A 144,179-nucleotide genomic window follows, 5' to 3' on the forward strand; every position below is an offset into this window, starting at 1 on the left:
AATCCAATTAGAGTTATAGCACCGTTGAATATGTAAACTATTGAAAAACAAAAATTAGATGTACCACCAACATTCATGTTCTCTACATTAAAGTCATGGAGTGTGATCGATCGATTCCACATGTCACACCTTTGTCTTTTGAATTTTTGTTTTTGGTTTTAATAAAAAAAAATTATAGATTAAGTGATTCAATATCTCCCAAAAAAATTTCAAATAAGGTCTCAAAACATCCCCCCACACACACACATTTCTTTTCAAAAATAGCAAGAATGAAACCATACATTCCTAAGTATTGCACTCAAGATCCCTTAGACAGGTGTAATTAATTATATACATTAATGAGATCCTTTAATGTGCAACAAGTAGAAGTAGCAACCAGAAAACTTCAAATTTTTGCATTCCATCATTATATATATATATATATATATATATATATATATAAAAGTAATTCTCAGTTGCTCATCCATTCCTGCCCATCTCGTCATCGATCACTAAAACCCGGTACCGGATTTTAATTGTTTTTTTAAAAAATTTCGTACGTGTTTTTAGTTGTCGGGAACGAGTTGGGCAGTATTAGTTGGATAGCTGAAATTTTATATATATATATATATATATATATATTGTATTTTATTTATGTTTATCACTTACGCTTATTTGTTACATTGTCTAGCTCCATTAGAGTTGCGTCTTGAATCAATCAATTTAATATATTCCAATTAGATTGCTATCTTGCAATATTTTATGAGCAAAATACGTTGATCGATGACTCTTTTGTATTCATAAATTAATATTAAATATATAAAATTATCAAAAGATAATTGGCATGCAATGATCGTGGTCCTAATAAAAAAAAAAATACTCAATTAAAAACACCCCAAAAGTACTATCAAATATATATTACTTTCTTACTCCTTGCCCATCCGATCATGAGAAAATAGGGATGAATCTACATCTTATGATTAGAAATATATCTTATAAAAGTAATACTAGATGTACACCTTAGTGTACACCTTGGTTTATATTTTTCCTTACTAATTTAAAAAATTTACTTGACGAACGAGATATTTATTTCTTATCATGGGTAATTTTATATTTAACGAGGGAAATTATAAGTTAATGTAAGTCAAAATAAACACTACAAAATGTATATATCTGGCATTTTTCATCTTATAATTAGCAAATTATTTCCATCATAATACCAACAAACACAAACCCACACAGCAAATTGACACAAATCAATAAAGCTTCCTAGCTAGAAAGGCCCCTGGAACCGATCAGCTTGGTCAAACCGAATGTTATGGCCATGGCAAACCACCCTCCAACAAAGACCCTCGCCGCCGAGCGCACCACAGGAGCCCGCCCCAGCACCGCCCCCAACCACCCAAAAACAGCCAGGGCGACGCTGACGGCCGCCACCATTACACCAATCCTCACCCAATACCCCTTTATGAAAGAAGCAGCAAGCAGCGGGACCATCGCCCCAACCGAAAACGCCAAAGCTGATGCTGCGGCAGCCTGCATTGGATTCGGAAGACTCTCGTTGCTTTCACCATCAAGTTCTTGCGCAACACCAGGCGCGGCCCTTTTCCTGTCTCTCTTCATTTGAGCCAGCTCTATATCAAGCTGTGAGTAAACGGACACGAATTCTCCGATCGCCATGGAACATGCACCGGCTACCAGCCCAGCAAAACCTGTCAGAATCATGGCTTTGATGTCTTGTTTTACAGCTCCCACGCCCATCATTAGTGATGCCGTGGAGACGAGGCCATCATTGGCGCCTAAAACTGCGGCGCGCAGCCACTGGGATCGCTTGGAGTAGTCGAATTCTTTGTTTTCTTCGAGGTTCAGGGTCATTTGCCGTGAATTGTCAGCTGAGTTTTGTGTTTGGTTTGCAGCCATTGGAGAATGTGAGATCTTGGAAGGGATTAGGCTTTTAGATTGGAATTTCAGTAACTTTAATGTTATGTTAAGAAGATGAGTGTGGTGGACACACGCCTTCTGCTATGGTATTTATAGAAGAGAAAAGTGGATGAATAAATAAGTGGATGAATTAGGTTTTGAATATTTAGTGGTATTTTCCATTTACTGATTTATACAGACATATTGGATCTTAATATGAGCATGCATATTCTCATTAATCTAATAGTAATTTGATAGGTTTTATTTAAAAATATATTAGGTATGAAGTGAATTTTCCATTAATTTAGAGTGATTTAATGAAAGACATATATATATATATATATATATATAAATAAAACGACTGAAGAAAATAATATATATGCTGTAATAAAGATTTAATGTGCGTGTGTACCTAATTAACAATCCATGTTACCATCATGTCTAAACATATAATGATTTGAATGGAGATAAGATGCTACGTTAAACCATATTGTCTTAATTAAAGAGTGCATCAAATAATATATAAATGTGATGTTCATAATTTTTCAGTGAACCTCACATATTAATTAAGAGAAATATTCATATTTAGATGAAGTTATTCACATAAAATACCATTGTGAAATATTGAAAATACATACTTCTCCCCTATGAAATTTTAATAGGCATATTCAACTCTGATCTTTTATAAAATTAGCACATGTGCCCCTTTATATGAGCGATTGTTGCACACGTGCCTCTCATGCGACTGGACAAACATTTTGATTTTTTTTGCACTAAATACCCTTGTGAAATATTAAAATTGCATATTTGACCCTTTGAATGTATAATTTTTAAATCTTTTTCAATCCATAAGATTCAATTATAAAATATTTATCAAATATTTACATTTTATGAATTTTTATTTTTATTTTTATTTTAAATTTATTATTATTAATTAATTTGTTTCTAAAAAATATATTATTATTTTATCTTGATATCATTATTTTATTAAACTTACTTCGTGCTTCCAACTTTTCCATTAAATATGCATTCATAAACAAGAATTTAAATACATAAAAATACCAAAATATTAAACTAATTAAAATGATAAGTTCAAGCATATTAATTTTTTGATTTAGAACTATATAGTATTGAACCAAAATCTAAATTTTTGAAAAGATGCATTGCACATTGCAATAAATAAATAAAAAAATAAAATGATTATATAATAATAAAATTTACTATTAATTCTATATTTAATTGAATAAAATAATATTTTTAATTAAATAACTATGAAAAATATTAGTTATTTTATCTTAGTATTAGTTATACAAAAAATATATTTTAATAGAAAATTTTATCATTATATAACCACTTTATTTTTTTATTATTTACAGCAAATTGTGCAATACACATTCGCAAAAAATTTAGATTTTGGTTCAAATATATATAGTCTTAAATTGAAAAAGTAATATGCATGTACTTATCATGTTGGTTCAATATTTTTGTACGTTCAGATATTTAAATCCTTGTTTATGAATGCATGTTTAATGGAGAAACACGAAGTGATTTAATAAAATAATGATATCAAGATAAAGTAATAATATTTTTTTAGAAACAAATTAATTAATAATAATAAATTTAAAATAAAAATAAAAATTCATAAAATGTAAATGTTTGATAAATATTTTATAATTGGATCTTATGAGTTGAATAAATTTAAAAATTATAGTCTCAAAGGGTCAAATATGTAATTTTAATATTTCACAGGGGTATTTGGTGCTAAAAAAATCAAAATATTGGCTCAGTCGCATGAGGGACGCGTGCGCAATAATCGCTCATATGTAAGAGCGCGTGTGCTAATTTTATAAAAGTTCAAGGTTGAAGATGCTTATTAAAATATCATAGGAGAGAAGTGTGCAATTTCAATATTTCACATGGGTATTTGGTGCAAATAACTCTATTTATATGCTTGTTTAGGGTAACATTCTAAGGGTTGCATTAAAATTTTAAACTATATATTATATCTTCTCATCCTCTATCGTTTTATTGAATAGTAGTTTTAATTAATAAATTTTACAAGTTTATTATTTAATTTATTATTATTGCATATGAATTCATATAGAATGATTATGTCAATATAAAATAGGGAAATTTCAATTATTTTGATATCGTAAATTTTTATTCTTACGAATCTAATTGTCTATATTATCAAATTTTAGTCATAATCCACTGTTTTTTTTTTTTTGTCATTTTTCCTGGCATAGTAATAATATTGATGTGGTGCCAACGTGACATTGACTTCACGTCAATAATAACTAACACTGCCAAAAGTTGACAGATATATGAATAAAATCCAATTTTGATGATTTAAAAAAAATCCAATTTTTATAATATAGCCAACCAATTTTGCAAAAATAGAAGATAATTTTAGACCACGAAAATTGTAATTCTATTCATAAAATAATACTAAAAATTACTAGTATATATCACAATAAAATAAATTTAATTAATTTTTTTAGAGGAATTAAATTTAATTAATTGATCCATAACAATTATGGCTAATAAAAATGGGAAGACTTCTAAAAAAATCAAGCAATGAGAAAAAATATGTACCCTAAAATTTTATAATATATGCTATTGTAATTTGTATCCCATATATATATATATATATATATATATATATATATATATATATCAAAATTATTATAATATTTTCCTATATTAATGAAGCCACTCTTAGATATGAACAAGATATGGTACCACAAAGCTAGAGAACTCTATAGTATTCCTAATTTTTTCTTTAAAAATTTTATAATAAAAAAATAAGTGATTTATATTAATTTAGTCTTGCAAATAAAAAGTTCTAGTTTCTCCTCCATGGCATTATATTAAAGATATTTAAAAAAAACAAGTATAACCTATGAGTAAAAAATGCATTTTTATATCGATAGATGAATTTTCAGATCAGCGGTATGTTTGTATGATATTAAATTTTTTCATACATTCATCCATGCATGAAATCATAAAATTTATTGTGAATTAAATTAGAATCATCAAAATAGAAATATAACAAACCTCCCCCCCTCCCCCCCCACCAACCCCCCCCCCCCCCCCCACCCCCAAAAAAAAAAAAAAATTTGAGAGGTGATAGCTATTTATAAATTTAATTAATGGAATTTATAACAATAATAATTGTTATTATTATTATTATTAGATTAAAATATTAAATAAAATAAAATGAATTAGTGGCTTAATAGGTGTCAAAATGAATTTAACACTTGTCAACATAAATCTAACACTTGTCAAAATAAATCTAACATTTGGCATAACACCAAGTGATGAATCTATATATGCTTTCATATATTTTTTTAAAAAAAAAGTGATGAATCCATGCAATCCAACATATGAATAGACCTCTTGGGATAAATTTAATCAGATTTTTTTATTGTAAATTCTAGATACAAGATTACAAGACCTCGAACAAGAATAAAATCGCGAAAATGGTTAATGTTGGCCTAGAAATAGTGTGATATTGCAAGATCTTGCCATTGTATTAGTATTTTGAATATGATCATTTTTGTAAATTTAAAGATTGTGCATGCTTCCATCGCTGTAAGTTAAAAGTAATAATTGATATTAGAATTCAGGGCCATAAAAAGAAAAAAAAAAAAGAAGAAGAAGAAGAAGAAGTCAAGGCCCACAAGAAATTACCAATTATTTTTCATTATTTATGTTTGAGATTTTGTGATTTTAATCCACTGTATTATCATAATTGGTAATTCATTTTCTATGCAATTTTACTTATCTTCCATCAAAGTGCTGATGTAGTACTAAGCAACACATCAACGTCAACCATAAAAATGATTAAAATTACAATAAACAAAAAAACAAAAAGGCAAACATACAAGATCAAATTTGTAAATTTCTTTCATTCATCACATTAATGACCATACCCTATATATGAATTAATGTGTGAGCTCGGTTATATTCATTCCAAAGTTAGTTCAAGGGGAAAAGATTCTTCAAGTTCATATATACAATTCTCAATGACTTAGCCTTTTTGAAACAATTAATGCATATCAAATCCTCACGTTCAGGAATTCACATCTAGAACATGAAGTTTATAAGAATTAGCGCGCAGGTCGTGGACCATAGGGCAGTCCAATACATCGACGATTAATCTAGACTCTGATACCAATTTACCAATCTGACGATACATAGGAAAATGCGAGATCCATTTATTTTAATTTGTCGAACCATGCATTCTTTCAAATCCACCCAAACTTCAGTACGGCTAAAGGAATATATACACAATTCCAGCAAAAATCCCCTATAGAAACACTATTGATTATCCAAGAGAGCCCAATTAGCATCGCGAGATTCCAATTCCCGTAATTTTAGCTACCAATCAACTGTTCAGACACCAAATGCATGCATACTAGCTGGTTTAATTTGTTAGAGTGCATATAAAGATGATGATGAACATTAATCGTGTGCTTCAAAGTTCCAGTGAGAGTAGCTAGTCATAGCCTTTAGAAAATATTCGAGAGGATTAAGAATCAATTTGAGTATGATCATGTAAAAAAATCAATGTATCAATGATATATGATTGATCAATTGAATTGATTCAGAACGTAGAAAAAATATGCTACCAAGCGATTGAACTGATGCAAAAAATATGCTATGCGGGAAGAAAATGATCGAATTGATTTAGAAATTAACAGTAATACAGTATGTTATGCGGAATCTCACAAGGAAATCTCTGATATCATGTTAAGATTATGAACTTGAATCTAACTTCAACCCCAAAAGCTAGCCCAAGAAAAGAATTTTCCAAGTCTATATATACAAATCCAAATATTTAATCCAATTGATACGGGACATTTAACAATACATAATTTAGGTTTGAGTCACATTTTGATTAGTGAAACGTACAACACGAGTTTGAGAGACCGTCCTTGGCTACTCCAACAATCAGTGGACCAAATCCAATTGAATTAAGTTTTAGAGTTGAATTAAATTGACTTTAAAAAATGTATTAATTGATGGAGAAAATATGCTATGCGGGAAGAAAATGATTGAATTGATTCAGAAATTAACAGTATGCTATGCGGAATCGCACAAGGAAATCTCTAATACCATGTTAAGATGATGAACTTAAATCTAACTTCAACCCTAAAAGCTAGCCCAAGGAAAGGATTTTCCAAGTCCGCATATACAAATCCAAAGATTTAATCCAATTGATACATGACATTTAACAATTCATAATTTAGGTTTGAGACATTGATCAGTGAAACGTACAACACGAGTTTGAGAGACCGTCCTTGGCTATTCCAACAATCAGTGGACCAAATCCAATTGAATTAAGTTTTAGAGTTGAATTAAATTGACTTTAAAACATGTATTAATTAATGCAGAAAATATGTTATGCGGGAAGAAAATGATCGAATTGATTCAGAAATCAACAGTATGCTATGCGGAATCGCACAAGGAAATCTTGGATATTATTTTAAGATGATGAACTTGAATCTAACTTCAACCTCAAAAGCTAGCCCAAGAAAAGAATTTTTCAAGTCCATATATACAAATCCAAATATTTAATCCAACAGATATGAGACATTTAACAATACATAATTTAGGTTCGAGTCACATTTTGATCAGTGAAACGTACAACACGAGTTTGAGAGACCGTACTTGGCTACTCCAACAATCAGTGGACCAAATCCAATTGAATTAAGTTTTAGAGTTGAATTAAATTGACTTTAAAACATGTATTAATTGATGCATAAAATATGCTATGCAGGAAGAAAATGATCGAATTGATTCAGAAATTAACAATATGTTATACAGAATCGCATAAGGAAATCTCTAATACCATTTTAAGATGATGAACTTGAATCTAACTTCAACCTCAAAAGATAGCCCAAGGAAAGAATTATCCAAGTCCATATATACAAATCCAAAAATTTAATCCAATTGATACGGGACATTTAACAATACATAATTTAGGTTCGAGTTACATTTTGATCAGTGAAACGTACAACACAAGTTTGATCGTCCTTGGCTACTCCAACAAACAGTGGACCAAATCCAATTGAATTAAGTTTTAGAGCTGAATTAAATTGACTTTAAAACATGTATTAATTTATGTAATTAACCCATGCATGTTGTAACACCGCGTAGAATGTGGCGGATTTAGAATCAGCAGAGGTTGTTTATAAAAGACAAACAAAAGATTGTGATAACATCGATTTGAACCTAGGTGTCACCGAGATACACGTAAGGATGATAATAGATCGGGTCTAAACCCGATCCCATATTCAACTCGTCCCAACCAAACAGGTAAAGACCCGGTCAAGCGGATCCGAGACAAGTCCTGGGTTTTTCCAAACCTGTCCCGTACCCGTCTCGCCAAAATATGCTTATATATATATATATATATATATATATATTCATAATATATTATTATATTTTTTCACTACAAGAAAAATGCCCATCAACAACACTCAATAAACAACGTTTTTATGTCAAAACCGTTGTCGTTCACTTTATAACAACGGTTTTATTTAAAACCGTTGTGTTTTAGGGTTGTCTCAATAAAAAAGACAACGTTTTATTTAAAACCGTTGTCGTTTTAGGGTATAAGACAACGGTTATTTAAAACTGTTGTCTATGAGCGTTTATTTTGGGCCTACAACAACAGTTTTTGAGGACTGTTGTTTATGAGCTTTTTTTATTGATAAAAGACAACGGTTTTAAAAAACCGTTGTCTATGAATCCTTTTTTATTTATTATTTATTTATTTTTAAAAGATATATGTCATTTTTTTTTAATTAAATTTAAACTAAATATACAAAATAAATCTAAAAACGGGCTTTTACCTCACGCTTTTTCTCAACTCCCACACTAAACCTTTCACTCAACTCTCACACTCACGCTCAATCGCAAATCTCGGCTCACACTCTTCTGCCACAACTCCAAAATTCTCAACTCCAACACTTACTTCTCCGGTGACTCTTCTCCACCGTACGTACAGCACTCCGCCGTGACCAGAAGCCTAAATCCAAAATTGTAAGTGTTCATGAAGAAACCCCCAAATCGGTTCGTGGGATTTCAAGGTTGTGAGATTGTCGTGAATCTTGATGAATGTAATGACTTTCACATAACCTCTATGTTATTGTGGTTTCCTCACAGGTTTGAAGCAAAATCCCCTGAACCCGCAGCGGGCACTAGGAGTTTTGAGGAAGAGAGGAAGAGGATACATATTCGCTGCCCTAATGCCCTTTCACTCCGGGCTCTTGATTCCAAATCTTACCACCCAATCTATGCACGTCGGGCTCTCGGATCCTAATCTTTCACACAAGGTATGGACTCGAAATTCTTCCTCTCAATCTCTCTGGTTTTTGTTCATCGTTGTTAATGTTTGGTTTGGGTTTTTGATGCCAATATAGCAAGGAATCACGTCTTGAAGCTTCGAAGCCATCGCCCTGTTCGACCATAGTTCCTCACGATTTCGTCCACTTTGTTAGCTTTTTCTCGTCGATTGAAGGTTGGATTTGAACCTAGCGAGACGTTTCCCCCTTTAACTTATCCAAGGTTAAGTTGTAAAAATAGGCAGAAATCAAAGATGGCTTCAATGGATACGAACAGAGCAGCAGTGGTGGCGAAGAATGTGGAGGTGATGGCAGTTGATTTCTCTTGTTCCTGCTGATACTGGAAAGTCAACCATAAAATCAGACAAGACGGTGGTTCGAGATGGGAGCTGCTATTGGGAGAATCCCGTGTACAAAACCGTGAGGTTTAATCGGGATTCTAAATCAGGATAGGTTCTTGAGAGGATATACTACTTTGTTGTAGGGACGGTAAGAAATGATATTTGGGATGGAATTTATACTTTGCTTTGCTCCCAAGTGATTTGTATATGTTGAATTTCCTTAATGGTGCATTTTAGGTGGCATATAAAGGTGGAGTTTTTGGAGAAGCATCCTTTGATTTTTCGAATTTTGTCTCCCTGGTGTCTCGTCCTCTTGAGAAATCACAAACAGAAGTAGTTTGTTTAATGTTTTAATATGGTATTGTGTGTAGGAATGTCTTCTGCTTCCTAATGAAAATCTTGGTTCTGTTATCTATCCTGCTTGATTAGTTGCTTTGGAATTTTAATGTCTATGCAGCTTTGAAGATGATTGACGATTGATTAAATTTTATCTGTAGTTTATCTTCATTTTAATCGATGTGTCTCAACAGGTATCAATTCAGAGGATACAGAGTACCTTACTTAAGTCTTTTGAGTCTGTTTAAAGAAGTCGAATTGAAAAAAGAAACGCTAGCTTAATCGTGTTTTAAAAGGATGAATCAGATTTTATTGTTGACTGCTTCCATTTAATTTGGTTTCTTGTCAATAAAATAAAACAATAGTGTTCTTTAACTGCCATACATAAACATAAAACCGCTTCTGGTTGTTTTTTTTAAAAAATCACATGAAAACATCATGCTTAATAAAATACTATTTTAGACCAAGTGTTTTTGTATTAAATTTACCAGTGCGTACATATCAAAATTGTATGCCAATAGCTTAATCTGTAATTTTAGAAAATTAAACATGGTATATATTTCAGGTGGATGATGGTGACACCGATCACCTGTGCTGGCAGCGGCCGGAAGACATGACGACCTCGCGGCGAGCTTTCAAGGTCGACGAGGAGAATCCCGGCTCCGACGTGGCGGCGTCCATCGTGTTTAGGAGAACTAACCCACATTATTCCCACCTTCTCTTGGAACATGCACAACAGGTAAGTTAGTTAATGAGGTTGTTAAAGATAGATGGAACTAGCTAGATTTGGTCATTTAACGCTTGTAATCTTGCTAGATATTATTTAATAATAACATATATTACATTCCAAAACAAGTTATTTTGATATGGAACATTAGTAGTTCCATCCACTTGATCTTACAAAAGACAAGTGGCTATTGACAAATTTTAGTCTTTGATTTAATTAATTTGCTCTTTTTTACTACGAGTCGAGTCTATATGTTATATCTGGAATAACACTCGATTTTTCAGTTGTTTGAGTTTAGTGACAAATATAGAGGAAATTATGACAAGAGCATAGAAGGAGCAAAGGGTTACTATTCGTCGGTGAGTGGATACATGGATGAATTGTTGTGGGCAGCATTTTGGCTATACAGAGCCACCGACAATAATAGCAGTAATAGTAATTATTTGAATTATGGTATTCAAAACGCCAACTCTGTTGGTGTGATCACTTGGGCCTTGACTGAATTCAGCTGGGATGTTAAATATGCTGGCCTCCAAATTCTTGCTTCCATGGTATGATCATTTTCAACTTCTTTAATTTATAAAATTTGGTGGGAATTAGATAGATATTAAATTTGAGATAACTAATTAGGTATTTAAGTGTTGAAAATATCTACAGATTTTTTTATCTTGTGGACTTTATACAATTGTTCCAGAGTTTGAAATCAAATAACAATTCCTCTTGAGATGCAGGTGGCTCCAAACTTGCATTAATTGTTGGTTTTTTCACCATGTGAGATTTTGATGTTGTCTTTTGTTAGGTTTCTAGTGCAAATTTGCTAAGACAACGGTTTTTATATTCCGCAAGTATATAATTTTCTCCATCTACAGTTATTTTTCCTGGAAGGGCTGTGTTATATGTAGTTGCCGGGAACAAGAGCTAATCCTCTCTGGAGTCGGAGTAGTGTGGCCCTCATTGATGATAGCGTCAAGTCCATTCCAAGCAGTTCCTTCTATTCTCAAGGTAATGAATGTATTATCTTTAGACAACTAAGGTTTCTCCTTGAAATAAATCATTTTCTGATATCAACAAACATGTGCTGGAATCTGTTTTCCTCAATGCAGCAACCCAACTCAAGGTAACGGAACTATGCAATTTTCCCCTTCTTTTTTCTCTCTCTCGTAAACTGTCTTGATTATATTTTAATTTAATTACATATCTGTATTTGTGGTTGTGTTGATAAAGGCGTTTATCGACACACTGTTTGTTCCTTGAAAGTGCATTGTATGCCAATTTTGGAATCTTTTTTATTGTGGGTTTATCGAACACCGTTTGTGCCTGGGAAGTACATGATAGGGGGATTTGACGAATTTGGGCATTTCAGTAACCAGAAATGCAACAAGAAAGCACGAGAGTTTCTTGAATGTGCATGCATCATGAACTGTGGAGATAGGATAGTTAATCAGTATAAAGATTGAGGTGGTTTCTGGAAGTTATAATGATGGAAAGTAGTTTTTTTCCAAATTGAAATATTGGTTTCTGAATTTTCTTTTCATCATTTATTTTTATGTAGTTTTAAGCCTAAAAAAATGAGCAAAAGCTTTAACAATGATTCGATTTTGTGGTCCAGGAAAAATACCTTTCTGTCATACTTGACTTGAAATAATTTCAGATGTATCAGAGCTCTGAGTCATTTAACCCTTGGACTGATTATTGGAAAAATACCTTTCTGTCATACTTGACTTGAAATACCTTTCTCTCCAATTCTGTTGCAGGGTGGCAGAGTCACAGTGAAATGTCGAACCACATGATAAAAAATACTTGCTCTTAAAAAATGGATTAACTGAAAATTCTATATTCGAGAAGTCATCTGTACCTCAAAGGTAGTACATGTGTTTATCTATTTATGCTTTATAAGTTATGTTAGTTTGTTGTGGTTGTACTTAAAGTTTTTGATACTTGTAGGATGGAGATAGATTTTGGAGAATGCTAGAATGCTACATTCGTGTCAATACAATTAAGGATGAAGAATATTTTTGGGTAATATTCCTTTTTTCTTGTTATTGCATTTAATTTAATGGTCCAATGTCTTTGTTTTTATAATAAAATATTAATATATTTGCCTCTGCGTGCAATGAAATTAATTTTTTGGATTTATAATAGTTTTTTGAGTATTACTACTAATTTATGAATTATGATCATGATCCGAAATGTGGTTGCAGAACGATGGATTTCACCAAGAAGACGATAAAGGAATTGAACGAGTAGGATCGTTGTCCTTCAACGGTTTGGATGCAACAATGCTACAAACTGGAATGATAAAGATGCTCTCTAGTAGTTGGGTGAGGCTATGAAATTTTCTGTTGGAGGAGAAGGTGTCTCATCTGTTGGTGATGCTTCTGGAAAGAGAAGGTAAATTATGAATTGATTTGGTTTTTTTATGTTCTGATTTGATTTCTCAGGTTCTGATTGTGAATGCATATATTTTTAAATTCAGTAAAGGACCGTGCAATAGATGTCTCAAAATTGTGTTCCTTCAATTTATCCATTCATAATCTGTGTTGGGTTTGGACTCTTTGATTTCAATCTTGTGTGGGAAGCCTTCAAAACTCATGGTTAAATCCAAAGAATGACATTTCCACATTTATGCCTATCTCACAATTGGCTTGCATTGTTTCTTGAACAATTTTTGTTGATTGATATTCTTGTCTCCATATTTTCTAGGATGCTGTTTGAGGAGAAATGTTGAACATTTTATTCAGTACTCTTAGAGAGCTTCAAAATGTTTCTTGAACAGTTTTTGTTTATCATGTATAGGTTGTTGTTCTTGTCGCTGCAGTGATGGGCATACCAGGCCTTCTCAAGGTACTGCACCAGCGATGTTGCAGAGCTTTAAAAGGTATAACTTCTATCTTTATTTACTTTGCATTTATCATTAATCCTTGTATACTTCTTTTCTTCTGTTCAATGTACTTTCTATGGATTCATTTCTAAAATACTCTCCATTTCACCAAATCTGTCTTTTTTCTGTTTAAACTAAGATTCAATTGGCTAGCTAGCTGGAAAAGATAAATCATTTCATCTAAATATAAGAGTAGAAACTGTGCCTCCGAGAGTTCAAAACCTTCCAAGATACAATGATGGCGGCTAATTATCTGCACACCTGAAAGGGAAACACTTTCTTTGTTGTATCATCTCCTATTTGACTTCGTATGTACCCTTGTGCATTCGGCACACTTTTACATGAGTATTGCATCTTCATTTTTATGTTTCCAGATCAACTTATTTCGAAAATTATTTAATTCCATTTCAGGTAATATAAATATTTATTCGAGCATGTGTCTTCAAGAGTATTGGAAAGAACATCGCAAAGCCCAAAAAAAGGGAAATACTTCAGCAAGTGAACGAATGTTGGGAGTTGTAGTGCGGCCTCTTTACCTTTGTTTATTAGTGTCATTTTTTGTCATTTTATTAGTTGCTCATGAAATTTTCCAAAATATTGTAAATATTATTTTAGAATGTTGGAAAATTGTATATTAAATTTTATTTTCGAATTTTGTATTTTAAATTATTTATAATGCTAGAAAATTATGTATTTAATTTAATTTTTTTTTGTCTAAAAAAAGACAACGTTTTTAAACTGTTGTCGTAGGTTTTTTAGAACTGTTGTTAAAGGCTATGTTGTTAAAGGGGGTGCTCAAAGACAACGGTTAAAAACCGTTGTCTTTGAAGGAAAAGAGAACGTTTTTTCAATGTTGTAAAACTGTTGTCTTTTCCTACAAAGACAACGATTAAAAACCGTTGTCTTTGAGTACCTCTTTTAACAACACAGCCTTTAACAACAGTTTTAAAAGGCCTACGACAACGGTTTTTTACCGTTGTCTTTAGCATTTTTTCTTGTAGTGTTTCTTATATTAAATAATTGATATATTATTCATAATTTGAGTTTATAATATTTTTGAATTGAAATGACTTTATTTTATTATACTATGTTTAATATGAAAATATTACACTTTGCAATTAAAACTTTGCACTTAATATGATTATATATGCAAAGTTTTAAGTGTAAGATGTAAAACAATGTATAAGACTAGACGTACACCTAATTTTAATTTAGTCTTCAATTATTTTGTTGGCTCATTTAGTAATTATGCTGTATATTCAATTTCGCCTATTTAATTATGCTCCAAATGAAATGTCCAAATTGGTGAAATGGATAAAAAAATGAAACCATATATACATCCCTAAACATATATGTTGCGACCTTGAAACATGAAAAGCTTCTCATGAACATTCGATTTTACTAATTACACTCAAGATTCATAAGGCAGGTGTAATTACATAGCGTGCGCCAAGTAGCAACCAGAACTTCAAATTTTTACATTCCATCATTTTATATATTATTTATGTTGATAACTTACGCTTATTTAATTATTGCATTGTATACAAATTTATTTTAATTAAAATATTTGTCAGTTTATATTAATATTGGTATATCAATTTGTAATAAGCTGGTAAAACACGTAATTTCTATTCAGATTGATATCTCACGATATTTTACAAGCAAAATACATTAATGAGTATTTTTTATTTATAAAATTATATATATATACACATGTTATGGGGCGCCACATCCAATTAGATATGAGATTTGGAGTTCGAGACTCTTAATTATAATAACTTGTGACCCCGTATATATAAATATATATTTATTTATTTATTTATATAAATGAGCACTCATCTCGGAAGTCTCAGTGGCATGAGTATCATGAGAGAAAAAGGAGGAATCTACAAATTGGCAAATTATTTCCATTGCAATACCAACAATTAACACACAGCAAATAATTATGCTTCCTAGCTAGAAAGGCCCCTGGAACCGATCAGCTTGGTCAAACCGAACGTTATGGCCATGGCAAACCACCCTCCAACAAAGACCCTCGCCGCCGAGCGCACCACAGGAGCCCGCCCCAGCACCGCCCCCAACCACCCAAAAACAGCCAGGGCAACGCTGACGGCCGCCACCATTACACCAATCCTCACCCAATACCCCTTTATGAAAGAAGCAGCAAGCAGCGGGACCATCGCCCCAACCGAAAATGCCAAAGCTGATGCTGCGGCAGCCTGCATTGGATTCGGCAGACTCTCGTTGCTTTCACCATCAACTTCTTGCGCAACACCAGGCGCGGCCCTTTTCCTGTCTCTCTTCATTTGAGCCAGCTCTATATCAAGCTGTGAGTAAACGGACACGAATTCTCCGATCGCCATGGAACATGCACCGGCTACCAGCCCAGCAAAACCTGTCAGAATCATGGCTTTGATGTCTTGTTTTACAGCTCCCACGCCCATCATTAGCGATGCCGTGGAGACGAGGCCATCATTGGCGCCTAGAACTGCGGCGCGCAGCCACTGGGACCGCTTGGAGTAGTCGAATTCTCGGTTTTCTTCGAGGTTCAGGGTCATTTGCCGTGAATTGTCAGTTGGTAGAGGGAATCTGATATCAGGGTTTTGTGTCTGGTTTGCAGCCATTGAAGAATGTGAGATTTTGGAAGGGATTAGGCTTTTAGATTGGAATTTCAGTAACTTTGATGTTATGTTAAGAAGATGAGTGTGGTGGACACACGCCTTCTGCTATGGTATTTATAGAAGGGGGAAAAGTGGAGCAATATTGATGAAATAAGTGGATGAGTTAGGGCTTGAATATTTGTTATAGTTCTATTAATTGAATTGCATGTACGCACACGTTGGATCTTAAAATGGGCATTTCCTCGTAAATCTAATAATTTGATAGGTTTTCTTTAAAAATATAGAGAGAGAGAGAGGATGACTAAAGAAAATAATATATTGTTATAACGTTTTCTTATCAAATGTACTTATATGTCTAAACATATATATAACGATTTGAGGGGAGATGAGATGCCACCCTAACTAAGACATGTTAGGTCCATATATTTTCGGTGGAAGAAAAATCAACATTTTGTTTAGGATATTATATATCCTAAAAGTAACATCAAATTTATTCAATATGAGATATGTTCAACATATATAAATTCAGTAAGAAACCATGAGAATGGAGAAAATAGTTAGATATATAGTAAAGTTTGTGCTAACCGATTAATGTACAATTAATAACTATATACCTATCTATTGCTAAACATATTTAAGTGTAATTCTTCTTTTTCCCGAGGTCACATTTTAATTTAAACAATTGGATTATGATGGGTTGTTCTGGGTTACTTTTATTATCATGAAATCTATTTGTAAATCTAATTTGAACTTAAAACATTCATGAACTATTACTTCGATCTCTGGGCCTCTTGGTTTCATCTCTCTTTCTACACACACACATACTGTTCAAGTTGACTGTATTTGCCAGCCATTTGTATATACATGGTTCATCCAAGATTTGTAAGGAGAGAAGCGTCTCACTTTATCAAAAAAAATTTACAAATTAGATAATTAAATTACAAATAAATACAATTTTTAAAAAATAATAAAGAAAAAAAGTGTCGCAATCCCCCTAAATTGAGGGCGTTTCACATTATTTGTGCATGTGTCGATCTATTGATTATTTTATGATAAAATCTAGCAAATTAAAGGAGCCTTAAACGTTGAGATAAATGTGGAGACACAATGTAATCAAAACATATCAGCTTTATATCTTTCAGGCCAGAAACTATTACCAACACGTATTGAATTTAATCCTTTGATAGTCCACTGATGAAACATCACGCTATCTTACAAAAATCTTTTACTATTTGTAGTTTATTTCTTGAAAAATAAATTGAAGCAATTACTAGTGGAGTCGCTTTTCAATTGAAAAAGAATCTGATATATTATTTGTTTCATATATGGCAATAATAATCGTAGTACTTAGGACAATAAGTTAACGTATAGTTAAAGTTTTTTTCATTTTTAGTATATTTTACACCCGCGATTCCAAGCGCAAAAATAGATTCCGTCGTTTCCTTTAGTTGAAATTTTTGAATGTACTGATTCGTGAGAAGAGTCATGCATAAGCATGTTCTTTATATATTGTTCATTACAGAACAAGATTTCCATGCAGTTAGCAGACAATTAGGAATCACATGCATTCTAACGTAAGAATTCGATTTGTATAGGATATGTAAACTGCATAACAGACTCGACTGATTCATGAGAAAAACACGAATAAATGCGGATACCCAAACATCACTTTTAGGTTCCTTTTCAGTTTTTCTTGTTAGATAAAATTTTTTATTAAAAGTTTTTCTTGTATAAAAAATTGATGAAGGTTTTGTTTAAAATTTTACAGAAAAAATATGTTATTATTGAATAAAATTATACATACATAAAAACTGATTATTATTTATTTATATTAAAACTGCTTATACCTTATAAAATTTTTTTCTTGAATTTGAAACTAAGTATTATATATGGGGAATTAATTGTCATAATTACGTGGGGCATAATCATTAATTATATGTATCACTATGAGTAACTTTTTTAAATTGCCTCTCAGGTCTCTTCAACTTTTTTGTCATTTTTATATTTTTTACTTAGAAATTATAATTAAAATTAGAGTACTTTAATACGGATTCAAAGATCCGAGATAGTACTATCATTAATAAATTGTATTAAAGGCTTATATAACTTTTGCAGGTGAGAAGTCAACATTGTGTTTTGAAATATTGCAAAATATTTTTAAACTGTCATAACTCATAATTCAGCGAACTTTAATTTGGTTAACTATTTTTTTTTTTGGTTAAATATTTGCATTGTTGCATAATGGGTGGTTAATTGGCAATTGTTTTGCTCGAATGTGACTGTTCGAATTTCGATACACAAGATAAAATTATAATGTTTTTGGTTTTATCTGATGTCGCTTGAATTCTTCCATGATTAAGATTTAAATAATTATATTCGTCACGCAAACATATATATTAAATTAATTATTAATGACTAAATATGATAGAATATTATTAGCTTGGTAACCTAATTTAATTGGTGGCATTTCACATTGAGTGGAATCAATAAAGATATTGGATTGATGAAGAGGAAAGCACTAATTCATAAGGGGAAAAGGATAGAGACACGAAAAATTGGGAATGAGATAATATTTGTAAATGGGAAGGAGTGTGCAATCCACACGAATGCCACCAACACGTAATATTATATATTCAAATTAAGTATATAAAGGTGTGCACAATTTCATATCTGTTTTCTCTTTCACTTTTCCATATTTTAAAAGTTTTGGAAGATGGGGGTATATACCCTTCCACTTATATGCATGTAATTATCATTAAATTGACCATCTACCCCTTCAAGGATGGAATATGGCTATTCAATCCTTGTTTGTTTTTTATTTTATTTTATTTGATGCATTTAACATTATAATGTCTCAAATAATGAGGAAAATTTCATGTGATGCGTTTTTTTATTTATTTCTTTTTTTTTACAGAGTGTGCATGAGAGAGGATCAATTCTTAGTGAACTAAATATGAATTTTATTGAATCATGATTTCTCTTTATAAAATCTCAAGAACTGGATCTAATGAGATCACCTCTTGTCTCATTTGTAATAAAGATATATGATCCTTATCCGATTCATTAATAGTCTTATTTTTTTTATGTCAAAACTATTACTTTTTATTGTAAATATTCATTAATTGTATCGATCTATCTCAAAAATATATATAGATCTGTGAGACGACTATCCCGGCCCACAAGAGATTCAGTACTCTTATAAAATAAAAATTATTAATTCAGTTATCAATTGATTAATATATCTTTAACTTAATAAAAAATTAAACGGTCTCATTTAGGGGCGGGTTTTCGGTATACCGTATCAAAAATATCGGTATGAAAAAAATTCATATCGGTACCGATACTGAAATTTCAAAATTTTGATATAGAAAAAATCCATATTGATACCATATAGATACTCAAAAAAAATTTGTATACCGAAAAAATATCTGTATATCGAAAATTTTTCGATACGATATCCCAAAAATTCGATATTTTGGGTTCGGTATACCAACCCTAGTCCCGTTGCTATTAATTTGTAGAGTTTATATGTAGCTAGCTAGCTATACATGCGTGCATGATGCAATTATCTATCTAAAACAGTAGTGTAATTGATCAAAATTAGGTTGCATTAATATCTACATGTTTACATTGATTATAGTAGTGTTTGAAAATGCTTTAAAAAGTGATTATGAGATTTATTTTATTTTTTTTTACAAAATTCTGTAAAGAAAAACTCATATTTCCAAGCACTACCTAGTTTTGTTTTTCACAATGTCCAAAATTACTCTTTGCTCCAAATTAACGTATATGGGTCGAGTAATCTATACTATTGATTATATTTTTGGTTTTTTTAATATAAAAAATCGTATTCGTTCGACCTAGTTACATAAAATTAAATTTACTTTAGTAACCTTATTTAATTGAATATTCAAACTATGTTTACTTTTATTAATTAATATTAATAATAAAATATAAATGTACGTGTTGTATAAAGTAATACAAGCATCGTCTGTGCTATATTGGTTAATGTAAATGATGGATGTTGTCTAGCTAGTTGACTCATTAGCTAGCCTTAATTAAACATTAATTAATTTAAGTTTTAATGTTTTATTAATAAACTCAAGTCTATAAATATTCCGTAGACTCGAGTCCATAATCTTCCCAATAAATTATTCTACATATTTTTTGTTTTGGAATGAGATGTCCGTATGAACATATTATATAAAAAAATATTTTTTCGGTGTAGTATATATAGACTCATCTGCGAATGAATGAATAATGATGCTGAATTAATTAGCTAGGTGATACGATATATCGATCTTGCTTGGTATCAGACGGAATATGTGAGAAACATTATAATACATTAATGTCTTTCAAAACAAAGTGAAATTAACTATTTTTTAATTTAATAAAAAGTGATACAAACAAATTTAATGTCTTTTAAATCAAAGTGAAATTAACTATTTTTAATCTATACCAATTATCTATACCAATTATTTTATTATATTATTATACCAAATATAAAAGTGTGAACCAAGGTCAAAGTTTTTCACTGTGTATTTTCAAATTTTTTCTTGGTTTGTACACACTTGATAAATTCTGTGAGAATATTTTTGTAAAAACAATTATTATGATAAGGTCAAAATTGACAAAGTTTATGCAAATTAGATAAGAATTTAGTTTCCAAAAAAATTAAAATACCAAAATATTTTGGTTTTTATTTTTCGCAGATAAAGTAAACATATTTTTTTCACAAAAATTTTAAAAATATTTTCCACAAAAATCTTAATTAAATACTCATCCAGTTTTCTAAAAGACTGAAACACTGAAATAATTCAGTTTTTATTTGTTTGTAGATGAAATGAACATATATTTTTTTTAAAAAATCTTTTTTATTTTAATTTACGTAAAGACCTATTGAGCTAAATTGTAACACCCGGTATTTTAAATACGTAAATCCGCATGCATAATTAGGATATTTAATTATTTAAATTTGTGATTTATGGGTTAAATAATTATGTGAATTATTTGTGCATGATTTAATTTATTTTTAAGCATTTAACCCATAATTAGTGATTTTTATGATTTTTAGTATTTTAATTATTTTATCGCGTAGACGGGACCGTGGACGGACGAGATGACAACTTTCTAGCCAATTAATTTCATGAGCCTTTTTAGAGCCCTAAAATATTATTTTGAGTTTTATTACCTCAAAATTTTTAGTATTTAATTTTATATAATTTTAGGAGTCCATTTTATTCAAAATAAGCCAAAATATTAACTTTTTAGTATTTTTAAAATTCCATTAAATTGATATTTCGAGATTTTAATATATCTAAGATATTTATCAGATTTCTTTTCTTAATTAGATTTTTTTTTAGTTATATATTTATATATTTAAAATCCTTAGTAATATATTTAATCTCCTAAAAACCTATTTTTATTAAAATCAAAACTTATCTACCCAAAACCCTCCCTTCAACCGATCACTCACCTCCATCAGCCGCCACCCCCACTATTCATCATCTCCTTCGACCGAGACACCTCCAAGAACACCATAGCCACGTTTTTGAAGGTCCAAAACAAGTCGTCGTCGTCCCGTCGTCCCGGAATCGTCCCACGCTCGTTTTTCTCTTCGTTTTCCGGTGAAAGGCATGTTTCTTTCTCAAAAATTTTGTACTATATCAGTGGGTAATAGTGTGGGTGTGTATGCATCAGATTCTTTCAAATAATTTTCAGAAAAACGATTTGATTTTTTGTGGGTTGAAGCTTGTGTATTCGTGGTTCATTCATCTCACGTTTTTATCACTCTTGGATCGGTATTAGCTGCTGGTCAGGTCCAGTAGGTGGTGTAGAAGAGGTCTAGGCTGGAATGGCTCGAGTGGCTCGAGCCAAACAAGCCTAGAACCTTGGAAGAACAGTTCGGCCGAGGAAGGTGCAGATTAGGGTTCTCGAGAAGGGGGTGCTGGGCTCAGTGCGTGGGCTGCATGGACCGGGGTCAGGGGTTAGGTTCGAACCGCCCAGACGTGGGCTACGTCTGGGCGGCGGGACTCCGGCCAGGGGTGGCCGGAGCAAGGCAGCAGCCCTAGAAGGGCTGCTGCTCGCGGTGGCCGAGAAGGGAAGGAGGGGGGGGGGGGGAACTTCGGGTTTAGGGTTAGGTGTGGTCCGGGTCGGGTCAGTAGGGTAGTGGGTCGGGTTAAGTTGGTCCGGGTCCGGGTTTGGTGGGCCGGGCTCGAGTCTTTTTATTTTTAAAGTATTTTATGAATTAATTGGTTTTTGGGCCAATTAATTAGAAATAAAATTATTTGGACTCCCAAATAATTTTATTTGGGCTTTTAAAATTTTAATTAAGTTAGTCCATTAATTTTATGGGCTTTTGAGCCCATAAAAGTTATTGGGCCAGTCTTTGGGCTTTGGGGCCCATTGGGCCAGTTTAAGTTGTTATTGGGCCTAGAGTGTTTTATGGGCTTAAAATTATTTTAATTGGGCTTAGAATAATTTTATTGGGCTTAAGTATGTTATTGTGCCAGATTTAAGTAAATGGGCTTGAGTGTTAGGGCCAGCAGTCCAGTACAATCCGTGAGAAATTTGCATGTGTCCTGATTATATATTTAATTATTTTTATGCATTGAAGTTATTTTAATATTTATATGTTAGTAAGAAATTAAATTAAATATATATGAAGGACACACATTTTATTTAAGTATATGCATTCATGAAATAATTTTATGCATAATTAAATGTTTAAGGTTGAGCAATAATAAAATATTTTATGTTGGAAGTTGAAGTAGTGTGACAATTTAAGGGGGATTCGTCCCCATATGTGAACTATTGAAGGGCAGTTTACTGCCAATTTAAGAGGTGATTCGTCACCGCCACGTACGTTGGTTTCCACGTTGATCAGTATTTAATGTATGATTTAAGGTTACACTACGGATACAACCATGCGATGTTAGAAATTTATCTGCTCAACAATATGTATGTATTATGTTATTTAAGTTAATTTAAGGTATGTTTATGCCATGATATTTTTTTTAGCATGCTCATTCATGTATATGTTATGTATTAATATTCAAGTGATTTAAATTATTTTAAACCCTTGTTATGTTAGCATGTTGGGCCTCTAGGCTCACTACACTGGTATGGTGCAGGTGAGTTCGTAGAGGAGGATGTAGCTCCTACCGGAGGCGAGGACATATGAGCGGACATGCAGTGACCCCGTGACCGTGATAGATGTCTGAGTCACATTGCATGATTTAATTATGTCAGCATGTTACACTTTTTAATTATTTTTCAGTGGTTGTGGTTTTGAATATTTACAGTACATGCAAATTTTACATCATTTTTCTATTGCAGTATTTTTAATTAAATGTTTGACTCAGTTATTTATTTTATTTAAAGAATGCACTTTTATTTAAGTTATTTATTTATTTATTTATTTTAAATCTTTTTATTCTGTGCATGTATGTATGGGCATATATGTGCATATTTTATTTAGTAGGAATATATATAAAAAAAAAAAAATTCCGCATATTTATTTATTTAATAATTATAGAGTTAGGGTCGTTTCAGTTGGTATCAAAGCACGGTCCTTGGAGGGGTCATTACTGCTATGCGAGCTCAGAAATCCACGCTACCGGTCTGTAAGTTTTAAATGTTTATAGCATGATTTAATTTTTAGAATTTAAGTTAGCATTAATTTTAAACAACTTAGTTATGCATGGTGATTTACGTAAAGAAATATGTGGTGGTGCAGAATGCCTCCCAGACCGATGAACAGACGTGGGGGATCTCCACCTACACCTCCACCTCCACCTCCGCAGAACCCTCTAGCAGCATTGGAGCAGGCCAATGCGAATATGATGGCAGGGATTACTGCTCTGTTAGAGCAGCAGGCTACTCGCCCTAGGTTGTCCCATGAGGAGGACGTTGCTGAGAGGTTCCAGAAGAAGGGACCCAAGGAGTTTGTTGGTACCACCGATCCTTTGGTGGCTGAGGGATGGATTCGCTCTCTGGAGTCCATCTTTGCTTATATGGGGATCACAGACACCGACATGGTGAACTGTGCGACGTACATGCTGAGGGGTGACGCAGCGCTTTGGTGGGAGGGTGCTGCCAGGGGAGTTCACCTTCCTACACTGACATGGACAGAGTTTAGGCGTATCTTCTACGCCAAGTACTTCACAGAGGATGTGCGCAGTCACATGATCCGGGAGTTTATGAGTCTCCGTCAGGGGGACAAGACAGTGGTCGAGTACGTGAGTCAGTTTGAGAGGGGCTGTCGCTTTGTGCCTCTGATTTCAGATAGTCCACCAGAGAAGTTGAGGCAGTTTGTGGAGGGTTTGAGGGCGGATATCAAGCATGATGTTCGCATGGCAGACGTCCTTACTTATGAGTCTGCGGTCAGTAGAACCTTGCGTTCCGAAGAGGGTCGGAGAGAGATCCAGAGGGAGCAGCAGGGGAAGAGGCAGTTTCAGGCTGGGTATCAGCAACCATCTTCGCAGCCTCCTGCGAAGAAGCAGTTTACAGGGCCGTCTAAGGGCCCGAATCCACAGCAGAGGCCACAGCAGCAGAGGGGCGGGGCCTCTAATGCCATAGGTTATCTTACTTGCCCGAAGTGTCAGAAGATGCATTCGGGACCTTGTCTATTGGGAGCAGGAGTTTGCTACCACTGTAGGGAGCCAGGGCATCAGATAGCTAACTGCCCGAGGAAGAAGAACACTGTTGGTAGAGTGTTTGTGATGCAGGCCGAGGAGGTAGATCCAGACACCTCCTTGATCACCGGTATATCTTACCCCTAACATTTTAATAATTTTCCTTTGGTTAAAATTTCGTCTGTAATTTGGAATTGTTGTTATTTGGGTTATTTAACTGCATGTTAGAATAAGAAGCATGTTTTACTTGTGATTAGAATTAAGAATTAGTAGTGACTCGTTGGGAAAAATTTAGTAGTGGTATGAAATTGTTGGGAATTTTCTGCATGCAGGGAGAATTCTAGTTGGAGGCAACTCCACATTTGCGTTGCTAGATTCAGGGGCTACGCATTCGTTTATCTCCCTGGAGTTTATCAGGCGGGTAGGCATCACACCTGAGAGTATTGACAGTGGGTATGATGTTACTATGCCGTCAGGGCAGATTATTTCTACCTCGAAGGTCATTCGAGGACTGGAGTTGGAGCTGCAGGGACACTCCATTCGAGCAGATGTGGTGGTTTTGCCATTGAGTGGATTCGATTTGATTTTGGGTATGGACTGGTTGACAGTCAATGGAGCTTCGATTGATTTTCGTCGGAGATCAGTGTCAGTGAGACCTACAGTAGGCGACCCGTTCACTTTTCATGCATCTCAGAACAGTGGTTTTCCTCGGGTGATATCTCTTATTCAGGCGAGGAAGTTGTTGAGACGGGGTTGCCAGGGGTTTCTAGCGAGTATCGTCACGACCTCAGAGCCATTTAGCAGATCATTATCAGAGATAGAGGTGGTTCGTGACTTTTCGGATGTCTTTCCAGAGGATATTGCAGGAATTCCACCAGTGAGAGATGTGGAGTTCATCATCGACTTGGTGCCAGACACCGTGCCTATCTCTAAGGCACCGTACAGACTTGCTCCTACCGAGATGAAAGAGTTGAAGGAGCAGATTCAGGAGTTGTTAGAGAAAGGCTTTGTTCGTCCTAGCTTTTCTCCGTGGGGAGCTCCGGTGTTATTTGTGAAGAAGAAGGATGGCAGTATGAGACTGTGCATCGATTACCGAGAGTTCAACAGGGTCACAGTGAAGAACAAGTATCCACTGCCGAGGATAGAGGATTTATTTGACCAGTTGCAGGGAGCTTCAGTGTTCTCCAAGATTGACCTGCGATCTGGTATCATCAGTTGCGTGTTAGAGATGCAGATGTGTCCAAGACTGCTTTCAGGACACGATATGGGCATTACGAGTTCTTAGTGATGCCATTTGGGATGACCAATGCTCCAGCGGTTTTCATGGATCTCATGAACCGAGTCTTTCAGCCGTATTTAGATCAGTTCATCATAGTCTTTATTGATGATATCTTGATCTATTCTAGGAGCATCGAGGAGCATAAACAGCATCTTCAGACAGCGTTGCAGACTTTGAGGGAGCATCGTTTGTATGCCAAGTTCAGCAAGTGCGAGTTTTGGCTTGAGCAGGTGGCATTTCTGGGCCACATTATTTCGAGAGATGGGATTGCAGTTGATCAGTCGAAGGTTGAGGCAGTGCAGAATTGGGGTATTCCGAAGAATGCTTCGGAGATTCGCAGTTTTTTGGGTTTGGCAGGATATTATAGAAAGTTCATCAAGGGTTTTTCCTCTATTGCAGTACCCTTGACTTCCTTGACCAAGAAGAATGCGAAGTTTATCTGGAGTTCAGACTGTCAGAGGAGCTTCGATCAGCTGAAGGAAGCACTCACTACTGCACCAGTATTAGCAGTGACAGTACCACACGAGGAGTTAGTGGTGTACACCGATGCGTCTAAGCTGGGTTTAGGCACAGTACTTATGCAGTGTGGCAAGGTTATTGCGTATGCGTCGAGGCAGCTGAAGGTTCATGAGCAGAATTACCCGACGCATGACTTGGAGTTAGCAGCAGTGGTTTTCGCTTTGAAAATCTGGAGGCACTATCTGTATGGAGAGAAGTGCAAGATTTTCACAGACCACAAGAGTCTCAAGTACTTCTTCACACAGAAGGAGTTGAACATGAGACAGCGCAGATGGTTGGAGTTGGTGAAGGACTATGACTGTGACATTAGCTACCATCCGGATAAAGCTAATGTAGTGGCTGATGCTTTGAGTCGGAAGTCGTCAGTGGTATCATGTTTGACCGTACAGTTACCACTACAGAGCGAGATTCAGAGATTTGACTTGGAGTGTTATCCGAGTGGTCATGCACCGAGCTTGTCAGTGTTGACGGTGCAGCCAGTTCTGCGAGATCGGATTAGGGATGGACAGTCTACTGATGAGGAGTTGCAGCGATGGAGACAGAGAGATGAGGCTAGGGGTAACCTCTTGTATACAGTGGTGGATGGTATCGTTCAGTACCGTGGTAGGATGTGGGTACCGAACGTCGATCAGTTGAGAGCTGAGATTGTAGCAGAGGCTCACACATCTCCGTACTCCATTCACCCTGGAAGTACGAAGATGTACAAAGATTTGCAGCTATTGTATTGGTGGCCCGGGATGAAGAGTGACATCGGGAGAGTGGTGTCAGAGTGCTTGACTTGTCAGCAAGTCAAGGCAGAGCATCAGCGTCCAGCGGGACTTCTTAGACCTCTTCCTATTCCGGAATGGAAATGGGAGCATATTACGATGGACTTTGTGGTTGGCTTACCGAGGAGTGCCAGAGGTTGCACAGCGATTTGGGTGATTGTGGATAGACTCACCAAGTCAGCTCATTTCTTGCCGGTGAGGACTACTTATTCTTTGACACAGTATGCATAGCTTTACATCAGAGAGATTGTTAGACTGCATGGCATACCAGTGTCTATTGTGTCAGACAGAGATCCGAGATTCACATCTGCGTTTTGGAAGAGTCTGCACACAGCTTTGGGGACTAGGCTTTTGTTCAGTACAGCATTCCATCCCCAGACAGATGGTCAGTCTGAGAGGGTGATCCAGGTTCTCGAGGATCTTCTGAGAGCTTGTGTCATTGATTTTCGGGGCTCTTGGGAGACTAGACTGCCATTAGTGGAGTTTACCTATAACAACAGTTTTCAGTCGTCTATAGGTATGGCTCCTTATGCAGCATTGTACGGGAGGAGATGCAGATCTCCTGTGCATTGGGATGAGGTTGGTGAGCGGATTCTACTGGGTCCTGAGATTGTGCAGCAGACAGCTGACATTGTGACTCAGATTCGAGATCGGATGAGGACTGCTCAGAGTCGGCAGAAGAGTTATGCAGATGCCAGACGACGAGATTTGGAGTTCGCTGTAGGTGATCACGTATTCCTGAAGGTGTCACCGATGAAGGGAGTAGTGCATTTTGGCCGGAGAGGCAAGCTTAATCCGAGGTATATAGGGCCATTCGAGATCTTGGAGAGAGTTGGCACGTTGGCCTACCGTTTAGCTCTACCACCGGGGCTAGCGGCAGTGCACAACGTTTTCCATGTATCCATGCTTTGGAGATATGTCTCTAACCCATCGCATGTGTTGGATTTCGAGCCCTTGCAGTTGCCACCAGATCTAGTGTATGAGGAGAGGCCAGTGCGGATCTTGGCAAGGGAGGAGCGGAGGCTTAGGACGCGGGTCATACCGATGGTCAGAGTCCAGTGGCTGAATCACTCGGAGGAGGAAGCTACTTGGGAGACCGAGGCAGACATGAGGACTCGCTACCCGGAGTTGTTCAGGTAAGTACTTTAAATTTCGAGGACGAAATTCAATTTAAGGGGGGGAGAATTGTAACACCCGATATTTTAAATACGTAAATCCGCATGCATAATTAGGATATTTAATTATTTAAATTTGTGATTTATGGGTTAAATAATTATGTGAATTATTTGTGCATGATTTAATTTATTTTTAAGCATTTAACCCATAATTAGTGATTTTTATGATTTTTAGTATTTTAATTATTTTATCGCGTAGACGGGACCGTGGACGGACGAGATGACAACTTTCTAGCCAATTAATTTCATGAGCCTTTTTAGAGCCCTAAAATATTATTTTGAGTTTTATTACCTCAAAATTTTTAGTATTTAATTTTATATAATTTTAGGAGTCCATTTTATTCAAAATAAGCCAAAATATTGACTTTTTAGTATTTTTAAAATTCCATTAAATTGATATTTTGAGATTTTAATATATCTAAGATATTTATCAGATTTCTTTTCTTAATTATATTTTTTTTAGTTATATATTTATATATTTAAAATTCTTAGTAATATATTTAATCTCCTAAAAACCTATTTTTATTAAAATCAAAACTTATCTACCCAAAACCCTCCCTTCAACCGATCACTCACCTCCATCAGCCGCCACCCCCACTATTCATCATCTCCTTCGACCGAGACACCTCCAAGAACACCATAGCCACGTTTTTGAAGGTTCAAAGCAAGTCGTCGTCGTCCCGTCGTCCCGGAATCGTCTCACGCTCGTTTTTCTCTTCGTTTTCCGGTGAAAGGCATGTTTCTTTCTCAAAAATTTTGTACTATATCAGTGGGTAATAGTGTGGGTGTGTATGCATCAGATTCTTTCAAATAATTTTCAGAAAAACGATTTGATTTTTTGTGGGTTGAAGCTTGTGTATTCGTGGTTCATTCATCTCACGTTTTTATCACTCTTGGATTGGTATTAGCTGCTAGTCAGGTCCAGTAGGTGGTGTAGAAGAGGTCTAGGCTGGAATGGCTCGAGTGGCTCGAGCCAAACAAGCCTAGAACCTTGGAAGAACAGTTCGGCCGAGGAAGGTGCAGATTAGGGTTCTCGGGAAGGGGGTGCTGGGCTCTGTGCGTGGGCTGCATGGACCGGGGTCAGGGGTTAGGTTCGAACCGCCCAGACGTGGGCTACGTCTGGGCGGCGGGACTCCGGCCAGGGGTGGCCGGAGCAAGGCAGCAGCCCTAGAAGGGCTGCTGCTCGCGGTGGCCGAGAAGGGAAGGAGGGGGGGAACTTCGGGTTTAGGGTTAGGTGTGGTCCGGGTCGGGTCAGTAGGGTAGTGGGTTGGGTTAAGTTGGTCCGGGTCCGGGTTCGGTGGGTCGGGCTCGAGTCTTTTTATTTTTAAAGTATTTTATGAATTAATTGGTTTTTGGGCCAATTAATTAGAAATAAAATTATTTGGACTCCCAAATAATTTTATTTGGGCTTTTAAAATTTTAATTAAGTTAGTCCATTAATTTTATGGGCTTTTGAGCCCATAAAAGTTATTGGGTCAGTCTTTGGGCTTTGGGGCCCATTGGGCCAGTTTAAGTTGTTATTGGGCCTAGAGTGTTTTATGGGCTTAAAATTATTTTAATTGGGCTTAGAATAATTTTATTGGGCTTAAGTATGTTATTGGGCCAGATTTAAGTAAATGGGCTTGAGTGTTAGGGCCAGCAGTCCAGTACAATCCGTGAGAAATTTGCATGTGTCCTGATTATATATTTAATTATTTTTATGCATTGAAGTTATTTTAATATTTATATGTTAGTAAGAAATTAAATTAAATATATATGAAGGACACACATTTTATTTAAGTACATGCATTCATGAAATAATTTTATGCATAATTAAATGTTTAAGGTTGAGCAATAATAAAATATTTTATGTTGGAAGTTGAAGTAGTGTGACAATTTAAGGGAGATTCGTCCCCATATGTGAACTATTGAAGGGCAGTTTACTGCCAATTTAAGAGGTGATTCGTCACCGTCACGTACGTTGGTTTCCACGCTGATCAGTATTTAATGTATGATTTAAGGTTACACTACGGATACAACCATGCGATGTTAGAAATTTATCTGCTCAACAATATGTATGTATTATGTTATTTAAGTTAATTTAAGGTATGTTTATGCCATGATATTTTTTTTAGCATGCTCATTCATGTATATATTATGTATTAATATTTAAGTGATTTAAATTATTTTAAACCCTTGTTATGTTAGCATGTTGGGCCCCTAGGCTCACTACACTGGTATGGTGCAGGTGAGTTCGTAGAGGAGGATGTAGCTCCTACCGGCGGCGAGGACATATGAGCGGACATGCAGTGACCCCGTGACCGTGATAGATGTCTGAGTCACATTGCATGATTTAATTATGTCAGCATGTTACACTTTTTAATTATTTTTCAGTGGTTGTGGTTTTGAATATTTACAGTGCATGCAAATTTTACATCATTTTTCTATTGCAGTATTTTTAATTAAATGTTTGACTCAGTTATTTATTTTATTTAAAGAATGCAATTTTATTTAAGTTATTTATTTATTTATTTATTTTAAATCTTTTTATTCTGTGCATGTATGTATGGGCATATATGTGCATATTTTATTTAGTAGGAATATAAAAAAAAAAATTCCGCATATTTATTTATTTAATAATTATAGAGTTAGGGTCGTTTCATAAATAATTATCATGAGTTCATAAATATATAAAAATATCAGATGTGTAAACGTTATTAAATATATATATATATATATATGTAAAATTACACATCAGTGTTGAAATAAATAAGTTCAAGTGGAGTCAAGTTTTAATCTAAAATAATAAATAAAGAACACAACAACACACACATATCATATATGTAAAATTTGAAATTAAAAAAATTAACTATTTTTTCTCCTCATAAAAGGTAAAAACTATAACAATTATATTATTTTATGAGATGATCTTGCAATTAACGAATGAATACTTTTACAAGAGCTGGAGATGGATAAACAGGTTATAGCTTCATGTAACTCATGTTTTGAAGGTAAATTTTTTAGTTTTTTATAAATTATCTTTACAAAAATTAGTCATTAGCATGTATACTCGCTACTTATCTTTATGACTAATAATAGAAAAGATTCAGCTCAAAACAACGACGTTCGCAAAATTTGTGCAAAGACCTATATTAGGATAAATAATTAAATCATGAGTTCATAGTTATACATTAGAAATATCGTATTTTTAAACGTTATTATATATATATATTTGAATTAAATTACACATTAGTGTTGAGATAAATCAATTCAAATGGTGTCAAAAATTTTTGTAAATAAATATTTACAAAAATTAGTTACTAACATTGCTCACTACTTCTTTTTGACTAAAAGTAGGAAATGTTCAGCTCAAAACAACAACGACGTTCACATACATGTCTTGCATAGAAAAAGAAACAACAAATATATAGCATGAATATGTTTTCAATTGTTTTTAACAAAACTATAAGATTGATATTATTTCTTTTAATTATTGAAGTCTGTACATATATCTATGTTAATCAATATACTACGGGCTAGGTAATAATTTTGAAAAAAAAAGTCTAGAAGAATTATGAAGATACGTCTCACATCAAATTAAAGATCTTGAAAAAATCATTTTTGTTAAGTTTTTTAATGTTGGTGATGTGCGAACCAGTAGCAGTAAATCAAAAGAATAGACAACCATAGAAACGATAAGAAAAATACGCTTAGTCTAAAAATAGTAGACTGGTATAAAACAGTAGATATCCCGAACCAGTAGAACTGAAGCGTAACAGATTTCATATAGAGTTGTCCTTTAAGCATTTTAAAACCAGTAGACTTACGAAAAAGCAGAATCGATAAGCAAGGTTCAGTAAAACATGCCTTAAATAACCGTTCTAATATGATAGGACATCGTATTTAATCTACCGTACCAAGCATTAAATGATAATTAATTAATGTATATCCATTTTGAGCATACAAATCTGATACAATATATATTCTGTGTTTCAGGGATAATCATTGAAAGAGTTAATGTAGTCGTTTATGAACGTTGAAACCAGCAGCTATATAAAGATCTTCGGTTACTTCGAAAGAGACAGAGACTCAAAAAGAAAGACTTACAAGAAAGCTCTGTTGCTTTCTAGTTCAGATATTGAAAGTCTCAACTCAAAGAATACACTTGCACACACTTATCAATATATCAAATCTTCAAGATCATCACTGTGCGTCTATATTTGTAATCATCTACTGGGTATCAAATATTGAGTATTGTAAGTTTTTGGACGAAATCTATGGGTTTGTACTAAGTTAGAGTACCAATCAAAACTTCTAGTGAATATCTATTGAAAACAAAAGAAGGGGATATGTAGAAGGTTTTATCCTTCGAACTTCCATAAACAAATTTTTGTTGTCAACTTTATTACTATCTTGAGCTTCAGTAGACGTCAAGTAGTCTATTTTCGCACTAATTCAGTAGACTGCTCCCTCTGTTTCAAACAAACAAGATGTGATCGGATTGCTGCTAACTCCAGCTCCTTGCAAAAAAAGCAAAAAAAGTAGGAGTGTTCATTCATTCCCCCCTTCTAAATACTCCTCACCGATCTTAACAATTTTGATGATAATTCTCAATATGATGAATAATATACAACAGGTACAATATTATTTATTATTTCATTTTATTTTTATCATTTCACGAGTAAAATTTTGAATATTTTATTATTGAACAAATATTTTATAAATACATTTATAGAACATGAGATAGAAAATTATATTAGGATTTTATTTGATTTAACATATATTACTTATTAACATATATATAAAAAAATTATTGTTTCAAGCCATACATACATTAGATAAAAAAAGTCAATCAATGACACGAAACATGTAGTAATTGATCAAGATCAATCAACAAAACAATAGAAAACCCGAGCTGTAATAATTGTATGAGCTTCAATATTATATCGTGTTAAGGTAAAACTACATTTAAACATTATATTTATTAGCTTACATGAGTTATTGAAATGTCTTATCTTAAACAATTAATGTAAATATAGAAGAAGATGATCATAAATGATGACAATGAAACTCCAACACTTACATTGTTCGAAAATATTATAAATATTTTTATTGGTTGCAGTGTTGAATATTATATCGATTCGATCCATCGTCAAGGTATATAGATAATATTTTTTCTTACAAATATTATATAATGATTAAAAATTATTAATAAAATATGCTTTATATATACGACAACACTTCAATATATCACAAATATTTAGATACACCAAATAAATATGAATATGCATTTACTATATATCAAAATAGACAAAACGGTTGAAATAAAAATAGAATATCAACATTTATAATCAAAGACATTCAAACTTCAATAAATAATTTCAGCAACGAAATCATTGTAAACAAAAAAATATCAGTAGATTTTGAAAAATAAGAAATTAAAAATAAAAGAAGATGTCCAACAAATACATCAATCGTTAACGATATTTACATAAAATTAACAGAAGATGATAACATACCATATTGCAGTTGAGAGTGATGAAATTATTTTTATTCTTGCAATAAATATTTTTAGAATAAAAAAGAGACCGTCCAAAAAAGAATAAAATAATAACGATAGAAAAATGCAAATAATTGATGGAGACAACATCACAAAACCTGTCAATAATATTGATGTGAATATTGATTTTTTCATAGAGAATAAAAAACGGACGGTAAATTAAAAAAATCGTGAAAGAGATAAAAGTCCAAAATATAAGAGAAAATATATTTGATACAATTATTTAAATTAACATTTACAATGAATTATGTATATTACTTTTTTTTTTGTAAATCAATAGTCACAAAATAAATAATCAACACATATGATAGAAAATTACAAAATCAATATTTATTTTAATTGATTAGCGTATCTCACTTGTTAACAAATACATAATAAATCATATTATTGTTTCAAGACATATATACATGAGATCGAAAATATGACAAATTCATGGTACGAAGCATGCCATAATCACTCACGATTAATCAACAATTAAACCCGAACTGTAATAATTGCATAAGTTTTGATATCGATATTGTGTCAAATTAAAAATACATTAAACACTATATTTGTAAGCGTACATGAGTTATTGATATATAATGTCTTATTCTAAACTATTTATATATATATATATATATATATATATAATAATGTTGACCGTAAATGATAAAAAATTGAAATTGCAAGGGTTACATTGTTTGAAAATGTAGCAAATATTTTTATTAGTTGCAATGTTGAAGATTAGATTGATTCATGAATCACTAAAACATGTCATAGTTTTTTCTTTCAAAAATTATATATTATTACCAATTATTAATAAAATCTACTTTATCTAAGAACTACAACAATTCAATATGGCTGTGTTTACTTTGATAGATGATATTGTGCAAGGATAGATTTAAAATATGATTATTAATATAATTTTATAGGATATGGAGTGGTTATGGAAAAATAATAATATGTTTAGTTTGATGATTAAATTTGAGATTGATTTTTTTTCTTTTCACCATGTACATATTTATAATATCTTCTAAAATTTAGGATTAAGAATCATTTTTAAATCTCATTATTAACGGGCTTAAGGATTTATAATGATTTTTAATTTTGCAACTAAACATAGAATTAATCAGTATTAATAATGTTATACCTCATTTATCAAGGCAAGTAAACGCAGACTAAGAGATGACAAAGGTTGAACAAATATTGTTCGCACATATTGTACACATTATATCACATTAAATTTTACTATTGACTAACATACCATGAAAATCATTATTAATTGCACGTTGATCTCTTCGTTTCTCTTCTCATCTCATTTATTTAACAACACTTATCGATAATAAAAAGTGTGTTTCCACATGCATCACACGTGACTTTTACTAGTTTAATAAAAGAGAATACAAACAAAATGAATTATAATTTAAATGGAGGAGAATTCATTCATGATATATAAATTATACTAATCGATGGCAAACACATCGCTCCGAGAAAACAAGTGTTGCTTTTGCTTCCACGCTAATAACTTTTGGGGTTGTCATCTGCATCACGAAATGAGAAGAGACTCTGGAGCCGACAGAAACCCACCGATGTCTAATTCAATGATCACTTCAAAATATGTACTCACAAAAATTAAAATTTTTAGAACATAAATTGAAACCTTGAATATAAACGCATTGGTTTATTTATTGGAATTAATGGACTACGCCCTCCATGGGCCTGACTTAACCCTACTGACTTTTTAGCCCGTAATGAATTAACTACAAACTAAATTAAACCTAATTTAACTCACTTAAAGAATTAAAATTTAGTTTATGCCAACACTCCATATCACTAACCTCGGTACAAGAGAATTGCGGCACTTGTGTTTCCTAATTTTCATGTTATATCTCTTGTTCAACGCTCAAAACTAGTATGTTATTATTATATTATTAAACTAATCGGAGTAGACAACTGCCACATGGGTTTTGCGTAAGCAACGACGTTTTGTTAATTATTTCATTTCATGATATACCATCTCATTCTCATTAGTTTATATTTGGTAAGCGATACGAGCATACATATTAAAGATTGAGTGAGTCAAGAAAATTACTAATAAACTCACACCAATAAAGTTAAATAACAAATAATATTAAGAATTAAACTGCAAACAAATTTTTGTGTTACATTGACAAATAAAAAATTAGTTAATATAATGTGCTCAAGTTAATTTTCAAAAAATATACTCCAAATTCAACATAACTTATTTACATCAAAATTTCTGTGTCTCAAAAACACAAATTCTTCTAATTTGCATCATCTTTTATATCTTAAAAAATTTGTTTCCATGTCTTTATATAGAACACGTACTTAACCCATAAAATAAGATTAAAACAAAAAAACCCATAAAATAAGATGTGGACAGCTCCCTTATAGTCAAGCACATTTTCCTAGCAAAATTGTTTGTTTCCATCTTCTTTCTCCACAAACAACAAAACTTTCCTCAATTAATCATAGTCGCCCAACTCCACTTTTTTATTTATTTATTTATTTGTATTTAATTTTGATTTGTTGATAAGAGAAATGAAATAATGGAGCCGGAGTTTGCCTCAAAACCCATATCCCACTACGTTCCGGGCCGGGTCGACCTGGACCAGATGGCCGACACCCCGACCCGTGGTTCGCATCACCGCCGGGCCCACTCCGACACCTTCTTCCGATTCTCCGACCTCGACGACATCCTCCTCGACGACGTCGTTGCAGACCTCAACCTCGACCTGCCTCCCAACCCGCCTTCGCTCATCCCCAGCGGTCCGCCGCCGCTGCCGTCTGCTCAGCTCAACAAAACTGATGAACCTAGGTCAACCTTACACTTGAGGAGCCTGTCGGTGGACGCGGATTTTTTCGATGGCCTTGGACTAGACGGCCCGCCGCCGGGCCCCGAAGCGGGTCCGTCCAGGCCCAAGCACAGGCACAGCAATTCCATGGATGGGTATTCAAGTGCGACGTCGTCTGACTTGGACTCCAGTTCAAAGAAGGCTATGGCTGCTGATAGACTCGCCGAGATTGCCTTGATTGACCCCAAGAGAGCAAAAAGGTTTGATTTTTATTTTTTTTAAATCTCTGCGTTGACCTGTTCTTTACTGGATTTCTGAGATATCTTTTCAGATATGGATGGATGTTCTCTATTTTGTTGATTTTTAAATAAATCTTCCCGTATTTCCCTGGAGTCGATTACGAAATAAGGATGATCGTTGTCATAATTCCAAGTTTTAGCTGATAACTGTTCTTTTATAGAATTCTGGCGAATAGGCAATCGGCTGCACGATCGAAAGAGCGAAAAGTTAGGTACACCGGTGAGTTGGAGAGGAAAGTGCAGACTCTGCAGACTGAAGCAACCACACTATCAGCTCAGATCACATTGTTGCAGGTATCTTATTATTGCTTCCTGTAATTGTTAAAGTGAACAAAAACGATTGCCTGCTTGCTCCGCATCTCCATAGTTTTTCTTGAAATCAGTTAAAATAGCTCTGATTTTAGAATTATGTGTTTAAAAGGATAACAGGAACTACATCAATCGCACCAATATGGTCCCACTGTCTTGTATGGTATAGAATCAGTTTCTTGTGGAATTGCTTGGGGTGATTGTGTTATTGAACTTGCTGAGTCTTTATGGTGGCAGTCCAATAGCCGCAAGGAGTTCTTTAGATACTGGCCTTAGCTGTCGTAGATGGTTTAAGAGTTAAGTTTTACCCAAAGTTATTTGAAGTGCAATGTGCATAGATATCTTAAGAGTCTAGGCGGAAAGTGCAAGGCGAGCAATGCGCCTTATTGATTTGGGCCTTGTCAAACAAATATATGCTAGTCTATTGGTGAAATTGATGGCTATCCTCTTGTTCACCTAAGATAATTTACGTGCACTTAAAAAGTTGCGATCTTTATAAGCACTCCAAGCTTGGGCGTCACGGTTAAGGCATGTGCTTCATCACGAGCATTTTACCATTATATGGGCTCTGAATATTTTCTTCATGACTGCAGCTTATTTCTGAATGGTCAATGACTTCTTGTTTGTAGAATGATCTTTTACTGATTCAGACCGTCATTTTTCTCTTCGCTCACTGTTTAACATGATTTAGTTTTGCAATTTCTTTTGTAATAAAATATGCGAGCCGCAAGTGGTGGCCATAATATAGTCATGTCATAAACGACTTGTAAGAAACATAGTTTCAAGTGTGATGGCAAACTTAACTCAGCAGGTTTGTTTCAATAGATGCTTATTGAGGTTTTATGTTAGTGATATGTTTCACGTTGCCCATTTTTTAATGCATATCAAGAGCATTCGTTCTGAAGCATAAGTTGCAAAATTCATTCAAGACAGGTACATATAACCACGTTTTGAGATAAGACTCCCGATGTAGATGGGAATTTTACGTAGTGGAATCCTTCGATAAAGCATCTCGCTTCATAAATCACAATTAATCATCAAAGCTTATCAGACATAATGGCATAAGATAAACCAATGCGAATCAAATCAAGGTATTATTTACCTTGTGTTAAATTATATATCGTAGTTACAAAACTCATCAAGCATATAGAACCTCTCGTTAGTAACAAACTTGAATTAAATCATCTTAGTTTATATTTGTAAAATCTTCTGCAATTACTTGACCAGTTTTAGCCTTAACCACGAGAATCAAAACAAAATAGCAATTTTAATATTGAATATCTTAAGAACTTGCTCATCATATATCATTTTCACACAATGCAGAGAGATACTTCTGGCTTGTCTACCGAAAACAAGGAACTTAAACTTAAGTTGCAAGCTTTGGAGCAGCAAGCACACCTCAGAGATGGTATGTTCTGCTTAATTTGTTTTCATGATTCTAATTCTCCAAGTCTCAAATACCGATAATTTGATCAACCAAATTCACAAGCATGGCTTACTTGATTTCAGCATTGAATGACGCATTAAAGGATGAACTTCAGCGACTCAAGATTGCAGCTGGACAAATTCCGGCTGCCAATGGGAATAGCCGAGGTTTGTCCTCCCAGTATTCCTCTCAACCACAAGCTTACCGTTACTTTGGCAACAACCAGCCACAGCAGCAACAGTTTCAAATGCCTCAATCTGACCCTAATAATCCTAGGCTTGGCGGGCTGTCCCAGCAGAGTTTCCAAGATTTCAATAGGATGGTCTGATACTTCTCATATATATATATATATATATCGTGTTATTATAATCTTGTATATACGTGTATACATGTGTTTCCATGTATGTAACGTTGTGATTAGATAAGTTAATTTATTATGTAGTCGAACTAGATATACAAATGAAGCCATATAATATGTAGTTGGTTCTGAATTCTCAATGAACTTGTAAGTTTGAAGCTCTATTCGCCTCAAGTCGCCATGCCTCGGCTTGATGGTAAGGCCTCTCCCATTCCTTTATTTTTCTGATCAAACCAAGCCTATTTATCTTACAATAAAATTTTTATGAAACGATCTCAGAGATTAATTTTGTAAGATGAATATGCTGTTTACCTCAATTCATAAAAAGATATTATTTTTTATGTCTAAAGTATTACTTTTTAAATGTTGATGCAGATATTAGGTAGAGAAATGTCATCTCAAGTCGTCGATGCACACCCATTGGTTGGCTCGTCGACCATGATATGCATTGTCAACTACATAGTATAATCCATCCAAGCTCAGGCCAAAAAATAAGTGGCAACAACGTTACATGTGACAAATATCGTTGAATACAAGGCCAAAACTGGCTCAACAAGAAAATAGCATCACCATGAAAAAGACAAAAAGAGGTCCGATTCAACCACAATAGCTAATATAGAGTTCGGCAAACAACTTATTTGAAAAACCAATTGTCATGTACTATTAGCTAAATTCCACGTTAGTCAAATATATAATTTCCAAGAAATATTTCTTCATTCATATGTCCAACAATGAACTAATTTCCAAGAATATGATGCCAAGAGAGTTGGAAAGCACGATGGCGTAATCTTCAACAACAAAACACTGAAAAATGACAACAGTTGTCTCCTCTGAAATGACATAAATTTCCTATGTAGTTTTTCTAAAATTTTATAGCCCATCTCCATCAAAAAAACCATCTTGATCCGCCCTTACAAGGTTTAGGATCTCTTGGCAGTCACTATATATATGATACGATCCGATTTTGTATGAACAACAATAAAAATTCTTGAAGCTCTTTTGATCATCTTCGGAAAGATAGCCAGCCATGTTGATGGCTATAGTGCTCATCTTGGTTTTCATACTATCAGCCTTCTTGCTGCAAAAATGGACTTCTCCAAAGGAAATGGACAAGATTCCAGGAAGTTTGGGCTGGCCAGTAGTAGGGGAGACTTTCTCTTTTGTCTCAGAGTTTTCAAGTCCAGCCGGCATTTTCAACTTCATGCGCAGGAGACAGCAAAAGTAATGGCCCTCATGTTACAAAAATATTGATTGTATATAGCAAATACCGTTTACAATTTGGAGACTAACTTACCTTGATTTGCATCAGGTATGGGAAGGTGTTTAAGAGTTTTGTATTAGGGAGATTCACTGTATTCATGACAGGAAGAGAAGCAGCTAAGATTTTGTTAACAGGGAAAGATGGGCTGGTCAGTTTGAATCTCTTTTACACGGGAAAACAGGTCCTAGGCCCCACAAGCTTGCTTACACAGACAGGGGAATCGCATAAGAGACTCCGACGACTGATCGGAGAGCCGCTCTCGATGGATGGAATGAGAAAGTATTTCCCATTTATCAATAACTTGGCCATAGAGACATTGGATAGTTGGACAGGACGAAATGTTCTTGTTCTTGAAGAGGCTTCCATAGTTGAGTTTCTAATCGAACTTGAGAGGTCAAGTGAATTTGTACGAGTCGATTTTTTCTATTCATGTGTTTCTGAACCTAGAAAAACTTTTGCTGCAGTTCACATTGAAGGTGATAGGTCACATGATAATGAGCTTGGAGCCATCTGGTGAGGAGCAACAAAAGTTCAGATCAAATTTCAAGATTATTTCTTCCTGTTTCTCTTCTTTGCCTCTAAAAGTCCCAGGAACTGCTTTCTATCGCGGAATTAAGGTACCATAATTTGAGAAATCTGATGTATATAAGTAAACAAAAATAAGATATAGCCCATGATACTGGTGAAATATTCATGGCTTGATAGGCTCGTGATAGGATGTATGCTATGTTCGACACTATCATCGCTCAACGGAGAACTGGAAACGGCTCCCAACAAGATTTCTTGGGAACCCTTTTACAGAAACACCATAAAGATGGCTCGGAAGTCGAAGATGACAATAAACTTACAGAAAAACAAATGAAGGACAATATATTGACCTTGCTTGTTGCAGGTCATGATACCACCACAGCTGGTTTAACATGGGTTATCAAGTTTCTTGAACAGAATCCTGCTGTATTAGACCGTCTACGAGTAAGCATAATCTTACATACATGCCACATTTCGTTGTTTAACTGAGGACAAAAATGAAACATGGGAATTGCAGGAAGAGCATCAAAACATAAAAAATAGCAGAGATGGAGATTCAAGCCTCACCTGGTCAGAAGTGAACAATATGCCATACACTCTCAAAGTTAGCTTTCACTTCAACATTTTCAATATATTCGGGTTCATTCGCATAAGATGGATTACTAAACTTCTAGACTCGCATTCACAGGTGATAAACGAAACTCTTAGAAGAGCCACGATTCTACCGTGGTATTCTAGAAAGGCAGCACAGGACTTTAATATTGATGGTATATAGTACTGATACCATGATTAATATATAAGCTTGCTTATCATGTTCTATTGTAGACTAATTTGCTACAAGCTTTTTAGGATATAAAATTGAGAAAGGCTGGTCAGTGAACTTAGATGTTGTGTCCATTCACCATGACCCGGAGATATTTCCTAATCCAGAGAAGTTTGATCCTTCGCGATTCGACGTAAGTTACCTTCTTGAAATACAAATAGAAACACCACCCATTCTTCAATATTCGCTTCTGATTAAAACTGAAGTTGGGAATATACACTTTTTAGGAGCCAATGAAACCTTATAGCTTTCTTGGATTCGGAAGTGGACCAAGGATGTGTCCTGGAATCAACCTGGCCAAATTGGAAATCTGTGTTTTCATCCATCATTTGGTGTGCAGATACAGGTATATATCTGTTGAATCATAACATCTATTATATTCATGCAAAATATACATTTAACATAGGAGATGATCCTTTGTTGCAGGTGGAAGCCCCTAGAGGAAGAAGATTGGGTGCAGCCAACACTGGTGCGTATGCCCAAGAACAAGTACCCTGTAATGGTTGAATCCCTGTAGACTCATTAGTTCTGAGTTTTCTGTTTACAATTCGCTTTGCTTAAGCCTCCGTTGAATGAATAAATCTCTGCTAACTAAATGAATGTACTTTAAATTTCCTATATATATTGTCACCTTTCCTAAATTGGGCCAGGCTTGTGAGAAATTTGCCTAATTGATCATGGGCTAGACTTATCAAAGTCGGAGGCTTTATGGATCCATTGGATGGGTTCAGACGTTTTTTTTAGGTGACAAAACTTGACATGTATATCTAATATCTTGAGAATAATAATTAATATCACAAAATCACAAAATATTTTGTGAAATTATTTAACGATTTAATTTTGTGAGACATATTTTCATATTTTATGCCAAACTTTTCACTTAATATATGGATTGAAACAACACGTCTCACGGATAAATATCCATAGGAGCCAAGTTAAAATTTGCTAAAATTTAGAGGAGGGGTCAAACCATTTTTTGCTTATATATAAAAAATCAATAATGCATACAATTATAAAATCTGAAAAAAAAGAAAAAAAAGGAGGCCATCACAAATGTCTGATCTGAGTGTACCACTGTACTATATATTATACACACATGATGAATGTTGTTGGATGGTTGTTACAATTAAAGCCTAATCTTTGGGAAAGATGGAAACTATTTTTTTACGAGTGCCTTTGATTACATCTTTTCTTTGGTTTTTGGTTAAGAAATAGATTGTTATTCGCATTTCAATTTTCAAGTGTGGATAATTAAAAAAAGTTATCGGGAGATGCTTGTAAACAAAAAACACACACACAAAAAAAACACCAATTTAACATGTTAAAAAAATAAAATTCTTATAATCATTAAATTTGAAACTTCCATTTTTCTATTGTTCCTGCTTGCATCATGCAGCGCCGTGAAGGCAGGCATTGGTGGCTTCTGCCTCGTTCATATCCAATGGCACTAGTTAACTTTATAGACTTTCAATGTCAGTAAATGCTAATATACTTTTAAAAAAAATTAGCTTTTTTGGTGGAATATATATCATGTATTAATATGATTACAATTTACATATAGTCTATTAATCAAAGTATTAATCTCAACTCTTTGATTATATATTATTGTTGTTGTATATTATAACTCTTTGTGGGGCTAACCAGTAATTTCGAGCGAGTGGTGACAGACAACCGATCTTTATAAGAAAATATAGGTCCACATTTGAATGTAAACACATCAGAAAAAAGTTGCATCGAGTATAAATTTCCATAAATGTGCTTCATTTGCACATATCATAAGTGGGGCATAATACTCTATTTATCAAGGAGTGCCCGAGTCTTTCTTTCTTTAGCTAGCTCATGTTTTGCAATAGCCTCATTTTTCATATTCGAAAACTCCAGTGAGACGGTATTACAGATCAATTTTGTGAGATGAATTTTTTATTTAGATCACTCATGAATAAATATTGTTTATTTATGTAAATATGAGCAGAGCTGACATATCACTCAGTAAAAATACATGAAAATGTCTCGAAAGACTAATTATTTTTAATATTCGATGACATTGGATCCAATAAAAGTGTAAAACATATCATTTTCTGCATCATTATCAAACCCCCATGTATGAACAATCTTCATAGGCCCCATGACCATTTTCTAGCACAAAAAACTGAGCAATCTCTCCTTTATTTCAATTCAAGTGGACCCTTCCACATCAAATACACACTATTGGATGGCTTTCCCATTATTGTTATTTTTCTATTAGTGATTATGTTGCAGAAATGTTTTTTAGAGGGACTGATGCTGACTGGGGAATCTTAATATCCCTTCTCCATTTCATAAAACTAAGAATTTTACATGTCTTTTTTCATCTGCCATTTGCCAAGGTTTTCCATAGTTCATTCGGTGAGCGACGATCATCACTCAATTACTCTTCAAGTAAATCCAAAAGGAAAAAAAACCGTTTTCGAACATTCTCTTATCGAATTGTTATATACACACATGTAATAATGTTAAAACGTGTTAACATGACAGATCGACTCACGACTCGTCATTAGTTCCGAGCCGGCACGACAGACCCATTTTGACAACCATCTATACATACATGCATACATGTGTGTACAATAGTATGTATGTTGGTTTAGATAAAATATTTTGTAGTGGGCCAGATACACCCATTGTTTTAGGAGCATATTTAATCATGGTGTTTGGGAGAATTTTTTGTAGGCATCATTTTTATCCATGCCTATGATGTCTGATACGGTGTTCATGATGACGTTAGTGCATATTGGTTGAACTTTTCGAATCAATATTTATGACTTTTAGTTTTAGAATTCAATTATTTATAGCTTCAAGCTATACTTCTATACAAGTACAACAATCTAACTCACTAACCTCGAATATTAAAGGATACATTTTCAGTTATATATATTGTTTCACTACTTAATTAATTTATAAATTTTATGACTCATCTGGTTTATGAAAGCCATTGACCAAACGCTATTTAGTGATTTTTTATTTTTTTAAAAAATATGAGTGAGAGTTATTTAGGTATATGAATCTTTATATTGACATTTACTATATTATATGAAAAAGTTGTATGAATTCTTCCAACGTTTTTATGCTCGTTGGAGCCACCACTGTCAAATCACTACAATTTCAAGATTAATCGTCGCCATTTTATAATATATATTTTATGTTAAATATTTCGCGAGAATAATATCTTCATCGTGCCTTGATCATTTTTAGGAAAAAAAACACATGGTGGCATTATATTTCAAATATTCTTTTTTTTTTTTTTATGTAGCGGGAATTCTTCGGTGCAAGAAAGAGAATATAGACAATTAATCAAGATTATGAGAAACTTCAAAGTTGCTAATCAGTAAGTTATAATAGTGAGGAACTTTTATCATAGTTATTATTGTTATTATTATTTAATATTTTATGCATATTTTTTACTATTTATTAAGTGTATGCATACTATAATAACTAATTTGGTGTCATGGTCTATTTTTCAATATACTCAAAATACCTTTTTTTAATTTTTTGTTTTCTCCATGTTTCTTACTCACTATCTCCTCATCTCCAATAACACTCTTTGCTAATTTCAGTTCTTTTTTTTTCTAATTAACCTAACCTATTAAACATCAAAATTCATATACATTGTAGTTATTATTTTACACATGAAAATGCGTGTGCATCGTTGCTAGAATTTCTAAAATATGATAGCGATATTATCCAATATTTAAAACCCAAAAATTTACGAACAAAATATTTATAAGAATTATATATTGCAATGTGGCACCGATAATAAACAATTCTTCCTATTATTTATTGCCATTGGTGGACATGGAAGCGCTATGAGCTAGAGTTAACGGGCTAGTTGAAGTGATCCAAGTTTATAGTTTATAAATTTGATGTGACCGTGGCAATATGTTTGATCGGAGAAGTCGTGACCTAAATTTATTTTTTTTTTTTAAAAAAAAATTATGTATCTAAAAAATATATTTTAGCTTTTGTTTTAATGATATTTAAAAAATAAAAACTGTCACGCCCCGGGCCCAGGCCCGCGCATGCGCGATTGCACAATGGGCCCCTATAGCAACTACTTCGTATTCGTTCTCGTTTTACGAAAATGATTAACTCAAGTTGCTATAGAAGTTTGTAGCTCATTTTAAACTCATTTTAAATACTTCATTTTTTCTCATGTGGGACAGGGGTATCACAATCACCCCTCTTTCAGAACGCAGCGTCGTCGTCGCGACATGAACTTTCGATCCAACAGCACCGGGAACCTAGAGGTGGCTCCTACGGGTTCAAGTGGTGGCTCCCGTCATGTAGCACGTTGTCCCGCAGCCCGCAGGTTCAAGAAGTGGCTCCCACACACGTAGCACTTTGCCCCGCATAGCACTTATTTTTCGGGATCTGTCGGTTGGTGACGGTCTCTGATTCCATTCTGTCACACCCCGGCATGCACGACTGCACAATGGGCCCCTATAGCAATACTTGAACTCGTCATCGCTTTACGAAAACGATTAACTCAAGTTTCTATACAAGTCCATTGTAGCCCATTTTAAACTCATTTTAAATCCTTCATTTTTTTTCATGTGGGACAGGGGTATCACAAAAACAATACCACTTTTCAACGTTGATCTAAATACTGAAATTGTTAATTTCCCAGTCCCACTCATTTAAGCTACACTTCTCTTTTCAACTGTCCTAACTTCCAAATATGTAATCTAGTTTTCATATTTAATATTATTTTTTCTTATTTTTTTTACAACATATTAATTGATGTCGAGTTTCGATACCCAAATTCAAATGCATGACCAGTCCCTATCAGAAAAATAGTTGTTTGCATTTCCTGGGCCTACATGATTTTTTTCGGATGAAGGTCGGTACACAAAATTGAAAATATGATACGAATACATGATATTCGAGCTGATTTAAAACAGTTGATACTCAAATTGAAAATAGTTGTTTGCACTCCTTAATGTTTTGTATCGATTTTCATCCAAAGAAGACAAATGTGTCATTACTATCAATATTTGCTTACATATTTGAGTACTCAAAAATCATACATTAGTACTAGATTTGAAACAGTTGATACTCAAATATCATGTATTCGTACCATATTTTCAATGTTTTATATCGAATTTCATCCGAAAAAAATCATATAGACCCAAAGAGTACAAACAACTATTTTTCTGAATGGGATTGATCATACATTTGAGTTTGGGTAAAAGGATTGAACACCAATTTAAAGTTATAATTTCTCGAAAACCCGCTGTTCATCCTTACGTGTAACTTCAACTCGTTGGACAGGACACCAAACGCACCCTTGATGACGTAAAGTTGAGTAATTTGGTAATTCGGACAAGATTCATTGCCCCTATCGGTCATTTCACTCAATCCGAATTCAGAGCCCTATCCATTCGCACCCCACTTTTTGCTCCTCTCTCACACACCTACACATACCACTCCTCTCACAGAAGCACACTCATACATACACGTTGGTGTATGTAACTCCATAGAGCTGTAGCAGTTGTAGTCTCTAGTCTTTATCTGGAAAAACAAGAACTTGACATTCTTCAAAGCCCCCAATCTCTCTCTTACCACTGCACAGTGCTTTGTGCTCAGCAACCTCTCTCCGCTACAGTATTGACGGACTATTTTGCCCCTGAGTTGACGCGGCGATACCGAATCAGTTCTTGCGACCCTCTATAGATTCTGCCAACCGTTGGAGAAAATATTGAGTTCCGATGGATTTCAGTTAGCTCAATATATTATATATGTAATTTTTTTTTTGCGAACGTGGTGATAGTGCTTGTCTGTACAGATAGTGCGCGTGTGTATTGTGCGTGATTGTATGTATGGATTTGGTGGAGGAGGTAGGGGAGAGTTCGTCGCCGCCGAGGAGTTACGGCAGCTTTGGCGGCGGCGGGAGTGGCGGTGGACACGATGTGATCAGGAATGATGTTTACAATCGGTTGATGGAGAATGGAAATGAAGAGGCGATTGGGAATCCTGATTTTCGTGAACTGTTGGAGGCACACTTCAACCGGCTGCCTCAGAGGTATTCGGACTTGTTTGTGTGGGTGATGGATGTTCGATTTTGTTGAAATTGTATTTTGTTTCTTTTGACTGCACGTTTTTTGTCGTCCAATTTCTTGGAAACCTTTTTTCCTAAAAGAAGAATTTTTTTCCCCTTCTCGAAGAAATTTGATGCGCGTGTCCAGTTATGTGATGCACTCTTGCATTTGTAGATTATAAATTAGGGAAAGGTGTAAGCTTTTCTTGGTACACGGCACTATATAATTGATATATTGATTTGCAACAATTACATCCCAATAATCCCCCCTCAAGTTGGAGCATGAATATTTTGAAATCCCAACTTCAGACATCGCTGTAAGAACTGGTCCTTACCTTATGGTTTTGTAATTGATCAGCTGCAGGCTACATGAGACCAGATCTTTCGACGGTCTTGTGTATGTGTTTGGTTCTTTCATGAAAAACTGGATTCTAAGAAATGTGTATAGTTGCTTGATTGTCATAAAATATAGAATGGGGTAGAATTCTTAGATCATCTATTAAGTACTGCGATGGTTGTGGTTCACAGACTGATTGTAGCATTGCACAGCATTGAGCTTCAGATGAAGATCAAGAAACTATATCTTGACACACATTATCCTGTCGTCAACCTAGTTGTAGGAAAACTTGCCAATCTGAGTGGCTACATGCCATCGATCGACAACTACTTAATGAAGTTGCCAAAATTCCTGACCTGGGAGTGCTTTGAATTTCACTGTGAACACATTGCAGCATCAAACAGGGCTTTCTTGCAGCATTATTTATTTGACTGAGAATGTGGAATGCAAAAACAATGGCCGGATAAATAATCGTAAGATAGATTAATCATCCCACATGTCGAGGATGGGGAGTTGCATCTTTAAGGAGGTCATCACCTTTTTAAGTTAGTTTCAGTTGTAGTTTCATTGGAAATGCAGCAGGTCTTGGCCCCACTGCGCCTACATCCTAGTGCGCGATCAAGTTCTCTCGGAGTTTGGAAACTTGTGCTGACAAACAAGGAATCATGGTGAGTTTGGAAACTTGTGCCAAAGTTTCGTGATAATGAAGTCCTCTCATAGTGAAGCCCATGCTACCACATAAGCTTCATAGAGGTCTACCTACACTTCCAGTAGTCGTATATTTAATTGTAATCACCCACATGCTACCTATTTTTGTCTTGTCTGGTGGTAAGTGAGAATCCAAGTTTGATAATTTCAAGACCAGAAAATATCAGCATACATGGATGAATTCATTCCAGTGGGTAAGTTTCTTGGCTGCAGAGAAAGGTGTTGAGGTTGTTTCTTTTAAAATGGTAGCAAGGAAATGTTTGTGAGCAGTTGAGAGATTTTTGGAACAGATGAAATTCAAAATCAGGTGTGCCGTGTGCGTTGTTGCAACTAAACCTGAACAACTTTTGTAAAAAACGACTGTGTAGTACGCATTGTTTGGCCATATTCGTACACAGTTGGAAGAGGTATGATCAAAAATATTTTGCTCTACAGGTTGGAGAAGCCATATCATTAAGTATCTGATGAGGTTTCATCGTTTGATCTTGTTGATGAAAGACAAGAACATCCTTTGTTGCTCCACAACAACTGCAATCGGGAAATTGGAATAGGATTGCAGTTCATCCCACCAGCTCTTTAGTTTTATGAAACTAATCTCAGAAGCAGAATGGAAATCCTGCCAGGAAGATTGAGTGCAGTTGAGGATATGTAGAAGCCATGGAAATGATAGCATTGAAATTAGAACATGATTATGGACTGGATTTGCAGCCTGTTACTTCACAATAGCATTTGCCTACAATTTTGAGATATAGTTCCACGTTCTAGTTCTTTCGAATTACATTTCTTGGAGTTGTACTTGACTGCTTTAAATTGATACTTTTAGATGTTTTAAACTTAAAGACTACTGGAATCCCTTGAGGTGTTTGATGACATTTTTATTGTATTATTTGATCTTAATGTTGTGTTGGTTCTGTTATATTTTATAATATATATGATATTTATGAAAACTTGGGATTACTGTAAGTTATGATGCCGTGGACCTTAATTGCTTCAACTTTGTTTATAATGGTATGTTTTTCAGTTACGGATTGGATGTAAATTTGGATAGAGTGGAAGATGTGTTGTTGCATCAAAAGCTTCTTGCTAGAGCAAAGGATCCTAATAATCAACCTGTTTTCCATATCCGTTTTTTGGAGGTATGCATGTCTTCGATCAATATTGGGCCTCGTTTACTTTCTTGTACCATCTGAAACATCACTGATAAGGCTATCCTCTGTTAAATGGGATAAGAATGACCTATATCTTAGTTGGAATCACCATTTGCTCAAAGTTTATGGAACTTTTGGGGCATGAAATTCATCTCACAATGCTAGCCATTTTCCGTTTCGAGAGGAAAGGTTGATGCTTCAAAATAATCTATCTCCATGCATTTATCTGGCTATTGCTGAAGAGAAAAATGAGTTTTAGGTGGTTATTCAAAAGTAGCTTTGGATGTTTGATCTCTTAACTACTGGTAAAATTTTTCCTGGATGAGTTGAATGTTTCCGCATTTTTCTTGCAGATGAGAAGTCATCCTCTTTTCTGCATTTGCCTACTCTGCAAACTATTGAACTGCATAAGATTATTATTCTACTTTGCTGCTTCTCTGCTTTATGCACTCAAATTTCCCGCAGAATATTTGCACAATGGGTGATGGTGATGGTGATGAACAAGTTTCAAGTGTCCCTCATGCCTCAATTCTATGTGGCACTGTTGATGATGAAGATGACCAGGCCCAGTCATTAAATCATAGGTACTTGTGATATGTGATGGCTCTGATTTTAATTCATTACCAGCGATTTTATGCACGTGATGCGTGCTTATGTATAATAATTTTTTTAACTAAATAAGATAATTGGTTTGTTTTAAAATTTTATAAATATAAAATAAAAAATCACAGAAAAAACAGAGTGGGAAATGAAATTAATATGCCGAAGTCTTGAAATTTTAAAGGCGGTTTTTCAATAAAAAATTATAAAGCGAAAAGCATGCACAGATGTGACTATTTTTATTTGATGAAAAATATTAGATTTTGTTTTTAAAACTGAAAGCAGCAACTTCCTAAGAGAAACATGAAGTCAAAAGTAAAAACATGAAAATTAAAACTTGGAGGGTGAAGGGCATTTTTGGGATTTAAAAAAGAGCTTCACAAAATTACAGTTTTTATTAGACTCTCTCCGTTTATATATAGCAGATATCACTGCCAAGGATGATTTTCTTTTCTTCTTAAGATAGGTTCTCAACGAGTGTAGCTATTATGTGTTCATCTCGCACTTAGTCCTTGTCTTCTCTGAATGTGACTAGAAACAGGAATTTTTTGGGTGACTTTGAGACTTGTTCTAAGCTAGAGGATCTTAATTTGGATGTTAGGCAGAATTCTAATGGCATAAGCAGAGAATATCCTGCGGAAGATTTGACTAGAAGGTAATTACTTGGCTACTTTTGCCAATGCTCTATGTTATCATTTTCAAGATGAGAAATAATATCTTATTGAAAGATGACAAGGGCTTAAAAAATCAGGAGTCTCAGGACCTCTCTATTATATGTCAATATTCTTGATATCCGTGAATTGAGTAACTTTGTTTAAAAAAATTCATACAAAATCAAGACTCTGAATCAAGATTTCTGTGGATTTTCAATATGTAGTACTTATCTAAGATGTTCTATTCCCTGAATCCACTATTATCCAATTATCAACTTATGCTGCTTGGTCTGAGAAGACAATCAAAGGAAATATATTTGTTAGATTGCGTTATATTTATCATTATTTTGGTTGGTTTAAATCCTGTATTATTAGGTTTCTTATCTCTAGCACTTAAAGATAGGTTAGTTGTTTTTTTTTTTTTTAAAAACAAAATTATTTTCTAGCAAGTCTATATAAATTACTTTGTTATGTAATTTTATTATCCAGTCCTTTCATTAGAATAAAAATCCCTAATTTATTCTCGTTTCAAATCAGGTATTTTATATTTCATGATGTTTATTTGCCAGGAGATTTTTTTGGTCACCTAGCATATGTAATTTGCTAGTTATTTCGTAAGTTTCTTTGTTTCAAGTTTCAACACAGTCAACTACTGTTTTGAATATGTCCTTTCTACAAGTTGCTTTCAATTTACTGGATTTGTCCTCTGATTATATAAGATATGGGCTATATGCAATGTATTATTGGTCTGTTTCTTGTGCAAAAGTGAATCTGCAATCTAAATATATAGTGCAGGAAGGAAGCTCTTCGCACACCTATCCATGAAGTGATATTTTCTACTGTTGACAAGCCCAAGCTTCTTAGCCAGGTATAATAAAAGGATTTTCTGCCTTGTTATTCAGAATGCTGGTGTTTACTTGTGAACTTTCGACTGTGTTCTTATTATACCTTGATCAGAATATGCACTGCATATTTCATGCCTCTGTTCTATGCATGGGTGCTTCATTTTCTTGAGATGAAATTGGCAACCTGTTTCTTTATTGTATGCCATTTAAGCTTAAAGCATGGCTTTCTAGAGTTCCTTTCCTTTCCTTCCCCTTTCTTCTTCCTACCGTCCCTCCTGTTTTTGGAAAATTTGTCCCTACAGATCTCTCATTTAGTCACTTGCATTGGCAACTGAGCCTTAAAATAACATTATCGTGAATCAGATTCTGCTAACCCTATTTTTCTTGTTTGCAGCTTTCTGCTTTGCTCTCTGACATAGGACTCAATATTCGGGAAGCTCATGTGTTTTCAACAACTGATGGATACTCTTTAGATGTATTTGTTGTGGATGGATGGCCTGATGAGGTATCTGTGGTTAAGTTTACCAATTCAATAATATTGTCAAACTTAAGGATTTTATATTTGAAATTTTGTGGAGTGCAGGGTCACAATTGAAAGTAGTTGGTTTGAGTTGGATCCTGTATAATTTTAAATTGTATGTTTACCAAGTTAGTAATATTATGAAACTTAGGAATTTATATATGAAGTTTTCTGGAGGTAGGGCCCCACAAAGCTATTTCAATCCTGTTACAATTTAAGGTTCCGGATGTGACGACAACTTAATTCCCGCTTGATTCTAGATTACTGACTTGTTTTATATACTGTCCAGCCCAAATTCAGTGTTATCAACCCAACCAATTTATTACTATTTTTTCAAATAAAAACTTGAATCATCGAATGAATATCAGTCTGTCCTTGATAGTACTTGATACACGAAACCACATAATTGACAATTTGACCTGGTTCATATCCGCTAACAAATAGATCATGAAGATAATTGATCAAATTTCAATTTTATTGTTGTAGGCACTAGGCACAATAATACACACCCGTGTAATAAAAAAACATAAAGTAAAATAATATTATGGTTCCTTGATATCTTTTCTGGGTATGAAAGAATGAAAATACTAGTTTATCTTTGTGCACGGTCAACATCTCTCAGTTGTAATCAATCATCATATTTCAATTATGGGTCTTTTTTGCGATTTGATTTGTTCTCGTACCTGTCCTGAACTTTTACGTTAAACCAATTAGTCTCATACCTAAATAAAACAACTCATGCCAACTTGTTTCAACTTTCGTCGGTCTTTCATTTGCTATAAAGGTGGCACTTTTGTGCTTGAGTTTCTAATTATTCTGATTTCCTTGTGATTTTTTCTTATTTGTACTTTAAACAGCATAAACGAAGAAAAAAGGTATAGTTATTGTTTGCATTTATTTCCTGGAACCAACTCATAAATCCACGATCACATTTTATTCGCATAAGCTTTACATTTACAATAAAGGTTTAAGAATTTCTACTTTGCGTTTGCATGAGAGTTTTCAACTTTTATGGTTTTGTTGGAAGGTGGTCAAGGGAGTTTATTTGTGGGGTGTAAAATTGGGTGACAGTTAATTCTTGAGAGTGATGTAACCTGGAACAGAGATTAGGCATACAGCATACTTCACTGAAGGACCACTAACTTGCAGCTAGAGCTGTTCAAATTTCGGATAAAACCGAAAAAACCGGCCGAACCAAAAAATTTGGTTTTTTCGGTTATTTGACCGGTTTCGGTTTAGTTTACATGATTCCGGTTTTCCGGTTCGGTTTTAAGGGAGAAAAAACCGAAATATGTTAGAATTCTGTGTTTTTTTTTTTAATATTGTACCCCAAACATGCCTCAACCTAAAACTTAAAAACAAGTGTTTAAACACTAGAATAAGCAAATAAATGTTAGGGTTTAGCCGCACAAATCAAGACTGGAGAAGAAGATCTCGCGCCCTACTGTTTGCCTACTTCACACCTTCTCTTTTCAATTAAGGGCACAATCTAGATTGGAGAAGAAAACCTCGCGCACTGCTTCGAGCCTTCGTTGCACGCCTGCGCCTACTTCACACCTTCCCTTTTCAATTATTTAAATTGACTGATTTTTCAAAACTTATAAAATTTTATTTCTCTAAAATTAAAGCCTTGAACCGAAAAGTCTGAACCGTATTACAAAAAAATCGAACCGAGCCGAACTAAAATGGTTCAGATATCGGATATAGCATATGTAAAACCGAAAAACCGAACAGAAATGTTAAAAAATTAAACCGAACCGACCGATGAACACCCCCCCCCACACCCCCAAAAAAAAAAAAAAAAAAAACTTGCAGCCAATATATTGAGTATTTAGAGATGGAATGGCTGAGCATTACTAGTCTCTCATTTAACTATTGGTTGTCTTCTACTCTTCTTTCGTTCTAACTTTTTATATGAAAGTCATTTAGATGATGTTGATTGTATGTCTTAGAAAGTGGAAATGCTGTTGACCTTGAATTATCGTTGCTAGGGTACAGGGAGTCTTTATGAAGCGATGATAAAGGCCATTGCTAGAAGCGAGGTATCCAATATGGACTATGCTTGTCTTCTGTAAAACAATATATGTTTCTGTTTATCATCCATTACAAAGTACTGGAGATCAATGTTGCATCACCATTTTCACTAGGGATCATGGTCTGGTTCATCGCACTCACAAACAATGATAGAGAAAACTATCGCTTCAAAGACAAAGTGTGAAGATTGGGAAATAGATTGGAGACTGTTGAAGATAGGAGAAAAAATCGCTGCCGGATCTTGTGGAGATTTGTTAGTTCAAAGCATTGTGATGAATTCTATTGACTTTGTTTCTCCTGCCTTATAATTGCTTACATATAGGTTTTTTTTTACAAGGTATCATGGTGTATATTATGGTCAGAACGTCGCTATTAAGGTCCTCAGATCTGACCATTTGAATAATTCTCTGGAGACAGAGTTTGCACAAGAAGTTGCCATTTTGAGGTACTTTCTTTGAAGTTTTTTGCTATTGAGATTCAAATACAAATTTTTTTAATATAATTTAAACGAGTAGTGATTTTTTAAAATGTGAAAAGGTTTGTGAAATAAAGCTCTTTTATGAGTTGTCTGACTAATAAATTCAAGGTTAGATGTGTTTTGGGAAATGGTAATATTTCTCCTAGTTTCTCATTTCAAGCTCCATTGTCTTCTGTGCGTCGGTTTTAATATCCAAACGATTTTTGTGGAATTTTCATAAACATGAGAATATTAAAACGTGATGACAGTGGGGCAACACTTTTCTCTTTTCCAAGTAACATGAAATTGAGACGAGGATTGCTTTATAGAATTCTCCTGCATCAATTATGTGTCAGGAAATCATCGAACAAAAGTAATTACATGATATGGTCACTGTTAGAAATGCCTGGTTGATCAATAGTTATCATATGCCTTACCTGTAATAAAATGAGATGCATCTTGTGGCGCAGCTGTTGCTACTTCATTTTGTTGCTTTCTTATCTATATTTTCAAACTTGAATTGCGTTTGGAACTTCTCCATAATCCATGGCAGGAAAAGTGCTTATCTAATCAAAATTATTTGTTTGTCACGATTTCCCTCTTTAAGACACTGTTTTCTCCTTTCAGTTATGAAAATACTAATTCTTGCAGTCTGAGTTGAGTCATAAATAGAAACATGATATTTTCATTCTAGTAATATTTTTTATTTCTTTTGGTTGTGAAAATTCAGGCAGGTTCAACATGAAAATGTCGTGCGATTCATCGGTGCTTGCACAAAATTACCACATTTATGCATCGTAACAGGTATGGTGCTTTCTATATTGTTGAATCAGATTCATGTTGCCATAGAATTTTTGTTCATATTGTAGACTTTATGTTAATTTTGTTTTGAACCCTGCAACGATTTTCCTATTCCCTCCTTACTGTAGAATGAATGCTTTGGAAGTATAAGCATTTTTTGTTATCTTTATGGACAACCTCTTTTTGTTTTATCTTAATGCCAATTAAATTTCTGCCCGATATTGATTACTACTGTTTTCTAATTTTCTTATTTATACATGTTTCTATTTGGGTTTAGAGTACATGTCCGGAGGGAGCCTTTACGAATATTTACACAAAAATCATCATGCATTGAAGCTACCACAGCTACTGAAGTTTGCAATTGATGTTTGCAAAGGAATGGAGTACCTTCACCAAAAGGATGTTATACACAGGGATTTGAAGACTGCAAATTTGCTTATGGATACTTGCCACGTGAGTTCATTATGTCTCGACATTTATTTAATTTTCCCTTTTGTCCCTTTGATACTTTTTGGCACGAATAGTTTTCGGAACTGAGGAATGTAAATTTTTTTTTGAATAAGAATCCTTTTCCTACTAAATACTAACTTGAGCTTAGGATCTTTTGATTTTGACTTAATGGTGCTATACATATCTTGATTAGTGTGATCATAATTTGTTTCAAGGTGGTTAAAGTGGCAGATTTTGGAGTTGCTCGATTCCAGAATAATGGTGGTGTGATGACTGCAGAGACTGGAACATATCGATGGATGGCGCCTGAGGTATAAATTCTTTTAATTGAGTAGTGTCATGATGTGTAATTTGTTATTCAATACATTCGGTCTGTGTTGTCTTGATTTGGAATGGTTTATATATATTACCGAAGCTGGATTATTCTAAACTTTGAATATGGTGCAGTGAGGTCTGTCCTTGTGGAAAAACCAACTCAGTCCTACACAACACTATATATTTTTTTAGCACTAGTCTTTGTTGCATCTGGGCACTATCTTTCATTTCTAGTTTTGAAAGAAGTTTTTTCTTCATTGACCTGGTACCTGGTGTCTTGGTTTTAAAAATTCAAAGGCTTGCATTATGAATGTTTGAATGGCGCAGGAGTCTTCTTTCCTAAAATTTATTTGTTAATTCAACCCATAAACCCTCTAAATTTTCGATGCTCTGATCTGCTATCAAAATATTTTTGAATTTCCTGCACTATCTGAAAGCTAGCGTTTATTAAAACTGCTTCACAGGTGATAAATCATCAACCATATGACCAAAAAGCAGATGTATTCAGTTTTGCTATTGTTCTTTGGGAGTTGGTCACAGCGAAGGTTTGTTCTTAAATCCAGCCTTTAGAGCAAGACCTAGCATGTTCGAAGTCAGTTCGTACTATCGCTTATCTTGTTTCTTCTGCTTTCAGGTGCCTTATGATACAATGACACCTTTGCAAGCTGCCCTGGGAGTGAGACAGGTAGTGTTTCTCCCTGATGTTCTGTTTAACATGATTTGTGAGCCGATGTATCACATTTGCAAATTTACTGGTTATGTAGCAGCTATAGCTGTATCATCTTTTCCTTGTGTTCTCATGTTGATGCTTAATAAAGGAGAAATCTCGACCTGGCAATTCCACCGATATTTTTTTTGAGAGCAAGACTTTCGAAAACATGAAAGAATCAAAATATCTTATGGTGGAAATCTAACGTATCTGCATGCCACTTTTTTGTCATGGTTCGAAGAAATTTCAATCTGCCATCTCATTTGCCTGCTTGTACATCTCGGCTTAATCATTGCTCTTATATTTCTGGGATAGGGTCTTCGACCAGAACTCCCAAAACACAAACATCCCAAGTTGTTAAACTTGATGCAAAGATGTTGGGAAACACTCCCTGCCAAACGACCTTCCTTCACCGAGATTAGAATTGAACTTGAGGAACTCCTACATGAAGTACAGGTAAGGGATACATGGGCACAACTATATAGGTACATTTATGCGTGAATTCATGAAATTTATTCGTCATTAGCTCACGGCTTTAAATTGTTTTATAGGAGGCTGCACCTAATGGCTGTTGAGTATATATTTAAAGAACTCGGCACATTTTGGTTGTAACTAGTGAGAGCTTGTTTTGGTCCCCCCTCCCCACCCCCCTCTCGTTGGCTCTTCATAAAAGGTTGGTTACAGGGATTTTTGGTTACACGCGACAAGGTGTGTTTGTAATTTTTTCCCCCAAAAAAACTATAAATGATAATTTTGTACATGAAGTTCAGCGCCAAAGCCTATTACCTATACTTGTAAAGATATGTACAATGTATTTCTTGTTCATTTTTCTGTTTGAGAAGAAAAATCGTATTTGGGAAAGAGTTGCTTCATTCATCCATTGTTGGGGTCCGAATTTATTGGTTCCTCCTTTTGGACAATTTGTCATATTTTCTATTGGGAGAATGAGATACGTACACTGTGAACTTCACATAATTACGGACGTGGGAAAAGCCAAATTTATGAACTGCATTTTCTAAAAAGAAAACTCGTAAGCATAGCCTCCTGAGTTATTCTAATTCACTTGAATATTGCATATGATGATATAAATTTTTTTAATACCATTTTTTAGGATCATGATTACGGCGACGAAACTCGTACATGAGTTGGAACTGTCCTAATTTGGTTTTTTTTTTTTTTTTTTACGTGGTAACCAGCGTCCGCTATTTTTGGTGCGCACTGGGTAAATCCTCGGACTAACGCAATAGACTGCAAATTACGTTAGTCATGTAAATCATACTAAGCAAGTCTTGTATGACAGACTAGTCCAAGAAAGTGTTGATAGGAGAAATCAAACTCTTGTCGCCAAGAGTTCACCTACTTCACAATTTTGTAAGCTCAAATTTCATCGTTTCACTAAATTTCTTTATTTATTATATTGCCATTTCATTTTTCCAAATTTGAAAATTTAGTTGAAACATAATTTTATTAAAGAACAGACCGCATCGTGCATGACTTTTAATCAAATGACACATATTTGATCATATATGTGTGCAAATTATGTATCTACACCTTTTATTTCGTATATATATATATACATTGCCATTAAACGGTAATTTTTTTTACTTGATATTAGTTGCACTAATGTATTTTTTTTTTATTTGATGAAGCAATTTTTAATGTATTTTATTATTGTTCAAAAGGAAAGAAGTCAGGGACAACCGAGCAGAAGTTGAGTAAGGAGATCGTCACCTCTCAATATTATATATATTAGCATAGTTGCACACGCGTTGTGTGTGTATTAAATAAAACAATATATTTAGGCACCGTTTGGTTCGAGGATAGGATAAATAATATTTGGATAAATAATATAATATAATATATAATAAATAAAAAATGATAGTTAATTTAGTATTTGATTTGATTGATAGATAATAGTTTATTGGATTTGATTGATTGAATTTTGTATTAAAAATATAAATTATCATTTTGTCCTTTTGAGAATAAATAAAATATGAATAATATTATTTATAAGGGTAATATAGTAATTTAAATTCAATGATTTGATTGATGTAAGATAAATGATAAATGATTAATGATTTGATTGATGTAAAATAAATAATTAATAGATGGATAAATAATATGACGAGAAGAACGCGAAATTGGATAGGATAAGTTGTACAAGTATTAATTGTACTTGTACCAAACGGTACCTTAGTATCTGTTACATATAAATATTATATAATTTTCAATAATTTTTAAAATTATGTTTTTTTCATTTCTAAAATAATATAAAAATAAATTTTAAAGTTATTTTTCATTTTATCCTATCTAAAATGGTTAGTTAAGAAAAATATTTACATATATAAATAAAAGTTATTTTACTTATTTATATATATAATGTAAAGGGTAATTTTGGAATAAAAGTTGATGTCTCCCTATTCAACTTTTATATATAGCATAGTATAGATATATACAAAATTTAAAAAAATTCCTCCCATCGGTATATATCATCTAGAGAGAAATATTTTAGAAAATTTATTAAAAATGTCTATTTTTTTCTGAGATGAATTTATATTTTAAAAACTTATAACTATTTTTTAAAAAAACTGCATTTTTAATTTTATAATTTTGTCATTTTGTGATGTTGGTATTCTTCTATATTTTAAAATTTCAATTTTAATCCTACCTCTTTCGATTTTTGATAATTTCAGTCATATCATATCGAATATTGATGTGATATTTTACAACTCTCCATCGATCTCTACATTGGTGCCACGTTAGATAATAATCTAAAATTGCCATAAATAATGTAGCAGTATTTTTTTAAAAAAAAATAATTGTGATACTCAATATTTTAATGGCTCAATTCGTACATGAAATCGAGTTCGGTGAGACCAATTTTCATCAAAGCATATTCGTTATAATAAACACCAATTAATCATTGATGGTGATATACGTAATTTTCATCTCTATATCATGTGGAGGTTTTCTATGTTAATTTCAAAATCAGCGAAGATTTATGCTGATTTAGTCTGATAAAACGGACCCAGTGCATGTTTTTTTGTCAAAACTAGACTGATTGTGATTACACAAAATTTCTTATATCGATTTATAATTTTGTAAGACATATCTTTTAATTGATCTCATCCATTTAAAAAGATCACTTATTTTTTGTTTCAATTGAATTAACATGTCACTAATCTATCTTATATGAATCTGTACGAAACTGTCTCACATAGTTCGTGTGTTTGTGAATAATTTTGTAAAAAAAAATTACATATATTTTATTTTTCCACTAGCAATGCGGCATTAAATTTAATAATATTATATCTTAAACAGAAAATTCATAATAAATTGAGGTGCTAATTAAAATTAACTCAATTTTAACCTACACCATGTAACTTGGGTTTACTCGGGTGCGCCTGAATATACAGACAACTTGTATATTAATTAATTTGATTTGATTTGACTCGGTTTGTTAAAATTGCAGAAAAGTCTTTCACGTTACCAAAGTCACGCGGCTTACATTTTTTTAGTTATACGTAATGTCATAGATACAAATTATATATATAATAAACAAGTGGATTGTGATTTTTATATTCATGATATTTTCAGCATCTTGTTACAAATATATTTTTAAGATACGGCATCGCTTTGGTTTGAGGTATGATATAAATAATATATAGATAAATAATATAATATAATAAAAAATAAATAAGAAATAATAGTTAAAATTGTATTGGATTTGATTGATAGATTATGGTTTGTTTGATTTGATTGATTAAATTTTATATAAAAATATTAAATGACTATTTTGTCCTTTTAATAATAAATAAAATAAAATATATATTATTTATAAGGGGTAATATAGTAATTTAAATTCAATGATTTGATTGATATGAGATAAATAATTAATGATTTGATTGAAGTAAAATAAATAGTTAATATATAGATAAATAATATGATGAGAAGAACGTGGAATGAGATGAGATGAATTATACATATATTAGTAATACAGTGAACAAAACGGTGCCTATGATAATTTATATTAGTTATATGGTAAATATTTGATTTAATTTCGTCCCGCGGTTAATTTAATAAATATCTAGTGTAGTACAAAACTTCGAGCCATAAATAAATAATTTTTCCCATTTGCAATTATTATTATAATATATAATTAATAATGATGAGGATGGTGATATATAATTCAAAAAAATAAGTCAAATGAGGGTAGGTGAACCGGCTGCATGTATCTTCTTCAAATAATAATTTCTAGAAATAAAAAACAAACTCGTGACCATATATCCCTTGAATCACTGTTCAACTTTCATTATTGAGATCCTAAAATAATTATTTCTAGAAATGAAAAAAAAAAAAACAAACAAACTTGTGACTATATATCCCTTGAATCACTGTTCAACTTCCATTATTGACATCCTGAATATTTCTGTGCATAGAACCTGATGCGTTTAAAAAATTTCGCATTAAATAAATTAATTTAAATCGGTAATCATGAATCAATTTTTTCAATAAGTTGAAGCGAATGATCCCAAAATATTTATGTGTATAAAAAAAACATGTGAGATGACTCGCCCAAATGTGAAGCCACTTCGATGCTCAAGTCAGTATAGAATTCAATTAAAAAAAATATGAAAATTGCAAGAGATATATAAAACATGTAAAAGACATTAGTGAGATGTGTAAAAAAAAAGATTGGGAGACGTTATGAAAAAGTACAACCTACCTTAATAAGGATTAGAATCCCTTATTTAGTTATTTATAGGAAGAGAGTCTCATTTTATGTAAAATTTTAATATATAATCAACTAAAATTATGAATATCTATGCAATATTATGATATATGTCTAAAATGTAAATAAAAAAATGATAAGATTTTTATCATTTTATCATATAATCGGAACCAATTTCATGATTCTTCGGATGAGCTGAGCTGGCTCCATCAGATTTGAGTAATTTTTTTAAAGAAAAATTAGAAAATATTTTTTAAAATGTATAAATACAATATTTATTCTTATGTATTAATCTTTTGTACAACAATTTAAAATAAAACCTTCGAAATTTACGATGAATGGTAACCATGGTTTTCTAGTTATTGGAACGTATGTAAATATAGTGGTTTAAGTTTGAGGTATATATATATATATATATATTTATATATATCTTTGATAAATGATCGAATATATGTGGTTTTAAAGTTATGGTAATGTTGTAACTTAAATTCCTTAAGCATACATGAATACCGAAACATAAAAAAAAAAAAAAAAATGTAACATAATGTATTCCGAATTTCCGATCCTTCTCACTGAACCCACTTGAAGTTTCTTACATAAATATATTTTGATACATCGATTCGAGTGGCAGTTTGCGTGGAAATTCAAAACAAAGTCTTTAAAAATGCAGTGTGTATACGACTATTAAGTAATAGGGTTATTTCAGAATTTGTCTAAGTTGACTCTATAGCTAGATTTATTGCTACATCTGTCGATTACCATGTTTTTCTTCTCTAAATTTATTGATTGATTACAATTGTTACCAATTTATAACTAATTTTGTTGACCGGAAGATTCAAATGGAAACTGAAATTGGAAATTTTCATGATGATATGTTTTTTAAATATAGGATGGGCAGTTTTTCATATATATATATATATACATATATATATATATTTAAAACAGTAGAAAATTAATTTTATACATCCATATGTTAATTTTTTTTCCATGCATGCATGGACTGATAATATTAATTGTTTAATCAAAATTATTTTTTTGAGTTTTTATTTTAGTTTTATCAGTATTAATGATACTATGCGAAAACATATATCTTGCGAAAAAAATTAATACATAGCTAATATGTTGGTTCTAATTTTAAGTATTGTATATATAGCTGAATCCTATATTGATATTGAGTGGAAAAGGACGCATATTATGGTAGTGTTATAAAGTTTGTTAAAAAAAATGTTAAAAAGTGTTTCTTATAAACTATCTCGAACATTACCCCATAGATCGTACATGCTAATTATTATCTTTGGCATCCGCATTTGATTTCTATTGTTATTATTAATTATAAATTGAATAAATGCTGCATAAAATTCAAGCTCAAATATTATAACGTCTATTAGAATTGAAGAAATCATTTAATTAAGTTGATAATTAGTTTATATATTATATATACATATCTATGCATACATACTAGCTAACATATATATATATATATAATCGACAAAATAATTATTTATATCATAAAAATATATTATGTGATTAATTTCCTTTTCTTTTAATTTTTTTCTTTTGAAGAATAATATGCGATTTCTAGGAGGAACTAGATGATAGTGACAATGAAAGCCATGTGCTCGAAAGGGAAACTTAATAGAGCAAAAATAACCGAAAAGACAGATTTCACATTTTATTGAATTACACAGTAACTGGATGACTGAAGTAAATGCAAACTCTGCACATGCAAAGTGATTAACAAAAACATATATCATGAAACGTCACACAAACTACATTTTTAAATAATAATAATTAAAAATAAAAAGAAGAAACAAGGCGGAAATTATTGAATTTATATATTCTTGCTGGACTGCTTTACTTGGGGTCTCTTTCCAAAAATCTTTTCCAGTCCATCTTTATTTCGGACAATCTAGTCGCCTGCATGAAAATATTGACTTGATGTTGAAAAAGCATCTATATATCAATTATAAATAAGCTTGTAATTAACTAAATTAATATAGTCTTACGTGTCTGCATGCATGCATGCATGTTAATTAAAAGTTAATCAACTTTAGATGATGATATTTTTATAAAACAAAAAAGCTATATATGCATTACTTTTCTTTTTATCAAACAAAGTGTTATATTGACATGAGAGGATATTAATTGCAAGGCAATAAATAGTTGAATAATGTTACCCGACATGATCACGGATAGTGGGGTGGAGGAGGAGAAGTATATTTATAAACGGGTGGTGGTGGTGGTGGAGATTTGTATTTGTAAACTGGTGGCGGTGGTGGAGGTGGGGATTTGTATTTGTAAACTGGTGGCGGTGGTGGTGGAGGAGATTTATATTTGTAAACCGGCGGTGGAGGCGGTGGAGGAGATTTGTATTTGTAAACAGGAGGAGGTGGTGGTGGAGGAGATTTGTATTTGTAAACAGGCGGTGGAGGCGGTGGAGGAGACTTATACTTGTATACGGGGGGTGGTGGCGGCGGAGGAGACTTGTACTTGTAGACGGGGGGTGGCGGCGGCGGGGGAGATTTGTACTTGTAGACCGGAGGTGGTGGTGGAGGAGGAGATTTGTATTTATAAACTGGGGGTGGTGGTGGAGGGGGTGATTTATACTTGTAAACTGGAGGTGGTGGTGGAGGAGATTTGTACTTGTAAACGGGTGGTGGTGGGGACTTATATTTGTACACTGGGGGTGGTGGTGGTGGTGGAGATTTATACTTGTAGACTGGAGGTGGCGGCGGAGGAGGAGACTTGTATTTATACACGGGTGGCGGTGGAGGAGGAGGAGACTTATACTTATAAACCGGCGGGGGTGGTGGTGGAGGGGATTTATACTTGTAAACTGGTGGAGGCGGCGGTGGGGATTTGTATTCGTAGGGAGGCGGAGGAGAAGAGTATTTGTAGTCAGCAGTGGTTAAAGAAGGCAAGGCAAGAGCCACCACTGCCACAAGCAAAGCGGCAAGCACAGAAGCCATTGCAGAGCCTTTTGCTTTTGCTGCCATGTTTGTGTTTTTGTTAGCTACTTTAACCTCTATTTATAATAGCTTAAGTTCTAACATGCCTAGTTAATTAATCATGGTAAAATAGGTAGACTAATTAAAGTAAAGTTTGACTCGTAAATTATACTGGAGGGTCATATGCACTCTAGAAAATTCATTTCAAAATTAAACAAATTTTATAATTATTAAATAAAATTTAATACTGATTGGGTCCCTATATCAATTGGTTGTCAATATAAGATTTGACTACTTGGTGTGAATTCTATAGATACTTGCTGCCATTTGTTCTTGAATTGCTGCATGCCAGCATATGTACCAAGTAAATAATTTATTTATTATTACATTTATAAATAATAGCAGTTAGGTCATCTTTCACAATTATATTTGGCCTTGGGAAATTTTGGATAATTCTATTTTAACCACATAGTTAAGGGAGTTCGTTTTGGTCTTTGTTAATTAATTTTGTTAAATTAATTAATTACACCAAAGTAAAGGGATATAATAATTATACATTATTTTTTAAACAATACTATTAAATTTTTTAAAAAACATACAAAGAAACTAAATTAAACCCAAATCTCCCGATATAATTATTTAATAATAAATTAATAATTAGCTTGACTTAAAAAATGTAAATCTAACAAGAAAAATTAATTAAAGGGTAAGTTTTTAAAGTAATTATATATATTTATATTAATTTCTAGTTAAATTATTTTATTTGAAATTTTATATATATAGTTTTTAATTATATTAAATGTTTTTAAAATTAAATATTATTATATTAATAATAAAATTTTTACCAATTAACAATTTCTCCGTATAATTTCTCTATTCTCAAGATTTCTTTTGTCAATAAATAAATTTTTTAATAATATAAGACTATTTACTTGATAATGTTTAAATTAAAATTTTTAAATATGTTTTTAATATTTTGAACATATAAGATTTATCATAATATACGTACATTTTTTCATGCATAAATTGATTGTTTAAAAAATAATATAATTATTATTTAACTGATAATTAATTAATTTAACAAGATTAATGAACAAGGCCCAAAATATTGTGAGGGTCCCCGCTATAGGGATCCTATTCTTATTAATTGGGGGTTATTAGCTGATAAAGTAATTATATGTTACATATATCTTAATTATTTTTACGTGGTTTTTCTACTTAGATGCAAGCTAATAAAATAATTATCACAAAAGAAAATTGTAGTGGAACAAAATAAACAATTAATACTTCATTATATATATGTATATATAAATTTCATACTTCGTTGATTTGGATATTGAAGAAAATTTAAACTTTGAATATGGAAAGAATACAATATTGGGAATTGCATGCAGCCAATAAGATTGAAAATATATACATTAATCTTTCGTGCATGCATGTTAAAGTTAAGGAAATCGTACGTGATCAACTTTAAATAGTTTTTATATGTCATAATTATGATATATTATTATCGTTAAGGTACTAGTTAACCAAAGAATATTATCTCTCTATATGTAACTAATTGCGATATTAAATAGAATATTCTCTTGCATGACCTGACAATACTGACGTACTGATATTATTTCAGTAATGGTATGGAGGAGAAGGAGAATTGTATTTGTAAACTGGAGATGGTGATTTATATTTATAGACTGGGGGAGGTGGAGGAGGAGGGGACTTATATTTATAGACCGGAGGAGGTGGTGGAGACTTGTATTTGTAGACTCGAGGTGGTGTAGATTGGAGGTAGCGGTGGAGGTGATTTGAATTTGTACATTGGACGAGGTGGTGGGGGAGATTTGTATTAGTAAACTGGAGGCGATGGTACGTACTGGCGGAGACTTGTTCTTGTAATTAAATTGGTGGTGGTGGCGACTTGTATACTCGAGATGGTGGTGGGGGAGATTTGTATTTATATATTGAAAGTGGTGGTGGAGATGACTTGCATGTATGTATAAATTAGTGGTACTGGTGGTGGAGATTTTGTACGTACTAGTACGTACACTTGTGGTGGTGGAGACTAATATTTGTATATTGTAGGTGGTGGTGATGGTGTAGGAGGAGGTGATTTGTATTTATATACTCGAGGTGGCCGTGGTGGAGATTTGTACTTGTAGATCGGATCGAGATGGAGGAGGCTTATATTTGTATACGTGTGGCGGTGGAGGAGACTTGTATTTATAAACAGGAGGTACTGGAGGAGAAGATTTATATTTATGCATACTGGTGGAGGTGGAGGGGATTTGTGCTTGTTAACTGGTGGTGGTGGAGGGGAAGATTTGTACATATAGACTGGAGGTGGTGGTGGAGGTGATTTGTACTTGTAAATTGAAGAAGGTGGTGGTGGTGGCGATTTATATTTATACATTAATTGGAAGAGATGGTGGGGGAGATATGTATTTATATATCGAAAGTTGTGATGGTAGAGATGAATATTTGTAATCCGCCGGGGTGGCGAGGAAGGAGATAAATATTTATAGTCCGCATTTGTTAGGGAAGAGAAGCCAAGAGCCAGTGTGGCCATTTTAGAGACCCTCGCTTTTGTTAATTACCATATATGGTTGTCGCTGACTCGCTTGTTGTCCTCAGCAAGTCTTGCCTCTATGTATAGTTGAGGTTCTACTATCCAAACCTATGTATAAATTATCGTGGTACATGATATTTGTTCATATTAAAATAAAATAGGCTTTGCAACTAAAGTAAGATACAGAAAATTCAATCAAATCGAGAATACACAATGTATTCAGAATTGATTAAATATATAATACTATAAAAAAATATTAATATTTTTAAATTTTTATTTGATTTGCCCATTGAAATAGCAAATATAATAATATTTTGTCAATGTTTTATAATGTTCTTAAGAATCTGACTTTTGAATGGTTGCTGGCATTTGTTGTATAATGCTTGCAAGCTAAGCGAAAGAATGTAAATAATTACTATAGCTAGGACCTGCATGATTCATAGATGATTATTACTATTTATTATATTTCATTTGGCCTCCCCTTTGTTCAACGCGGAAACTTTGGATGATTTTATGTTAAGCAGAGTTTTTAATTTAATAATATATATATCATGTCAAGAAACATAAGTCTATTTTTTTTTATTTAATAAAATCGTGTGAGATGATATGACAAATCAATTTTGTGGGATATATTTTTCATTTGGGTAATTCATGATGAAAAAAATATTAACATTTATGTCAAATTTATTATTTTTAATTTTACTTATGAGTAGGATTGGTCCATTCAGTTCACACCATCACATAAGATATCTACTATTTTTATTTTTGCGCAGTGACAAATCAAAATCATTAATCATGTATTAATTTATACTTGAAAATTTTCTGATTTATGTAAATTATAAAACTAAATGTACTTTCTCTGCTGAGCTTACTGCATGAGGATTGTTTGACGTTTATGCGCCCCACAAATGCAAGGTGAGTTGATAATGCATGACACGTATGTATTTTATACTACAAACTATGTTACTTATGGTTTTAAAATAATTTTAAAAAAACTTTGGAAAAAAAACTGATATATTTTTTTCTTATTTAAAGTTTTAATCTACGGGTTATTTGGCGGACTTTCTATAAGAAATTTCTCCTTCTAATATTTTTTGTCTGTACTTGATGCACTCTTATATAGATATACATATACATTTGAAAACTTTGTGTGAAAATAATCCGCAATTTAACTTACATATAGATATTTGGTTGAGTTGGCAAAATATTTAATAATATAATATTAGGTAGAGTGGTTGTACCTGTGGCTCTTTGTTTTAAAATTTTTCAGAAAAAACTTATGAAAAGGCCGATTGAATGTCAAATCACTTTGTATGAAAAATATAATTCAATTTTATATTTATACCATTTTTAAAATATACAAAAATTAACCTTTTAATTCTACGTTAAATCGCCCGCCATAGGCCCATAACTTCTTTTTCATTACACGATCGAATTCACATTGTATTTCAATATTTTGTTTGATCTTATTTATTTATTAGTAATATTAATTATTACTATTTTTGTTTTTGATTTTGTTTTTGTTTTCTTCTGTGATCCATTTAAAAAAAAACAATTTAGGCTCTTTTTTTTGCAATTAATTAATCTGGCAATCGGATCTTAGAGTGTTAATGTAATCGGCGGTACAATGTTATTTTTTAAAAAAATCTTGATTTTTAGTGCTAACAATTAACAACCACGGCATATGTTACAGCAAAAGCGATGCTCGATCTACACTTGCTTGAGCAATTCATTTGAACTTTATTAATATTTGAATATATATATATATATATATATTCTTCACAAAAATCATTATGGTGACCTTAATTATGACAATGAATTAACTTGTGACTAAAAATATTCCGAGCCTCAACTGGGTTGACGATGGGTTCGGTTTCAGTGTTCTCCGATACTTTTTAATAGTTATATTAGGTACCCTTTAGTTTGAAATATAAGATGATGAAATATTTATAATACGTCGATATTATTATCACCACATTTGTGAATTAATACTTGAGGTTAATTTTGATAGCTCTACATTTGGTACTAGTTTTTAAAGTTCCAATCCACTAAATAAAGTAATAGATCATCATTAATTGTGTCTTAGCGACAAAGTAATTTCTTTTTTATACCTGTTTTTGCGAGTTAATATAAATATATAATAATATAATAAATATCACAAACAAAATTTTAGATGAACAAAAATGACTAGAAATTATATATAGATATATAAATTTCACATTTAGTTGATTTGGGAATTGAAATAAATTTAAACTTTAAATATGCAAAGAATACAATATTGGGATTACAGCCACAAGAATTGAAAGCACGTAAAAATAAAATAAAAAAGAGAAAGTGCGAAAATAATTTAATATAATTAATATTGAGTTTTTTATTTATGTTCCCTTGGGAAGTCTTTATTTCAAATTCCCTAAGAAAAATAGCTTTCTGCCCATCACCTTTATTTTAGAATAATCCTGATACCTGCACAAAAAGATTGAGTTGAGGTTAAATAATTAATCATGTTAGATATTATAATCAACTAATTACTTAAAGTAAGTTTACGTGCATGCATGTTAAAGTTAAGGAAATCATAATCAACTTTAGTTATTGTTAATACCAATATCTTATCATGAATATTATTATTAAAGAAACACGTGTACGTTATTTTTAGTTAATGAAATTGTAGTATCTTTATACGTAACGAATTGCAGGAAAATAAATAAAATATATTGCATTGTCAGTCATTACTTACGAATATGGTCTCAGTAGTATGGAGGAGGAGGAGATTTGTACTTGTAAACTGGAGGCGGTGATTTGTATTTATAGACTGGGGGTGGAGGAGGAGGAGACTTGTACTTGTATACGGGAGGAGGAGGGGACTTGTATTTGTAGACTGGAGGTGGTGGAGATTTATATTTGTAGACCGGAGGTGGTGGAGGTGGAGACTTATACTTGTAAACCGGTGGTGGAGGGGACTTGTATTTGTACACGGGCGGCGGTGGTGGGGGAGACTTGTACTTGTAAACTGGTGGTGGAGGGGACTTGTATTTGTATACTGGTGGCGGTGGTGGTGGAGACTTGTACTTGTACACTGGTGGTGGAGGGGATTTGTATTTGTACACTGGGGGCGGTGGTGGTGGAGATTTATACTTGTAGACTGGAGGAGGAGGAGACTTGTATTTGTATACTGGTGGTGGTGGCGGTGGAGATTTGTACTTGTAGACCGGAGGTGGAGGGGATTTGTATTTATATACTGGGGGTGGTGGTGGTGGAGATTTGTATTTGTAGACTGGAGGTGGAGGAGACTTGTATTTGTATATTGGTGGCGGTGGTGGTGGAGATTTGTATTTGTAGACCGGAGGTGGAGGGGATTTGTATTTGTATACCGGAGGAGGTGGTGGAGGTGATTTGTATTTATACACTGGCGGTGGTGGTGGTGGAGATTTGTACTTATAAACTGGAGGTGGAGGAGACTTGTATTTGTAGACTGGGGGTGGTGGTGGAGGAGATTTGTACTTGTAGACTGGAGGTGGTGGGGATTTGTATTTGTAGACTGGGGGTGGTGGTGGAGGAGATTTGTACTTGTAGACGGGAGGCGGAGGGGATTTGTATTTGTATACTGGGGGTGGTGGTGGTGGTGATTTGTATTTGTAGACTGGAGGTGGTGGAGGAGAGTTGTATTTGTATACTGGGGGTGGTGAAGGTGGTGATTTGTACTTGTAAACCGGAGGTGGTGGTGGAGGGGACTTGTATTTGTATACTGGAGGTGGTGGTGGAGGAGATTTGTACTTGTAAACCGGTGGTGGTGGAGATTTATATTTGTACACCGGGGATGGTGGTGGAGGAGACTTGTACTTGTAATCCGAAGGCGGGGGTGGTGGAGGTGATTTATATTTATAAACCGGAGGCAGTGGTGGAGGAGATTTGTATTTGTACACCGGAGGTGGTGGTGGAGGAGATGAATATTTGTAGTCGGCATTTGTTAGAGAAGGCAAGCCAAGAGCCAGCACTGCCACAAGCACTGTGGCCATCATGGTGGCCATTTTAGATCCCCTCGCTTTTGTTACCATCTCTGCTTTTTTGCTTAGCTTGTTGTCCTTTGCAAGTGTCTGCTCTATTTATAGTTGATGTTCTACTATTATCATGGTGTTTGGTATTTGTGTATATTAAAATAAAACAGGCTTCCAAATAATTAAAAATATATATATATTTCTAAAGTGTGAGTTGCCCATTCAAATAGCAAATAAATAATCTTTTTCATTATTATATAATGCTTTACAAGTTTTAACAATTTGACTTTTTAACGAGGAAAATTTGTAATTTGCTGGCATTTGTTGTATAGTGGCTGCAAGCTATGAAATTAAAATAATTAATATATATAGTACCTGCATGATTCATATATAGATAATTATTAATGTATATCATTTGGCCTCTCTTTGTTCAACGCAGAAACTTTGGATAGTTTTATGTTAAGCAGACCTTTTAGAGGGTGTTTGGTTAAACTTATTAAAAACAACTTATAAGCTCTTATATAAGTTGTTTTTAATAAGTTTAACCAAACACCCTCTAAAAGGTCTGCTTAACATAAAACTATCCAAAGTTTTTGCGTTGAACAAAGAGAGGCCAAATGATATACATTAATAATTATCTATATATGAATCATGCAGGAGCTTATAAGTTATTTTTGGAGCTTATAAGCTGTCAGGTCTTATTTTAAAAATAAGTTGTTAAAGTGTTTGGATGAACTTATTTTTAACAACTTAAATATATTGATGCGTTTGGTATTATAAGATCTTTTTATTGTTGAAATTACCAAAAAGAGTAACATACTATAAAAATAATTTAAATACTAACATACATTTAAAAATAGTTTTAAATTTATTATAAATATTAAATATATATTAAAAAAATAAATATATTTTAATTTTAATTTAGAAAAAAAATTGATAAATTATGTATAAAAAATGGATAGAGGACGTTGTGAGAATTTAATAAAATATATAAGGATAATATGATGAAGTAAAATATCAAAATAAGATCTTTTTAAAAAAAATACCCTCCCCCTTACTTTTTTAAAAATAGCTTATAAGCTGTCAAAGAGCTTATTTTGACAGCTTTTAAGTTGTTTGACAAAAAAAATGCCAAACAAACTTAAAGAGCTTATAAGCTCTGAAACAACTTATAAGCTATTTTCAAGAGCTTATAAGCTCTCCCAAACACCCTCTTAATCTAATATCATATAATGTGAAGAAGAATAAGTATATATAGTTTGTGGTGTAAGGGCATCCGCATTGGTGGATGTTAATCCACATTAATCCACCTTCCACGTCTTAAAAACAGTGGGGTCCACATGCCACATATTAATTAGATTAAAATTTTCAATTATTAACACACACTCACGTTCATTTAATTTCAACATTCATTATTAATAGGTCCCACTGTCTGCTTATTCTTTCAAAAAATGAGAAATAATGTGTTAATTGAAATGAATTCCGTGGTGACATGTCAATTAATCTGATCATTCATATTGGTACATTAATTGATATTAATATTAATTGATATTAATAACATCAAATATTGTACCAATGTAGATGCTCTAATAATTAATAAATCAACATCATGTATATTCACTTGAGAATTAATAAAGGCGATCAGTTAAAATGGTGGTGTCCGCTTCAATCTTAATGGGAAAATTGTCAAATTTATGCAAATTATAAATTGTCTTCAGAGATTGCTGTGTATTTTTTTTCCCTTTTTTTCCTCTTAAAACTTAAATTGTATCTTATCAAAAAAAAAACTTAAAATTTATATCTATATCTTTTTTTAGGCTGTGCGAGAATTTAATTTTGGTATTGAGGTGTAGTTCATTTGACAATAACTCTTAAGTGTGAGATAAGATCTCGAGTTCGATCGAGATTCAATTTTCCAACTAAAAACAAAAAATAAAAAAATTCAATCTTATATTCCTATCTTTTTATAAATTTGGATTATTCGTAAAAAGGTGATTCGGCACTCGATCTTTTAAAAGTATATTCAGAAATTTCACCTTTTAACACACGTTGAATATCTCAACATAACTTCTTTTTAATTTAACGTATTCACACATCATTTGAATATATTTTACTTGTTTCTTATTTATTTATTATTATTGTTACTTTCTTCTCTCTTTTTTTCCTTTTTTTTAATAAAAAAAATGAAAATTAGGCTCTTTCTTTACAATTTCCATGTCTCTTTTTACGTCGTAACTTTAAATGTTTTTGTCTGAAGTAAGATTCAGTCAACACGGAACTTCACCTATGTACATTTATATATGTAGAATAAATAAATTATGATTTATGGTTTTAACTTCCTTATATTTATTATAATGCATACAGCTACATTTAAATTTTTAGTTTTTTGTTAACAATATTATAATTCTATGTTTTATTTATTTTTGTGGAAAAGTATTGTAATTTTTTTGTTTTTCGTTGATAAGTGTTTGTTTTATGTTTTCTAAATAAATAAATCTAATAATCAATAGCTCAATACAAAAACAGGTAGCAGACTAGCTAGCAGAAAGAATAGACCTACTTTTTATTCTTTATCTTACTTTATTATTTTTTGAATTAACTAAATTTCTTTAATCGTTTAAATTTGGAATAAAAAAATCGTATCCTAATTTAATTGACAATAAAACTAAAATTATTAAGCAAACATTATCTTCTCTTAGCCATTAGATGTTTTTTTATTTATCAAAATGACATTAATATTTGATGTCTTTTTATAAGAAAATGTCACTCGTCTTTAAAATTGATGTATTTATTGCGTTTTTTACTATTTATTTATGAAAACATTGTATTTTTAATTTTAAAATTATTTTTTATTTTTTATTTTTTATTTTTAACAAACACAAATTTTAAAAATACGCAACACGTGCACGAAAGTATTAGTCACCGTAAAATATTTTTTAAAACGATAATGAATTTAGAGTTGGGAATATGTAACGAATATGACGATTTTTCTTAGTTAGGTACATATTCAAATTAATTAACATTAAAAAATAATATTTACATATTGAAAGAACATGTTGTGCACATGTCTTTTAAATTATTTCCTTATTGCATTCAATTTCTATATTTATAGTTTTGCCTTTCTTAGAACATGTTTTAAAATTGGTAATATCAGATATATCTTGATTCAAAATATGTGATTTCTGATGATATATTGTTTCCATGCTTTGTAGGTTTTTATTTATGGAAACATATTGAAGATCTATTTATAGGAGTGCTTGGACCGATCAGATAGACAAGAACGAGAGAAACAATCAAGAGAGAAGAGAGTGAAACGTAGAGAGCAAAATACATAGAGAAAGTACTGCAGAAATTCTAGAGTATTGAAGATCGATCATTGAAGAATTTCTGAAGAGATACTACTGCTACGTTGTGTTGCCAAGTAGTGTTGGAAACACTGAAGAACACATGAGTGAAGTGTTGTTCAGAAAGTGTTTCTTTGGTTTTCATTTTTTGGTTTAGAACTTCCTATTGGGTTATTATTCTAGTTCTTACTAGTTTTTAGGAAGTCTTTTATTTTTTCAATTTGTTGAAAAAAGTATTTTTTCATAAAACAATCGCTAGTTGGTTTTTTTGTAAACTGATTTGATTTTCTAGTGATTATTTCGCCATGAGGCATCGTACAAGTACTTAGTACTTGTGCATAATTATCTGTGTGCTATTTTCTTTTGCTGTTAGTTAATTATTCTGCTGCATAGTGTTATCGTGAAGTGTTGACAACATTGAAAGATAACACACACTCGAAAAGTTTTCTGGTATTTCTGTGATTTCATACTATCCAAACCTTACAATTGGCGTCAGAGACATTCATTTGACGATACTAAGTGTGATTCTATTTTTGTGTTTGACAAGACATCACAATGGAGATACCTTATTCAGGAACTGCTCAACGCCCTCCAATCTTGGATGGATCCAACTATTCTATCTGGAAAGTAAGGATGCGTGTCTACATCAAATCGATTGATGAAAAGGCATGGCAGCGTGTGCTACAAGGATGGAATCCACCAAGGAGAACTGATGGAGAAGGAGATTTTCTCCTGAAACCAGAAACGGAATGGAATGCCGATGAAACTGCTGCTTCAAATATGAACAACAAAGCTCTTAATGCTATATTTACTTCTCTTGATTCTAATATGTTTTCACTGGTCACTAACTGTGTATGTGCTAAACAGGCTTGGGAAAAACTTCAAATGCACTGTGAAGGATCAGATAGTGTGCGTCGAACCAAAAGAAGGATTCTCACTACTCAGTTTGAAAATCTGAGAATGGAAGAGAGTGAGACAATTGATGATTATGAACGCCGCTTGAGGAAGATCGAGAATGAGGCAATTGATCTTGGTGATGCTATTTCAAATGAACACTTGGTGAGCAAAGTGTTGAGATCACTGTCGGAAAGATTTCAAATGAAGATTTGTGTCATTGATGAATCAAAAGACACATCAATTCTGGGATTTGATGAATTGATGAGTTCACTTCGAACATATGAGTTAGAGATGAATTTTGGAAAAAAAGGATAAAGGTAAGTCTATTGCACTTCAAGTTTCTAATGACTCATACAATGATTTTGTTGATCTGACACATGGAGTCAACGAGTCTGAATTAGGATATGATTCAATCGCCTTTCTTACCAAACAATTTGGTAACTACTTGAAGAGAATGAGAGATTATAAGAAACCTGGTCAGAAACCCAAAGTTTTGAATGCTCCTACTGTTGGAAAACCATTGAGGATATGCAGACCAGAACAGAATACCATCCCTTCAAAGAGTCAAAATCACTTTCAGAAAGAAGAAAAAACACTGAATATATCGAAGAAGTTTGAATCTGTGAAGTGTCATAAGTGCACAGGCTTCGGTCACTATGCTAATGAGTGCCCAACCAAACTTCGCAAAGGAATGTGTGCTTCCCTAAGTGATGATGAAACGACCCTAACTCTATAATTAATAAATAAATAAATATGCGGAATTTTTTTTTTTTTTTCTATTCCTACTAAATAAAATATGCACATATATGCCCATACATACATGCACAGAATAAAAAGATTTAAAATAAATAAATAATTAAATAACTTAAATAAAATTGCATTCTTTAAATAAAATAAATATCTGAGTCAAACATTTAATAAAAAATGCTGCAATAGAAAAAAAATGATGTAAAATTTGCATGCACAGAAAATATTCAAACCACAACCACTGAAAAATAATTAAAAAGTGTAACGTGCTGTCATAACTAAAACATGCAATGTGACTCAGACATCTATCACGGTCACGGGGTCACTGCATGTCCGCTCATATGTCCTCGCCGCCGGTAGGAGCTACATCCTCCTCTACGAACTCACCTGCACCATACCAGTGTAGTGAGCCTAGAGGCCCAACATGCTAACATAACAAGGGTTTAAAATAATTTAAAACAATTAAATATTAATACATAACATATACATGAATGATCATGCTTAAAAAAAAATATCATGGCATAAACATAACTTAAATTAACTTAAATAACATAATACATACATATTGTTGAGCAGTTAAATTTCTAACATCGCATGGTTGTATCCGTAGTGTAACCTTAAATCATATATTAAATACTGATCAGCGTGGAAACCAACATACGTGGCGGTGACGAATCACATCTTAAATTGGCAGTAAACTGCCCTTCAATAGTTCACATATGGAGACGAATCCCCCTTAAATTGTCACACTACTTCAACTTCCAACATAAAATATTTTATTATTGCTCAACCTTAAACATTTAATTATGCATAAAATTATTTTATGAATGCATGTACTTAAATAAAATGTGTGTCCTTCATATATATTTAATTTAATTTCTTACTAACATATAAATATTAAAATAACTTCAATGCATAAAAATAATTAAATATATAATCAGGACACATGCAATTTCTCATGGATTGTACTGGACTGCTGGCCCTACATCTCAAGCCCATTTACTTAAATCTGGCCCATTAACACTGAGACTGGCCCATTAACACATTTCTAAGCCCAATTAATTTTCCTAAGCCCATTAAATAATTAATCTGGCCCAATGTGCCCAAAAGCCCAAAGACTGGCCCAATAATTTCCATGGGCCCCCAAGGCCCATAAAATTAATGGACTCCCTTAATTAAATTAATTAAGCCCAAAATAAATAATTTGACTCAAAAATAATTAAATGGAACCCAATTAAGTTTGTGAGATTTAATTAGGCCCATTTAACACTCAAACTTAAATAATATCTTAAAAATAAAATACCCAAGCCCGGCCCACCGAACCCGGACCCGGACCACCTGACCCGACCCTAATATCTACCAGACCCGACCCAGGCCCTTGACCCGACCCGAAACCAAGCCTAGCCCTAAACCCGACGGCCCCCCCTTGTTTCTGCTGCGCACGCGGGCAGCAGCCCTTCTAGGGCTGCTGCCGCCCTGCTCCGGCCAGCCTTGGTCGGAGCCCCGCCGCCCAGACGTAGCCCACATCTGGGCGGTTCGAACCTAACCAAGACCCCGACCCCATGCAGCCCAAGGAACCCAGCTCGAGCACCCTTCCACGAACCCTAGCTGCGCACCCCATGGAGGCCGATCTGCACCAACTCCAAACCTGGGCTCGTTTGGCTCGAACCACTCGAACCACTCGAGTCCAGACCACCCTCTCTCGACCTAGGGACCCTCAACCAGCAGCTAGAACAACCATGGTTAGTAAAAACGTGAATATGATCAACCATTTCAAGAACCATATGCATACATCAAAACCGATTGAATTTCTTAAAGAAAACTTAAATAAAAATCGATGCATACACACACACACTATAACAACTGATATGGTACGAAAAATAGAGAAGGAATCATGCCTTTCACCGAAGAATTAAAAGAACAAAATTGCGTAGACGTTTCCGGGACGACGGGACGAAGATGGCTTGCTTTGGACCTTCAAAACGTGGCTATGGAGTCTCCTTGGCTGTTGACACAATGAAGAAGATGATGGAGAGTGGAGGTGAGGCGGCTGATGGTGATAGGCGTGGGGTTGGGGGTAGGTTTAGTCTAGGTTTTAAAATAGGTTAATAATTTAGAATAAAAATAATTAGGTAGATAATATAACATACAAATAAGATTTTAAACTTTTAAAATACCTACTAATCTAAAAAAAACATAAATCCCGAAATTATAATTTTAGGGAATTTTAAAAATAATTAAAAGTCATTAAAATGGCTAAATTTGGATAAAAATGGACTCCTAAAATTATATAAAATTAAATACTAAAAATTTTGAGGCAATAAAACTCAAAATAATATTTTAGGGCTCTAAAAAGGCTCATGAAATCAATTGGCTAGAAAGTTGTCATCTCGTCCGTCCACGGTCCCGTCTACGCGATAAAATAATTAAAATACTAAAAATCATAAAAATCACTAATTATGGGTTAAATGCTTAAAAATAAATTAAATCATGCACAAATAATTCACATAATTATTTAACCCATAAATCTAAGCTTTAAATAATTAAATTTCCTAATTATGCATGCGAATTTACGTATTTAAAAATACCGGGTGTTACAGATGATGAAGATGAGGAAGGAACAGAACAAGGAGAAGAAGAGACTCAAAATGCCCTTTCAGTTTTGGTGCTGCAGAAGAAACACAGTGTTATCACAGGTGTCACAACACTTGGTCACAACACTGACCAAAAGGTACTGTGTCTGAATGCATCTGTTTCTGGAGACTCAAATCAGGAAGCTGGTTAAGTAGAACTTTCTTGGGATAATGCTCAGAAGATGTATGAAGAATTGTATAATGACTGGATATTAAGGAACAAGACAAATTCTGCTTTAACAAAGGAGAACAGTGAACTGAAAGCTTTAGTGGCTAGACTTGAAGTTGTTCTGAGCAAGAAGGATTTAGAACTAGGCCATGGCAAAGAAGAGCTTGGAAGAGTCAATGCAACTTTCGCAAAGTATAATTCAAGCAAGACCAAGTTGGATTCAATTCTGATGATGGGAAAAGATGATAGAGCTGGTCTAGGATTTCATAATAGTAAGTTTGAAGTTGGGGAGTCGTCACAAACTATTTTTGTCAAAGAAAACAGTAACTCTGCTAGTGTTCCAATTGCAATTCCAAAGGAAAAACCAATTCCATTGAAGGCACAAGCTCCTGTTCAGAGAAAAAAACAAAGGAAGCGTAAGTTTGTTTGTCATTACTGTAACAAACAAGGTCACATCAAACCTTACTGCTATAAGCTCAGGTATGACTATATGTACTAGAATACCAGACAAGTGTTGCCATCAGTGTTGCCAACACTGAACCAGAACACTGCCAGGATGAAAAATACTGAGAAAAAGGTTTGGGTACCAAAAGCTAAATCCAGTTGTAATGTTGTTTATACTTCCTTGAAAACTAATGTTGCAGGTCATTGGTACTTCGACAGTGGTAGTTCACGCCACATGACAGGATTGAAGAAGTATCTTTCTGACTATGTTCAACAGGATAAAGGAAAAGTGACATATGGAGGAGGAGCCAATGGAAAGATTGTTGGAAAAGGAACTTTGAATGTAGAAGGACTGCCTAAGCTTCACAATGTTCTACATATTGAAGGATTAAATGCAAATCTTATTAGCATTAGTCAACTCTGTGATGATGATCTTTATGTTAAATTTGATAAGAATTTATGTCAAGTTTTTGATAAAAGTAATTCGTGTGTTTTGACAGGGTCTAGATCATCGGACAACTATTATCAACTTGGAGAGGAACTTGCTTGCAAATTCACCAAGGTTGATGATTTGAATTTATGGCATCAAAAGTTGGGACATGCCAACTTCAAAGCGTTGAAGAAACTGAGCCAGTATGATGCTGTACGGGGAATGCCAAATCTAACTTATGGAGTTCCATATGTGTGTGGGGACTGTCAAAAATATCTGAAGGGGAAAACAATTGAAGACAATATTGATGATCTGCTAGATAATGTCTCTTCCCAGACTGATTCCAGTGTTGTCAATAGTGTTGTCCCACCTGAAAAATCACCCAGCACAACACTGAGTCCAACACTGAATATGAATGAACAGAGTACAGAAGAACATGATGATTTTGAAGATGAAATACGAGATGCTGGACATGATGTACCTAGCAAGATTCAGAAAAACCATCCTACTTTACAAATCATAGAAGATGCACAAGGAAGGATTCAGACCCAAAGAAAGGAAAAAGTTGATTATCGAAAGATGAGTGGGTTAGTGTGCATGACTTCTGCATACTCTCAGGTAAGACATTCTTGCTTTGTGTCTAGTATTGAACCAAAAAATGTTGGTGAGGCTTTAAAAGACGAGTTTTGGGTCAATGCTATGCATGATGAACTTGAACAATTTGTTAGGAATGATGTGTGGATCTTAGTTCCTCCACCTGATCATAGTAATATCATTGGAACAAAGTGGATTTTTAAGAACAAAACTGATGAATCAGGAAATATTGTAAGGAACAAGGCTAGGTTGGTAGCTCAAGGGTATACACAAGTTGAGGGGGTGGACTTTGATGAAACTTTCGCTCCTGTAACCCGAATAAAATTTGTTAGATTATTGTTGGCTATTGCATGTAACATGAAAATGAAACTTTTTCAAATGGATGTAAAAAGCGCATTTTTGAATGAAATTTTGAGTGAAGAAGTTTATGTAAGACAGCCTAAGGGATTCGAAGATCCACATCATCTTGATCATGTTTATAAGTTGAAGAAAGCCTTATATGGATTGAAACAAGCACCTCGTGCTTGGTATGGAAGGCTCACAGAATATTTGCTTGACATTGGATTCAAAAGAGGTGAGGTAGATAAAACACTTTTTGTTCAAAAAGTACAAGGTAACATTCTTATCTGTCAAATCTATGTTGATGACATAATTTTCTGTGCTTCATCTCAAAAACTTGTGAATGATTTTGTTGAAAGCATGACTGCTATCTTTGAAATGAGCATGGTAGGTGAGTTGAATTACTTTCTAGGATTACAAGTGAAACAAATGAGTGATGGAATCTTTTTGTGTCAAAGCAAATATGCTAAGAATTTGGTGAAAAAGTTTTGTACTGATCATGTCAGACATATGAAAACACCAATGAGAACTAATGAAAAACTGTGCAAAGACAGTGTTGCTGACAGTGTTGACAACACTTTGTACAGAAGCATAATTGGAAGTCTGCTGTATCTAAGTGCAAGTCGACCTGATATTATGTTCAGTGTGTGTTTGTGTGCCCGATATCAATCTGATCCTAAAGTCACACATATGAAAGCTGTAAAATGAATTTTGAAGTATGTTGCAGACACTTTAGACTTAGGGTTGTGGTACACTAAAGAAACCAATACTAATTTGGTAGGCTATAGTGATGCTGATTGGGCAGGAGATGTTGATGAAATGAAAAGCACCATGGGTGGTTGTTTTTATTTGGGTAACAACTTGGTTTCATGGTATAGTAGGAAGCAGAACTGTGTGTCACTTTCCACTGCTGAATCCGAATATGTGGCAGCGGGAAGTTGTTGTTCTCAATTAATTTGGATGAATCAAATGCTACAAGACTATGGTCTTAAAAGTGAAACACCAATTGTGTACTGTGATAACTCAAGTGCTATAGATATATAAAAAAACCCAGTACAACACTCTCGAACTAAACACATTGACATAAGACATCACTTCATTCGAGATTTAGTTGAGAAGGACATGATCCATATGGAGTTTGTTGGGACCAATAACCAACTGGCCGATATTTTTACAAAAGCATTAAACTTCGAGAGATTCTTCAGTCTTAGAAAATCTCTCAACATGTGTTCTTTATAAGCACTCACGGTTGCTGTCCTTAAGTGTTGCCAATACTGACGGATAACACCAAACATGCATGTGCATTTTTAGGACTTTAGGCATACTGCATATTCATATTGTTCTATGTTTTGCACTGGTTGATAATACTGACTGACACTTTGTATTTATTCTGTCAAAGTTATTTTCAGAACACACTTGCCATGAAAATATGCTTTAAACCACGAAGTAGTTGAGGGATGTTCGTGTATTCCATGATCTTGTCCCATGTGAAAAGTGATTTTAAAAAATAAAAAGCATGGTTTGATAAAATTTCAGTGACCAATGTCTTGAAAATCAAACTAAAATCGAAAAAAAATTGGAAAAAGCTACCTAAAAGAGTCCAATGAAGACCGTTCTTTTAGTGTGCAGGCTACCATTTCTGAATCAAAATAAAAAGAAGAAACACATGGCTCTGGAAGTGTGACAAATTCAAAAGTATTTTGAAGACTACAGTGTTGTTGGGAAGTGTTGCCAATACTGGTGCTTAACACGTGCTGCAAACACTTTGCATGCATCATTTTTTGATATAATCTCATTACATTCTGTTTTAGACATAAATTAGGTCATGCATTTTGCATTTATTGTGATCATATCGTGCTCAGGGTTAACAGTTCAAAGACGAACAAAAATTGGAAAAATTGCCCAACTTGCTGAAAATTGAATTGATTGAGATTGAATATGTTTCAGTGGCGTTAAAACTCGATGTGGAGTTATTTATTTTTGGAAATATTGATATATTCTTAAGTAAGAGTTTCAGGGTATCCTTAATTAATCAAATTTAATTTCCTTAATTAGAGAGATTTTTTTCCGTTGGAGAATTGTTACTGTTAGGGGGAGATTCTTAGTCTGATATGAGAGATAGGGGCTTTTGATTTTTTTTTTTACCGTTTGAACCCCATATTCCTATATATTTCTAAGCACTGTAGAAATTGATCTTATTGTCTTCAATCTTTTCTAAATCTCTCTGCAAAAATTCTCTGAAACCCTTACTTCCTAAAATGTTTATAATGGCAGACAAAGCTTTCGATTCGCATGATATACGATCGGAGATGGGTTATCAAGAGGAAGACAAGCCTTCGGAGCTATTTTCTGACCCTATTCTCTCGATTGTACCTGTTGCCATTCAACCTACACCGTTGGCAGCAATTGCTTCAAGAGAACCCGGGAATGAAATCGACCTTGAGAATCCTCCTGATTTCTCAGTGTTGAATCGTGTGTTCCCAACACAGCCAATAGCGAGAAGGTCAAAGCACCAAGCGGGATTCAACCCCGATTTTACTACCAATAAGAAATTTCGTGGTAAGGGGGAGACTTCACGTCCTATTTTGGATGATCCAGATTTCTCATCCGGAGATGATTCTGCGGATCAAAATTTTGAGGTGGTTGCTAGGACAAAAACCTCTGTTGCTGAAAAGGCCAAATCAAAAAAAGGAGTTTCGTCTAGTGGTGATGATTCTTCTGATGAAATTTCTACTGATGTGGCTTCTACTAAGAAAGAGTCATCTAGTGTTGCTGTTGCTGATGATACCACAAAGCCAACCACAGAGGCTCCAGTGTCTACTGATGAGGAAATTTTACTGGCCACTTTCATGGCGAATATTCGGAAAACCAAGGCTAAACCAGTTGCACCTTCACAAGTTCCATCTGATGGTGATGAACCAGATGCTGAAATGTTGCAAGAGTTTGAGAATAACCGGCCCCAGGAGTCTGATAGTTCATCTTCTTCGAGTTCTGAGGAAGAAGACTATGAGGATGCTGCTTCTGATGGTTCTGGAAGTTCTGAGGAACAAGCTGCTGATGATAGTGTTGCCAACACTGATGACAACACTGCTGCTGAATCAGACTCTGATATTGATCCTGCTAAGGCATACAATATTCAGTTTTATTCAAAGGAATCTGCTGATGAATGGGAAGCTCTGTCTGGAAAATACTGTTGGGAATAAAGAAATATTGATGAAGTGTCTTTCGAAAAGCATAACTTGGTGACTTTCTTGAAACAGCAGAATTTATATTCTACTGTCACCACTGCCGGACCATTTTCAAGAAGAGCTGTGTTAGAATTTTACTGCAATCTGAACATGAAAACTGGAGATGAAGAATCATTTAAGTTTGGAAGAGTGTACATCCGAGGAAAGGTGTATGATTTTACTCCTGTTTTAATCAATGAGCACTACAATACTCCTGATATCGATAATGATGTAGTTACTGAGGATATTGATCAAGTCACTAAAGTAATCACTGGAGGAATGGTTCAAAAATTTCCTGGGCACCCAGACAGGTTGTCAGCTGCAAAGCTTTCTTCTTTCTTTTCTGTGCTTCACAAAATTGCGATAAGAAATTGGACGCTATCTACCAATACAACAGTGGTAACTAAGCCACAAGCCCTTGCGCTGTTTGCCATTGGAACTCAAGCTCCTTTAGACTCTGAAAATTTGGTGTTTGAAAATATTATGACCTTTCGAAAAGGTGGTTGGAAAGCAACTAAATTTCCGTTTCCTTCATTGATCTATGGTATGCTGGAATCTCAAGGCTTCACGAAAGAGGATGATGAAGAATTGATTGGAGGAGATGAGCTTATCAAGATCGCACCTATTTTGCTGAAAGGAAATAGGATGATTGATCTACCATGGACTGGTGATGTACCCAGTGTCGCCAACACTGAGTCTGATCCACCTATGTCTATTCATAACACTGTTGTGATTATGTTGAATTCTACTGCAATTCGTGCTCAAATGGCTCATGCTGAACTGAAAATTGCACAAGCCAAAGCTGATCTCGAGTACTATGAAGCCTTAATGGCTGAGTACAGGACTAAACTTGGACTACCAGGACCCTCTGGACAAAAAGGGGGAGTATGATCAAGTGTTGAGCAAACTGAAGAGACAGATGATTAGAGATGTGGTTGATCATAATTGGTTTTAGTATTTTTTTTTCTTATCCTTATTTTTGTTATTTTTCTCTGAGTTAGTAATATTTTTTCTGAGTTGATTAGGTTGCGCTCCTTATTACTCTCTGATATGATATTAAACTATTTGCTACTCTGATCTAGTAAGTGTTGAAAGTTGGTGTTGCCAACACAATCACACAACACTGTGTTCTGAGATGATTAAATTCAGGGGGATCTTTAGTTACATAAGATAGGGGGAGTTATTTGCACTTGTATGTGTGTTTTGTCTAGAAAGGCAAAAAGGGAGAGTTTGAAAGAACATGTTGTGCATATGTCTTTTAAATTATTTCCTTATTGCATTCAATTTCTATATTTATAGTTTTGCCTTTCTTAGAACATGTTTTAAAATTGGTAATATCAGATATATCTTGATTCGAAATATGTGATTTCTGATGATATATTGTTTCCATACTTTGTAGGTTCTTATTTATGGAAACATATTGAAAATCTATTTATAGGAGTGCTTGGACCGATCAGATAGACAAAAACGAGAGAAACAATCAAGAGAGAAGAGAGTGAAACGTAGAGAGCAAAATACATAGAGAAAGTACTGCAGAAATTCTAGAGTATTGAAGATCGATCATTGAAGAATTTTTGAAGAGATACTACTGCTACGTTGTGTTGCCGAGTAGTGTTGGAAACACTGAAGAACACACGAGTGAAGTGTTGTTTAGAAAGTGTTTCTTTGGTTTTCGTTTTTTGGTTTAGAACTTCCTATTGGGTTATTATTCTAGTTCTTACTAATTTTTAGGAAGTCTTTTATTTTCTCAATTTGTTGAGAAAAGTAGTTTTTCATAAAACAATCGCTAGTTGGTTTTTTTGTAAACTGATTTGATTTTCTAGTGATTATTTCGCCATGAGGCATCGTACAAGTACTTAGTACTTGTGCATAATTATCTGTGTGCTGTTTTCTTTTGCTGTTAGTTAATTATTCTGCTGCATAGTGTTATCGTGAAGTGTTGACAACACTGAAAGATAACACACACTCGAAATTTTTTTTGGTATTTCTGTGATTTCATATTGTCCAAACCTTACACATATTTTTTTTTTGAAAGGTACATAACTATTTTTATACTTATGAAATCATGTGATGGGATTTATTACTTAATATATCCGACTTTTCAAATATTTTCTGTCGCCCAATCTCACAATCTACCAAACACATCAACATACAAAATAAAGTTGATTTTTCTTGATAATATTATCCGAAAATTAAAATATTAACACAAGAAAACAAAAATTATAATTTTTCGAAAACAGGTAGTTGAAGATGATCGATTTCTATTAAATTATTCCTTTTCAATTTATTATGGACCATAAAATTTTATGCGTCCCAAATAAAAATGTGGAAGCTCATCATATTCTGATAATCTGATTTTTTTTTTTCTTTTTAATCTTACACGGAATTTATGTTACTTGCTCAGTAAAATAATAAAAATCTTAATCATATCACACAATGTTTCATCTTCTACGCGATTAGGTAGATGAATGACATATCATGATTATATATTATTTTAATATAACACGTTGTACTAATAATCAAAATTAATCATTGTGTGTCTTTAAGACGGTGTCCAAGTTGGTGGAGTAGGTGGATTCTTGGTCATAGGTCAGGAGTTCGATTCCTCCTGTCAACATCTTTTTGGACTAGGTTTCCATACAGGGCTTGCTTAGTGTGGTTTACCTGACTAGCGTAGTTTGCAGGCTATTGCGTTAGTTCGGGGTTTACCCAGAGCGCACCGAAAGGTAACGGCTGCGGGTTTCCACGTCACAAAAAAAAATAAAAATTTATCACTGTGTTACGTAATTATTTAATTAGCTGGCATATATATTTATTTTTAAAGCACATTATATTCAACTTTCTAAAAATTATATATGCATCCCCACAAAAGTATGGAAAAGGCTCCCCTAAGTTTCAATAATGGCGGAAAAAGAACGAAATAATCTCAATAATAGATTCATCAAAATTTTTAAGTTAATTGGACGAATATTTTCTTATATTGCAGAAAAAGTTAGAAGCGACAAAGAATGAGCAATAATGTGTGCAGTCGATTATTGAAATTAATTAATAAAGAAGTAAAAAAAAAATTAATTTATTAATTACGTAAATCAATGGAAGACCAAATCAAATCTCTCATTTCGAGGAGAAAAATGGACTTCACAATGAAAAACTTAATAATAATTATATTATATGTTATAAAATATGTTGACTTTATAGTTTTGAAGCTTCCTCCATTTACTGATCAGACAATAAAATTAAATGACTAATTGATAATTATATTTGTACGTGCGAAATTAATAAAGACTTGATCAACTCAAGTTTTCACCTACGGATGGATATATGTACGAATTTGTATCAAAGTTCTAAGAATATTTTGCAATTAAAATGCGAGACTATATAGCTAGTCATCGATCAGCACTAACTGTACGAATGGTTTACGGACTCAAAACAAAGAATTAGTCATAATTAGAGTGATAATGTAAGCTTTATGACTAACAGATCAATTAATAAAATTTTTAATTTACTTTTTAAAAATACGGTGTATTTCTTCGATTTGAATGCGTTTGATGCATTCTTTTCTATCTTGGATTGGATTAAAATATGATCCATTCTCCATTCAATGTTCGTTTCTTTTATTACAATTGGGGGCGAGCTAGATTAGTTCCCATGCTCCATGTGTAAAGCAACTATTAGGTATATGCTTTACTTTTTACGGAAAATTATTAACTCAAATTGATATAAAAAGTTCATTATACTCAATTATAAATTTATCTTAAACCTTGAATTGTTTTTATGTGCGACATCTATGCATCACTAGAACGGTCAAAACAGGCCGTCGGGATGGATCAACCTGCAATCTACCAAAACCCGTCAGTCGGTAGGGCGGCCGTCGGCCGGTCTTTTAGGTGGTTTGAGAAATCATCAACCCAACCCGTCTATTTTCCGGTCCAGAGCGGGTTGACCTGCCAATTTTTAGTTATATATTGGCAGGTTGGGGCGGGTTGGCCCGCAACCCACCACTTGGCGGGTCGGTCCGCCATTTATACGGGGTGGAAATTTGTCAACCCAACCCCCCTATATAATGGAACGGAGCGGGCTAACCCAGCGAACTCATCCCACTTTAACAACTCTATGCATCACATGCATGGGTAGGGGGTGTCGAACACGAAACATGAATTGGTGGCAATATATTGTTGTGAAATTTGATATCCTTATGATGCATCATTTCGATATCGTCGTCCATTTGATCCAATGGTTCTGATCGCACAGTTGTACCAACATGCACGCTTTCTTGTGAAGCATTCAATCACATGCATGCCGTTAATATATATATATGCTTCTAATTTCATATAATTGATTAATTTCTATATAAAATATTTAGTCTATGACAATCGAACGTGAGAACTACTTGATCCAATCGATCATGGGATAGTTTAGTCTCGGTTTTGATGGTGCTTTGCACAATTTTCTCAACTTGCATAATTCATGGAATGCACAAGCTAAGAGAACAGAGCTTGATTTAATAAGGATTTTATTATCTCGAAAAACTATAAAATTAAGATTTTGTTAATGTTATTTCTTGGTAGACCGGGGACAATTAATGATCATCTTTTCGAGGATTCCTAATAATTAGCTTATTTTTATTTCATCCATCTGATTAATTTTGGTTTTGAAAAAGTGAATTATTATATACCAAACTCAAATTAATACACGTTACTCCTCCATAGATCTCGTTTAATCAATCTATCCATTTACAACTTTCATTAAATTATAAAACTATGAAACCACTCGACTCCATTAATGATTGGTGAAAGTTGGATAAAACAAATTAAATCAATTTCCCACAGGAAGACATGGTAGTATTGGTTATTTGTGGTTTCTTATTGGTCTCCGGAGTGCTATTTAAAGTTAGAGTAAACTGAATGGTTGAAGAAATCAACCAGGCAGGCAGGTTATGAATAATTTATTTCAAATTTACTGTGTGAATTATAATTAATTTAATAATGTGTTGCATGTTTATGTGTATTTCTTTGACAATTTCTTGGAAATAGCCTGAAATTAAACAGCTGTAATTAATTTATGAATTGACTTATTATTGATGTACTACATGAGAGCACATGTTAATAACACAATCTGGCATCGACAAGGATTAGTTTATATCTATATATCGTTAAAAAAATGTCGAATTGTGATTAATACTGTTAATTAAGGAAGATCTAGTCTAGTCTAGATCCAAATATGTGTATTATATAGAGTATATATGTTTTTTTACCAAAATTTAAATTTCGGGTTTACTTCATTTGCATAAATATTTTCTTTAATCTTTAATAAATTATGTATATATATATATACACACACACACTTCATTATTCCATTAATTAGATTGATGCTAGCTTGCTGTATCAGTTAATATAAATATATAAGACAATATGGTTTAATTATAAATTACGGTATAAGGTATGGTCAATATAATTTTTGACAACTTCGAAACAAATGACAAGTTCATATTGGGTTCGTGGAAAACTCGCAATTCGGGTTTGACAAAATATTCAATAACACACAGTACTAAGTTTATAATTTTAAAAAAAATAAAATTACTAAGTTCATCTAAAAACAAAACAAAACAAAACAAAAAAAAAACATCACCTTTGATAAAATGGAGACTATTTTTTGTTCTAACTCAACGTTGTTTTACGCGCTAAGTTGGTGCACAGTTGGGTTTACACTAAGGGTATCACTCAAATTATGCATCTAATGGTCCATATATATCTCTACATATGAGCATAATTAATGATATATTGTTGACGTGGTAAATCATGAGATATTAGAGCTATTGTTAGGGTAATACCTTAAAGTAAGTTGAACTATATCGCAAAACTGAAAGCTACATTTTTCCATCAAATTTGGTGCAACACCATAGCAGCTCTATATATCTTAGACTCGGTAAAGTTCAGTCAACCTGGAATCGTATCATGGCAAGGGCTGCTATGGTTAGACCTGGCCAAGGGCTGGTTTTGACCCAGACCCGGAATCGGCCCGTGGTCAACGGGCCGGTTAACCGGGTCAACGGGCTGGAACCGGAACCGGGACCGAACCCGCAAATATTCGGTCCGGTCCGGTCCCGATTTTTCCTTTGGAAAACCGGCAACCCGGCGGGTTGGACCCGTCGGGTTGAACGGGTCTGACCCGCCAGGTTGGACACGTGGCGCCCCCATGGGCACCCAGATGATCCAACGGCCACTAGCAAGTGGCCGTTGGAGCTCTCAAAGGCCACGATTTTGTGGCCGTTGAAACCCGGCCAACCCGACAGGTCGGCCCGCCGGACCCGTCGGGTCTGTCGAAATTTTTTTTTTTAATAAAAAAACCTACTTTTTATCTATTAATACCCCAACCCCCTTTCATTTTATTTACACAATTCTCTCTTCATTCTTAATTCCTTTTAATTTTTTGAATTATCAAAAATATCAAGTTTTGATTATTGGTTTATTGTCGATTGTTTATTTATTTTTATATTTATACAATTATAAATGTCCGGAGCAGGATCAAGTCGTAGGGGTGAAAAAGGAAAAAGAAAGGAAAAGAGCATTATACCACCCGAGGTCGAGTATCATCAATTCAATGTCGATGGCTTTGATCTTGAATATTTCGATGATGAAATTCAAGAAATTCGACAAGAGGCGCAACAAAGACAACAAGCTGAACAACCACCACCACCACGTCATCATGCAAGTCAAGAAAGTATGAACGATCTGGCGGCCTCTCAAAGACAAACTCGAGCGGTGCCTCGCTCGACATCCGATATCTTCACCAAACATTTCGACAAGGTGACGCTTCCCTCCAGTGATTTGCAAGCCAAATGCAAATATTGTTCAAAATGTTACAAATTTAAACAAGGAGGTGGTTATAGAACTTTGACGCGGCATATCGAGAAAAAATAATCCGGTGGAAATTGGGATTGATCGTGCTCAAACTCAAATTTCGGCATTCTCTTCTCAATCGGGTAATGAATCTCAACTATTTAAATATAACGAAGATAGATTTAGATAAGAAACGGCTAAATTTTGTGCGGTTGAACAAATTTCTTTTAGTTTTAGCGATAAATTATCTTTTGAAAATTGACTTTCTACAAGTACAAATCCTTCTATTAGACGTATTCCAAGAAATAGTCTCAAATGCACAATGAAAAAGTTAGTTGTCGATCAAAATAAAGAATTAATTAAGAAATTTTATAGTTTGAATAATAAAGTTTTTTGGTGTTTCGATATTTGGAGTGATCATTGGCAAAGTTGTTCATATATGGGTATTACATGTCATTGGATTGATAATAATTGGAACATTCAAAAAAAGTTGCTTGCATATAGATGTTTCAACGAATCACACACGACACAAAATAATTCTCAACTTATATTTGTTATTTTAGAAGAATATGGTCTAAATACCAAAGTTTTTTCAATGTCTTTTGATAATGCTAGTGGAAATACTTCTAGTATTAGTGAGCTTATTGAAATATGTAAATCGTCACTAGGTGACAAATTTTTTCATATTAGATGCACATGTCATATTTTAAATTTGTGTGTTCAAGATGGGCTAAAAATTTTAGGCATACATATTCAACCAATTAGGAACGATATTCATTATTTATGGACGCATCCTCAAGTTATGAAGCAATGGAGAAAATTTTATAGAGTAAATGGTATGAAGCCTAACCGATTTGCACGAGATGTTCCAACTCGTTGGAATTCAACATATAAATTGTTATTATCCTCTTTTGAATATAAAAATTTATTATGTACATTTTTTCATCAATTTGTTCAAACTCGTGATATTTGCAACTAATAAAATCTTAATCCTATGTAGAGCTACGAGAATGGTTTGAGTTTAAATAACTAAAAATTGCAATAAATAAAACTAATTAACAACGAGTTCACGAGATGAAAAATTCAATAAGCGATGAATGCTAGAGGTTCGACTTCACTTGACTTTCCACCACAATTTATTTCTAATGATTGTTCAATTATTAATTCTTCTAGTTTATTAGCCAAGAATCCCTATTATTTTCTACTACCTCTCTCGAGTGTCAAGCAGAAATTCGTATTCAATAACAAACTCAATATCTCTATCAAAGTTCAATTATTAAATCCGGTAAATAGCACAAGAATTCTTCTATGACTTCTATGGAGTTATATGCCTCTCGAACAATATAAACACCAAAGATGTATTTTCCTATGTCGTATTCAAAATCTCCTCTTTCGAGTGATAGATTCTAAATAAAATATCATTCAATCTATGGCCAGTAAATTGAACACAATCAATTCAAGAAAACACAAATAAACCGAATGAATAATTCTAATATATCAATCAAAGTATCCAAAACATGGTTTCAAGTCAAGCTACGTCGTCCCTCTAGATAAAGAAATTAGTTCATAATGAAAATAAAAATCAAACAAAGCATGTTCTTGAACATCATTCAAAAATTAGGAGAAAGAATGAAATAAAAACGAAGGTAGATGATGCTTCTCCATCTCCAGTAGTCGCTTCGTCCGTCTTCGTGCGAAGAATGCTTCTTCTCCCTTTTCTTTGGTCTCTAGCCGTCTCTAGCCTTCAAAAACTCTGAATACTCTCTAAACCCTCGTATCCTCCAGAATAAGTCATAAAATCCCTTTTAAAACTCAATTAAAGACTTTTCATATTTTTTGAGACTGCGCAGGGCTGGAGCGCTAATAATTCGGCGCTGGGGCGCTCAAGTTTCGTATTTTATTTTTCAATGACGGACGTCTAGCGCTGGAGCGCTCAAAATACGGCGCTGGGGGTCCTCTGGACATGAATTTACGGGCGCTGGACGCTGGAAAACTAGAGCTGGGGCGCTACTTGTTCTTCCATTTCACCATCTGCGCAGCATTTTTGTAAAAATCATAACTTAAGTTTTAGCCGTCGGATCGAGCTGAAATTTTGACAGCAACTTTAAAACATCCTAAATTCAATTTGAACGGTAGAGATCGGATTTAGATGTCTGTAACATTCCCAGTAATTTTCTAAAGTTTGCTGTCCCGTAATTCGGCTTTCCGCTTCTTCTTGCTACTTTTCTTCAAATCCTTGCAACTCACAAAAACAACAACAAATACGCATAATATTCACTCGATACATCACAAAATCAAGTCAAATCATATATAAATTAAGTGCATAAAATGCACTTATCACATGAGATGTTCCAACTCGTTGGAATTCAACATATAAATTGTTATTATCCTCTTTTGAATATAAAAATTTATTATACATTTTTTCATCAATTTGTTCAAGCTCGTGATATTTATTTGTTTTCAAATCAATGGAACATATGCACTAGTATTTGTGAAATTTTAAAAGTTTTTAATGATGCTAGTGACCAATTATCCGATTTTTATTATCCTACTTCACATTTAGTTTTAACACATTGTTGCAACATTGCTTGTATTTTTTATGAACATGTTAAATCTAATGATAGTGTTTTATCTCAATGTATTCTCGTCATGAAAACAAAATGGGAAAACTATTTTTTGCTCATTCCTGAAATTTTTTTATGTGCTTTTGTTTTAGATCCTAGACTTAAATTAGATGACTTAAGCGACATGTTAACATTATATTATGAATCTTTGGAGCCTATTGCGAAAACGATTCATTCTATCTCATTAATTTTGTTTAATATTAAAAGTCATTTACTTGATATTTATAATAAATATAACATCAAATATGGTGGACAAATTGTTTCACATGAAACATAATCCACTGCAACTAGCAATGTTACTTCTAAACTTACTAAAGCACAACTTTTATTAAGGGAACGGATGAAACGTCCACGAGGATCCTCAAGTTTCAGTCAGGAACTTGAGAATTATTTTACCACTACTTTTGATTTTAGTGATACAGATGAGGAAAACTTCGACATTTTGAGATGGTGGTCGCAAAAAACACAAATATATCCAATTTTGGCTATAATGACAAAAAAAATTCTAGCTTGTTCGGTTTCAACAGTTGCAGTGGAGCGAGCATTTAGTATTGGAGGAAATACATTGGACGAGAGACGTTCTAGCTTAAGGCCGAAAAATTTGAAATCCCAATGTTTGCTCAATAATTGGTCAAAAGCCGCTACTCGAACACAACATATTCAAAGTGATGAAGAAGATCAAGATGATACCGAAGGTACATCCGAAACTACGACGGGAGAAAATGCGAGTGAAGTAGAATAAAATGTAATAAATATTGAAATTCTAATATATATTTATTTAATAAATGTAATATATATTTGTTATAGATATGAACTATTTGAGTGAGTTTATTTAAATAATAGTCTTACAAAAAATATTTAAAAAATTTTGAAGAGCAAAAATAAGCTTAGCGCCTTGGAGGCGCGCCTGCGCCTCTCATTTGGGCAGCTTCGCAGAAAATTATGATTAATGCATAGCAGCCGCGCGGCCGCGCAGGTCATAGGCGCGGGCGCTCCATGCCTGTGCATTTAAAAAAAATGGTGCAATATTTTTTTTAAAATTATAAGGGTTGACCCGGACCCGGAACCGGTTGTTAACCGGACCCAGACCGGAATCGACCAAGGGCGGGTCGGTTAAGGATTGGTAAAGTACCAACCCGGAACTGGACCAAAACCGGCCCGTGGCCAGGTCTAGCTATGGTGTTGCACCAAATTAGATCCAATGTTAGCTCTATCATAGCCATTAGAAGAGTATTATCCTGGCTGTCGGTCTAATGGCTCAATGTTTTAACACATGTGTATTGAGATTTAAACCATTAGATTAATGATTTGGGCATTACGTACTCTAATGATAATATCTCATTAACTCTTAGACTCCTAGTGCATCATTTATTATTATTCTTATTATTTTAATTGTTGACTTTGATATATCTTAAGCTTAATTATATTGTTCTTGATAGGTTACACCTAAAAATTCAACTGTGTCTGAGCCTAATCATAAAGGTTCACTCCAAATATTTTTGAGGCTCAAGCTTATTTAAATATTATATATATTTAATTCAAGCAGACCCTGAATTCTACAAAAGCCCATAAGAGGCTCAAGCCCGTGAAAACTCTCCGAATATCTATAAATAGCTCAAGTCACCTCATTATTAAGGTACACACTTTCTTAAGCACTAGATCGCTCTACTCTTGATTATTATTCCTTGAGTAATAACTGACTTGAGCGTCGAAGTGCCTCCGCCCGGAACCCTTCCGGCTCCTCTGACTTTGTTTTGTGACGTAGGAACAACCCACTGAAGATCTCCACCGGGAACATACAATCCATTAATACTCCGAACTTTGCGGAAGCACCGTCTTGTGTACAAGTGATTTTTGGCTACATCAGCTTGACGCCGTCCGTGGGAACCTGTTCTTTACGTCATTGAGAGCACATATTACTTCAAAAATGTCTCAAGAAAATAATAACAATGGAAATGTACCGCCGAGTATTACTCTCACCCATGAAGCCTTGACTGCACTAATGGAAAACACAGCAGCACTCGCAGCAAAAGATGCAGTTGCTCAGTACCTAGAAACCCGTAAGCGCAAAAGCAGCAAAAAAAAGGCTCAGACTGAAGGCTTGTCATCTCTTGACCCTAATAACAAAGACCCAAATAAAGATAAGTCTAAAGTGAATGATAAAGATCAAGGGGGGACCAAGAAAAATACTACTCAGAAAGACGGTGAAGCAAGTGTCCACACAGTTCATGACACCTCTGGCTAAAACAAAATCACTAATCCAACTCGGAAGGATGGATCTCGCACACATGTAACTGGAGAGAATACGTCCGCAAACTTGCCGTCACGTCGAAGCCCCTTCACTGATGACATCTTATCTGAAGCGCTACCAAAGGGGGTCAAAATCCCCAGTTTACCTGAGTTCGATGGAACAAGTGACCCCCAAGACCATATTGACAAGTTCTATGCAAAAACAGATTTGTATGACATCACAGATGCTGCATACTATAAAATTTTTCGAACAACATTATCAGGAATAGCACTCACATGGTTCAATAAGCTACCCTCTGGATCCATTGACAATTTGGAGCAACTTACTGACTGCTTCATCCAGCAATTCTCAATTAACAAGAAATACCCAAAAACAGCAGCGTATTTGTTCACAATCATCCAAAAAGAAGGGGAAAGTTTGAGAGACTATGTTAACTCATGCGGTTCACGAAGTCTTACACGTGAACCATGATTTGTTAGCTGGAATAATGTAGCAAAACTTGTGTCATCAAAAGTTCAAAAAGTCGATAGCGGGAAGGCTGCCCAAAAACTTAGAGGAATTACTGGAAAGAGCTGAGAAATACATACGAGTTGAAGAATATATAGAGCCGCACTACTTGAATAAAAGAAAAAGAGAAGAAGATAAATCTGATATTAGAAAGCGGGATGAGAAGCGAACATTACAGAGCCCCCGCCTCCAGAATATACCTCTCAATGCACGTCTGACCGATATACTGGTTGTGGCTGAAAAACAAGGATTGTTGCATCCCCCTCGCCCAATGCAAAATAACCCAAAGCGCCAGCGTTCGGACAAGTACTGCCACTTTCATAAAGATAAAGGTCATACTACAGAAGATTGCTTCAGTTTGCGAGCATAAATTGAAAAACTCATAAAGCGCGGACAATTTGGGAATTTTGTCGACAAGTCCCGCGGTGAGAAGCGAGATGACAGGCGTCGGGACGAACAACCAAAACGTGACTATCAAAAGCGTCAAGATGAAACCGGGAAACAACATGAACGAGCTGATGAAAATTTGCCCTCGGGAGGGGTAATCGTCGTAATCACTGAGGGGTCTGCTTGTGGCGACTCAAACAATGCAATAAAATTCTTCTGCGGGCAGCAAAAGGAACCAACAATTTATCTAGCCCCACATCCTTGTCGACATATGAAATTGGAACCATCAAATGTGGATTATTATTCAGTGACAAAGATCTGGAAAACCCTTGGGGTACCCATAATGATTCTTTAATCATCTCAACCACAATCTCCAATTTTTGGGTAAAGAAAATTCTAGTGGATTCAGAAAGTTCGACCGACATAATTTTTCATGATGCATTCGTGAAGTTAGGTATTAGTAATGCACAGTTAACCCCAGTCAACACTCCACTAGTCGAATTTTCCGGAGAGATAGTTGAAGCTTTGGGAGAAGTAACGCTTCCTCTTTCCTTGAGTTCTTACCCCAAACTGTCTACTAAGATGGTGAAATTCCTTGTAGTAAAATCTTCATTTGCATACAATGTGATATTGGGACGACCAAGTCTCAATATATTCCAAGCCATCGGATCGACCTATCATATGAAGCTGAAGTTTCCGACTCCAGAGGAGTAGGAAAAGCCATTGGTGACCATCGTCTAGCCAGAGAGTGTCATGCAGTGACACTACGGGGTTCATCAGGAAATCGTAAAAGACAAATTTTTAGTGAGAAAAGATCACCGAAACTTGGAAAATTTTTACGTAAAAACGGAATACATTTGGTGGATGAAGAAGCCCAGAGCAAAGAGAGAATAACAAAAACCGAAACTGTAGTAGCCCGTACCCTAATTGAGTAATTAAAGGATTAATGTTAATTAATTGAATTGGGTATCGGACGGATCGGAAGCTCCGAACATGATCGGAAGCTCCGATGAGCGATCGGAGGCACCGATGTTATTACGTCAGGCATGACGTGTGGTTGGATCGGAAGCTCCGATCAGGACCGGAAGCTCCGATCACCCCTATCCGGAGTCAACAAGTGGTATTTTGACACGTGGCAGATCAGGATCTTCGGAAGCTCCGATGGCAGGATCGGAAGTTCCGATCGTTGCCTATAAATAGAAGGCCGAGCCTTCACTTTCATTTGCCAATTCCGAGTTCTCCTTTCCCTTCTAGTCCTTTTGGAGCTATTCTAGTCTTCTTAGGCTTGGTCCGGAGGTCGGCGAGGCGTTCGGTAGTCGTAGCGGAGTTGTGCCCAAGTTCTGGAGGCATCGACATCAGAGGGCTAACGACGGACGAAGGTATAGCTTTTGCTTCCTATAAATAATTAGGAGTATGCAATAGCTTAGTTAAGGCTTTTAGAGCACTTTGATGATAGTAGTATCATTTGGCAGTGTAGAGCAGACTATAGGCGTGGACCTAGAGTTGGTAGAGCTTGCACTGTTTTGAGGTACGAAAGTACTGTTCGAGATATCCTGACTGAGTATGCATGTATTATGTGACTGCATGATTTATATGCCATGATATTATGCTGCATTCATTTGCATCTTGCTGTATCTCTTTCGAGATGTCTGTTAGTAGGGTTGTACCCTATTCTGTTAGTGGATGGACTTCCATCGATTTGGGTCCAGCGTATCCACGGTTATCTCGGTATGTGAGCCACCTCCTGAAGCGACGGCACAGCGTGCTACATACCAGGGCCCGGTCTGTCTCTGTTATCTGATCCTTGACCTCGTGTCTATAGGGAGTTCACTTTGCATGCATGTATACTCATACTCTCGCACTGAGCGTTTTATGCTCACGTCTCGTACTCTGTATTTTTTGGACACCCTATTCCATGGGGCAGGTTTGCGATTGGACGAGGAGGGTGGATCCAGGAGGGGATAGTCAGCGGTTGGCCGGCTGGAGCTTCGCTTAGGTTTTATTACTGTTGTTTGGGTTTATACAGCTATTCGATTTGGTTGTATATTTTTGGATAAATTACAGATTCCTTTACTTGGGATTGTATATTGTTTATGGATTCCGCAGTTTTATTCTGATATCTGTTTAATTAAGTTAATTGCATGCCTAAGTTCTGTTTAGTAGGTGATCCGGGTAAGGGTCACTACAGAAACAGTGAAACATGTGGCAATCATTCCAAATGATCCCAAGAAAACCCTGAAGATCGGGACCGAATTACCTTCTGAGTTGGAAGAGAAGTTGAAAAATTTCTTTGGTCGCAATTTGGACATGTTTGCTTGGGGTGATGAGCCTCTGCCCGGAATACCTCATGAATATGCGCTCCATAACCTCCGTGTTGATCCGAAAATAAGACCGGTGAAGCAAAAAAAAAAGAGAATTTGACCCAGAGAAAAATCGGCATATAGCCGCTGAAGTGGAAAAACTCTTAGCAGCAAGATACATCAGGCCAGTTACATACCCAGATTGGCTTGCAAATGTTGTCTTAGTACCAAAACCTGGAGGAAAATGGCATTTGTGTATAGATTTCACTGATCTCAACAAAGCATGCCCCAAAGATCCTTTTTCACTCCCACGAATTGATTTGTTAGTTGATTCGACAGCAGGATGCGAGCTGCTCACTTTTCTTGATGCATATCAAGGATACAATCAGATCGGCCTAGCGCCAGAAGACCAGGAAAAAGCAAGTTTCATCACTGATCGAGGAATTTATTGTTATGATGTTATGCCATTTGGGTTGAAAAATGCTGGAGCTACCTATCAACGTCTGGTAAATACCATGTTCGAACACTTGATCGGGCGTAACATGAAAGTTTATATAGATGACAAGCTAGTCAAAAGTATTCAAGCGTCTAATCACTTGGAAGATCTTGAGGAATGCTTCAGTATACTCAGAAAATACAGGATGAAATTTAATCCGGATAAATGCACTTTTGGTGTACGAGGAGGCAAATTTCTTGGTTATATGCTGTCAGAACGAGGAATAGAGGCCAACCCTGAAAAGATCAAAGCAATTTTAAACATGAATCCCCCGAAGAGTGTAAAAGGCATTCAAGAATTGACAGGACGTTTGGCCGCCCTCAACCGATTTATCTCAAGATCTGCAGACAAGGGTTTACCATTTTTCAAAATGCTGAGGAGTGGGAAAGGTTTTCGATGGATAGAAGAATGTCAGCAAGCATTTGATGAGTTGAAAATACATCTGACCTCTCCGCCACTGTTAGTAAAACCAAAAGAAGGTGACACTCTGCTGATTTATCTGACAATATCTGCGGAGGCGGTAAGTGTAGTATTGGTCTCTGAAGTTGGACGTGAGCACAAACCAGTTTATTATATCAGTCGAACTTTACATGGAGCAGAATTAAGATATACAAAGATCGAGAAACTGGCACTGGCTTTGGTAACTGCAGCGAGAAAACTACGTCCGTACTTTCAGTCTCATCCAATATTTGTACTCACTAATCATCCTCTCAAACAAATTATCTCGAGTCCTGAAGCATCAGGAAGAATGGTTAAGTGGGCTGTCGAGTTAAGCCAATATGGAATTGAATATCGCCCACGTCCAGCAATTAAAGCACAGATTCTGGCCGATTTTCTAGTAGAGATGACAGTAACTCAAGAAGAAAGCTTCACCTCGACATGGATGGTTTATGTCGACGGGTCATCAACCTCTACAGGAAGCGGGGCAGGTATAGTTGTGGAGAGCCCACAGGGAGATAAATTTCAATATGCCATCAATTTTTTTATTTTCTGCAACAAATAATGAGGCAGAGTATGAAGCTTTCATCATGGGAATTAAATTGGCCTTATCGATCGGAGCAAAAAGACTGACGATACACAGTGACTCCCAACTAATCGTCAGTCAGATAAATGGAAATTACGAAGCAAAGGAAGATAAAATGCTTGAATACCTCACTCAAGTGAATGAGCTTCTCTCGCGTTTAGACAGCTACGATGTAAAGCAGATACATAGAGGGGAAAATAAGTCAGCAGACCGTCTTGCCAAGTTAGCAAGCTCCTTGGCCAACATTCATAATAGGAAAATTACATTCCGAACATATGGCAAGGAAAAAACTGATGGAAGTGATGTTACAATATTCTGTGCTGACAGTGAAGAACCTAGTTGGAAAGATGAAATAATCGACTATTTGATGCAGGGTAAACTACCTGCTAACCAAGTCGAAGCTCGAAAACTTAGAGTGCGAGCAGCTCGGTTCACAATCATTGACAGAGAACTGTATAAAAGAGGTTTCTCTTCACCTTACCTAAAGTGTCTAACGCTAGCCAAAGGAAACTATGTGCTCTGTGAAATTCATGAAAGAATATGTGGAAATCATTTAGCTGGCAGAGCTCTCGCGGGGAAAGCATTACTCCAAGGATACTTCTGGCCAACGATGAAGCAAGACGCTATCGATTTAGCAAAACATTGTCACACATGTCAAGAACATGCTAATTTCCATCACCAGTCGGCTACAATCTTGCAACCCCTAGAAAGTCTTTTACCTTTTTCTCAATGGGGAATGGATTTGGTAGGTCCTTTTTCTCCTGCTACTGAACAAAGAAAATTTCTGATAGTTGCTGTGGATTATTTCACCAAATGAGTCGAAGCTGAACCATTAGCCAAAATATCCGAAAGAGATGTAATCAATTTCTTATGGAAGAATATAGTATGCAGATTTGGCATTCCTCTAACCTTGGTTTCAGACAATGGAACTCAGTTCTCTGGAGCGAAATTAAAAGATTGGTGCAAAGTATTTTCCATCAAGCAATTCTTCACTTCTGTCGGGAATCCTCAAGCCAATGGGCAAACCGAGGTCACGAACCAAACCATTTTACATCACCTCAAAACACGCCTAGGCAATGCCAAAGAAAAATGGGTGGATGAGTTGCCAAATGTTCTTTGGGCATATCGAACCACTCCACGCTCTTCAACTGGAGAATCTCCTTTCAACCTGGCCTACGGAGCGGAAGCTGTGGCTCCTGCCGAAATTGGAGAGCAATCATGGCGAGTGAAACAATACACTTCATCTGGAAATGACCAAGCCCTTCGAATTTCATTGGACTTGATGGATGATTTGTGAGATGAAGCTTCGACACAGACCGAGAGATATCGAGCTTGTATGACTAAAGCATACAATGATAGAGTCAAGCCAAGGTATTTCCAAGTTGGAGACCTTGTATTGAGAAAATCTGACATCTTGAAGTCCGTTGGCAAGCTAGATCCGAAATGGGAAGGCTCATACAAAGTAATTGAGATAGTGAAGATGAGAACATATCGCCTCCAACATTCAGATGAAAGAATACTTCCCAAACCTTGGAACGTGGCCAACCTGAAGAAGTTTTATGCATAAACTGCAACTCTCTCCAATATTAGGCTATATTTACCTTTTTTGTTACTGGCATATTTTTTTTATGTTTTGCTATTACAATTTTGTTATGTAGTTTTCAACTAATATGATTATTTTGTTATACAAGCAGATTAATTTGTCGAAAGCTTGTCATATCTCTGAAAGAGTGGGTGCCCAGTGAGCCAACTTGTGGCTATGGGCTTTGATGACTCTTTGTACAAACGATCTTTTGTTTAATATAATTTACACTTTTATTAATGGCAATGGCTTTATCTTTCTTCGTATTGTTATATTATGATATACTATTGTTGTTTTGATAAAGACCTTGAATATACTATAGTGTATGTAAGATGTGATAGAACATGGGGATGTCTATCATGAAATACATCTTATAGTCACTGTATATTCTAAACTGTTCCTAGTCGATTGAGCCGTCCGATAATAAGGATAAGGATCGCTCGAGTTTGAGACTAGCATTTGCGATGCAGAGTACCACGTTTCATTGGTAGGGAACATGGAGATATTCGAAGCATGCAAATGGATATTCATAGGATGAATAATCGAACTACCCTATCCGGACTTTCCAAGTGGTTATCACTTATCGAGTGGATTAAGTCCGCGGTTTTGGTTGTACACCATTAGTCCTTACTACTTGAAACATCATGGAGACTCTGTATGCTAGTACTGTGCTTTGACTCGTTTACCGACTCTATGGGGGTCATCAGGTGTCGAGATTGGGTACAGTTACAACACATATAGGAGTCGATGCATTGTTGTCAAGGATTCACCACATACTTGCGAGTGTGGATATCCTATGCGATCTGAGGAGATATTAGTGTGACGAATCTCTGGCCAGAGTACTTGATGTGATTTAAGAAATGGTTTCTTAGTAGCACATGCGATGTCACTAATTTGATCTTCAAGATGTATTGCATAGTTATCGAATCTTGAGCGACTCTCGATATACCAATGGTTGTTGATTCGATCGGGATATATGGATGAAGGGACCGTACTGTACGCTAACCAAAATCTACTGGTTCTTGTAGGCACTATCAGTGATACCTAGGGAATCATGGGGCGATGTTGCTAGGCGCTTTACCATGATTCGTTGGGCAAGTCGGAAAGTGTTGTTCCGAGTCACAAGGAGTTGTGAGCCCACGGCTAGCTGTATCCCTGAACCATTGAGGGTCACACAGTGTAATGGAGTTTTAATCCCCGTTGAGATAGTTAAATTTAAAGAGTTAAATTTAATGAATAAAGAAGTTGGACTTCTTAAATAAGAGTAAGGGAGTAGGATTTCCTAAAATGACATAGGGATGGACATTTTTGGAAACCACTGAATTCGGATTCGGGAAAATTTATCTTGACTTTAAAATGTGCAGAAATGGTTTCTGTGCACATTGGTAAAATCGGTTTATCAATCAGAGCCACGATGAATTTTATATTAATTTCTGAACATGCGGACTTTGCTTGTCGGGCCTCAACTTATGACTAATGGGCCCTAAGGTGTTAGTGGTCTGCATTATAAATAAGTTATTGCAGTACAGAAATTACACAGAACTGGTCATAATTTTGAGAGAAAAATTTCGAAAACCCTAGCCTCCTCTCTCTCAAAGTGGCCGAACACCCTCCCTCTCTGTCAGAGAAATTCCGGTCTGTGATTTTGAATTGCAGTCTGGAATAAGCGAATCAAATTCGTTATTCTCTTCGCAGAAAACTTCTGATAGATTTTCTAGTGCAATCTATCAGAGGGATTAAACCTCCATTCGTGGACCTGATTGAAGGAGTTCATCGGTTCCAGGGAGAGACAACAAGAGCAGAGAAATCTGTTGGAGTCCAATAATCTCGATTCGAGATTGAAGGTAAAATTTAATAATTGTTATTTAAATTTTACACACACTTATAATTTAATCGTTGAACGGTTGATACCCACACTATGGAATTGTTCCATAATAAAATTTTTAAACTTCCGCTGCACCGGGTATCAATCGTGATTGATCTGAACGCCAGTTTTCCAACAGTGGTATCAGAGCCAGGTTGCTCAGATCAAACGATTAAATTAATCGATTGTACAAAAATTTTTGAGTCTCGGTTTTTGAAACAAAATAAATATTTTTTAAATAAAAATTAAAAAAAAAATTTTCGGGGCAAAACCCGGGCAGCGATCCGGTGGGGCAGCAATTGTTGCTGCCCCGGGCGGCGCACGGCGCCGCCCAAAGGGGGCGCACGGCGCCGCCCACGGCGGCGCACAGCGTCGCCCAGGGGCGGCGCTCAGCGCCGCCAGGGCAGCGCTGGGCGCGGCCCAGGGCGGCGCAGGGCGCCGCCCATGGGCGACGCTCGGCACCGCCCAGGGCGGCGCACGGCGCCGCCCAGGGGCGGCGCCAGGCGCCGCCAGGGCAGCAACTGTTGCTGCCCTAAAGGGGCAGCCGGGCTGCCCCGGCCCGCGCCCACGGGTGCGGGCCGACCCGAGAGTGTCCCGGGCGGCCCGCGGGAAAAATTAAATTTTTATTTAAAATTAATTTTAATGTGTTAAAATTTTATTTTTGGTCCGGTCAAAATTGTTTTTGATTGGTTCACGAGATTTCGGATCGAATTGTTCGAGTCCGTAAACTTTAAAATTGATTTTTGGATAAATTTGAATTTTTGGAAAATTTTAATATTTTATCCTTAAATTGAATTTTGAAATCAATTATTTTTGGTACAATTGATGATAAGATTTGATCTTATGAATATATTGAGTAAAATATGATTTTATCCATAAAATTGGATTTTGTAGATAAAATATGATTTTATTTGATAAAGAGATAAAATATGATTTTATATGTAAAATGAGATTTTATATATAAAATATGATTTTATCCTGTTTAAATTTGAATTGCCACTGCATGTTATCCAATAAATTAATTTTGAATTAAATGTTATTGGATAAGGATGATCGATTGCCATGACCAATTTTGTAGGTGTATGTTAGGAATTTACATTTGTTTTTTATTGTTGTTGATTTTATTAATGAGCCTGGTTTATGGCCCAGTATGAATGTCATATGTAATAAAAGTGAGCTTGGTTTATGGCCCGTTCCCACCCCTAAAATGTATCCCCTACTTGTCATTGCTATTTATTGTAAATACATTAGATTTAGTGGGAGATCAAGATTTGAAGATGGTGGGCCCAGCAGACAATAAAGACGAAGAAATGTAAATTGGAAGCTAATGTAATAGGATTGCATTGCATACTGCATATTACCTAGGATTGGACTAAGACTCATGATTGGCAACCACGAGTCAATTAAAAATGGAATCGATCATCCTATATATAATATATGATATTATGATTGTATGCATGTTTTAGACATAATTGCGTGAATCCGGCAAGCATGCAATAATTTGAAATTGATGAGACAAATTTTTATAATTAAAAATCCCTCATTTTAAATATGATTTAAAATTGATATCAAGATAAATAAAGGAAATTTAAATTTGTTTAAATATTCCTACCTTCCATCAACGGTCAATGTATGTGATGCTACCCGCGGATACGGTCCGGCTCATATTATTGGGGGGGCCCGTTCGTCGGAAAGCTGTACATTGGATCGACAAATGTTGTAAGTTGGGTGGAACTCCCATGGGATCGGCTCATATTATTGGGGGATCCACATGGCGACCGTCCATCACAACTTAATATTGATGGGTCATCTTGACATGTCACTTTAAACGGAGTCATATTATTGGGCCCTTATTGGACATGAGGTAAACACATGGGGGTTGCTTTGGAAGCAATTGGGCTCTACCTTTTGAGAATTATGGTTGGCTGATATTATTCGGGACCATAAGTTTGTCAATTGGACTCCATGTTCTCACTAAGGAAAAAGTTTCCCGTTTTCACTAGAGGGTAGTGAAATCGTTAAAATAGTGGGAGTGAGATTCATAAAATTAAATTCGCCTATTTTATGTCTTAGTAAATTGCTTAAACAATCATTGATATATGTCTGTTTTTCTTTTCAGTATTTCATACAATGAATTCGCGTAATCCATTATTCTCGATCCTCGAACAAAACAAGTTAACTGGCGCAAACTATACGGAATGGTTCCGGAAGTTGAAGATTGTCTTGACTTCGGAGAAGATGCTCTACGTGTTAGAGAAATCACCTCCGAAGGAAGCACCAGCTGACGTAAGTCCGGAGGAATTGGCCAAACTTGATGCATGGTGGGACCATGACATCAAGACCAAATGATATATGCAAGCCTCGATGTCTGATGAACTCCAGAGGCGATTTGAGGACACCGTGAATGCTGCTGACATTCACGCTCAACTCAAGGAACTTTTTGGGGCTCAATCGAGGGCTGAAAGGTTCGCTACTGTTAAGGAGCTGATGACGTGTCGCATGCGTGAAGGGACTTCGGTCCGTGATCATGGGGTACGAGTGATTTGGCTCATACAAAATTTAGCGACCCTTGATTTGGTGTTGGAGCATGAACTCAACGTGGATTTACTGCTTCTGTCTCTTCCTTCTTCGTTTGACGGATTTGTGGTAAATTTTAATATGAACAAGATAGAGGCCACCCTTGAAGAGATGGTCAATATGCTTGTGACATATGAATCCACACTAAAGAAGGATAAACCAGCTTTCTTGGTGGGCTCCTCATCTTCTGCTAAGAAGGGGCCAAGTACGAAGGGTAAGAAACGTTCTGCCCCACCCAAGAAAGTCGAACCCGAGAAGAAGCACAAGACAAAGGCTTCAAACAATGGAAAATCCAAGGATGTTTGCCATTACTGCAAGAAGCCCGGTCATTGGAAGCGCAACTGCAAGGAATATCTAGAGCAGTTGGGAACTGCAAAGGGTATGTTCTATATTGAAATAAACATTTCACTTAATACTACTTCTTGGGTATTGGATACCGGATGTGGATCTCACATTTGCAATGATCTGCAGGTGATGACAAGAAGTCGCAGGCTTAGAATGGGTGAGACCCAGCTGAGGCTCGGGAATGGTTCCAGAGTTGAAGCTACAGCCATTGGAGATGTTTGTTTAATTTTGCAGAACGGTTTTAAGTTATTTTTAAGAGATGTTTTATTTGTTCCGGATTTAATTAAAAACATTATTTCTGTTTCTATGCTAGATAGAGATGGTTATTCTTGCAATTTTGTGAATGGGATTTGCAATATTTACAAGAATGAATGTTTGATTGGAAATGGACAACTTGAAAACGATCTATACAACTTAAAACTAAAAGACGTTCCAATAAATTATATTGATAAACCGGCGACAACAAACAAAAGGAAAATCGATAGCCAAAACCCGGCAAACCTTTGGCACGCTAGACTAGGTCATATTTCCTCAAGGAGGATGAACAAGCTAGTGGGAGAGGGCATGTTTGATATGTCTGATATTAACTCTCTACCTACTTTTGAATCCTGCCTAAAAGGGAAAATGACTAAATCTCCTTTTAAGGGGAAACCTGAGCGTAGTCAAAATCTGTTGGATTTGATCCATACAGATGTTTGTGGTCCATTTAGAGTTGGGACTCAACATGGCCACACCTACTTCATTACCTTTACTGATGATTATTCAAGGTATGGGTATTTATATTTAATGAAATATAAGTCTGAAGCATTTGAAAAGTTCAAAGAATTCAAGGCTGAAGTAGAAAACAAGCTAGGTAAAAGTATTAAAGCACTTCGATCGGATCGAGGTGGAGAATACTTGAGTACCGAGTTTTTGGACTATCTGAAAGAGAATGGGATTCTCTCTCAGTGGACTCCTCCTATGACACCACAGCTGAATGGTGTATCGGAGCGTCGTAATCGAACTTTGTTGGACATGGTTCGATCCATGATGAGCTTCACTGAGCTTCCACCTTCGTTTTGGGGCTATGCGCTTGAAACGGCGGTATTGTTGTTGAACAACGTCCACACTAAAGCAGTGGACAAAACACCATACGAGTTATGGAATGGCAAAGCTCCTAAGTATTCGTACTTGAGGATTTGGGGATGTCCTGCTTACGTGAAGCGGACAGTGGGAGATAAGTTGGATAGTCGATCCAGCTTATGTTATTTTGTAGGGTATCCGAAGAATTCAATCGGATATTATTTCTATTATCCTGCTGAAACAAAGGTGTTTGTTTCTAGGAATGCCACCTTCTTGGAGAAGGAGTTCTTATTGGATAAGAAAGGCGAGATGATGGAACTCGAAGAAGTTCGAGAAGAACCCGAAATACAAAATAACGATCCTACGCCTCAGGAACCATTACTGGACACGCCTGAACCTAGAAGATCCGAGAGGACTTCTAGACCTCCTGTTCGATATGGTCTTCTTCTTGAAGGGGATCAAGATGAACCCGACATTGGATGTGATCCAAGAAACTTCAAGGAAGCAATTTCTGATGCGGATTCAAATTTATGGCTTGAAGCTATGCAGTCTGAATTGGATTCGATGCATACAAACCAAGTTTGGTCTTTAGTAGATCCTCCTGATGGAATTGTTCCAATAGGGTGTAAATGGATCTACAAGAGAAAGCTTGGGCCTGATGGTAAGGTATTGACCTACAAGGCACGATTGGTGGCAAAAGGTTATACTCAAAGGCAAGGAGTTGACTATGATGAAACCTTTTCACCAGTTGCAATGTTCAAGTCCATAAGAATCCTTATTGCCATAGCTGCATGGTATGACTATGAGATATGGCAAATGGATGTGAAGACTGCCTTTCTTAATGGACACATTAAGGAAGAAATCTATATGAAGCAGCCTGAGGGGTTCACATCCATGGGAAGCGAGCATAAGGTATGCAAGCTTCAGAGATCAATTTATGGTCTAAGACAAGCATCAAGAAGTTGGAACCAGAAATTTGATGAAACAATAAAAGATTTTGGTTTCATCAAGAACCCGGAGGAACCGTGCGTGTACAAGAAAGTAGTTAAGGATGCTGTGACATTCTTAGTACTTTATGTTGATGACATCCTACTCATTGGGAATGATGTAGGGATGTTGCAGTCAACAAAGATATGGTTATCAGGTAGATTTTCGATGAAGGATTTGGGTGAGGCATCCTACATTCTTGGGATACAGATCTATAGAGATAGATCTAAGAGAATGATAGGACTTACTCAATCAACCTACATCGACACCATATTGAAACGGTTTTCAATGGATGGGTCCAAGAGAGGACATCTACCCATGTGTCATGGAGTTTCTTTATCCAAGTCTATGTGTCCCAAGACTGATGCAGAGATAGAGAATATGACACATGTACCATACGCGTCAGCTATAGGTAGTATCATGTATGGGATGATATCTACCAGACCGGATGTAGCATTTGCTCTGAGTGTCACGAGCAGATATCAGGCTAATCCTGGTCAAATGCATTGGAAAGCCGTGAAGGACATTCTTAAGTACTTACGAAGGACTAAGAATATGTTCATGGTATATGGAGGACGAGATCTGAAATTGGAAGGCTATACCGACTCTAGCTTCCAAAGTGACGTGGATGACTCGAAGTCAACCTCTGGATTTGTGTTCATGCTCAATGGCGGTGCTGTCTCTTGGAAGAGTTCCAAGCAGGACACCACAGCGGATTCCACCACTGAGGCTGAATACATTGCAGCATCAGCTGCTGCTAAAGAGGCCGTTTGGATGAGGAAGTTCGTCCAAGAGTTGGGCGTCATTCCTGAATTTGTTGGTCCAGTCCCGGTGTACTGTGACAACACGGGTGCCGTTGCTCAAGCAAAGGAACCAAGGTCTCATCAAAGATCCAAACACGTACTGAGGAAATACCACATCATCCGGGAGATTGTGGAAAGAGGAGACATCACTGTCGAACGAGTGGCCTCTGCAGACAATATCGCTGATCCGCTTACTAAGCCCTTGCCAGGACCATTGTTTGACAAACATCGCGAAGCAATGGGTCTACGTAGTATGACTAGTTGGCTATAGGGCAAGTGGGAGATTGAAAGAGTGGGTGCCCAGTGAGCCAACTTGTGGCTATGGGCTTTGATGACTCTTTGTACAAATGATCTTTTGTTTAATATAATTTACACTTTTATTAATGGCAATGGCTTTATCTTTCTTCGTATTGTTATATTATGATATACTATTGTTGTTTTGATAAAGACCTTGAATATACTATAGTGTATGTAAGATGTGGTAGAACATGGGGATGTCTATCATGAAATACATCTTATAGTCACTGTATATTCTAAACTGTTCCTAGTCGATTGAGCCGTCCGATAATAAGGATAAGGATCGCTCGAGTTTGAGACTAGCATTTGCGATGCAGAGTACCACGTTTCATTGGTAGGGAACATGGAGATGTTCGAAGCATGCAAATGGATATTCATAGGATGAATAATCGAACTACCCTATCCGGACTTTCCAAGTGGTTATCACTTATCGAGTGGATTAAGTCCGCGGTTTTGGTTGTACACCATTAGTCCTTACTACTTGAAACATCATGGAGACTCTGTATGCTAGTACTGTGCTTTGACTCGTTTACCGACTCTATGGGGGTCATCAGGTGTCGAGATTGGGTACAGTTACAACACATATAGGAGTCGATGCATTGTTGTCAAGGATTCACCACATACTTGCGAGTGTGGATATCCTATGCGATCTGAGGAGATATTAGTGTGACGAATCTCTGGCCAGAGTACTTGATGTGATTTAAGAAATGGTTTCTTAGTAGCACATGCGATGTCACTAATTTGATCTTCAAGATGTATTGCATAGTTATCGAATCTTGAGCGACTCTCGATATACCAATGGTTGTTGATTCGATCGGGATATATGGATGAAGGGACCGTACTGTACGCTAACCAAAATCTACTGGTTCTTGTAGGCACTATCAGTGATACCTAGGGAATCATGGGGCGATGTTGCTAGGCGCTTTACCATGATTCGTTGGGCAAGTCGGAAAGTGTTGTTCCGAGTCACAAGGAGTTGTGAGCCCACGGCTAGCTGTATCCCTGAACCATTGAGGGTCACACAGTGTAATGAAGTTTTAATCCCCGTTGAGATAGTTAAATTTAAAGAGTTAAATTTAATGAATAAAGAAGTTGGACTTCTTAAATAAGAGTAAGGGAGTAGGATTTCCTAAAATGACATAGGGATGGACATTTTTGGAAACCACTGAATTCGGATTCGGGAAAATTTATCTTGACTTTAAAATGTGCAGAAATGGTTTCTGTGCACATTGGTAAAATCGGTTTATCAATCGGAGTCACGATGAATTTTATATTAATTTTTGAACATGCGGGCTTTGCTTGTCGGGTCTCAACTTATGACTAATGGGCCCTAAGGTGTTAGTGGCCTGCATTATAAATAAGTTATTGCAGTACAGAAATTACACAGAACTGGTCATAATTTTGAGAGCAAAATTTCGAAAACCCTAGCCTCCTCTCTCTCAAAGTGGCCGAACACCCTCCCTCTCTGTCAGAGAAATTCCGGTCTGTGATTTTGAATTGCAGTCTGGAATAAGCGAATCAAATTCGTTATTCTCTTCGCAGAAAACTTCTGATAGATTTTCTAGTGCAATCTATCAGAGGGATTAAACCTCCATTCGTGGACCTGATTGAAGGAGTTCATCGGTTCCAGGGAGAGACAACAAGAGCAGAGAAATCTGTTGGAGTCCAATAATCTCGATTCGAGATTGAAGGTAAAATTTAATAATTGTTATTTAAATTTTACACACACTTATAATTTAATCGTTGAACGGTTGATACCCACACTATGGAATTGTTCCATAATAAAATTTTTAAACTTCCGCTGCATCGGGTATCAATCGTGATTGATCTGAACGCCAGTTTTCCAACAATCTCCTCTCTTATACTAACGCTTACTTACGATGTAAACGTCATAGACCCTAGCAATCATAAAAAAAAATTTCCAACAATAAGAGGCTTGGGCCCCATGGGATATTTGAAATTATGACGCTGTAAGAGGTCAAGACGAAATAATAATATTACAAGTCCCGGGATACCTCACCAAGTACTTCAATATTAAAGTGATAGTATTTTATCCTTCAAACAAGTATGCAATAGCAAATTCAAAATGCAAAAGAGATATGATAATCGACAAAATTGAATATATATGAATATATATATATATATATATATATATATATATAAAAAGGAATTATTGTTTTTCCTTTGCTCCTCCACCAACTACTTGCTTACTCAAAAAGAACAAACAAAGTCCATAACTTTGACTTTGTTACAAAAAAAATTTGCCCAAAAGTTTAAAGTTAATATTATGAGAATATTTCTTTAAGTGTGAAGTTTAAAGTTAATTTGTTGGGATGAGTTTTATATTTGATATTGAAATTACACAATCTTGAAATTAGTCATATTGTGCTAAAATAGTGTGCTAAGTTGCAGACGATTTAATTCTTTCAATGAACTGCAAATGTAAAACTGGTAAAATTAAATATGAATTATTACATTTTCAGTATCGTAGTTTTCACATTCAAATTCTGAAGTTGTATTTTTAGTCTTTGTAACTTCTATTTTTTTTTTTCATTTTTGTCATGTTAATATTGAATTACATTTTTAGTAATATAACTTGCATATTTTTTTATTTTTTGTCATTTTTTTTTGTTGGAGTCTTTCGTATTTGTCATAAATTTCTTGCTTGACGTACATGGATGTTGACATGAATTTTTGGAAGGAAACTTACTAATGTGTTTTTTATTTTTAAAAAAAATTATGTGCAGAAAAAGTGCAACTTACAAACAAAAAAATTGTAATTTTACCAAAATTAATTTGTATCAGTATAAACCGTATTCATCAATTTATTTTTATTTTTATTATTATTATTATTATTATTATTATTTTGTTTAATATCTTGAATTTACAGGCTAAATTATTGCGTTTAAACACCCTAGAAAAGATCCAAGAACATGAGTGAAAATGCATTTACTCCACATTAAAAATATATACATATTACATACATAATTTCCAAAACTCTGTGTGTGTGTGTGTGTTATCGGCAATATTCAATATTTTAAAATCCATGCACAGAAATTTGCAATCGATATCCCGTCGAAATCAAAATTGCACCTAGACATGTAACTAAAAACAAGCTATTTATATTTGAACCTAGACGGTTTTTGCTAATCAATTAGTTATTGGGGATTCGGAAACACGTTCGTGGCCTACCATTTTATTTTTATTTTATTTTTTTGGAAATAAGTGGGCTACCATTTTCACAGAACTAATACGTTCTTTGTTTCTAATTTTGATATGCATCGTTAAAAATAAATGAAATATACCGCTGTACACAGATAATATATAAATAACATATTAAAAGGATAATTATTCCTTGATATCTTTCCATGTTTTGAAAGATTATAATATATCTTTATCTCCTAACTTAAATATTATTTCCTTATCTTTGTAGATTGGTTCGAGTTTGAAAGGAAAGAAGATCAAGGTTTATTGGAGATAAGATTGTTCAAGCTTAATTGGGTGTCCTTCACGTTGAATAAATAGGAGAGCAGATCGTGCAGAACGTGGTGTGCAGAAATATAGAGTTTGAGCGATATAAAGAGAGCGCACCACAGAGCTTCATATAGACAATTCAGAGATACATTCACGAGAAATCAAGAGCTCTGAATTGAAGAAAAAGATCGAAGATAGCACAACAGTAGTTGTTGCATTTCTGTATTGCCGTGAAGTTTTTCCAAGAGTTTACACTTGCAAAAGTGTTGGTCGAAAGACCTTTTGTTGTTCTCATATTTCGGCAATCAGAACCAACTCCTTATTCGGTTTTATTGTTCTACTTTCAGTAGAATTTTAAGGGAGTTGTTTTTATTTATTCTTTATTTTCTCACATGCTTTGAGAAAATTGATTTTTAAAATGTTCACTAGTTTTAGGGTTTGTAAAACTCTTTGAATTATTTTTCTAGTGAAAGTTTTGCCCTGAGGCGCTGCAAGAGTATTTTATACTTTTGCTTAAATACTTGAGTCTGATTTATTTGGTTGCTTATCTATTTTATTCATGCTTTCAAAAATCTGGATGCGTGTTAATCAAGGTGTTATTGAAGATGTTGTCAACACCTTGTGACAACATCTGAATCTGTTTGTATGTGCAACTTTTTATTACTTTAGTAATTGTGCATATTTACTCTTGAGTATTTTTATTGTTGGTTTGCTGTTACTATTCACGTTTTAATATTTTCGCTGCATGTTGTGTAGGATGTTGTCAACACCTAGTGACAACAACTGATTTTGATAATTTTTATGGACCATGATATCCCTTACAAGTGGTATCTGAGCCTACTCTTGATACACTAAGAGCTGATTATGGATTATTTTTTCAGGAATATTATGGAGTCAACAACAGCAAACTCATTCTTCAAACCTCAAGAAGTATTTGAATCGGATTTGGGAGATGACTCGATGTCACTCATCACAAAGAAGTTTGATGATTATCTGAAGAAGATGAGGGAGACAAAGAAGATCGATCAGAAACTCAAAGCTCCACTTTTTTCGGCTGCTAACAAAACTCTGAAAATAAGTAGGCCTGATCAATCATCAAGGAAGTTTTCTGATCCTCAAAAGCCTCTACTTATGCTGGAAGGAAAGAAAAAGCCTACTGCAAAGAAGATTAACACGGTGCAATGTCATGAATGTCAAGGCTATGGTCATTTTGCCAATGAATGTGCAAACAGGTTTCGGAAAGGGATGAACACATCTTTGAGTGGTGAATATTCTGAAGAAGGTAAAGAACAGAATGAAGAAGAAAGCCACACATCCCTAACAGCATTGATGGAAAGAAAGAAGCTGATCCAAGTCAATCCTTTAGGTGTTGCCACACCTGGATCGAAGGTGTTGCCTAAGGTGTTGCCAACACTTTTCCACAATATCTCCAAAAACAGATCTACGCTAAGACAGGTTTGGATACCAAAAGCTGATATTCACTGCTACATGATTTATACTGCTTTAAGAACTAATGTTTCAGATGCTTGGTACTTTGATAGTGGAAGTTCACGTCATATGACAGGTTCTAAGAAGTTTTTCACAGATTATGTTGAACAGAAGAGTGAGAAAGTGACGTATGGAGAAGCAACAAAGGGAAATATTGAAGGAAAAGGCACACTGGATGTTGCTGGTTTGCCTAAGCTTCGCAACGTGCTTTATGTTGAAGGATTAACTTCAAATTTAATAAGCATTAGTCAGCTTTGTTGTGGGGACCCGGGTTGCTAATCTCAGCTTAGGGCAATAAATGATTAATTAACAATTAATCAAACAATACATGAATAATAGACCAAGAGCTAAATTTTTTTTTTTTTTAAAAGAAGGCCCCTCGCTCGATCGGGTAAATGTTACCGATCGAGCGAGTATAAAATTGCAGCTCTCGGTCTGAATCAATTTTTGCCTCGCTCGATCGGTGGAAATCACCCGATCGAGCGAGCTCAAAAACTCAAAACTCTGTTTTTGCAAACACAAGCCGCGCTCGATCCCTGGACTTTACCCGATCGAGCGGGCACTCTGTCCAGGAAATAAAAATGCAACTTTGCTATACACTTTGATTCCAAATCTCATACACACTTCATATAAACTTCTAAACATGCTTCTAGATAATTTACATGCATTCAAACTAATATCAAGTGATCTAGAATACATGACTCTCAAGTATAAATCAATACTTGGCAAAAACAACCTATACAAAGGTTCTTGCTTTCTAACATGTTACCAAATCATAATTACATGTCAATCTGCTTAAAACCCAAATCACCACATGCTATCTCTCTTCTCAAGCTATCCAAGCCAACTCTAGCTTGATCATGCCCCATCCTGATGCAATGCACACATACAAACAAAGCAACAGCCGGATAACTCCGGTGAGAATAAATCTCAGTATGAAAGACATGCATATACATCATGAAAGCATATGGAATCTATATGCTATAAAACTCTAAAATCATAAAACATGTAATAACATGTAAATCATAGAATCATCATCGACGCTTAAACTCTTAACACATAATGATTCATCTAAAGCAATAGCACACATTCATATCTAGAATAGTGTATCACAACATGCTAGCATTTATAACTGTATAATCTAAACCATAGAAAATTCTAGGTTAATGCATAAATGCAATGCATGTGCCAAAGAATAGGCTATCAAATCTGATATCAATAAGCTTAGTTCTTGGGATCCCGGGGAATAAAATCTTTAACTAACCACCGACTCTCCCAATCGAGGTGGTGTTAAATATCTCAATTCCCCTGACTTTGGTGCAACTATAGTGAGTCATCTAGCTCTGGATATAAATCTATATTCCGTGCCATGAGTCATCTGACTCTGGAAGTAAATCTACATTCCATGCCACTCACTACAGTTCTCCAAACGTCATCTGCACTCTAGGCCATTCTGCCCTCTGTGCTATTCAAGGTAGGGTTCAAGATGAATGCAACATAATCTGTATGCATTAATCAAATAAATACTGATAAACATCTTGAACACATAAGTCAATATTCATAACAACAAAAGCAAGTAAATCACATAAGAGCACTTAAACAACTAAGTATGTGATTTCAGGATAACTCGAAAACCACCACGTTCTTGAGTTGTTCTACCTGACAGGAATAATGTCGATTCATACCTTTCATCGCGATTCAAACCTCTTGAATCTGTTGCCAATTCTGATCATCTCAACGCTAGCCAAATCGGTCATCAAAATCTGCTTTTTCAATCAATGCTACTTGAAGGTATTCTTGATTCAACTTCAAACACTTCAAGTCATTCAAACTCGAACACGTCGATTCAACTTCGATAATATTCAATTCAAATCTAAAATAGATTATAACATATCTAAACATCAATTCCAATCTGAATCGATGGTTCTTTAAAGCTTATACAGTTCAAATCTTGCTAATACAATCAGAATTCAAACCGACGTCGCAACTATTCGAGTCCGATAAATCTTTCGATTCAAATATCATTATATCTACATTCTAAACTCAATCTCATATTCAATTCATCTACAATAAACTTGAAGATGAGCTCTAGACCTTTAGAATGCATATCAATTCAAAATCTTGAACCGGCAGCGTAACGATACGATTTCGGTAATTCTCAAACCATAAGCATCATCAATACCACCATCTCAACACTATATCATCATCAATTCCATAAGATAATTTCGAAATATACAGCCCCATCTTTTCAGAATTTCAACAATTCTTTCAAAAATCGAAAACATGTCCAAACGACAATCTTTTCTTGATCCGTCTTAGATATGCTATCGTTGTATATGCTAGAACATGTTTATACAATCAAATCTTAATTCTAACAACAACTTAAAATTAAAACATGGTAGAACTTCATAAAACTTACGTCAAAATGTAGCACTCAGAGCTGTGATCGCAAATATATGTTCAATCGGAAATTCTATCGGGCGGATCAAAAGATATCGGCATTTAAAGGGACAAAAATGGCTTTGGAACCCTTTCTCTCTTTCTCTCGGCAACTTTCTGATTCCTTTCTGATTCACACGTGAAAGACTAGGAAATATGTGAATTTTGGATATATATTGGCCTATTTGCAGTTTAGTCCCTGAACTTTGGCTTAATTGACATTCAGTCCCCGGACAAGCGATTTAATTCCATTTTAATCCTAAATAATTTAAGAATATTCGAATTCAAGTATAAAATCTAAATATTCTCAAATTAAATATTCTCGGATTAAAATTAAATCATTTTGGACCTTATCACATTTTAGTCCTTGAACTACTCAATATATGCAAATGGGTCCTTGCTCGGATTTCATCCTCAAATTCAATTCTTGATATTTATAATCTTGGAATTCACATCTTAAATTCCATAAATATCAATTGCAAATATTTTTAATCTTTTAATTTAAGAATTTCGGATATTAAAATCTTAAAATCCGAAAATCCTCAAATTAAATATTTCTGACCCGAAATTAAAATCTCTAATTTTCATAAATTCTTAAATTCATCTTTTCTCTCTTATTCGGAATTTAAATCTTAAATCCCGTAATTAAGAACTTAATATTTTCGGGCCTTACAATTCCTCCCCTCTAAGGAATGATTTCGTCCTCGAAATCGCATTCGATCTTACTGCTGATTCTCGTAAGCTGTATAGCTGACTGAAGTAATACTGACTTCAATTATCTGAGCTTTCGATATCTATTCTGATATCTTCTCTTCTATCGTATCTTAATCTTCTTTCTAATTACTTCTGCAATCATATAATCACTGAGTCAACTTATATCTAAGTTGCTCTTTCTCGTGATCTAACTCTGCATCAGTTAGTTAGCTTCTCTTAAACTCTGCACTGCTTTGGTGTTATCTGAATTGAATGCACATACATATTCTAGCTGATATTCTTCAGCCAATGCATATGGATACCAATTCACCTATCTGACAATTCGAGTATTAATCCATAAGCTAGATCAAATACTCATAGGAATCAATTCTGAAACCTCTTTCTGAACCTAATGATACTTGGGAAAATAGTATTCTTTGCTGATCATTCTGTTCAGGCTTCAAATCTCTATCTGTTACTCATTTGCTAGCTCTGTTAATGCTGCTCTATTCTTATTCTGTTCGAAGCAATCTTCACATTCTCTATCATTTCTTGACTCATATATGGTCTGATAGCTGATAGTTCTGTAAGATTGTTTCAATATAAAAACAATTCTGTGTTTCTAATCAATCAATCATCAAAATATTGTCTTTATATCTATCAAATAATTGTCACAGGAATTATAGTAATCAAGTGACAAATAATCAATCAATTAGTACCGAATCTAGTACTATCGTTTTGAGAATATCCTCGGAAATCTGGATAATCACATCTGATAATCCACTAATCAGAGGATGGTATAATGAAATCTCATACAACCAAACACTCAGAACATCTGACAATCAATGCCACAATCTAGAAAACAAATCTAAAGTCTCTATCTTGACAATAGATTTCCATAATTCCTGTAATCTGATCATCTTGCTAAATGCATGATAAGTATCTTTTATGTTTGTATCATATCTCATACAACATATTCATAAATCTGTCGAAATCTATTACACTCTAAACCGCAAAATCATGACGATTCGAGTAGATTCAAACTAAAGTCGTTCACAAAGTTGATCTGTTTTCAACTCTTATGTAACTAATCTGTTACATAAACCACTTGCGTTCTTCTTTTCTGCTTCTTTTACTGGAATTTTAGTATTGGTAATGTTAATTATGTCGTATCTGCTTTCATTTCTTTCACCAATACGAATTTCCATGTAAAGACTACATGTAACTCATACATGTTTAGACAACTGAATGGATATTAAATCTGTTTTCATATGCTTCTTTCAGAATCTGATATTCCATATCTAGAATATCTGGCATAATCAAATGATTATTCACCGCAAACATTCATCTGTTCTGCTCTGCTGTCTTATCTCTTATCTTAATCTAGCATTCTCAATCAATCTGTTGCTTTTATCTGTTCAAACTAATTCGAGTTTAGCTTGGATCACAACAATTCTGATTGTTTAAGTATCTGCCAAGCATAAACATTCAACAAGTACATATCTGTTTCCAATAAATCTATCAATTATCTAAAACCCATAAATCTTTCTTCTAGTCTGAATCTGCATTTCTATCAGTTACAAACCAAATACATCAAGATATACTGAATAAACACATCAAATAATCAATAATTCTCAAATTTCAAATCAAAGGAACTCGCTCAAGGAAATGTCAGTCAAAATCAAATATTCTGAATGACAGCGAGTGAATCAAAGTAGACTCTAGCAAAGGAATAAGAGTCAATCAACATCAATCGAGGTCAAATAACACAACCTCTGAATCGATATCAAGAAATTCAAGAATCATGATTTCTATGATGTAATAGCTTCAGCAAAATTGAAGAAAAAGCTCCACTGTAACTGATTTTTCTTATTCTCTATTGATATGAGTTCATTTATTAATTCTTAATTCTCAGCTGACAATAGTCGAATATACTCTTTTCGACTTAACTTATTGTCATAGGATTAATCATCATTTCGGTACTACATAACTCTTTTCTACGCAATCTGCTAGCTGTTTTTGAAATTCTTCAGTTCACGTAATGCTCTTCTATACGAGTTGCCATAATACTTTCGTACTAGACACTACTCTATATAGACCTGCATTCATGTCGTAGAAAGGTCGAAATATGTCATTGACCTATGTCTATACATTCTCACCACTGACATAGCTGTCAATTCTAGGTTAATTCTGTACTAGTTCAATATATCGACTAGACTTCTACTAACATTCTTCCACGGTCAAACGTGATATAACCAGTACCGAAATAACAAAATCTACTTTCTGAAACTCATATCATAAATTGCTAGTAATTTCTATTGCTGCACGGATTCAATCAACTGGTAACTGGTACTAAGTTATTGCATTAATATCTAAAATGCATTCTAGCTTAATATCTCACGTCTGATATTAGCATATTCAATCTTATGTCCTCAAGTCTGAATTTCATCTTCTCTGTATATCTGTCTAATCATTCAAATGCATTTCTTCTACTCAAAGGCAAAAATCTCAGCAAATACATTGAATACAGGCTCATCAGATACGGATTATAGCATCACAAATCACTAATCTATGACTGTATGCTATGCAACCAATATATAAGCGGTTAACTAGAATTAACTCACTTACCTGTACTATTCTTATCTGATACAACTTGAGCCTCATTTTATGTACTTGCTTATTGCTTATGACATTATCTGTCATTCAAATTTTCTTTTGATCTGTTTCAGCTGGGGGAGTTATGCTTATTTGTCTTCATCTACTGGCGTTTAGACTAAATCAATCTTTGCTGCTGTTATTGTCACTATCTCTTGCTTCATAGCTATACTGCTATGGAAGTTGTAGTGAAGGTGATGATCATAGTGTTTCCACAATTATAGAGGCATGAATAAAAATTCAACTTTGCCTCGTACTACCGGTTCATGATTTCGTTTCTCTATTACTGGCTTGAAATCAACTTATGCTTCTATTCTGCAAAGTCTACTGTTCTATCTTCTTTTTCATATACCGGTAGAAACAATTCTGTTTACTTACCTGCCAAACAATTTCAGTACTTCTTCTGGAAACTTCATCAACTTCTTGCTAAGTCCTGGAGTTGATATAAAATCAAGCTGATTCTATGTTCATCTGAATATGCTTCTCTTGAACAACTGATCCAGCTCTTCAAATCAACTCCTTTCTAGACATAGAATATTCTGTATCTTTCTGAGTTGATGATCAATAGCTTTGCTGTTGTTCAACTAACATACTCCTCAGTACAATCGGTTCAAAACCTTACCTCAACACGGTTCTGTTCTATTTGAGGTTCTGTTCTGTCTGAGGTTCTCATGCTATCTGCATAAGCTGTCTTATTCAATAACAGAAGTAATATATATGGCAGAGATTATAACATACAATGTCAGTATATCATACATATAATCTCATGCTTCTGAATTGAACACATACTTGCAAAGTATCATGCTTTTTCAAATAATACATGCTTGCAACGAATTCACTTATTCTGATGAATCCAATAAATCATGCATACATATCAGCATATACACATGTAATTCTTATCTCAATAAAGCAAGTAGTGTTCAATCAAGCAATCATAGTCGCATATAATTCTGTAAAGCAAGTAAAGCATAATCATGCAATACTATAAATGCATGAGACTCAATCTACCCCTCTCAACTTCTATCTTAGTCCAAGACTTTACGCTCCAAGACTTTATGCTCTGATACCACCTGTTGTGGGGACCCGGGTTGCTAAACTCAGCTTAGGGCAATAAATGATTAATTAACAATTAATCAAACAATACATGAATAATAGACCAAGAGCTAAAAAATTTTTTTTTTTTAAAAGAAGGCCCCTCGCTCGATCGGGTAAATGTTACCGATCGAGCGAGTATAAAATTGCAGCTCTCGGTCTGAATCCATTTTTGCCTCGCTCGATCGGTGGAAATCACCCGATCGAGCGAGCTCAAAAACTCAAAACTCTGTTTTTGCAAACACAAGCCGCGCTCGATCCCTGGACTTTACCCGATCGAGCGGGCACTCTGTCCAGGAAATAAAAATGCAACTTTGCTATACACTTTGATTCCAAATCTCATACACACTTCATATAAACTTCTAAACATGCTTCTAGATAATTTACATGCATTCAAACTAATATCAAGTGATCTAGAATACATGACTCTCAAGTATAAATCAATACTTGGCAAAAACAACCTATACAAAGGTTCTTGCTTTCTAACATGTTACCAAATCATAATTACATGTCAATCTGCTTAAAACCCAAATCACCACATGCTATCTCTCTTCTCAAGCTATCCAAGCCAACTCTAGCTTGATCATGCCCCATCCTGATGCAATGCACACATACAAACAAAGCAACAGCCGGATAACTCCGGTGAGAATAAATCTCAGTATGAAAGACATGCATATACATCATGAAAGCATATGGAATCTATATGCTATAAAACTCTAAAATCATAAAATATGTAATAACATGTAAATCATAGAATCATCATCGACGCTTAAACTCTTAACACATAATGATTCATCTAAATCAATAGCACACATTCATATCTAGAATAGTGTATCACAACATGCTAGCATTTATAACTGCATAATCTAAACCATAGAAAATTCTAGGTTAATGCATAAATGCAATGCATGTGCCAAAGAATAGGCTATCAAATCTGATGTCAATAAGCTTAGTTCTTGGGATCCCGGGGAATAAAATCTTTAACTAACCACCGACTCTCCCAATCGAGGTGGTGTTAAATATCTCAATTCCCCTGACTTTGGTGCAACTATAGTGAGTCATCTAGCTCTGGATATAAATCTATATTCCGTGCCATGAGTCATCTGACTCTGAAAGTAAATCTACATTCCATGCCACTCACTACAGTTCTCCAAACGTCATCTGCACTCTAGGCCATTCTGCCCTCTGTGCTATTCAAGGTAGGGTTCAAGATGAATGCAACATAATCTGTATGCATTAATCAAATAAATACTAATAAACATCTTGAACACATAAGTCAATATTCATAACAACAAAAGCAAGTAAATCACATAAGAGCACTTAAACAACTAAGTATGTGATTTCAGGATAACTCGAAAACCACCACGTTCTTGAGTTGTTCTACCTGACAGGAATAATGTCGATTCATACCTTTCATCGCGATTCAAACCTCTTGAATCTGTTGCCAATTCTGATCATCTCAACGCTAGCCAAATCGGTCATCAAAATCTGCTTTTTCAATCAATGCTACTTGAAGGTATTCTTGATTCAACTTCAAACACTTCAAGTCATTCAAACTCGAACACGTCGATTCAACTTCGATAATATTCAATTCAAATCTAAAATAGATTATAACATATCTAAACATCAATTCCAATCTGAATCGATGGTTCTTTAAAGCTTATACAGTTCAAATCTTGCTAATACAATCAGAATTCAAACCGACGTCGCAACTATTCGAGTCCGATAAATCTTTCGATTCAAATATCATTATATCTACATTCTAAACTCAATCTCATATTCAATTCATCTACAATAAACTTGAAGATGAGCTCTAGACCTTTAGAATGCATATCAATTCAAAATCTTGAACCGGCAGCGTAACGATACGATTTCGGTAATTCTCAAACCATAAGCATCATCAATACCACCATCTCAACACTATATCATCATCAATTCCATAAGATAATTTCGAAATATACAGCCCCATCTTTTCAGAATTTCAACAATTCTTTCAAAAATCGAAAACATGTCCAAACGACAATCTTTTCTTGATCCGTCTTAGATATGCTATCGTTGTATATGCTAGAACATGTTTATACAATCAAATCTTAATTCTAACAACAACTTAAAATTAAAACATGGTAGAACTTCATAAAACTTACGTCAAAATGTATCACTCAGAGCTGTGATCGCAAATATATGTTCAATCGGAAATTCTATCGGGCGGATCAAAAGATATCGGCATTTAATGGGACAAAAATGGCTTTGGAACCCTTTCTCTCTTTCTCTCGGCAACTTTCTGATTCCTTTCTGATTCACACGTGAAAGACTAGGAAATATTGTTGGAAAAACTGTCGGTCAGATCAATCACGATTGATACCCGGTGCAGCGGAAGTTTAAAAATTTTTATCATGGAACAATTCCATGGTGTGGGTATCAACCATTCAACGATTAAATTATTGTGTGTGTAAAATTCAAATAACAATTAATTAAATTTTACCTTCAATCTCGAAGCGAGATTAATGGACACCACACAGATTTCTCTGCGCTTCTTGTATCTCCCAGGAACTGATGAACTCCTTCAATCAGGTCCACGAATGGGGTTTAAATCCCTCTGATAGATTGCACTAGAAAATCTATCAGAAGTTTTCTGCGAAGAGATTAAACGAATCTGATTCGTTATTCCTGACTGCGATTCAAAATCACAGACCGAAATTTTCTCTGACAGAGTGGGAGTGTTCGGCCGAAACTTTATGAGAGAGGGGCTAGGGTTCGAAATTTTTGCTCTAAAAAATAATGACCTGTTGTGTGTAATTTCTGTACTGCAATAACTTATTTATAATGCAGGCCACTAACACCTTAGGGCCCATTAGTCATAAGCTAGGGCCCGACAAGCAAAGCCCGCACGTTCAGAAATTAATATTAAATTCATCGTGACTCCGATTGATGAACCGATTTCACCAATGTGCACAGAAACCATTTCTGCACATTTTAAAGTCAAAATAAATTTTCCTGAATCCGAATTCAGTGGTTTCCAAAAATGTCCATCCCTATGTCATTTTAGGAAATCCTACTCCCTTACTCTTATTTAAGAAGTCCAACTCCTTAGTTCATTAAATTTAACTCTTTAAATTTAACTATCTCAACGGGGATTAAAACTCCATTACACTGTGTGACCCTCAATGGTTCAGGGATACAGCTAGCCGTGGGCTCACAACTCCTTGTGACTCGGAACAACACTTTCCGACTTGCCCAACGAATCATGGTAAAGCGCCTAGCAACATCGCCCCATGATTCCCTAGGTATCACTGATAGTGCCTACAAGAACCAGTAGATTTTGGTTAGCGTACAGTACGGTCCCTTCATCCAAATATCCCGATCGAATCAACAACCATTGGTATATCGAGAGTCGCTCAAGATTCGATAACTATGCAATACATCTTGAAGATCAAATTAGTGACATCGCATGTGCTACTAAGAAACCATTTCTTAAATCACATCAAGTACTCTGGCCAGAGATTTGTCACACTAATATCTCCTCAGATCGCATAGGATATCCACACTCGCAAGTATGTGGTGAATCCTTGACAACAATGCATTGACTCCTATATGTGTCGTAACTGTACCCAATCTCGACACCTGATGACCCCCATAGAGTCGGTAAACGAGTCAAAGCACAGCACTAGCATATAGAGTCTCCATGATGTTTCAAGTCGTAAGGACTAATGGTGTACAACCAAAACCGCGGACTTTATCCACTCGATAAGTGATAACCACTTGGAAAGTCCGGATAGGGTAGTTCGATTATTCATCCTATGAATATCCATTTGCATGCTTCGAACATCTCCATGTTCCCTACCAATGAAACGTGGTACTGCGCATCGCAAATGCTAGTCTCAAACTCGAGCGATCCTTATCCTTATTATCGGACGGCTCAATCGACTAGGAACGGTTTTTAGAATATACAGTGACTATAAGATGTATTTCATGATAGACATCTCCATGTTCTACCACATCTTACATACACTATAGTATATTCAAGGTCTTTATCAAAACAACAATAGTATATCACAATATAACAATATGAAGTAATATAAAGTCATTGCCATAAAAGTGTAAATAATATTAAACAAAAGATTGTTTATACAAAGAGTCATCAAAGCCCATAGCCACACAGTTGGCTCACTGGGCACCCACTCTTACAAATATGTGAATTTTGGATATATATTGGCCTATTTGCAGTTTAGTCCCTGAACTTTGGCTTAATTGTCATTCAGTCCCCGGACAAGCGATTCAATTCCATTTTAATCCTAAATAATTTAAGAATATTAGAATTTAAGTATAAACTCTAAATATTCTCAAATTAAATATTCTCGAATTAAAATTAAATCATTTTGGACCTTATCGCATTTTAGTCCTTGAACTACTCAATATATGCAAATGGGTCCTTGCTCGGATTTCATCCTCAAATTCAATTCTTGATATTTATAATCTTGGAATTCACATCTTAAATTCCATAAATATCAATTGCAAATATTTTTAATCTTTTAATTTAAGAATTTCGGATATTAAAATCTTAAAATCCGAAAATCCTCAAATTAAATATTTCTGACCCGAAATTAAAATCTCTAATTTTCATAAATTCTTAAATTCATCTTTTCTCTCTTATTCGGAATTTAAATCTTAAATCCCGTAATTAAGAACTTAATATTTTCGGGCCTTACATTTGTGATGACAACTTGCATGTGCAATTTGATAAGAAATTATGCAAAGTTTTTGATAGTTCTAACATGTGTGTTATGACAGGTACGAGGTCATCTGATAATCGCTACCAACTTGAAGAAGATATGACTTGTACACATTCAAAGGTAGATGAATTTAACCTATGACATCAAAAGTTGGGTCATGCAAACTTCAAGACTTTGAAGAATTTAAGTAAGTTTGATGCTTCTAGAGGTATGAATAATTTAAAATCTGAAATTTCATTTGTTTGTGAAGCATGTCAAAAAGAAGCAAACCAAGGTGTTGCACCAGATGTTGCCAACATCTGAGACAACACTCTGTCTTAAGTTTGTACATATGGACTCGAAGGGTCCAATGGATGTGGAAAGCTATGGAGGTAAGAAATATTTTGTTGTTTGTGTAGATGATTTTTCACTATATACTTGGGTAAGATTTGTGAGAAAAAATCAGATATATTTGATGTTTTTAAGAATTTTCTCACAAGGATTATGAATCTTCACAACTTGAAGGTGACTAGAATTCGTACTGATTATGGTAAGGAGTTCGAAAACTCTTCTTTTGAGAATTTATGTGGTAAGAAAAGTATTTATCATGAATTTTTTGCTCTCAAAACCCCACAACAGAATGAATTTTTTGAAAAGAAGAATATAACTTTGCAAGAGATGGCTAGAGTGATGTTAAGTTCTGAAAATATCTCAAAATATTTTTGGGCAGAAGCCTTAATCACAGCACGTCACATTTCAAATAGAGTATATTTGAGGAATGGTTCTACTATGACTTCTTATGAAACTCTCATGGGAAAGAGGCCGAACCTTAAGTACTTTCATGTTTTTGGCTGTGTATGTTACGTTTTGAATGATATTGATCATTTTGCAAAGTTTGATGATAAAAGTGACAAGGGTTTGTTCTTAGGTTATTCTTTGGATATTCAAGCTTACATGATGTTTAACTTAAGAACTCGAACACTTTTTAAGTCTATTCATGTTGTTTTTGATGACTTTGCAGATCTGAAGAAGAAAACTGTCGAAGATGAAGTTTATGATCTGTTTGAAAATTCTGAAAATTTAGATGTTGTCCAAGGTGTTACAACACCTGTGACAACACCTCCTACAGAATCTCCAGAAACAAAAAAATTGAACAATCCACTGCTAAAAATGAGGATGAAGACAGTGAGGTCATTGTAGATGTGCATGGAGATATGCAAACCCGAAGGACAGAAAATGTGGATTATCAAAAGATGGCTGGACTAATTTGCATGTGCTCCACGTTTTCACAGGTAAGATTTTTGTGCTTTGTGTCAAAAAAGTGAACCCAAAAATTTTGGCACTGTATGGATTACAGCAAGCACCACGTGCATGGTATGGAAGATTAACCAAATACTTGCTCAATCTTGGATTCAAAAGAGGTGATTTGATAAGACATTGTTTGTGCAAAAGTTTCAAGGTAATATTCTTATTTGTCAAGTTTATATGGATTACATAATCTTTTGTGCTTCTTGTGAAAAACTTGTTGATGAATCTGTGAAGTGCATGTCGTCTACTTTTGAGATAAGTATGGTTGGTGAATTGAATAATTTCTTGGGATTTCAAGTGAAACAAATGCATGGTGGAATCTTTGTGTGTCAAATCCAGTATGCTAGAAATCTTGTGAAAAAGTATTTGTATAAAAATTGTAAACACATGCGTACACCAATGAGGTCAAGTGAAAAACTGTCGAGGGAAGATGTTGTCAAAGGTGTTGACAACACCCTCTACAGAAGCATAATTGAAAGTATCTTGTTTTTTTGTGCTACTGGGCTAGATATCATGCTTAGTTGAATGTGTACTGTGATAATTTAAGCGTTATTGATATATGCAAAAATCCAGTACAACACTCTCGAACCAAACACATAGACATTTGACATCACTTCATTAGAGATTTGGTCGAGAAAGGCATGATCTGTATTGAGTTTATTAGAACGGATAACCAATTAGCTGATATTTTCACCAAAGCATTGGATTTCGAGAGATTTTCCAGTCTAAGGAAGTCTCTCAGTTTGTGTGCATTATAGACAGAACTGAGATGTTGTCTGGAGTGTTGCCAACACCCTGCGACAACACCTTTTCATGCATGTGCATCTTTAGGATCATTAGGCATGTTGCATTCATGCATACACTCTGTTTTGTGAATTGTTTGATACTTTGTAATCATTGACCAGTTTTCACTCAGGATTCTTTGCAAATTGTTTTACAGTTTAATGAGATTTAATTGAAGAAGAGTTCTGACTAAATCACGAAGTAGTGGAGGGAAGTTCGTGTATTCCATGATCCTGTCCCAAGTGAAAAGTGATTTCGCAAATTCAGAAATTCAAAATAACAAAATGGTTAAAAGAGATAATCTCAATCATCAAATTTTGAAAATCAGAAGCAAATGGAAAAAGCTATCTAAAGGGGTCCGTTGAAGATCGTTCCTTTAGTGTGCTGGCTACCATTTCTGTAATAATGAATTTAATGGCTATCTGGAAATAAAATTTTTTTAGAATCCTGAAGTGTTGCTGGAAGATATTTCCAACATCGTGGACAACACCTCACTTGACAACATATTTTTTGCATGTGATTGCATTTTATTGCATTGTTACACTCTGTTTTTAGACATAATTAAGACATTCATATTTATTTTATGGTGAATATATCTTGCTGAGAAGTTTGAAGTTCGAAATAAGCAAAATTTAGTGATTTGCCCAATCCACTAATATTCGAATTGTTTAGTGATTGAAAATGTTTTTAGTGGAGTTTATTTCGATGTGGAGTTTCTTTATGGAAATTTTGTGAAAATCATTTAGCTTGATTTATTGCCTTAATTCGGAAATTTGTTGCCATACTAATTTCAAACTCCATTTTAACGTTGGCAATTGTTACTGTTAGGGAACATTAACTGCGTCCGAGTGATTAAGAGGTGAAGGGTTTGTTGTTTAGATTTGATCTTATCATCAGAATGTTTTATGGTCTTGTTATTTTTTGCTCACCCTCACCACATTATCATTTCTACAGAATTTTGTCGGTCCTTGCATTATTGTCAAATTATTCTCTTCTTATTCTAACTGTTCAAAATTTTATGGCAGAGAATAATTTTGATTCAATGATATTCAAACAGAGATGGGCTACAAAGAAGATGTTGAGCCAGATGTTGACAACACCTCTGACAACATCTTAGAGGATGATTTTTTTTTTGAGATAATTGATGGTCATTTTTACTGCTGCTGATCCATCCCTTGTATTCTCTGATGAAGACTCTGAGGAATTTTCCTCAGAAGCATATGTTGCATCAGATGCTGCTGACATTCCTGCTGACATCTTAGATGAAGAGTATTTGAATATGGTAGAATTTTTCAAAATTCGGAATTTTCTGGCTACTGTCACTGTTGCTGCACCTTTTTGTAGGAAGCCGGTGTTGCTATTTCTGCGAAAGATGTTTTTGCAGGTGTTGCTGACACCCTGGACAACACCTTAGATGAAAAATACCGAGTAAGCCAATCCTATTCCTCTGTTTTTTTTTCTTTTTCTGAGAATGCTACAAACGATTGGCAACACTATGCCAATTGTGACTTCATTGAGGACCACATCATTGATTTGGAAGCATATGGCGTACAAAATCTGGTAAGAATTTTCTAACTCATAAATATGTTCGCTACTGTGATATATGCTACTATTTACTGTAGACCTATGGTCTTGGAATTCTACTGAAATTTGACTAAAGCTGCGTCGAACCCTCTTTCGCAAAATTTGAGAAAATTCATGTGAGGGTTCATATTTTTCGAGTTTAGTCCTACTGTGATTAATGAATTTTTTAACCCACCCGAGATGGAAGAAGATGTGCAGCCTGCTCTGATAAGATAGCTTATGTTATTTACAAGACTGCAATCAAGACTTGGACTCCGTCCACAAATTCCATCTTTGTCACCAAACAACAAGTTGGTGTGTTGTTTACTATAGGAACTGAAGCAGCTTTGAACTTTGAAAAGCTTGTGTTTTACTACAGTTATGCAATATGCAAACTGTGGGTTGGTATCTTGCATTCTCCTGTTTGCTTCTTTGATATTTGTTGTGCTAGTATCTCAATATTTTGAAAAACATGATGATGAGCATTTATCTGTTGTTGTTGAGGTCCTGAAGCTTGCACCTGCATTACTTAGAGGTAACATGAAATTTGTAGTGACCCTGCATGGTATCACCTACTAACTGGCAACTAATAGCATGCATTAAACTTAATACATCAAAATAACTTAACAGAGTAAAACGTGCGGAAACATAACCATAAATTACATATCAGCTTAGTATAAAAGTGTCAAGCTTATTCATCAGTAGTGATACAACCATATCGAAATACTTAAAAGTAAACATTATACGGCTATATCAAATTCTGCTGTATAATTAACTCCTCAAGGCCTGCTCCCTAATCCTGCCTTGAACCACCAGCTCCGTCCATCCTGCAACCTGCCCTATGGAATATGGTGTCCAAGATAACAACTAGGACGTGAGCGCTAACGCCCAGTACATAGACATGAGTAAACATATGTATATAATGCATGCAACATGATGACTGGTAAAAGGGTCATCTGAAAAGTCATGCTCTGTACCGGCGCTACATAAGTGCTGCCACCGCACGGATCAACCTCTGGGTGCAACCACACTCGTCTAGTACACCAGAGTAGACAGACATAAATGCCCCCGCCGTCGCGATACTCTCAGTATCAGACTATCGAGTATAGAGCTGAGCGGCTCTATAGTCAGGTATAACAAGGTATAGGCTCAACGTGTATATGCACATGACATATGAATATAGAAAGCGGTAAATCATATATCATGCCATATAATAATGCCAAATAAATGCAACATATAAACATGTATACTCGCTGGCAATCTCAGTCAATATGTACGTACCTATAGGCTAGTTCAAGTATAGTAGGATCCTAAGTTTCAAGCCTATATTCAAAAGTTCACCGTATCACTACATAAATTCTATAAGCCTTAACTAAGCTAATACATACTCCCAAAACTTAAATAGATTCCCGAACCATACCTTCGTCCGTAGATAGCCCTTTGGAGTCGCTAGTCTCGGATGACTATAACCACTCCTTGGTTATTCCAGAACCTCTATTATAACCGATAAGGCCCTCAAGTGTATATCTCACACTATATAACTGAAGAAGGAACCTCGGGAATTCGTATTTCAAAATGAAATCGAATGAGCCCTATTTATAGGAAAAGTTTCGGACGAGTTCGGGCCCTCCGAACCTGAGTTCGGATCGTCCGAACCAACTCACTGTCTGCATGCGAGACACGTCGAGTTCGGATCGTCCGAAGTGCTCTAAGTCCGACACTTGTCAAAATTCATTGCTGAGTAATCCTGTCTGCTTGGCACAAACCAGTTCGGGCCGTCCGAACTTGAGTTCGGATCGTCCGAACCAGCCTTAACTCCGAAGTCAACAAGCTCACCTTTGGAGCCCCCGGTGGTCAAGTTCGGGCCGTCCGAAGTCCTCTTCGGATCGTCCGAACTGGCTCAGACAATGAAATTTCGTTTCTTGCTTCTGAAGTCCGATTAAATCCCGAAATTGGTTAATTACCAACCCTTAATCATGTTTAATATATTATTATCTTAAAATGAGTTCTGGGTTACTACAAAATTGGACCTACCTTGGTCAGAAACAGGTGCTGCTGCAGATGTTGCCAACACCTCTCCTGCCACTGCCATATTTGTTCCTCCTACTTTATCTCAACAGCTGGATTCTGTTTTTGTTCATTCCCAGATGCTGCATGTTGAACAGAATTTTTTACAAGCCAAAGCAGACATTGCTTACTATAAAGCTTGTCTATCTTATTATCGGATTTTTTCTTGGTGTAGGTACCTCTTCTGGACAAAAAGAGGGAGAAGATGTTGAATCTGGCGGCTCTGGATCTGATGGAGAAGAAACTAGTTCTGGCAAAGCAAATGATGGACTGTCACAGAGCAATAAGTTTTAGTTTTTTGTGGTTTAAGTTTATTTTGCTCTGCTATGATTAGTCTTATGTTTTTGCTCTAATCTGGTTCTAATCAATGTTAGCTTGTTTGATTATGACTCTCTGATTCATTCTAAGTTTTTTCTGCTCTGACTTAAGTGTTGTGAGGAGATGTTGGGAACATCCTCGACAACATCCATGCTTAGACTAAGGGGGAGAATGTATTTTCGTATTCAGGGAGAGAATTGATATTCAGGAGAGTTGTGATGAGTGCTAAATTGATTAAATGTGTTTTGTAATTCACTTCTGAACATGTATTAAGTATTTTCTGATCTCTTCAAGTGTTGTGTGCAGGTGTTGCCAACATTCTTAACAACACTCAGAATTGAAAGATCAAATTCAGGAGGACAACTGATTTGAGAAGTTTGAACTCGCAGGAAGTTCTGAGAATTAATATTCAGTGGGAGTTGCTGAATTGGTTTTAGGTGTTTTGTCCAAAAAGGCAAAAAGGGGGAGATTGAAAGGATAATTATTCCTTGATATCTTTTCATGTTTTGAAAGATTATAATAATGTGTTTTGCCTTTCTAGGATTGATAGTTAATATTGTGTTTCCTATCTATATGTTTGATATATTTTAAACTAGGAATTGTTTTGATTTGAATTGAGATAAAATAATATTCCTAGATTTAAAATATGGTTGATTGGATTATAGAAAGATATTTTCTATATTCGAAAGAGTTTAAATATTTTATATTTACTTGATTATTTGTAGGAGATATTATGCACTTATCATAATATATCTTTATCTTCTAACTTAAATATTATTTTCTTATCTTTGTAGATTGGTTCGAGTTTGAAATGAAAGAAGATCAAGGTTTATTGGAGATAATATTGTTCAAGCTTAATTGGGTGTCCTTCACGTTGAATAAATAGGAGAGCAGATCGTGCAGAACGTGGTGTGCAGAAATATAGAGTTTGAGCGAGATAAAAAGAGCACACCAGAGAGCTTCGTATAGACAATTCAGAGATACATTCACGAGAAATCAAGAGCTCTGAATTGAAGAAGAAGATCGAAGATAGCACAACAGTAGTTGTTGCATATCTGTATTGCCGTGAAGTTTTTCCAGAACACTTGGAGTTTACACTTGCAAAAGTGTTGGTCGAAAGACCTTTTGTTGTTCTCATATTTCGGCAATCAGAACCAACTCCTTATTCGGTTTTATTGTTCTACTTTCATTAGACTTTTAAGGGAGTTGTTTTTATTTATTCTTTATTTTCTCACATGCTTTGAGAAAATTGATTTTTAACATGTTCACTAGTTTTAGGGTTTGTAAAACTCTTTGAATTATTTTTCTAGTGAAAGTTTTGCCCTGAGGCGTTGCAAGAATATTTTATACTCTTGCTTAAATACTTGAGTCTGATTTATTTGGTTGCTTATCTATTTTATTCATGCTTTCAAAAATCTGGATGCATGTTAATCAAGGTGTTATTGAAGATGTTGTCAACACATTGTGACAACATCTGAATCTGTTTGTATGTGCAATTTTTTATTACTTTAGTAATTGTGCATATTTACTCTTGAGTATTTTTATTGTTGGTTTGCTGTTACTATTCACGTTTTAATATTTCTTCTGCATGTTGTGTAGGATGTTGTCAACACCTAGTGACAACATCTGATTCTGATAATTTTTTTGGACCATGATATCTCTTACACATATTTTTTAAAATATAGATAAATGTTGATAAATATTTATTATTAGTAGTTGTGAAATGTGCACGGTACTATTTTTTCACAATAACTATGACTAATAAATATTGGCAATGACGTGTTCAAGTTGATGGAGTAGATAAAACGGCTAGTGGTCAGGTGTTCGATTCATCTACCAACACATTCTTGGACTAGCCCGTGGACTAGCCCAGTGTGGTTTGTAGACTTTTGAGTTAGTTAATTTGGAGATTTACTCAGTATACACCGAAAGATAATGATTGTGAATTCTACTTCATAAAAATAAATAAATGAATAAGTATCTGCAAGTAGTTAGGTTACAATAATGGTTTCAAGTTTATGAATTATGATGATCTTAAGTTTGATATCTAATTGTGACAAATATATTATCAATGACTAACATATATATTACGTGAGTACTCTGTGTTATTCTTAGGGTTGGTAAAAATTCTGGAAATCTCGACCCTTCTCGAATTCCATCTTATTTTCGTCCAGACAAAATCTTATCTCGACATTTTTCCTACACGAATTTTCAGGATTTTTCCCGTCTAGATTAATATCGGGAGAGCGATCAATAATAAAACATTATCCCGACGGAATTCTCGACCCGTTCTAAAATAATATTATAATATATTTTATTTATATTTTTATTGATAAATTGAGCTAAATATTATTGGGCTTTAACTCATATAATACTTAATTGTGACTTAATTCGCATAATTTTTTTATTGTTGGAACGATCGAATATTAGAATCACGAAATGAAATTTTTTTTGTGTATTTTTTTTAAAAAATTAATTAATAATTTAATTAATCCATATTTATAATTATCCAATTAGAGCAAATATGTAGAATAAAAGATGCTATTTGAAAATGTATTTAACAAAATTTATCTATTAATTTGAATCCGAACATTTTATTAATAAATATCATATGCACAGTATGATGTTCTTTTCTTGACAAAAAATTGAAGCATTATATTTTAATATTATATGTTATAAGTTGAATATTTATTTTTTCTGTAGAAATATAAGTTCTAAAATAGTATTTTAAAAAAATAATCTCATTTTTGTTTAATTTTTAAACGAAATTTTGAACTTGAAAAAAAATTTCGGGATTTCCTCTCTCTACACGACGGGATCCCGAATTTTTTGAGATCCCGAATATTCGGTTACCGAAATGTGTCGAGAACGAGATGGAGAGAAAAAAAAAGTTTTTTGATTCTTTTCGAAACGGAAATTAGGTAGGATGGTTACGATCGAGACGAGTCCCGACTCTATCCCACCCCTAGTTATTATTTCGAAGGATCCTACATAATATTTTTGTACCAGATCTGTCAATTTGATGCCTATATTTTATTTTTTAAAATATCTTAGTTAATTAACATTTGATATTAAAAATCACCGACTCGTAAAACTAATAATAATTTAATTACTCTAACCAACTCTCAATTAAAAACAAATCAAGCAAACCAAATGATATTTTTACGTGACGAAACATTTTTAGAAAGGAACAAGTAAAAGTGGTACAAAATTATCTGCTACAATGACTTATAGGGGAAAAAATATTATATATATAAAAGACAATATATAATTATGTATTTGACATGTCGTAGCTGATGTAAATTAAAACTTTGTCACAATATATATGGTTAAAAGGTCTTGTGATAATGTCATGATCGATCAGCCACTCGATAATTATATCTCAATGACAATTGATTTAATAAGTATTAATTTTAGTAATCCCTTTAATAATTAATTTGTGTTATTTAATTTAGCGACGAACAGAGAAATGTAGGTGGAAAATTTTACAGATTTCAAAAGTTATGAATCTAGATATAAGATAATAATTTTATATTCATATAATCGTTGTTTGATAATTAACATATTATTATTTTCATAATTGGTCATTTCATATTTTCATTTAAGGAAACATTTGTGGTACATGGAGCAATTAATTTAAGAAAATGCGCTGTTAATCAAAATAAGCACGTATTGAGTTTTCTCCTATTTCAATAAAAAAAAAAAAAAAGAACGGATAATAACAATCTCCATCTTTGAAATAAAATATTTTACAAATTTTAAGTATTTACCAAACATATAATTGTATTCATTTAAAAAAATATACATTTTTTATAATCATCAACAGTTAGTCTTCAGTGCGCTGAATAATTAAATCGTAAACCTAGGTAATGCAGTAAAGCAAATTCAATAAAAACAACCGGCTAGTACCAAAAAGAAGCGTTCATAAACTAGAGAGTCTTGACCAATTTAAAAGATCATTTAATGTAGTTGAAATAAATGAAATTTTAGCTCTTCGACCAATTTTCAGCTGTTCATCGTGTAAAAGAAACTCAATGCATTCATAATTTTTAAAATCTTTTTTTGCTCTTCTCTTTTTATTATCTAAAAATTCCGAAGCGAAGACCATTCCAATGCCCTAACATGCAAACTTCGGTAGCTATGATAGGTAGTGCAACAAGGTAACTCAAGAAGTGTCGTTAGAAAAAATTGAAATAATCATCGATCAAACGCTTACACACTTCACCAACTACAAACACCCTTTAAAATGAAATAAACTATATGATTACCCTTGGAACAAGTGGGTTCTTCGATTCTCCCCACACCGCTCATATATAATATAATACGATATTTAGAGTTTTTCTTATGTTTTGGCAACTGCCTTTGTCCGCCGAAGAGTGAGGAATTGACAATCATGTGTAAAATATTAAATTAATATGATTTATAAATCTTTCTTGACAAATCATTTAATTTAGTCAGAAGAAGATAATGTTTAATTAATAATTTTGTTGTTAGGCATGAATCGTTGAAATACTGTACGTACTAGTTACTACATGGTTTACGCAATGAAAAATCCACAAAATATTTTATAATCAATGTTTTATTTAATTATTTTTTTTGAGTGACTTTTATAATCAATGTTAGGTAGGTATATGTGTGTGTTCGTAATTGGGACATGAGAAGACCATTTACGTAACAAGGGTCGTCTTTTCTTTCAATAATATATATATATATATATATATATATATATATATATATATATATATAATTTTTGTTAGGAAATGAAATGTTGCCCTTAAAATAAAAATGTATTAAATTATCTTAAATAAAATTTGAATAATTCACATCGCTCCCTAATTAACCTGAACACATGAATTAATTAGAAATGAAATAAGATTCGTTCGGCCTGAGAAGTTGAAGATTTTTCCCTTTTTATGTACAGTTTGTAAGGAAATTTTTTTCTTTTTTCATGGCTTAATCATTCTATATATATATATATATGTTGTGCATAAGTCTCTATATGATAATCTGAACTGTGTTTTTTTCAAATTTTGTGTCCATTTTTTTTAATTACGTGAAAATCTACCGTCGTTACCTTCTATGCATAATGGGTAAACCTCCGCGCAACATTATGCAAATTATGATAGTTAAATAAATCACACTAACCAAGTCACTGTAAGACAGGGTCATCTAAAAACTGTTAATAGGAAAAATCGAACTCTTGATAATTTGTTAGTAGTTTATCTACTCCACGTACTCGGATATCATCTTGAAAGATGGGATCCACCCTTCAAGGTTGACTGTGGACTGGTAAGAGTAGCCAAACAAGAAAATAACATGATCTTGAAAGTGAGAAGTGGGATCGTATGTGCTAGCTAGCTAGCTTGTAGAAAATGTCACCCTAATTGGCTACTTATACAAGCAGTAAGACATTGTCTCACTAGTGCATCTAGAGAGTGAAATTTATGGTCAATATATGTGAGGTTCATTGAAAAAATAATGGACCCTACATGTAGGGGCGGCCCAAATAAAAATGAGGCTCGGGGCAAAAATTAGAGGAAGAGTTTCTTACATTAATTTTTTTTAAAAAAAGTTGATATTTACACTCCATTTTTTGTTATTTGTACTACATTTATAAATAAATTTGCACTTCATTATACATATGAATTTGAGTGTAGATATCAAATTCCATTTAAAAAATCAAATATAATCGAGCTATACGAAATTATCATCATATTTTGTGAATATAATTATGATCCCAAAAAAAAAAATCACATTGAACTATTAAAACTCACAATTTAAGTGCTAATTTAATTTAAAAGCAGTTAATTTAGTCAATAAAGATAAATTAAATAAAAGTCCCAATTTTCAAAATTAATTTTTGAAATTTGTACCTTTAATCCATAATTTTCAACCACGACATAAAATTAACTATAAATATTAAAATATAACATTAAATTAAAAATAAATTGAACGATTCATAAGTCAAATTTTAACGCACACAGAGATCAAGAGAAAATTGGTCGAACATCAAGCTATAAAAATCAATGTCAAGAACGTGAAAAGTGATGGTCGACAACAAACAACGTCAAATTGAAAGGTGATGAACGAAGCGACAATTGAACATATTAATTTGGGTGATAGCTTTTTTGTTGACAATATATAAATATTCTTCGATTTTTTTAATAGCTATTATAATATAATAAAAATTAATTGAAATACATTAATACATAATATTTATAATATACATCTATAATAATTTTTTTTAAAATTTGGGGCCCCACTTTGGGCAAACGCCATGGCCCGCCTTGGGGCAGGGCCGCCCCTACCTAAATGTATTGATAAATCTCCACTTTTAAATGTTTTTTCGATAATGCATATACCTGTAAGATATAATGTAATCATTGTCCATATTAGGAGTCTTGGTTATGTGCAGTTTAAAAGAATTAGATTACACTGTTATTTGATTAGCTTTTAGAAAAGCGTGAGAGAGAAAAAAATTTGACAAAGTGGTAGCTTTTAGAAAAGCGTGAGAGAGAAAAAAATTTGACAAAGTGGTTTGACATCGATATAATCAGTAAACTAATTGTTGTTATCTTCTTGTTCAACTTTCTCGAAGTAACTAGATCAACAAAAAAAGACTAGACATTTGTGCCATCAGTAAATTAGGAATTAAATTGACGTACGTCTCTTTGCATACATAAAGGGCTAGGAACATCCAAAAATTCCCACCTTTCATTCATTATATTTTAACTTTTTTTTATTTCAATTATTGAATGAATGAATTTGACTGGGAATATTTTAGTACTCACTCAATTATTAGTTAATCTGTCACAGCAGAAGCAGAAACAAAGTGAATATGCCGCATGTGAGACACGGTTTGGGTGTCGGCAATGCATTTTTGTATATTGCTTTCTAAAAAAATTATGTAGTCAGTGAATTTCCTTTCTATATTTTTTTAATATTTTGGAAATGATAAATTTGTTTGGGTGTGTTAGATAAAATGTCAGATGAAGCCTCTGATTTTGGTGCATATATATAATTAGTTTTCTCTCGTATTCTCTCCATAGATTCCGCGATGTGTTTTCGTAATATTAATTATATTTTTTTATAAATTGGCGCATATAGTATTTTTAATCTTTTTTTCCCTCTACAAGATGAATATTAGGCAATACACGCACCGTCACATACGTAGCTGATGACATTAATGGTGTTATCTGACAAATAAACATTAAAAAATAACAAGCTTTGTAGTATAAAAAATAGTTTAAACCAGTCTGTCTCATAAAACAGAAATAATATTGTAACTCTAGCAGAAATAAAAAAGAACGTTGTAGCAACTTAAAACAGAGTTCTTTCGTCAGCCTCGTAATCGATTATGCTCGTTATCTTCTTCAAGTTCTTCTTCGTTTTTATTTGAGGTGGAAATGTAAATAGCAAGTGTCTGAGAAAACATTCAACAAATAAAACCGATCGAAAATGACATGTGACATACTTATAATTTCGAAACAGAAACTTGACAAAATTAAAACGTATCTTTCTTGCAAATTAATCTAGAAACGAAAGATACAAATATAACAAAATTTCAAAAAGAACATATCATAAGAAAAACATAACAATTTAGTACTGCAGTTTCATCTCTTTCTCCATGGATTATTTGATCAATCATCTATATGTTATTCTTCTAACGAGTGACGATATATAATGACTACAATCTCAACATCATATCATATCATATTTGAGAATTTATTTTTCATATCGAATACAAATCAGATCAGTGCATAGGGTCGCTCCCACGATCGTGACAGGTATTTTAAAGTATGAAAAAAAATGAAAGTTAGGCTGAATACCCGACAGATTTGGATCCTAATTGGGTACATAATGGGCCTCCAATTTTTCCAAATCATGCAGATAAGTTACGGAGGGATTAGGATCCCCCCCACAGTAGGACCTCCTTTTCCTTCTTCTTTTTTCGTTCGTTTCCTTTTTTATTTTTTTCCAAGTTTTTGTATTTTTATTTTTCTTCTGTTTTTTTTAAAAAACCAACAAAATTGGCTTTTTTATTTTCTAACTCATCCAATTTTCCTTTTCAAAAATTTTTTTATCCTTTTTTTTTTAAAAAAAAATTTGCCCCCAATTTCTACATGTTCAATTCATCTATTTTTTACCCTTTTCAATTGAAATTTTTAAAATTAAATTTTTTGTATTATTTTAATTGTGAAAGATTAGTTATAAGTAGTAAATAATATTTATTAAAAATTAAATAATAAATTTATTTATGAAATTGTATTTTTATCCTCCTATTAAAATGACCAAGATCCCGAACCCAACATATTTCGGGAGCTGAATATTCGGGACCGTGAACATTCGGGATCCCTCGAGTAGGGAGAGAAAATTCCGATTTTTTTTCATTTTCAAGATTTCGTTCAAAAAACACAAAAAAAGATTGATTATTTATTTTTTAAAAAAAATACTATTTATAAATTTATATTTATAAATATAAAATAAATATTCGACTTAAAACATATAATATTAAAATATTAATGATAATGCTTCAAGTTTTTTTTGTTAAAAGAATAACATCATACGGTGTATCGTATAATTATTATGTGAATTAAGTTGACAATTAATTGTTATATGAGTTGAAACACAATAATATTTAGCTCAATCTATTAATAAAATTATTAATAAAATATATTATAATATTATTTGAGTACGGGTCGAGAATCCCGTCGGAATAAAGTTTTATTCCCGATCCTTCTCCCAATATCAATCAAAACGGGAAAATCACAAAAACTCGGTTCGAGAAAATGTTGTGTTGGAATTTTTTGGGACATGAATGAGATGCGATTCAGAAAGGATCGGAATTTTGAGAATTTTTGCCACACCTACAATTTTTGTAAAAAGAAATAAAATTGGATAAATTAGAAAATAATAAAAGACAATTTTTTTTTAAAAAAAAGGAAAAAAGAAGAAAAAAGAAACTTGTTGAGTAACTTGAGTTAAAGCTTAAAAAAAATAAAAACTTGAAAGAAAGAAAAAACAAACAAAACCAAAAGAAAAAAAAAAGGAAAAAAACCAAAACAAAAACTTGGGAAAAAATAAAAAAGGAAACAAACGATAAAAGAAGGAAAATGACGTGTGCTGTGGAGGAAAAACCTCCACAGCACCCCCTACTGTGGGATCCCCCATAGTAGGGGATCCTTATCCATAAGTTACACGAAGTACGAAATTAATTAAAACTGAAGGTCCGTAGTTACGGGGAAAATTTCACGGTATTTGACAACCTTAATAATGCATTTAAGAGTGAAAATTTATCAATATAGGTGGGCTACGCGTGGTCTTCATTGAAAAAATAATGAATCTCACATTTATTGATAAATCACCACTTTTAAATACTTCTTGGCGCATCCGGTCCAAGACATTGAAACATAATGGATTGGTTAAAGAAGTCAAGTCTGTTAATTGAGCGAGCTGCCAATTATCGTGACCACAATGAACAAACGTTATCTTAACAATACGGACCCATTTTATATGGTTTAGTCATGAACTCGAGCCCCCTATCTTATGTTAATGGGCTGGGGATTCAGTTGGCCCTGTTATTCATGCTATTATTGGGCCCAACAAGAACTATATCAGCAACGGATCAAAATCCACATGAATAACATGATTTTTAAAGAATTTTTCGGACTTTGCTCGAGCCCAAGTTGCTTGTAAATCGAAACCCACATGAATAAAAAAAAAAAATTGTAATTGATTGGAAATTTTGTCCAAGGTCCAGACGTCCAGTCCAAAAAAATAAAATAAACCAACAAGAAGAAGAAGAAAATGACGATAGATAAGCCCACAGGGGCATAGGCGAGTTGGTAAGGCCTGAGGTGACGTGGGAAGAAATTTTCCAGCGTTGCGGGTTCGATCATCGTGTGGAGCATATTCCCTGCTGAAATATTGTGGGGGGTATGCTCTGGGGATTAGGCCATGTGCTCCCTCCTTCAGGTCCCTGCAGCTCGTGCACATCCCTCGATTTATCCTCCACATGAGCCAATGGGCCTCTGACTCATGTGAAATGGGGTCTCCTTCGGGGTCAACCCTTTTCCAAATGACGATAGATAAACAATGAATTCTCTCATTCTATCAGAAAATGAAGAAAACCATAATTGGGAAGAAAAACCGCAGCTAAAGGAATTGAATCTTGTATATTGAAGGAATTAAAAAGTGTATCTCAATTACAGTGTATCATTCCTGTTTATAGTAGAGCTGTAACACCCGAAAATTTTAAAACGTAAATCCGCATGCATAATTAAGAGAAAATTAATTATTAATTTTTAAAAATAAGGGTTAAATGTATTTATTTGTTATTATGTGATTTATATGCTTGATTTAATTTATTTTAGCATTTAACCCGCAATATTAGGATTTTAGATTTTTGAGAATTTTATGGAGTTGATCGCGTTGACAGGACCGTGGACGGACGAGATACCAGAATTCTTAGCAAAAATATTTTATAAGTTTTATGAGCCTTAAAATAATATTTTAAGGTATTTTGTCATGAAAATTTTAGTATATAATTATATAATTATTTAAGGTTTGATTTTTAGCCAAAATTAGTCCCTTTATTGACTTTTATTGAATTTTAAAAATAGCCTATTTTAATATTTCGGGATTTATACTTTTATATCAGATTAGTATGTATTTCAAGAGTTTAAAATTGTAAGTTTATGGTATATTATCTTCCTAAATAAATTATATTAGTTATTAATCTATTTTCTACCTAATCCACCCAAAAATACACCCAAAAATCTCTCCCTACCCTACGCTCAAATCTGATCAGCCGCCTCCTATCTCCTTCTTCTACCTTTCTCACGCCTCCTTCAAAGAAAATCAGCCCCTTAGCCGATCAAGCTTTACTCTTTGAGGATTTTTGGTCGTTCGTCGTCCCGAAGTATCGTACACGCATCAACTAACGTCAAATAAATTCAAGGCATGTCTAAAACTTTTATTTGGCTACCATATGAGCTATTATTCATGCATGATATTTTTATTTCAGATTTTTATCATGAAAATGTTGAATTTATGCAAGTATGTA

The 144,179-nt window shown here is 34.4% G+C and overlaps 9 protein-coding genes across 16 annotated transcripts; 5 read left to right on the forward strand and 4 right to left on the reverse strand.

Moving 5' to 3' along the window:
- Positions 1-1,203: 1,203 nt before the first annotated feature.
- LOC140867139 (vacuolar iron transporter homolog 1-like) lies at positions 1,204-1,899 on the reverse strand. The gene has a single exon (XM_073272213.1). It carries the CDS (start codon positions 1,897-1,899, stop codon positions 1,249-1,251), a length of 651 nt encoding a protein of 216 aa, XP_073128314.1. The 3' UTR covers positions 1,204-1,248.
- Positions 1,900-8,799: 6,900 nt separating this feature from the next.
- LOC140865725 (endoglucanase 11-like) lies at positions 8,800-14,187 on the forward strand. 5 transcript variants are annotated; one of them, XM_073270461.1, is made up of 12 exons: positions 8,800-8,952; positions 9,076-9,245; positions 9,333-9,743; positions 10,497-10,670; positions 10,943-11,209; positions 11,390-11,429; positions 11,528-11,660; positions 12,413-12,520; positions 12,603-12,677; positions 12,860-13,049; positions 13,455-13,536; positions 13,951-14,187. In XM_073270461.1, exons 4-6 carry the CDS (start codon positions 10,545-10,547, stop codon positions 11,408-11,410), a joined length of 414 nt encoding a protein of 137 aa, XP_073126562.1. In that variant the 5' UTR covers positions 8,800-8,952; positions 9,076-9,245; positions 9,333-9,743; positions 10,497-10,544; the 3' UTR covers positions 11,411-11,429; positions 11,528-11,660; positions 12,413-12,520; positions 12,603-12,677; positions 12,860-13,049; positions 13,455-13,536; positions 13,951-14,187. The 5 variants fall into 5 exon arrangements, with proteins under 5 accessions (XP_073126562.1, XP_073126559.1, XP_073126561.1 ...); XM_073270458.1 differs by lacking the exon at positions 11,390-11,429 and having other exon boundaries at positions 8,800-8,999; XM_073270460.1 differs by having other exon boundaries at positions 11,390-11,660.
- Positions 14,188-15,358: 1,171 nt separating this feature from the next.
- LOC140866704 (vacuolar iron transporter homolog 1-like) lies at positions 15,359-16,229 on the reverse strand. The gene has a single exon (XM_073271736.1). The coding sequence runs from the start codon at positions 16,161-16,163 to the stop codon at positions 15,492-15,494; it is 672 nt and encodes a 223-aa protein (XP_073127837.1). The 5' UTR covers positions 16,164-16,229; the 3' UTR covers positions 15,359-15,491.
- Positions 16,230-36,516: 20,287 nt separating this feature from the next.
- On the forward strand, positions 36,517-39,402 carry LOC140863228 (transcription factor VIP1-like). Its single transcript, XM_073266511.1, has 4 exons — positions 36,517-37,130; positions 37,331-37,463; positions 38,802-38,886; positions 38,988-39,402. The coding sequence occupies exons 1-4, from the start codon at positions 36,625-36,627 to the stop codon at positions 39,230-39,232; spliced, it is 969 nt and encodes a 322-aa protein (XP_073122612.1). The 5' UTR covers positions 36,517-36,624; the 3' UTR covers positions 39,233-39,402.
- Positions 39,403-40,171: 769 nt separating this feature from the next.
- Positions 40,172-42,497, forward strand: LOC140863227 (abscisic acid 8'-hydroxylase 3-like). The gene is made up of 9 exons (XM_073266510.1): positions 40,172-40,483; positions 40,572-40,890; positions 40,988-41,140; positions 41,229-41,495; positions 41,569-41,655; positions 41,740-41,818; positions 41,901-42,007; positions 42,102-42,220; positions 42,301-42,497. The coding sequence occupies exons 1-9, from the start codon at positions 40,290-40,292 to the stop codon at positions 42,389-42,391; spliced, it is 1,416 nt and encodes a 471-aa protein (XP_073122611.1). The 5' UTR covers positions 40,172-40,289; the 3' UTR covers positions 42,392-42,497.
- Positions 42,498-47,345: 4,848 nt separating this feature from the next.
- Positions 47,346-58,391, forward strand: LOC140860041 (serine/threonine-protein kinase STY46-like). Of its 4 annotated transcripts, none has more exons than XM_073262795.1 (16): positions 47,346-47,929; positions 50,011-50,125; positions 50,603-50,721; positions 51,279-51,392; positions 52,186-52,258; positions 52,630-52,740; positions 54,747-54,797; positions 54,903-55,042; positions 55,127-55,234; positions 55,977-56,050; positions 56,325-56,500; positions 56,713-56,808; positions 57,277-57,357; positions 57,447-57,497; positions 57,837-57,977; positions 58,073-58,391. In XM_073262795.1, the coding sequence occupies exons 1-16, from the start codon at positions 47,727-47,729 to the stop codon at positions 58,094-58,096; spliced, it is 1,677 nt and encodes a 558-aa protein (XP_073118896.1). In that variant the 5' UTR covers positions 47,346-47,726; the 3' UTR covers positions 58,097-58,391. The 4 variants fall into 4 exon arrangements, with proteins under 4 accessions (XP_073118896.1, XP_073118897.1, XP_073118898.1 ...); XM_073262796.1 differs by having other exon boundaries at positions 51,339-51,392; XM_073262794.1 differs by having other exon boundaries at positions 47,347-47,929; positions 51,273-51,392.
- A 5,509-nt stretch (positions 58,392-63,900) lies between these two features.
- On the reverse strand, positions 63,901-65,258 carry LOC140864481 (uncharacterized). The gene is made up of 2 exons (XM_073268691.1): positions 64,431-65,258; positions 63,901-64,170 (listed from the first exon to the last, which is right to left on the reverse strand). The coding sequence occupies exon 1, from the start codon at positions 65,247-65,249 to the stop codon at positions 64,440-64,442; it is 810 nt and encodes a 269-aa protein (XP_073124792.1). The 5' UTR covers positions 65,250-65,258; the 3' UTR covers positions 63,901-64,170; positions 64,431-64,439.
- Positions 65,259-70,001: 4,743 nt separating this feature from the next.
- On the reverse strand, positions 70,002-71,847 carry LOC140862688 (uncharacterized). The gene is made up of 2 exons (XM_073265720.1): positions 70,499-71,847; positions 70,002-70,227 (listed from the first exon to the last, which is right to left on the reverse strand). Exon 1 carries the CDS (start codon positions 71,814-71,816, stop codon positions 70,509-70,511), a length of 1,308 nt encoding a protein of 435 aa, XP_073121821.1. The 5' UTR covers positions 71,817-71,847; the 3' UTR covers positions 70,002-70,227; positions 70,499-70,508.
- A 3,808-nt stretch (positions 71,848-75,655) lies between these two features.
- On the forward strand, positions 75,656-76,312 carry LOC140861858 (uncharacterized). Its single transcript, XM_073264857.1, has one exon. The coding sequence runs from the start codon at positions 75,656-75,658 to the stop codon at positions 76,310-76,312; it is 657 nt and encodes a 218-aa protein (XP_073120958.1).
- Positions 76,313-144,179: the final 67,867 nt, after the last annotated feature.

Source organism: Henckelia pumila, chromosome 4 (genome assembly GCF_033568475.1).
Source record: "Henckelia pumila isolate YLH828 chromosome 4, ASM3356847v2, whole genome shotgun sequence".
Lineage (NCBI taxonomy): Eukaryota > Viridiplantae > Streptophyta > Magnoliopsida > Lamiales > Gesneriaceae > Henckelia > Henckelia pumila.

Coding starts and splice junctions, on each gene's coding strand:
- LOC140867139 (XM_073272213.1), bottom strand. CDS start 1,899: ATGGCTGCAAACCAAACACAAAACTCAGCTGACAATTCACGGCAAATG.
- LOC140865725 (XM_073270458.1), top strand. CDS start 10,545: ATGACGACCTCGCGGCGAGCTTTCAAGGTCGACGAGGAGAATCCCGGC. Junction 10,671..10,942: donor TCTTGGAACATGCACAACAG/GTAAGTTAGTTA, acceptor TCGATTTTTCAG/TTGTTTGAGTTTAGTGACAA. Junction 11,210..11,527: donor TCCAAATTCTTGCTTCCATG/GTATGATCATTT, acceptor CTCCATCTACAG/TTATTTTTCCTGGAAGGGCT.
- LOC140866704 (XM_073271736.1), bottom strand. CDS start 16,163: ATGGCTGCAAACCAGACACAAAACCCTGATATCAGATTCCCTCTACCA.
- LOC140863228 (XM_073266511.1), top strand. CDS start 36,625: ATGGAGCCGGAGTTTGCCTCAAAACCCATATCCCACTACGTTCCGGGC. Junction 37,464..38,801: donor CTCAGATCACATTGTTGCAG/GTATCTTATTAT, acceptor CACACAATGCAG/AGAGATACTTCTGGCTTGTC. Junction 38,887..38,987: donor GCAAGCACACCTCAGAGATG/GTATGTTCTGCT, acceptor ACTTGATTTCAG/CATTGAATGACGCATTAAAG.
- LOC140863227 (XM_073266510.1), top strand. CDS start 40,290: ATGTTGATGGCTATAGTGCTCATCTTGGTTTTCATACTATCAGCCTTC. Junction 41,496..41,568: donor CTGTATTAGACCGTCTACGA/GTAAGCATAATC, acceptor TGGGAATTGCAG/GAAGAGCATCAAAACATAAA. Junction 41,656..41,739: donor ATATGCCATACACTCTCAAA/GTTAGCTTTCAC, acceptor TCGCATTCACAG/GTGATAAACGAAACTCTTAG.
- LOC140860041 (XM_073262794.1), top strand. CDS start 47,727: ATGGATTTGGTGGAGGAGGTAGGGGAGAGTTCGTCGCCGCCGAGGAGT. Junction 56,501..56,712: donor TGCTTATGGATACTTGCCAC/GTGAGTTCATTA, acceptor ATTTGTTTCAAG/GTGGTTAAAGTGGCAGATTT. Junction 57,498..57,836: donor CTGCCCTGGGAGTGAGACAG/GTAGTGTTTCTC, acceptor TTTCTGGGATAG/GGTCTTCGACCAGAACTCCC.
- LOC140864481 (XM_073268691.1), bottom strand. CDS start 65,249: ATGGCAGCAAAAGCAAAAGGCTCTGCAATGGCTTCTGTGCTTGCCGCT.
- LOC140862688 (XM_073265720.1), bottom strand. CDS start 71,816: ATGGTAACAAAAGCGAGGGGATCTAAAATGGCCACCATGATGGCCACA.
- LOC140861858 (XM_073264857.1), top strand. CDS start 75,656: ATGGAGATACCTTATTCAGGAACTGCTCAACGCCCTCCAATCTTGGAT.